At 43.3% G+C, this 117759-nt stretch overlaps 2 long non-coding RNA genes across 3 annotated transcripts; both read right to left on the reverse strand.

Moving 5' to 3' along the window:
• Positions 1–40406: 40406 nt before the first annotated feature.
• LOC142732161 (uncharacterized) lies at positions 40407–42505 on the reverse strand. Of its 2 annotated transcripts, XR_012879378.1 has the most exons (4): positions 42388–42505; positions 41780–41874; positions 40880–40949; positions 40407–40646 (listed from the first exon to the last, which is right to left on the reverse strand). It is a non-coding gene; the product is annotated as an uncharacterized LOC142732161 (long non-coding RNA). The 2 variants fall into 2 exon arrangements; XR_012879377.1 differs by lacking the exon at positions 40880–40949.
• Positions 42506–42601: 96 nt separating this feature from the next.
• On the reverse strand, positions 42602–99627 carry LOC142732160 (uncharacterized). The gene is made up of 5 exons (XR_012879376.1): positions 99488–99627; positions 74052–74149; positions 73777–73888; positions 43226–43607; positions 42602–42762 (listed from the first exon to the last, which is right to left on the reverse strand). It is a non-coding gene; the product is annotated as an uncharacterized LOC142732160 (long non-coding RNA).
• Positions 99628–117759: the final 18132 nt, after the last annotated feature.

The following is a 117759-nucleotide window of genomic DNA, read 5'->3' on the forward strand; positions in this document are numbered from 1 at the left end:
CCTGTGTGCTATCAGTATATAGATATATACCTGTGTACTATCAGTATATAGATATTTGCCTGTGTACTATCAGTATATAGATATATGCCTGTGTACTATCAGTATATAGATATACGCCTGTGTACTATCAGTATATAGATATATGCCTGTGTACTATTAGTATATAGATATATGCCTGTGTACTATCAGTATATAGATATATGCATGTGTACTATCAGTATATAGATATATGCCTGTGTGCTATCAGTATATAGATATATGGCTGTGTACTAATATATGCCTGTGTTCTATCAGTGTATAGATATATGCCTGTGTGCTATCAGTATATAGATATATACCTGTGTACTATCAGTATATAGATATATGCCTGTGTACTATCAGTATATAGATATATGCCTGTGTACTATCAGTATATAGATATATGCCTGTGTATTATCAGTGTATAGATATATGCCTGTGTACTATCAGTATATAGATATATGCCTGTGTACTATCAGTATATAGATATATGCCAGTGTACTATCAGTATATAGATATATGCCTGTGTGCTATCAGTGTATAGATATATGCCTGTGTACTATCAGTATATAGATATACGCCTGTGTACTATCAGTATATAGATATATGCCTGTGTACTATTAGTATATAGATATATGCCTGTGTACTATCAGTATATAGATATATGCCTGTGTACTATCAGTATATAGATATATGCCTGTGTGCTATCAGTATATAGATATATGGCTGTGTACTAATATATGCCTGTGTTCTATCAGTGTATAGATATATGCCTGTGTGCTATCAGTATATAGATATATACCTGTGTACTATCAGTATATAGATATATGCCTGTGTACTATCAGTATATAGATATATGCCTGTGTACTATCAGTATATAGATATATGCCTGTGTATTATCAGTGTATAGATATATGCCTGTGTACTATCAGTATATAGATATATGCCTGTGTATATCAGTATATAGATATATGGCTGTGTACTATCAGTATATAGATATATGCCTGTGTGCTATCAGTATATAGATATATGCCTGTGTGCTATCAGTATATAGATATAGGCCTGTGTACTATCAGTATATAGATATATGCCTGTGTACTATCAGTATATAGATATATGGCTGTGTACTATCAGTGTATAGATATATGCCTGTGTGCTATCAGTGTATAGATATATGCCTGTGTACTATCAGTATATAGATATACGCCTGTGTACTATCAGTATATAGATATATGCCTCTGTACTATCAGTATATAGATATATGGCTGTGTACTATCAGTATATAAGATATATGCCTGTGTACTATCAGTATATAGATATATGCCAGTGTACTATCAGTATATAGATATATGCCTGTGTGCTATCAGTGTATAGATATATGCCTGTGTACTATCAGTATATAGATATACCCCTGTGTACTATCAGTATATAGATATATGCCTGTGTACTATTAGTATAAGATATATGCCTGTGTACTATCAGTATATAGATATATGCCTGTGTGCTATCAGTATTATAGATATATGGCTGTGTACTAATATATGCCTGTGTTCTATCAGTGTATAGATATATGCCTGTGTACTATCAGTATATAGATATATGCCTGTGTACTATCATTATATAGATATATGCCTGTGTGCCTATCAGTATATAGATATATGCCTGTGTGCTATCAGTATATAGATATATGCCTGTGTGCTATCAGTATATAGATATATGCCTGTGTGCTATCAGTATATAGATATATGCCTGTGTACTATCAGTATATGGATATATGCCTGTGTGCTATCAGTATATAGATATATGCCTGTGTACTATCAGTATATAGATATATGCCTGTGTATTATCAGTGTATAGATATATGCCTGTGTACTATCAGTGTATAGATATAGGCCTGTGTGCTATCAAGTGTATAGATATATGCCTGTGTGCTATCAGTGTATAGATATATGCCTGTGTACTGTCAGTATATAGATATATGCCTGTGTACTATCAGTATATAGATATATGCCTGTGTACTATCAGTATATAGATATATGCCTGTGTACTATCAGTATATAGATATATGCCTGTGTACTATCAGTATATAGATATATGCCTGTGTATTATCAGTGTATAGATATATGCCTGTGTACTATCAGTATATAGATATAGGCCTGTGTGCTATCAGTATATAGATATAGGCCTGTGTACTATCAGTGTATAGATATATGCCTGTGTGCTAATCAGTGTATAGATATATGCCTGTGTACTGTCAGTATATAGATATATGCCTGTGTACTATCAGTATATAGATATATGCCTGTGTACTATCAGTATATAGATATATGCCTGTGTACTATCAGTATATAGATATATGCCTGTGTACTATCAGTATATAGATATATGCCTGTGTATTATCAGTGTATAGATATATGCCTGTGTACTATCAGTATATAGATATATGCCTGTGTACTATCAGTATATAGATATATGCCAGTGTACTATCAGTATATAGATATATGCCTGTGTGCTATCAGTGTATAGATATATGCCTGTGTACTATCAGTATATAGATATACGCCTGTGTACTATCAGTATATAGATATATGCCTGTGTACTATTAGTATATAGATATATGCCTGTGTACTATCAGTATATAGATATATGCGGGTACCTATCAGTAATAGATATATGCCTGTGTGCTATCAGTATATAGATATATGGCTGTGTACTAATATATGCCTGTGTTCTATCAGTGTATAGATATATGCCTGTGTGCTATCAGTATATAGATATATACCTGTGTACTATCAGTATATAGATATATGCCTGTGTACTATCAGTATATAGATATATGCCTGTGTACTATCAGTATATAGATATATGCCTGTGTATTATCAGTGTATAGATATATGCCTGTGTACTATCAGTATATAGATATATGCCTGTGTACTATCAGTATATAGATATATGCCAGTGTACTATCAGTATATAGATATATGCCTGTGTGCTATCAGTGTATAGATATATGCCTGTGTACTATCAGTATATAGATATATGCCTGTGTACTATCAGTATATAGATATATGCCTGTGTGCTATCAGTATATAGATATAGGCCTGTGTACTATCAGTATATAGATATATGCCTGTGTACTATCAGTACATAGATATATGGCTGTGTACTATCAGTGTATAGATATATGCCTGTGTGCTATCAGTGTATAGATATATGCCTGTGTACTATCAGTATATAGATATATGCCTGTGTACTATCAGTATATAGATATATGCCTGTGTACTATCAGTGTATAGATATATGCCTGTGTGCTATCAGTATATAGATATATGCCTGTGTACTATCAGTATATAGATATATGCCTGTGTACTATCAGTATATAGATATACGCCTGTGTACTATCAGTATATAGATATATGCCTGTGTACTATTAGTATATAGATATATGCCTGTGTACTATCAGTATATAGATATATGCCTGTGTACTATCAGTATATAGATATATGCCTGTGTGCTATCAGTATATAGATATATGGCTGTGTACTAATATATGCCTGTGTTCTATCAGTGTATAGATATATGCCTGTGTGCTATCAGTATATAGATATATACCTGTGTACTATCAGTATATAGATATATGCCTGTGTACTATCAGTATATAGATATATGCCTGTGTACTATCAGTATATAGATATATGCCTGTGTATTATCAGTGTATAGATATATGCCTGTGTACTATCAGTATATAGATATATGCCTGTGTACTGTCAGTATATAGATATATGCCTGTGTACTATCAGTATATAGATATATGCCTGTGTACTATCAGTATATAGATATATGCCTGTGTGCTATCAGTATATAGATATATGCCTGTGTGCTATCAGTATATAGATATATGCCTGTGTACTATCAGTATATAGATATATGCCTGTGTACTATCAGTATATAGATATATGCCTGTGTATTATCAGTGTATAGATATATGCCTGTGTACTATCAGTATATAGATATATGCCTGTGTACTGTCAGTATATAGATATATGCCTGTGTACTATCAGTATATAGATATATGGCTGTGTACTATCAGTATATAGATATATGCCTGTGTGCTATCAGTATATAGATATATGCCTGTGTGCTATCAGTATATAGATATAGGCCTGTGTACTATCAGTATATAGATATAGGCCTGTGTACTATCAGTATATAGATATATGCCTGTGTACTATCAGTATATAGATATATGCCTGTGTATTATCAGTGTATAGATATATGCCTGTGTACTATCAGTATATAGATATATGCCTGTGTGCTATCAGTATATAGATATATGCCTGTGTACTATGAGTATATAGATATATGCCTCTGTACTATCAGTGTATAGATATATGCCTGTGTACTATCTGTATATAGATATACGCCTGTGTACTATCAGTATATAGATATACGCCTGTGTACTATCAGTATATAGATATACGCCTGTGTACTATCAGTATATAGATATATGCCTGTGTACTATCAGTATATAGATATATGCCTTTTTGCTATCAGTATATAGATATATGCCTGTGTGCTATCAGTATATAGATATATACCTGTGTACTATCAGTATATAGATATATGCCTGTGTACTATCAGTATATAGATATATGCCTGTGTACTATCAGTATATAGATATACGCCTGTGTACTATCAGTATATAGATATATGCCTGTGTACTATTAGTATATAGATATATGCCTGTGTACTATCAGTATATAGATATATGCCTGTGTACTATCAGTATATAGATATATGCCTGTGTGCTATCAATATATAGATATATGGCTGTGTACTAATATATGCCTGTGTTCTATCAGTGTATAGATATATGCCTGTGTGCTATCAGTATATAGATATATACCTGTGTACTATCAGTATATAGATATATGCCTGTGTACTATCAGTATATAGATATATGCCTGTGTACTATCAGTATATAGATATATGCCTGTGTATTATCAGTGTATAGATATATGCCTGTGTACTATCAGTATATAGATATATGCCTGTGTACTATCAGTATATAGATATATGCCAGTGTACTATCAGTATATAGATATATGCCTGTGTGCTATCAGTGTATAGATATATGCCTGTGTACTATCAGTATATAGATATATGCAGTGTACTATCAGTATATAGATATATGCCTGTGTGCTATCAGTGTATAGATATATGCCTGTGTACTATCAGTATATAGATATACGCCTGTGTACTATCAGTATATAGATATATGCCTGTGTACTATTAAGTATATAGATATATGCCTGTGTACTATCAGTATATAGATATATGCCTGTGTACTATCAGTATATAGATATATGCCTGTGTGCTATCAGTATATAGATATATGGCTGTGTACTAATATATGCCTGTGTTCTATCAGTGTATAGATATATGCCTGTGTGCTATCAGTATATAGATATATACCTGTGTACTATCAGTATATAGATATATGCCTGTGTACTATCAGTATATAGATATATGCCTGTGTACTATCAGTATATAGATATATGCCTGTGTATTATCAGTGTATAGATATATGCCTGTGTACTATCAGTATATAGATATATGCCTGTGTACTATCAGTATATAGATATATGCCTGTGTGCTATCAGTATATAGATATATGGCTGTGTACTAATATATGCCTGTGTTCTATCAGTGTATAGATATATGCCTGTGTGCTATCAGTATATAGATATATGCCTGTGTGCTATCAGTATTATAGATATATACCTGTGTACTATCAGTATATAGATATTTGCCTGTGTACTATCAGTATATAGATATATGCCTGTGTACTATCAGTATATAGATATACGCCTGTGTACTATCAGTATATAGATATATGCCTGTGTACTATTAGTATATAGATATATGCCTGTGTACTATCAGTATATAGATATATGCCTGTGTACTATCAGTATATAGATATATGCCTGTGTGCTATCAGTATATAGATATATGGCTGTGTACTAATATATGCCTGTGTTCTATCAGTGTATAGATATATGCCTGTGTGCTATCAGTATATAGATATATACCTGTGTACTATCAGTATATAGATATATGCCTGTGTACTATCAGTATATAGATATATGCCTGTGTACTATCAGTATATAGATATATGCCTGTGTATTATCAGTGTATAGATATATGCCTGTGTACTATCAGTATATAGATATATGCCTGTGTACTATCAGTATATAGATATATGCCAGTGTACTATCAGTATATAGATATATGCCTGTGTGCTATCAGTGTATAGATATATGCCTGTGTACTATCAGTATATAGATATACGCCTGTGTACTATCAGTATATAGATATATGCCTGTGTACTATTAGTATATAGATATATGCCTGTGTACTATCAGTATATAGATATATGCCTGTGTACTATCAGTATATAGATATATGCCTGTGTGCTATCAGTATATAGATATATGGCTGTGTACTAATATATGCCTGTGTTCTATCAGTGTATAGATATATGCCTGTGTGCTATCAGTATATAGATATATACCTGTGTACTATCAGTATATAGATATATGCCTGTGTACTATCAGTATATAGATATATGCCTGTGTACTATCAGTATATAGATATATGCCTGTGTATTATCAGTGTATAGATATATGCCTGTGTACTATCAGTATATAGATATATGCCTGTGTACTATCAGTATATAGATATATGGCTGTGTACTATCAGTATATAGATATATGCCTGTGTGCTATCAGTATATAGATATATGCCTGTGTGCTATCAGTATATAGATATAGGCCTGTGTACTATCAGTATATAGATATATGCCTGTGTACTATCAGTATATAGATATATGGCTGTGTACTATCAGTGTATAGATATATGCCTGTGTGCTATCAGTGTATAGATATATGCCTGTGTACTATCAGTATATAGATATACGCCTGTGTACTATCAGTATATAGATATATGCCTCTGTACTATCAGTATATAGATATATGGCTGTGTACTATCAGTATATAGATATATGCCTGTGTACTATCAGTATATAGATATATGCCAGTGTACTATCAGTATATAGATATATGCCTGTGTGCTATCAGTGTATAGATATATGCCTGTGTACTATCAGTATATAGATATACCCCTGTGTACTATCAGTATATAGATATATGCCTGTGTACTATTAGTATATAGATATATGCCTGTGTACTATCAGTATATAGATATATGCCTGTGTGCTATCAGTATATAGATATATGGCTGTGTACTAATATATGCCTGTGTTCTATCAGTGTATAGATATATGCCTGTGTACTATCAGTATATAGATATATGCCTGTGTACTATCATTATATAGATATATGCCTGTGTGCTATCAGTATATAGATATATGCCTGTGTGCTATCAGTATATAGATATATGCCTGTGTGCTATCAGTATATAGATATATGCCTGTGTGCTATCAGTATATAGATATATGCCTGTGTACTATCAGTATATGGATATATGCCTGTGTGCTATCAGTATATAGATATATGCCTGTGTACTATCAGTATATAGATATATGCCTGTGTATTATCAGTGTATAGATATATGCCTGTGTACTATCAGTGTATAGATATAGGCCTGTGTGCTATCAGTGTATAGATATATGCCTGTGTGCTATCAGTGTATAGATATATGCCTGTGTACTGTCAGTATATAGATATATGCCTGTGTACTATCAGTATATAGATATATGCCTGTGTACTATCAGTATATAGATATATGCCTGTGTACTATCAGTATATAGATATATGCCTGTGTACTATCAGTATATAGATATATGCCTGTGTATTATCAGTGTATAGATATATGCCTGTGTACTATCAGTATATAGATATAGGCCTGTGTGCTATCAGTATATAGATATAGGCCTGTGTACTATCAGTGTATAGATATATGCCTGTGTGCTATCAGTGTATAGATATATGCCTGTGTACTGTCAGTATATAGATATATGCCTGTGTACTATCAGTATATAGATATATGCCTGTGTACTATCAGTATATAGATATATGCCTGTGTACTATCAGTATATAGATATATGCCTGTGTACTATCAGTATATAGATATATGCCTGTGTACTATCAGTATATAGATGTATGCCTGTGTGCTATCAGTATATAGATATATGCCTGTGTACTATCAGTATATAGATATATGGCTGTGTACTATCAGTATATAGATATATGCCTGTGTGCTATCAGTATATAGATATATGCCTGTGTGCTATCAGTATATAGATATATGCCTGTGTGCTATCAGTATATAGATATATGCCTGTGTGCTATCAGTATATAGATATATGCCTGTGTGCTATCAGTATATAGATATATGCCTGTGTGCTATCAGTGTATAGATATATGCCTGTGTGCTATCAGTGTATAGATATATGCCTGTGTACTATCAGTATATAGATATATGCCTGTGTATTATCAGTGTATAGATATATGCCTGTGTACTATCAGTATATAGATATAGGCCTGTGTGCTATCAGTATATAGATATATGCCTGTGTGCTATCAGTATATAGATATATGCCTGTGTACTATCAGTATATAGATATATGCCTGTGTATTATCAGTGTATAGATATATGCCTGTGTACTATCAGTATATAGATATAGGCCTGTGTGCTATCAGTATATAGATATAGGCCTGTGTACTATCAGTGTATAGATATATGCCTGTGTGCTATCAGTGTATAGATATATGCCTGTGTACTGTCAGTATATAGATATATGCCTGTGTACTATCAGTATATAGATATATGCCTGTGTACTATCAGTATATAGATATATGCCTGTGTACTATCAGTATATAGATATATGCCTGTGTACTATCAGTATATAGATATATGCCTGTGTACTATCAGTATATAGATGTATGCCTGTGTACTATCAGTGTATAGATATATGCCTGTGTGCTATCAGTATATAGATATATGCCTGTGTACTATCAGTATATAGATATATGCCTGTGTACTATCAGTATATAGATATATGCCTGTGTACTATCAGTATATAGATATATGCCTGTGTGCTATCAGTATATAGATATATGCCTGTGTACTATGAGTATATAGATATATGCCTCTGTACTATCAGTGTATAGATATATGCCTGTGTACTATCTGTATATAGATATACGCCTGTGTACTATCAGTATATAGATATACGCCTGTGTACTATCAGTATATAGATATACGCCTGTGTACTATCAGTATATAGATATATGCCTGTGTACTATCAGTATATAGATATATGCCTTTTTGCTATCAGTATATAGATATATGCCTGTGTGCTATCAGTATATAGATATATACCTGTGTACTATCAGTATATAGATATATGCCTGTGTACTATCAGTATATAGATATATGCCTGTGTACTATCAGTATATAGATATACGCCTGTGTACTATCAGTATATAGATATATGCCTGTGTACTATTAGTATATAGATATATGCCTGTGTACTATCAGTATATAGATATATGCCTGTGTACTATCAGTATATAGATATATGCCTGTGTGCTATCAATATATAGATATATGGCTGTGTACTAATATATGCCTGTGTTCTATCAGTGTATAGATATATGCCTGTGTGCTATCAGTATATAGATATATACCTGTGTACTATCAGTATATAGATATATGCCTGTGTACTATCAGTATATAGATATATGCCTGTGTACTATCAGTATATAGATATATGCCTGTGTATTATCAGTGTATAGATATATGCCTGTGTACTATCAGTATATAGATATATGCCTGTGTACTATCAGTATATAGATATATGCCAGTGTACTATCAGTATATAGATATATGCCTGTGTGCTATCAGTGTATAGATATATGCCTGTGTACTATCAGTATATAGATATACGCCTGTGTACTATCAGTATATAGATATATGCCTGTGTACTATTAGTATATAGATATATGCCTGTGTACTATCAGTATATAGATATATGCCTGTGTACTATCAGTATATAGATATATGCCTGTGTGCTATCAGTATATAGATATATGGCTGTGTACTAATATATGCCTGTGTTCTATCAGTGTATAGATATATGCCTGTGTGCTATCAGTATATAGATATATACCTGTGTACTATCAGTATATAGATATATGCCTGTGTACTATCAGTATATAGATATATGCCTGTGTACTATCAGTATATAGATATATGCCTGTGTATTATCAGTGTATAGATATATGCCTGTGTACTATCAGTATATAGATATATGCCTGTGTACTATCAGTATATAGATATATGCCTGTGTGCTATCAGTATATAGATATATGGCTGTGTACTAATATATGCCTGTGTTCTATCAGTGTATAGATATATGCCTGTGTGCTATCAGTATATAGATATATGCCTGTGTGCTATCAGTATATAGATATATACCTGTGTACTATCAGTATATAGATATTTGCCTGTGTACTATCAGTATATAGATATATGCCTGTGTACTATCAGTATATAGATATACGCCTGTGTACTATCAGTATATAGATATATGCCTGTGTACTATTAGTATATAGATATATGCCTGTGTACTATCAGTATATAGATATATGCCTGTGTACTATCAGTATATAGATATATGCCTGTGTGCTATCAGTATATAGATATATGGCTGTGTACTAATATATGCCTGTGTTCTATCAGTGTATAGATATATGCCTGTGTGCTATCAGTATATAGATATATACCTGTGTACTATCAGTATATAGATATATGCCTGTGTACTATCAGTATATAGATATATGCCTGTGTACTATCAGTATATAGATATATGCCTGTGTATTATCAGTGTATAGATATATGCCTGTGTACTATCAGTATATAGATATATGCCTGTGTACTATCAGTATATAGATATATGCCAGTGTACTATCAGTATATAGATATATGCCTGTGTGCTATCAGTGTATAGATATATGCCTGTGTACTATCAGTATATAGATATACGCCTGTGTACTATCAGTATATAGATATATGCCTGTGTACTATTAGTATATAGATATATGCCTGTGTACTATCAGTATATAGATATATGCCTGTGTACTATCAGTATATAGATATATGCCTGTGTGCTATCAGTATATAGATATATGGCTGTGTACTAATATATGCCTGTGTTCTATCAGTGTATAGATATATGCCTGTGTGCTATCAGTATATAGATATATACCTGTGTACTATCAGTATATAGATATATGCCTGTGTACTATCAGTATATAGATATATGCCTGTGTACTATCAGTATATAGATATATGCCTGTGTATTATCAGTGTATAGATATATGCCTGTGTACTATCAGTATATAGATATATGCCTGTGTACTATCAGTATATAGATATATGCCAGTGTACTATCAGTATATAGATATATGCCTGTGTGCTATCAGTGTATAGATATATGCCTGTGTACTATCAGTATATAGATATATGCCTGTGTACTATCAGTATATAGATATATGCCTGTGTGCTATCAGTATATAGATATAGGCCTGTGTACTATCAGTATATAGATATATGCCTGTGTACTATCAGTACATAGATATATGGCTGTGTACTATCAGTGTATAGATATATGCCTGTGTGCTATCAGTGTATAGATATATGCCTGTGTACTATCAGTATATAGATATATGCCTGTGTACTATCAGTATATAGATATATGCCTGTGTACTATCAGTGTATAGATATATGCCTGTGTGCTATCAGTATATAGATATATGCCTGTGTACTATCAGTATATAGATATATGCCTGTGTACTATCAGTATATAGATATACGCCTGTGTACTATCAGTATATAGATATATGCCTGTGTACTATTAGTATATAGATATATGCCTGTGTACTATCAGTATATAGATATATGCCTGTGTACTATCAGTATATAGATATATGCCTGTGTGCTATCAGTATATAGATATATGGCTGTGTACTAATATATGCCTGTGTTCTATCAGTGTATAGATATATGCCTGTGTGCTATCAGTATATAGATATATACCTGTGTACTATCAGTATATAGATATATGCCTGTGTACTATCAGTATATAGATATATGCCTGTGTACTATCAGTATATAGATATATGCCTGTGTATTATCAGTGTATAGATATATGCCTGTGTACTATCAGTATATAGATATATGCCTGTGTACTATCAGTATATAGATATATGGCTGTGTACTATCAGTATATAGATATATGCCTGTGTGCTATCAGTATATAGATATATGCCTGTGTGCTATCAGTATATAGATATAGGCCTGTGTACTATCAGTATATAGATATAGGCCTGTGTACTATCAGTATATAGATATATGGCTGTGTACTATCAGTGTATAGATATATGCCTGTGTGCTATCAGTGTATAGATATATGCCTGTGTACTATCAGTATATAGATATACGCCTGTGTACTATCAGTATATAGATATATGCCTCTGTACTATCAGTATATAGATATATGGCTGTGTACTATCAGTATATAGATATATGCCTGTGTACTATCAGTATATAGATATATGCCAGTGTACTATCAGTATATAGATATATGCCTGTGTGCTATCAGTGTATAGATATATGCCTGTGTACTATCAGTATATAGATATACCCCTGTGTACTATCAGTATATAGATATATGCCTGTGTACTATTAGTATATAGATATATGCCTGTGTACTATCAGTATATAGATATATGCCTGTGTACTATCAGTATATAGATATATGCCTGTGTGCTATCAGTATATAGATATATGGCTGTGTACTAATATATGCCTGTGTTCTATCAGTGTATAGATATATGCCTGTGTGCTATCAGTATATAGATATATACCTGTGTACTATCAGTATATAGATATATGCCTGTGTACTATCAGTATATAGATATATGCCTGTGTACTATCAGTATATAGATATATGCCTGTGTATTATCAGTGTATAGATATATGCCTGTGTACTATCAGTATATAGATATATGCCTGTGTACTATCAGTATATAGATATATGGCTGTGTACTATCAGTATATAGATATATGCCTGTGTGCTATCAGTATATAGATATATGCCTGTGTGCTATCAGTATATAGATATAGGCCTGTGTGCTATCAGTATATAGATATATGCCTGTGTACTATCAGTATATAGATATATGGCTGTGTACTATCAGTGTATAGATATATGCCTGTGTGCTATCAGTGTATAGATATATGCCTGTGTACTATCAGTATATAGATATATGCCTGTGTACTATCAGTATATAGATATATGCCTGTGTATTATCAGTGTATAGATATATGCCTGTGTACTATCAGTATATAGATATATGCCTGTGTACTATCAGTATATAGATATATGCCTGTGTATTATCAGTGTATAGATATATGCCTGTGTACTATCAGTATATAGATATATGCCTGTGTGCTATCAGTATATAGATATATGCCTGTGTGCTATCAGTATATAGATATAGGCCTGTGTACTATCAGTGTATAGATATATGCCTGTGTGCTATAAGTATATAGATATATGCCTGTGTGCTATCAGTATATAGATATATGCCTGTGTACTATCAGTGTATAGATATATGCCTGTGTACTATCAGTATATAGATATATGCCTGTGTACTATCAGTATATAGATATATGCCTGTGTACTATCAGTATATAGATATATGCCTCTGTACTATCAGTGTATAGATATATGCCTGTGTACTATCTGTATATAGATATACGCCTGTGTACTATCAGTATATAGATATACGCCTGTGTACTATCAGTATATAGATATACGCCTGTGTACTATCAGTATATAGATATACGCCGGTGTGCTATCAGTATATAGATATATGCCTGTGTACTATCAGTATATAGATATATGCCTGTGTGCTATCAGTATATAGATATATGCCTGTGTACTATCAGTATATAGATATATGCCTGTGTACTATCAGTATATAGATATATGCCTGTGTGCTATCAGTATATAGATATATGGCTGTGTACTAATATATGCCTGTGTTCTATCAGTGTATAGATATATGCCTGTGTGCTATCAGTATATAGATATATACCTGTGTACTATCAGTATATAGATATATGCCTGTGTACTATCAGTATATAGATATATGCCTGTGTACTATCAGTATATAGATATATGCCTGTGTATTATCAGTGTATAGATATATGCCTGTGTACTATCAGTATATAGATATATGCCTGTGTACTATCAGTATATAGATATATGGCTGTGTACTATCAGTATATAGATATATGCCTGTGTGCTATCAGTATATAGATATATGCCTGTGTGCTATCAGTATATAGATATAGGCCTGTGTACTATCAGTATATAGATATATGCCTGTGTACTATCAGTATATAGATATATGGCTGTGTACTATCAGTGTATAGATATATGCCTGTGTGCTATCAGTGTATAGATATATGCCTGTGTACTATCAGTATATAGATATATGCCTGTGTACTATCAGTATATAGATATATGCCTGTGTATTATCAGTGTATAGATATATGCCTGTGTACTATCAGTATATAGATATATGCCTGTGTACTATCAGTATATAGATATATGCCTGTGTATTATCAGTGTATAGATATATGCCTGTGTACTATCAGTATATAGATATATGCCTGTGTGCTATCAGTATATAGATATATGCCTGTGTGCTATCAGTATATAGATATAGGCCTGTGTACTATCAGTGTATAGATATATGCCTGTGTGCTATAAGTATATAGATATATGCCTGTGTGCTATCAGTATATAGATATATGCCTGTGTACTATCAGTGTATAGATATATGCCTGTGTACTATCAGTATATAGATATATGCCTGTGTACTATCAGTATATAGATATATGCCTGTGTACTATCAGTATATAGATATATGCCTCTGTACTATCAGTGTATAGATATACGCCTGTGTACTATCTGTATATAGATATACGCCTGTGTACTATCAGTATATAGATATACGCCTGTGTACTATCAGTATATAGATATACGCCGGTGTGCTATCAGTATATAGATATATGCCTGTGTACTATCAGTATATAGATATATGCCTGTGTGCTATCAGTATATAGATATATGCCTGTGTACTATCAGTATATAGATATATGCCTGTGTACTATCAGTATATAGATATATGCCTGTGTACTATTAGTATATAGATATATGCCTGTGTACTATCAGTATATAGATATATGCCTGTGTACTATCAGTATATAGATATATGCCTGTGTACTATCAGTATATAGATATATGCCTCTGTACTATCAGTGTATAGATATATGCCTGTGTACTATCTGTATATAGATATACGCCTGTGTACTATCAGTATATAGATATACGCCTGTGTACTATCAGTATATAGATATACGCCTGTGTACTATCAGTATATAGATATACGCCGGTGTGCTATCAGTATATAGATATATGCCTGTGTGCTATCAGTATATAGATATATGCCTGTGTACTATCAGTATATAGATATATGCCTGTGTACTATTAGTATATAGATATATGCCTGTGTACTATCAGTGTATAGATATATGCCTGTGTACTATCAGTATATAGATATATGCCTGTGTGCTATCAGTATATAGATATATGCCTGTGTGCTATCAGTATATAGATATATACCTGTGTACTATCAGTATATAGATATATGCCTGTGTACTATCAGTATATAGATATATGCCTGTGTATTATCAGTGTATAGATATATGCCTGTGTACTATCAGTATATAGATATATGCCTGTGTACTATCAGTATATAGATATATGCCTGTGTATTATCAGTGTATAGATATATGCCTGTGTACTATCAGTATATAGATATATGCCTGTGTACTATCAGTATATAGATATATGCCTGTGTATTATCAGTGTATAGATATATGCCTGTGTACTATCAGTATATAGATATATGCCTGTGTACTATCAGTATATAGATATATGCCAGTGTACTATCAGTATATAGATATATGCCTGTGTGCTATCAGTGTATAGATATATGCCTGTGTACTATCAGTATATAGATATATGCCTGTGTACTATCAGTATATAGATATATGCCTGTGTGCTATCAGTATATAGATATAGGCCTGTGTACTATCAGTGTATAGATATATGCCTGTGTGCTATCAGTGTATAGATATATGCCTGTGTACTATCAGTATATAGATATATGCCTGTGTACTATCAGTATATAGATATATGCCTGTGTATTATCAGTGTATAGATATATGCCTGTGTACTATCAGTATATAGATATATGCCTGTGTACTATCAGTATATAGATATATGCCTGTGTATTATCAGTGTATAGATATATGCCTGTGTACTATCAGTATATAGATATATGCCTGTGTGCTATCAGTATATAGATATATGCCTGTGTGCTATCAGTATATAGATATAGGCCTGTGTACTATCAGTGTATAGATATATGCCTGTGTGCTATCAGTGTATAGATATATGCCTGTGTACTGTCAGTATATAGATATATGCCTGTGTACTATCAGTATATAGATATATGCCTGTGTACTATTAGTATATAGATATATGCCTGTGTACTATCAGTATATAGATATATGCCTGTGTACTATCAGTATATAGATATATGCCTGTGTGCTATCAGTATATAGATATATGGCTGTGTACTAATATATGCCTGTGTTCTATCAGTGTATAGATATATGCCTTTTTGCGATCAGTATATAGATATATGCCTGTGTACTATCAGTATATAGATATATGCCTCTGTACTATCAGTATATAGATATATGCCTGTGTACTATCAGTATATAGATATATGCCTGTGTATTATCAGTATATAGATATATGGCTGTGTGCTATCAGTATATAGATATATACCTGTGTACTATCAGTATATAGATATATGCCTGTGTACTATCAGTATATAGATATATGCCTGTGTACTATCAGTATATAGATATACGCCTGTGTACTATCAGTATATAGATATATGCCTGTGTACTATTAGTATATAGATATATGCCTGTGTACTATCAGTATATAGATATATGCCTGTGTACTATCAGTATATAGATATATGCCTGTGTGCTATCAGTATATAGATATATGGCTGTGTACTAATATATGCCTGTGTTCTATCAGTGTATAGATATATGCCTGTGTGCTATCAGTATATAGATATATACCTGTGTACTATCAGTATATAGATATATGCCTGTGTACTATCAGTATATAGATATATGCCTGTGTACTATCAGTATATAGATATATGCCTGTGTATTATCAGTGTATAGATATATGCCTGTGTACTATCAGTATATAGATATATGCCTGTGTACTATCAGTATATAGATATATGCCAGTGTACTATCAGTATATAGATATATGCCTGTGTACTATCAGTGTATAGATATATGCCTGTGTGCTATCAGTGTATAGATATATGCCTGTGTACTATCAGTATATAGATATACGCCTGTGTACTATCAGTATATAGATATATGCCTGTGTACTATCAGTATATAGATATACGCCTGTGTACTATCAGTATATAGATATATGCCTGTGTACTATTAGTATATAGATATATGCCTGTGTACTATCAGTATATAGATATACGCCTGTGTACTATCAGTATATAGATATATGCCTGTGTACTATTAGTATATAGATATATGCCTGTGTACTATCAGTATATAGATATATGCCTGTGTACTATCAGTATATAGATATATGCCTGTGTACTATCAGTATATAGATATATGCCTGTGTGCTATCAGTGTATAGATATATGCCTGTGTACTATCAGTATATAGATATACGCCTGTGTACTATCAGTATATAGATATATGCCTGTGTACTATTAGTATATAGATATATGCCTGTGTACTATCAGTATATAGATATATGCCTGTGTACTATCAGTATATAGATATATGCCTGTGTGCTATCAGTATATAGATATATGGCTGTGTACTAATATATGCCTGTGTTCTATCAGTGTATAGATATATGCCTGTGTACTATCAGTATATAGATATATGCCTGTGTACTATCAGTATATAGATATATGCCTGTGTACTATCAGTATATAGATATATGCCTGTGTATTATCAATGTATAGATATATGCCTGTGTACTATCAGTATATAGATATATGCCTGTGTACTATCAGTATATAGATATATGCCTCTGTACTATCAGTATATAGATATATGCCTGTGTGCTATCAGTGTATAGATATATGCCTGTGTACTATCAGTATATAGATATATGCCTGTGTACTATCAGTATATAGATATATGCCTGTGTGCTATCAGTATATAGATATAGGCCTGTGTACTATCAGTATATAGATATATGCCTGTGTACTATCAGTATATAGATATATGGCTGTGTACTATCAGTGTATAGATATATGCCTGTGTGCTATCAGTGTATAGATATATGCCTGTGTACTATCAGTATATAGATATATGCCTGTGTACTATCAGTATATAGATATATGCCTGTGTATTATCAGTGTATAGATATATGCCTGTGTACTATCAGTATATAGATATAGGCCTGTGTACTATCAGTATATAGATATATGCCTGTGTACTATCAGTGTATAGATATATGCCTGTGTACTATCAGTATATAGATATATGCCTGTGTACTATCAGTATATAGATATATGCCTGTGTACTATCAGTATATAGATATATGCCTGTGTACTATCAGTGTATAGATATATGCCTGTGTGCTATCAGTGTATAGATATATGCCTGTGTACTGTCAGTATATAGATATATGCCTGTGTACTATCAGTGTATAGATATATGCCTGTGTACTATCAGTATATAGATATATGCCTGTGTACTATCAGTATATAGATATATGCCTGTGTACTATCAGTATATAGATATATGCCTGTGTACTATCAGTATATAGATGTATGCCTGTGTGCTATCAGTATATAGATATATGCCTGTGTATTATCAGTATATAGATATATGGCTGTGTACTATCAGTATATAGATATATGCCTGTGTGCTATCAGTATATAGATATATGCCTGTGTGCTATCAGTATATAGATATATGCCTGTGTACTATCAGTATATAGATATATGCCTGTGTATTATCAGTGTATAGATATATGCCTGTGTACTATCAGTGTATAGATATATGCCTGTGTACTATCAGTATATAGATATATGCCTGTGTACTATCAGTGTATAGATATATGCCAGTGTACTATCAGTATATAGATATAGGCCTGTGTGCTATCAGTATATAGATATAGGCCTGTGTACTATCAGTGTATAGATATATGCCTGTGTGCTATAAGTATATAGATATATGCCTGTGTGCTATCAGTATATAGATATATGCCTGTGTACTATCAGTGTATAGATATATGCCTGTGTACTATCAGTATATAGATATATGCCTGTGTACTATCAGTATATAGATATATGCCTGTGTACTATCAGTATATAGATATATGCCTCTGTACTATCAGTGTATAGATATACGCCTGTGTACTATCTGTATATAGATATACGCCTGTGTACTATCAGTATATAGATATACGCCTGTGTACTATCAGTATATAGATATACGCCTGTGTACTATCAGTATATAGATATACGCCGGTGTACTATCAGTATATAGATATATGCCTGTGTACTATCAGTATATAGATATATGCCTGTGTACTATCAGTATATAGATATATGCCTGTGTACTATCAGTATATAGATATATGCCTGTGTGCTATCAGTATATAGATATATGCCTGTGTGCTATCAGTATATAGATATATGCCTGTGTACTATCAGTATATAGATATATGCCTGTGTACTATTAGTATATAGATATATGCCTGTGTACTATCAGTGTATAGATATATGCCTGTGTACTATCAGTATATAGATATATGCCTGTGTGCTATCAGTATATAGATATATGCCTGTGTGCTATCAGTATATAGATATATACCTGTGTACTATCAGTATATAGATATATGCCTGTGTACTATCAGTATATAGATATATGCCTGTGTACTATCAGTATATAGATATATGCCTGTGTATTATCAGTGTATAGATATATGCCTGTGTACTATCAGTATATAGATATATGCCTGTGTACTATCAGTATATAGATATATGCCTGTGTATTATCAGTGTATAGATATATGCCTGTGTACTATCAGTATATAGATATATGCCTGTGTACTATCAGTATATAGATATATGCCAGTGTACTATCAGTATATAGATATATGCCTGTGTGCTATCAGTGTATAGATATATGCCTGTGTACTATCAGTATATAGATATATGCCTGTGTACTATCAGTATATAGATATATGCCTGTGTGCTATCAGTATATAGATATAGGCCTGTGTACTATCAGTATATAGATATATGCCTGTGTGCTATCAGTGTATAGATATATGCCTGTGTACTATCAGTATATAGATATATGCCTGTGTACTATCAGTATATAGATATATGCCTGTGTGCTATCAATATTGGAAAACACATGTGTTGATAGATTAATTACCTTAGGGCGGCTGCTTTGGTCTCGTACATCAGGTCGCTTTTTGTTAGCCACTTGTCTTTGTGCTAATTTTCTTTTGGGTCGGATATTAAAATTTGATCTATAGGACGTGTTGTCAGTTTCACTCTGAGATGACACAGAGGAGATTGAAGGAGTACGACTCCGGCCTCCTGGGGCCTGATTTCTTCTCCACCTATATACTGTGTGCTATCAGTATATAGATATATGCCTGTGTACTATCAGTATATAGATATATGCCTGTGTACTATCAGTATATAGATATATGCCTGTGTACTATTAGTATATAGATATATGCCTGTGTACTATCAGTGTATAGATATATGCCTGTGTACTATCAGTGTATAGATATATGCCTGTGTGCTATCAGTATATAGATATATGCCTGTGTGCTATCAGTATATAGATATATACCTGTGTACTATCAGTATATAGATATATGCCTGTGTACTATCAGTATATAGATATATGCCTGTGTACTATCAGTATATAGATATATGCCTGTGTATTATCAGTGTATAGATATATGCCTGTGTACTATCAGTATATAGATATATGCCTGTGTACTATCAGTATATAGATATATGCCTGTGTATTATCAGTGTATAGATATATGCCTGTGTACTATCAGTATATAGATATATGCCTGTGTACTATCAGTATATAGATATATGCCAGTGTACTATCAGTATATAGATATATGCCTGTGTGCTATCAGTGTATAGATATATGCCTGTGTACTATCAGTATATAGATATATGCCTGTGTACTATCAGTATATAGATATATGCCTGTGTGCTATCAGTATATAGATATAGGCCTGTGTACTATCAGTGTATAGATATATGCCTGTGTGCTATCAGTGTATAGATATATGCCTGTGTACTATCAGTATATAGATATATGCCTGTGTACTATCAGTATATAGATATATGCCTGTGTATTATGAGTGTATAGATATATGCCTGTGTACTATCAGTATATAGATATATGCCTGTGTACTATCAGTATATAGATATATGCCTGTGTATTATCAGTGTATAGATATATGCCTGTGTACTATCAGTATATAGATATATGCCTGTGTGCTATCAGTATATAGATATATGCCTGTGTGCTATCAGTATATAGATATAGGCCTGTGTACTATCAGTGTATAGATATATGCCTGTGTGCTATCAGTGTATAGATATATGCCTGTGTACTGTCAGTATATAGATATATGCCTGTGTACTATCAGTATATAGATATATGCCTGTGTACTATTAGTATATAGATATATGCCTGTGTACTATCAGTATATAGATATATGCCTGTGTACTATCAGTATATAGATATATGCCTGTGTGCTATCAGTATATAGATATATGGCTGTGTACTAATATATGCCTGTGTTCTATCAGTGTATAGATATATGCCTGTGTGCTATCAGTATATAGATATATGCCTGTGTGCTATCAGTATATAGATATATGCCTGTGTACTATCAGTATATAGATATATGCCTGTGTACTATCAGTATATAGATATATGCCTGTGTACTATCAGTATATAGATATATGCCTGTGCACTATCAGTGTATAGATATATGCCTGTGTGCTATCAGTATATAGATATATGCCTGTGTACTATCAGTATATAGATATATGCCTGTGTACTATCAGTATATAGATATATGCCTGTGTACTATCAGTATATAGATATACGCCTGTGTACTATCAGTATATAGATATATGCCTGTGTACTATTAGTATATAGATATATGCCTGTGTACTATCAGTATATAGATATATGCCTGTGTACTATCAGTATATAGATATATGCCTGTGTGCTATCAGTATATAGATATATGGCTGTGTACTAATATATGCCTGTGTTCTATCAGTGTATAGATATATGCCTGTGTGCTATCAGTATATAGATATATACCTGTGTACTATCAGTATATAGATATATGCCTGTGTACTATCAGTATATAGATATATGCCTGTGTACTATCAGTATATAGATATATGCCTGTGTATTATCAGTGTATAGATATATGCCTGTGTACTATCAGTATATAGATATATGCCTGTGTACTATCAGTATATAGATATATGCCAGTGTACTATCAGTATATAGATATATGCCTGTGTACTATCAGTATATAGATATATGCCTGTGTACTATCAGTATATAGATATACGCCTGTGTACTATTAGTATATAGATATATGCCTGTGTACTATCAGTATATAGATATATGCCTGTGTACTATCAGTATATAGATATATGCCTGTGTACTATCAGTGTATAGATATATGCCTGTGTACTATCAGTATATAGATATACGCCTGTGTACTATCAGTATATAGATATATGCCTGTGTACTATCAGTATATAGATATATGCCTGTGTACTATCAGTATATAGATATACGCCTGTGTACTATTAGTATATAGATATATGCCTGTGTACTATCAGTATATAGATATATGCCTGTGTACTATCAGTATATAGATATATGCCTGTGTGCTATCAGTATATAGATATATGGCTGTGTACTAATATATGCCTGTGTTCTATCAGTGTATAGATATATGCCTGTGTGCTATCAGTATATAGATATATACCTGTGTACTATCAGTATATAGATATATGCCTGTGTACTATCAGTATATAGATATATGCCTGTGTACTATCAGTATATAGATATATGCCTGTGTATTATCAGTGTATAGATATATGCCTGTGTACTATCAGTATATAGATATATGCCTGTGTACTATCAGTATATAGATATATGCCAGTGTACTATCAGTATATAGATATATGCCTGTGTGCTATCAGTGTATAGATATATGCCTGTGTACTATCAGTATATAGATATATGCCTGTGTACTATCAGTATATAGATATATGCCTGTGTGCTATCAGTATATAGATATAGGCCTGTGTACTATCAGTATATAGATATAGGCCTGTGTACTATCAGTATATAGATATATGGCTGTGTACTATCAGTGTATAGATATATGCCTGTGTGCTATCAGTGTATAGATATATGCCTGTGTACTATCAGTATATAGATATATGCCTGTGTACTATCAGTATATAGATATATGCCTGTGTATTATCAGTGTATAGATATATGCCTGTGTACTATCAGTATATAGATATATGCCTGTGTACTATCAGTATATAGATATATGCCTGTGTGCTATCAGTATATAGATATAGGCCTGTGTACTATCAGTATATAGATATATGCCTGTGTACTATCAGTATATAGATATATGGCTGTGTACTATCAGTGTATAGATATATGCCTGTGTGCTATCAGTGTATAGATATATGCCTGTGTACTATCAGTATATAGATATATGCCTGTGTACTATCAGTATATAGATATATGCCTGTGTATTATCAGTGTATAGATATATGCCTGTGTACTATCAGTATATAGATATATGCCTGTGTACTATCAGTATATAGATATATGCCTGTGTATTATCAGTGTATAGATATATGCCTGTGTACTATCAGTATATAGATATATGCCTGTGTGCTATCAGTATATAGATATATGCCTGTGTGCTATCAGTATATAGATATAGGCCTGTGTACTATCAGTGTATAGATATATGCCTGTGTGCTATAAGTATATAGATATATGCCTGTGTGCTATCAGTATATAGATATATGCCTGTGTACTATCAGTGTATAGATATATGCCTGTGTACTATCAGTATATAGATATATGCCTGTGTACTATCAGTATATAGATATATGCCTGTGTACTATCAGTATATAGATATATGCCTCTGTACTATCAGTGTATAGATATACGCCTGTGTACTATCTGTATATAGATATACGCCTGTGTACTATCAGTATATAGATATACGCCTGTGTACTATCAGTATATAGATATACGCCTGTGTACTATCAGTATATAGATATACGCCGGTGTACTATCAGTATATAGATATATGCCTGTGTACTATTAGTATATAGATATATGCCTGTGTACTATCAGTATATAGATATATGCCTGTGTACTATCAGTATATAGATATATGCCTGTGTGCTATCAGTATATAGATATATGCCTGTGTACTATCAGTATATAGATATATGCCTGTGTACTATCAGTATATAGATATATGCCTGTGTACTATCAGTATATAGATATATGCCTGTGTATTATCAGTGTATAGATATATGCCTGTGTACTATCAGTATATAGATATATGCCTGTGTACTATCAGTATATAGATATATGCCTGTGTATTATCAGTGTATAGATATATGCCTGTGTACTATCAGTATATAGATATATGCCTGTGTACTATCAGTATATAGATATATGCCAGTGTACTATCAGTATATAGATATATGCCTGTGTGCTATCAGTGTATAGATATATGCTTGTGTACTATCAGTATATAGATATATGCCTGTGTACTATCAGTATATAGATATATGCCTGTGTGCTATCAGTATATAGATATAGGCCTGTGTACTATCAGTGTATAGATATATGCCTGTGTACTATCAGTATATAGATATATGCCTGTGTACTATCAGTATATAGATATATGCCTGTGTACTATCAGTATATAGATATATGCCTGTGTGCTATCAGTATATAGATATACGCCTGTGTGCTATCAGTGTATAGATATACGCCTGTGTGCTATCAGTGTATAGATATATGCCTGTGTACTATCAGTATATAGATATATGCCTGTGTACTATCAGTATATAGATATATGCCTGTGTACTATCAGTATATAGATATACGCCTGTGTGCTATCAGTATATAGATATAGGCCTGTGTACTATCAGTGTATAGATATATGCCTGTGTGCTATCAGTGTATAGATATATGCCTGTGTACTGTCAGTATATAGATATATGCCTGTGTACTATCAGTATATAGATATATGCCTGTGTACTATTAGTATATAGATATATGCCTGTGTACTATCAGTATATAGATATATGCCTGTGTACTATCAGTATATAGATATATGCCTGTGTGCTATCAGTATATAGATATATGGCTGTGTACTAATATATGCCTGTGTTCTATCAGTGTATAGATATATGCCTGTGTGCTATCAGTATATAGATATATGCCTGTGTGCTATCAGTATATAGATATATACCTGTGTACTATCAGTATATAGATATATGCCTGTGTACTATCAGTATATAGATATATGCCTGTGTACTATCAGTATATAGATATACGCCTGTGTACTATCAGTATATAGATATATGCCTGTGTACTATTAGTATATAGATATATGCCTGTGTACTATCAGTATATAGATATATGCCTGTGTACTATCAGTATATAGATATATGCCTGTGTGCTATCAGTATATAGATATATGGCTGTGTACTAATATATGCCTGTGTTCTATCAGTGTATAGATATATGCCTGTGTGCTATCAGTATATAGATATATACCTGTGTACTATCAGTATATAGATATATGCCTGTGTACTATCAGTATATAGATATATGCCTGTGTACTATCAGTATATAGATATATGCCTGTGTACTATCAGTATATAGATATATGCCTGTGTACTATCAGTATATAGATATATGCCTGTGTATTATCAGTGTATAGATATATGCCTGTGTACTATCAGTATATAGATATATGCCTGTGTACTATCAGTATATAGATATATGCCAGTGTACTATCAGTATATAGATATATGCCTGTGTGCTATCAGTGTATAGATATATGCCTGTGTACTATCAGTATATAGATATATGCCTGTGTACTATCAGTATATAGATATATGCCTGTGTGCTATCAGTATATAGATATAGGCCTGTGTACTATCAGTATATAGATATATGCCTGTGTACTATCAGTATATAGATATATGGCTGTGTACTATCAGTGTATAGATATATGCCTGTGTACTATCAGTATATAGATATATGCCTGTGTACTATCAGTATATAGATATATGCCTGTGTACTATCAGTATATAGATATATGGCTGTGTACTATCAGTATATAGATATATGCCTGTGTACTATCAGTATATAGATATATGCCTGTGTACTATCAGTATATAGATATATGCCTGTGTATTATCAGTGTATAGATATATGCCTGTGTAATATCAGTATATAGATATATGCCTGTGTACTATCAGTATATAGATATATGGCTGTGTACTATCAGTGTATAGATATATGCCTGTGTGCTATCAGTGTATAGATATATGCCTGTGTACTATCAGTATATAGATATATGCCTGTGTGCTATCAGTATATAGATATATGCCTGTGTGCTATCAGTATATAGATATACGCCTGTGTACTATCAGTATATAGATATAGGCCTGTGTACTATCAGTGTATAGATATATGCCTGTGTGCTATCAGTGTATAGATATATGCCTGTGTACTGTCAGTATATAGATATATGCCTGTGTACTATCAGTATATAGATATATGCCTGTGTACTATCAGTATATAGATATATGCCTGTGTATTATGAGTGTATAGATATATGCCTGTGTACTATCAGTATATAGATATATGCCTGTGTACTATCAGTATATAGATATATGCCTGTGTATTATCAGTGTATAGATATATGCCTGTGTACTATCAGTATATAGATATATGCCTGTGTGCTATCAGTATATAGATATATGCCTGTGTGCTATCAGTATATAGATATAGGCCTGTGTACTATCAGTGTATAGATATATGCCTGTGTGCTATCAGTGTATAGATATATGCCTGTGTACTGTCAGTATATAGATATATGCCTGTGTACTATCAGTATATAGATATATGCCTGTGTACTATTAGTATATAGATATATGCCTGTGTACTATCAGTATATAGATATATGCCTGTGTACTATCAGTATATAGATATATGCCTGTGTGCTATCAGTATATAGATATATGGCTGTGTACTAATATATGCCTGTGTTCTATCAGTGTATAGATATATGCCTGTGTGCTATCAGTATATAGATATATGCCTGTGTGCTATCAGTATATAGATATATGCCTGTGTACTATCAGTATATAGATATATGCCTGTGTACTATCAGTATATAGATATATGCCTGTGTACTATCAGTATATAGATATATGCCTGTGCACTATCAGTGTATAGATATATGCCTGTGTGCTATCAGTATATAGATATATGCCTGTGTACTATCAGTATATAGATATATGCCTGTGTACTATCAGTATATAGATATATGCCTGTGTACTATCAGTATATAGATATACGCCTGTGTACTATCAGTATATAGATATATGCCTGTGTACTATTAGTATATAGATATATGCCTGTGTACTATCAGTATATAGATATATGCCTGTGTACTATCAGTATATAGATATATGCCTGTGTGCTATCAGTATATAGATATATGGCTGTGTACTAATATATGCCTGTGTTCTATCAGTGTATAGATATATGCCTGTGTACTATCAGTATATAGATATATGCCTGTGTACTATCAGTATATAGATATATGCCTGTGTACTATCAGTATATAGATATATGCCTGTGTATTATCAGTGTATAGATATATGCCTGTGTACTATCAGTATATAGATATATGCCTGTGTACTATCAGTATATAGATATATGCCAGTGTACTATCAGTATATAGATATATGCCTGTGTACTATCAGTATATAGATATATGCCTGTGTACTATCAGTATATAGATATACGCCTGTGTACTATTAGTATATAGATATATGCCTGTGTACTATCAGTATATAGATATATGCCTGTGTACTATTAGTATATAGATATATGCCTGTGTACTATCAGTGTATAGATATATGCCTGTGTACTATCAGTATATAGATATACGCCTGTGTACTATCAGTATATAGATATATGCCTGTGTACTATCAGTATATAGATATATGCCTGTGTACTATCAGTATATAGATATACGCCTGTGTACTATTAGTATATAGATATATGCCTGTGTACTATCAGTATATAGATATATGCCTGTGTACTATCAGTATATAGATATATGCCTGTGTGCTATCAGTATATAGATATATGGCTGTGTACTAATATATGCCTGTGTTCTATCAGTGTATAGATATATGCCTGTGTGCTATCAGTATATAGATATATACCTGTGTACTATCAGTATATAGATATATGCCTGTGTACTATCAGTATATAGATATATGCCTGTGTACTATCAGTATATAGATATATGCCTGTGTATTATCAGTGTATAGATATATGCCTGTGTACTATCAGTATATAGATATATGCCTGTGTACTATCAGTATATAGATATATGCCAGTGTACTATCAGTATATAGATATATGCCTGTGTGCTATCAGTGTATAGATATATGCCTGTGTACTATCAGTATATAGATATATGCCTGTGTACTATCAGTATATAGATATATGCCTGTGTGCTATCAGTATATAGATATAGGCCTGTGTACTATCAGTATATAGATATAGGCCTGTGTACTATCAGTATATAGATATATGGCTGTGTACTATCAGTGTATAGATATATGCCTGTGTGCTATCAGTGTATAGATATATGCCTGTGTACTATCAGTATATAGATATATGCCTGTGTACTATCAGTATATAGATATATGCCTGTGTATTATCAGTGTATAGATATATGCCTGTGTACTATCAGTATATAGATATATGCCTGTGTACTATCAGTATATAGATATATGCCTGTGTGCTATCAGTATATAGATATAGGCCTGTGTACTATCAGTATATAGATATATGCCTGTGTACTATCAGTATATAGATATATGGCTGTGTACTATCAGTGTATAGATATATGCCTGTGTGCTATCAGTGTATAGATATATGCCTGTGTACTATCAGTATATAGATATATGCCTGTGTACTATCAGTATATAGATATATGCCTGTGTATTATCAGTGTATAGATATATGCCTGTGTACTATCAGTATATAGATATATGCCTGTGTACTATCAGTATATAGATATATGCCTGTGTATTATCAGTGTATAGATATATGCCTGTGTACTATCAGTATATAGATATATGCCTGTGTGCTATCAGTATATAGATATATGCCTGTGTGCTATCAGTATATAGATATAGGCCTGTGTACTATCAGTGTATAGATATATGCCTGTGTGCTATAAGTATATAGATATATGCCTGTGTGCTATCAGTATATAGATATATGCCTGTGTACTATCAGTGTATAGATATATGCCTGTGTACTATCAGTATATAGATATATGCCTGTGTACTATCAGTATATAGATATATGCCTGTGTACTATCAGTATATAGATATATGCCTCTGTACTATCAGTGTATAGATATACGCCTGTGTACTATCTGTATATAGATATACGCCTGTGTACTATCAGTATATAGATATACGCCTGTGTACTATCAGTATATAGATATACGCCTGTGTACTATCAGTATATAGATATACGCCGGTGTACTATCAGTATATAGATATATGCCTGTGTACTATTAGTATATAGATATATGCCTGTGTACTATCAGTATATAGATATATGCCTGTGTACTATCAGTATATAGATATATGCCTGTGTGCTATCAGTATATAGATATATGCCTGTGTACTATCAGTATATAGATATATGCCTGTGTACTATCAGTATATAGATATATGCCTGTGTACTATCAGTATATAGATATATGCCTGTGTATTATCAGTGTATAGATATATGCCTGTGTACTATCAGTATATAGATATATGCCTGTGTACTATCAGTATATAGATATATGCCTGTGTATTATCAGTGTATAGATATATGCCTGTGTACTATCAGTATATAGATATATGCCTGTGTACTATCAGTATATAGATATATGCCAGTGTACTATCAGTATATAGATATATGCCTGTGTGCTATCAGTGTATAGATATATGCTTGTGTACTATCAGTATATAGATATATGCCTGTGTACTATCAGTATATAGATATATGCCTGTGTGCTATCAGTATATAGATATAGGCCTGTGTACTATCAGTGTATAGATATATGCCTGTGTACTATCAGTATATAGATATATGCCTGTGTACTATCAGTATATAGATATATGCCTGTGTACTATCAGTATATAGATATATGCCTGTGTGCTATCAGTATATAGATATACGCCTGTGTGCTATCAGTGTATAGATATACGCCTGTGTGCTATCAGTGTATAGATATATGCCTGTGTACTATCAGTATATAGATATATGCCTGTGTACTATCAGTATATAGATATACGCCTGTGTACTATCAGTATATAGATATACGCCTGTGTGCTATCAGTATATAGATATAGGCCTGTGTACTATCAGTGTATAGATATATGCCTGTGTGCTATCAGTGTATAGATATATGCCTGTGTACTGTCAGTATATAGATATATGCCTGTGTACTATCAGTATATAGATATATGCCTGTGTACTATTAGTATATAGATATATGCCTGTGTACTATCAGTATATAGATATATGCCTGTGTACTATCAGTATATAGATATATGCCTGTGTGCTATCAGTATATAGATATATGGCTGTGTACTAATATATGCCTGTGTTCTATCAGTGTATAGATATATGCCTGTGTGCTATCAGTATATAGATATATGCCTGTGTGCTATCAGTATATAGATATATACCTGTGTACTATCAGTATATAGATATATGCCTGTGTACTATCAGTATATAGATATATGCCTGTGTACTATCAGTATATAGATATACGCCTGTGTACTATCAGTATATAGATATATGCCTGTGTACTATTAGTATATAGATATATGCCTGTGTACTATCAGTATATAGATATATGCCTGTGTACTATCAGTATATAGATATATGCCTGTGTGCTATCAGTATATAGATATATGGCTGTGTACTAATATATGCCTGTGTTCTATCAGTGTATAGATATATGCCTGTGTGCTATCAGTATATAGATATATACCTGTGTACTCAGTATATAGATATATGCCTGTGTACTATCAGTATATAGATATATGCCTGTGTACTATCAGTATATAGATATATGCCTGTGTACTATCAGTATATAGATATATGCCTGTGTACTATCAGTATATAGATATATGCCTGTGTATTATCAGTGTATAGATATATGCCTGTGTACTATCAGTATATAGATATATGCCTGTGTACTATCAGTATATAGATATATGCCAGTGTACTATCAGTATATAGATATATGCCTGTGTGCTATCAGTGTATAGATATATGCCTGTGTACTATCAGTATATAGATATATGCCTGTGTACTATCAGTATATAGATATATGCCTGTGTGCTATCAGTATATAGATATAGGCCTGTGTACTATCAGTATATAGATATATGCCTGTGTACTATCAGTATATAGATATATGGCTGTGTACTATCAGTGTATAGATATATGCCTGTGTACTATCAGTATATAGATATATGCCTGTGTACTATCAGTATATAGATATATGCCTGTGTACTATCAGTATATAGATATATGGCTGTGTACTATCAGTATATAGATATATGCCTGTGTACTATCAGTATATAGATATATGCCTGTGTACTATCAGTATATAGATATATGCCTGTGTATTATCAGTGTATAGATATATGCCTGTGTAATATCAGTATATAGATATATGCCTGTGTACTATCAGTATATAGATATATGGCTGTGTACTATCAGTGTATAGATATATGCCTGTGTGCTATCAGTGTATAGATATATGCCTGTGTACTATCAGTATATAGATATATGCCTGTGTGCTATCAGTATATAGATATATGCCTGTGTGCTATCAGTATATAGATATACGCCTGTGTACTATCAGTATATAGATATAGGCCTGTGTACTATCAGTGTATAGATATATGCCTGTGTGCTATCAGTGTATAGATATATGCCTGTGTACTGTCAGTATATAGATATATGCCTGTGTACTATCAGTATATAGATATATGCCTGTGTACTATTAGTATATAGATATATGCCTGTGTACTATCAGTATATAGATATATGCCTGTGTACTATCAGTATATAGATATATGCCTGTGTGCTATCAGTATATAGATATATGGCTGTGTACTAATATATGCCTGTGTTCTATCAGTGTATAGATATATGCCTGTGTGCTATCAGTATATAGATATATGCCTGTGTGCTATCAGTATATAGATATATACCTGTGTGCTATCAGTATATAGATATATGCCTGTGTACTATCAGTATATAGATATATGCCTGTGTACTATCAGTATATAGATATACGCCTGTGTACTATCAGTATATAGATATATGCCTGTGTACTATTAGTATATAGATATATGCCTGTGTACTATCAGTATATAGATATATGCCTGTGTACTATCAGTATATAGATATATGCCTGTGTTCTATCAGTGTATAGATATATGCCTGTGTGCTATCAGTATATAGATATATACCTGTGTACTATCAGTATATAGATATATGCCTGTGTACTATCAGTATATAGATATATGCCTGTGTATTATCAGTGTATAGATATATGCCTGTGTACTATCAGTATATAGATATATGCCTGTGTACTATCAGTATATAGATATATGCCAGTGTACTATCAGTATATAGATATATGCCTGTGTGCTATCAGTGTATAGATATATGCCTGTGTACTATCAGTATATAGATATATGCCTGTGTACTATCAGTATATAGATATATGGCTGTGAACTATCAGTGTATAGATATATGCCTGTGTGCTATCAGTGTATAGATATATGCCTGTGTGCTATCAGTATATAGATATATGCCTGTGTGCTAACAGTATATAGATATATGCCTGTGTGCTATCAGTATATAGATATACGCCTGTGTACTATCAGTATATAGATATACGCCTGTGTACTATCAGTATATAGATATATGCCTGTGTACTATCAGTATATAGATATATGCCTGTGTATTATCAGTGTATAGATATATGCCTGTGTACTATCAGTATATAGATATATGCCTGTGTGCTATCAGTATATAGATATATGCCTGTGTGCTATCAGTATATAGATATAGGCCTGTGTACTATCAGTGTATAGATATATGCCTGTGTGCTATCAGTGTATAGATATATGCCTGTGTGCTATCAGTATATAGATATATGCCTGTGTGCTAACAGTATATAGATATATGCCTGTGTGCTATCAGTATATAGATATACGCCTGTGTACTATCAGTATATAGATATATGCCTGTGTACTATCAGTATATAGATATATGCCTGTGTACTATCAGTATATAGATATATGCCTGTGTACTATCAGTATATAGATATATGCCTGTGTACTATCAGTATATAGATATATGCCTGTGTACTATCAGTATATAGATATATGTCTGTGTACTATCAGTATATAGATATATGCCTGTGTGCTATCAGTATATAGATATATGCCTGTGTACTATCAGTATATAGATATATGCCTGTGTACTATCAGTATATAGATATATGCCTGTGTATTATCAGTGTATAAATATATGCCTGTGTACTATCAGTGTATAGATATATGCCTGTGTACTATCAGTATATAGATATATGCCTGTGTATTATCAGTGTATAGATATATGCCTGTGTACTATCAGTATATAGATATATGCCTGTGTGCTATCAGTATATAGATATATGCCTGTGTGCTATCAGTATATAGATATAGGCCTGTGTACTATCAGTGTATAGATATATGCCTGTGTGCTATCAGTGTATAGATATATGCCTGTGTACTATCAGTATATAGATATATGCCTGTGTACTATCATTATATAGATATATGCCTGTGTGCTATCAGTATATAGATATATGCCTGTGTGCTATCAGTATATAGATATATGCCTGTGTGCTATCAGTATATAGATATAGGCCTGTGTACTATCAGTATATAGATATATGCCTGTGTACTATCAGTATATAGATATATGGCTGTGTACTATCAGTGTATAGATATATGCCTGTGTGCTATCAGTGTATAGATAAATGCTTGTGTACTATCAGTATATAGATATATGCCTGTGTACTATTAGTATATAGATATATGCCTGTGTACTATCAGTATATAGATATATGCCTGTGTACTATCAGTATATAGATATATGCCTGTGTGCTATCAGTATATAGATATATGGCTGTGTACTAATATATGCCTGTGTTCTATCAGTGTATAGATATATGCCTGTGTGCTATCAGTATATAGATATATACCTGTGTACTATCAGTATATAGATATATGCCTGTGTACTATCAGTATATAGATATATGCCTGTGTACTATCAGTATATAGATATATGCCTGTGTATTATCAGTGTATAGATATATGCCTGTGTACTATCAGTATATAGATATATGCCTGTGTACTATCAGTATATAGATATATGCCTGTGTATTATCAGTGTATAGATATATGCCTGTGTATTATCAGTGTATAGATATATGCCTGTGTACTATCAGTATATAGATATATGCCTGTGTACTATCAGTATATAGATATATGCCAGTGTACTATCAGTATATAGATATATGCCTGTGTGCTATCAGTGTATAGATATATGCCTGTGTACTATCAGTATATAGATATATGCCTGTGTACTATCAGTATATAGATATATGCCTGTGTGCTATCAGTATATAGATATAGGCCTGTGTACTATCAGTATATAGATATATGCCTGTGTACTATCAGTATATAGATATATGGCTGTGTACTATCAGTGTATAGATATATGCCTGTGTGCTATCAGTGTATAGATATATGCCTGTGTACTATCAGTATATAGATATATGCCTGTGTACTATCAGTATATAGATATATGCCTGTGTATTATCAGTGTATAGATATATGCCTGTGTACTATCAGTATATAGATATATGCCTGTGTACTATCAGTATATAGATATATGCCTGTGTATTATCAGTGTATAGATATATGCCTGTGTACTATCAGTATATAGATATATGCCTGTGTGCTATCAGTATATAGATATATGCCTGTGTGCTATCAGTATATAGATATAGGCCTGTGTACTATCAGTGTATAGATATATGCCTGTGTGCTATAAGTATATAGATATATGCCTGTGTGCTATCAGTATATAGATATATGCCTGTGTACTATCAGTGTATAGATATATGCCTGTGTACTATCAGTATATAGATATATGCCTGTGTACTATCAGTATATAGATATATGCCTGTGTACTATCAGTATATAGATATATGCCTGTGTACTATCAGTATATAGATATATGCCTCTGTACTATCAGTGTATAGATATACGCCTGTGTACTATCTGTATATAGATATACGCCTGTGTACTATCAGTATATAGATATACGCCTGTGTACTATCAGTATATAGATATACGCCTGTGTACTATCAGTATATAGATATACGCCTGTGTACTATCAGTATATAGATATACGCCGGTGTACTATCAGTATATAGATATATGCCTGTGTACTATTAGTATATAGATATATGCCTGTGTACTATCAGTATATAGATATATGCCTGTGTACTATCAGTATATAGATATATGCCTGTGTGCTATCAGTATATAGATATATGCCTGTGTGCTATCAGTATATAGATATATGCCTGTGTACTATCAGTATATAGATATATGCCTGTGTACTATTAGTATATAGATATATGCCTGTGTACTATCAGTGTATAGATATATGCCTGTGTACTATCAGTATATAGATATATGCCTGTGTGCTATCAGTATATAGATATATGCCTGTGTGCTATCAGTATATAGATATATACCTGTGTACTATCAGTATATAGATATATGCCTGTGTACTATCAGTATATAGATATATGCCTGTGTACTATCAGTATATAGATATATGCCTGTGTATTATCAGTGTATAGATATATGCCTGTGTACTATCAGTATATAGATATATGCCTGTGTACTATCAGTATATAGATATATGCCTGTGTATTATCAGTGTATAGATATATGCCTGTGTACTATCAGTATATAGATATATGCCTGTGTACTATCAGTATATAGATATATGCCAGTGTACTATCAGTGTATAGATATATGCCTGTGTGCTATCAGTGTATAGATATATGCCTGTGTACTATCAGTATATAGATATATGCCTGTGTACTATCAGTATATAGATATATGCCTGTGTGCTATCAGTATATAGATATAGGCCTGTGTGCTATCAGTGTATAGATATATGCCTGTGTGCTATCAGTGTATAGATATATGCCTGTGTACTATCAGTATATAGATATATGCCTGTGTACTATCAGTATATAGATATATGCCTGTGTATTATCAGTGTATAGATATATGCCTGTGTACTATCAGTATATAGATATATGCCTGTGTACTATCAGTATATAGATATATGCCTGTGTATTATCAGTGTATAGATATATGCCTGTGTACTATCAGTATATAGATATATGCCTGTGTGCTATCAGTATATAGATATATGCCTGTGTGCTATCAGTATATAGATATAGGCCTGTGTACTATCAGTGTATAGATATATGCCTGTGTGCTATCAGTGTATAGATATATGCCTGTGTACTGTCAGTATATAGATATATGCCTGTGTACTATCAGTATATAGATATATGCCTGTGTACTATCAGTATATAGATATATGCCTGTGTACTATCAGTATATAGATATATGCCTGTGTGCTATCAGTATATAGATATATGCCTGTGTGCTATCAGTATATAGATATATGCCTGTGTACTATCAGTATATAGATATATGCCTGTGTGCTATCAGTATATAGATATATGCCTGTGTTCTATCAGTGTATAGATATATGCCTGTGTGCTATCAGTATATAGATATATGCCTGTGTGCTATCAGTATATAGATATATGCCTGTGTACTATCAGTATATAGATATATGCCTGTGTACTATCAGTATATAGATATATGCCTGTGTACTATCAGTATATAGATATATGCCTGTGCACTATCAGTGTATAGATATATGCCTGTGTGCTATCAGTATATAGATATATGCCTGTGTACTATCAGTATATAGATATATGCCTGTGTACTATCAGTATATAGATATATGCCAGTGTACTATCAGTATATAGATATATGCCTGTGTGCTATCAGTGTATAGATATATGCCTGTGTACTATCAGTATATAGATATATGCCTGTGTACTATCAGTATATAGATATATGCCTGTGTACTATCAGTATATAGATATATGCCTGTGTGCTATCAGTATATAGATATATGGCTGTGTACTAATATATGCCTGTGTTCTATCAGTGTATAGATATATGCCTGTGTGCTATCAGTATATAGATATATACCTGTGTACTATCAGTATATAGATATATGCCTGTGTACTATCAGTATATAGATATATGCCTGTGTACTATCAGTATATAGATATATGCCTGTGTATTATCAGTGTATAGATATATGCCTGTGTACTATCAGTATATAGATATATGCCTGTGTACTATCAGTATATAGATATATGCCAGTGTACTATCAGTATATAGATATATGCCTGTGTGCTATCAGTATATAGATATATGGCTGTGTACTATCAGTATATAGATATATGCCTGTGTGCTATCAGTGTATAGATATATGCCTGTGTACTATCAGTATATAGATATATGCCTGTGTACTATCAGTATATAGATATATGCCTGTGTGCTATCAGTATATAGATATAGGCCTGTGTACTATCAGTATATAGATATATGCCTGTGTACTATCAGTATATAGATATATGGCTGTGTACTATCAGTGTATAGATATATGCCTGTGTACTATCAGTATATAGATATATGCCTGTGTACTATCAGTATATAGATATATGCCTGTGTACTATCAGTATATAGATATATGCCTGTGTATTATCAGTATATAGATATATGCCTGTGTACTATCAGTATATAGATATAGGCCTGTGTACTATCAGTATATAGATATATGCCTGTGTACTATCAGTATATAGATATATGCCTGTGTGCTATCAGTATATAGATATATGCCTGTGTGCTATCAGTATATAGATATATGCCTGTGTGCTATCAGTATATAGATATATGCCTGTGTACTATCAGTATATAGATATATGCCTGTGTACTATCAGTATATAGATATATGCCTGTGTACTATCAGTATATAGATATATGCCTGTGTACTATCAGTATATAGATATATGCCTGTGTACTATCAGTATATAGATATATGCCTGTGTACTATCAGTATATAGATATATGCCTGTGTGCTATCAGTATATAGATATATGCCTGTGTGCTATCAGTATATAGATATATGCCTGTGTACTATCAGTATATAGATATATGCCTGTGTACTATCAGTATATAGATATCTGCCTGTGTACTATCAGTATATAGATATATGCCTGTGTACTATTAGTATATAGATATATGCCTGTGTACTATCAGTATATAGATATATGCCTGTGTACTATCAGTATATAGATATATGCCTGTGTACTGTCAGTGTATAGATATATGCCTGTGTACTATCAGTATATAGATATATGCCTGTGTACTATCAGTATATAGATATATGCCTGTGTACTATCAGTATATAGATATATGCCTGTGTACTGTCAGTGTATAGATATATGCCTGTGTACTATCAGTATATAGATATACGCCTGTGTACTATCAGTATATAGATATATGCCTGTGTACTATCAGTATATAGATGTATGCCTGTGTACTATCAGTATATAGATATATGCCTGTGTGCTATCAGTATATAGATATATGCCTGTGTGCTATCAGTATATAGATATATGCCTGTGTACTATCAGTGTATAGATGTATGCCTGTGTACTATCAGTGTATAGATGTATGCCTGTGTACTATCAGTATATAGATGTATGCCTGTGTACTATCAGTATATAGATATAGGCCTGTGTACTATCAGTATATAGATATATGCCTGTGTACTATCAGTATATAGATATATGCCTGTGTACTATCAGTATATAGATATATGCCTGTGTACTATCAGTATATAGATATATGCCTGTGTACTATCAGTATATAGATATATGCCTGTGTACTATCAGTATATAGATATATGCCTGTGTACTATCAGTATATAGATATATGCCTGTGTACTATCAGTATATAGATATATGCCTGTGTGCTATCAGTATATAGATATATGCCTGTGTGCTATCAGTATATAGATATATGCCAGTGTACTATCAGTATATAGATATATGCCTGTGTGCTATCAGTATATAGATATATGCCTGTGTACTATCAGTATATAGATATATGCCTGTGTGCTATCAGTATATAGATATATTGCTGTGTACTATCAGTATATATTTCTGTCACTTATTATTGTGGGGCACGAGGCGTGATGATGAATTTAACCTCCATGTACCTCAGTAATAGTAATTAACCCCTTCATGTACCTCACACATTAACCCATTATGACTGAGAAACATGATGGGGTTAATTACTATTAATGAGGTACATGGAGGTTACATTCATCATCACGCCTCGCGTCTCACATCAGAAAACGGAAGAACTTTTTTATTATTTTTTTATTACTGCTTGTAAAGTATCGTTTTGATATCGAAATCGCAATACTACACGAAGTATCGGTATCGGAGTCCAAATTCTGGTATCGTGACATCCCTAATGACCGCAGGACCGAAAAGCTCCGCACCCCCTATATAGATCTGGTATACGGCTCAGCTTCATCTACCTGATGATTCTCTGGGACATTGGGATTTTCCTCTGGACAGTCCTGGGAATACAGAGGACTGGGACATCTCTCTGGTGGATTTCTCCTACTGGATCCATCTGTAGGAAACACACAGGGACTGAATACATGACTACTGTATATCTGTCTATAGATCAGACACTTCTCTCTACACTTCTATGTGTACTGATCAGAGCCGGAATTACAATGTTGAGGTCCTCACTACCGGTGTCGATGTTCCTGCACCTTGTAAGCCGCAGGCCTAAAGTAGACTGTGCCCTACCAGAGCGAACGGCGGGGCGTAACTGGCTCCCTGCTCCACCATAGTATTTACCTGTATCTGCCTTCTGTGGACGCGGATACACATGAACGTGGCGGGACACAGGACGCCTCTATTTAGTTACCTGCAACCAAAAATGGTCTGGGTGTCACTTGCTTATTAGCCTCTTAAAGGCTGTGTACACCTCTGTAGGCAATATTTTCTATACATATTAATTAACCCCTTCACGACATGGCTATATACTTTCCAACTCCTGATGCCCTGGGCAGGTGTCACATAAATAAATATTGGCAGAATTGAACAGGGTTGTACTTTCCTGTCCGCCGGCTCTCTCCACAAGTGCCGGCACATCTCCCCCTTAGTTTAATCAAACTTATGCCAAACCCCTGCAGATAGCACCTCATCCCCTGTAGATAGCGCCACTGAAGCTCCCTCTAGGAGCGGAATCATTTGCCAGAGCGTTGCCGTCAACTTGGCTGGAAATTCTGCTTCTAGAGGGAGCCCCTGACGTCTCTGTCCATATATGGACAGTGATGTCAGGGACTCCTCTGGGAGTGGAATCCATGGCCTATTTTTGACCTGTTTAAGAGAACCATTTCTCAAATCTGACGTGTCACTTTAAGGGTATGTGCACACGGGGCTGATAAGATGCAGATTTTCTGCAAAGTATTTAATTGCGAGGAAATCTGCAGCGTATTACAGTAGTAGCAATGAGGGTGAGATTTTAACAAATCTCATCTACACGTCGCGCCAAAAATGAGTTTTGGACGTTCCGCCGTGTTTACGCCATGTGGAGACGTATCAGAAGTGGGAATAAGATTTTACTTATCCAAGACATTGTGAGATTGTTTTTTCAGAACACGTTGTACTTTATATTCGTGGTAAATTTAGCTTCATACATTCTGTGTTACAGTTACTAAGGATGAAGAAAGACACAAGTCCATCAAGACCAACCTATAATCCGACCGTGTTGATCCAGAGGAAGATAAACCCCCATGAGGTGGATGACAATTGTCTCATTAGGGGAAAACTCCTCCCCGACTCCAAATCTGGAAATCAGAATAAATCCCTGGATCAGCGTCCCATCTCCAGAATCTAGTGCCCAGAACTTGTAATATTAAAGAGAACCTCCGATTATACGGACATTATATAGGAAACTATTATACTGCCGGAGTGTGCCGATAATCGTCTTTCTACATGACTTGTATTACCAGGTTTACTTCTGACTACAGCACGACTGCCCATAGTCCTCGCTGCCGGCTGCCCATAACTCTGCATTAGGAGACAGCGCGTCCTGCCCGTCTTCATGGCTCCTGTATCCAGAACGGCCGCCAGCGCTGTACAATGTAATGTGACCTGTAATGCAGAGTTATGAGCAGCCGGCAGCACGAAACACAGGGATCTAATGTGATGTAAAAGGAGCCGAAATTGTGGAGCTCCTACATTACATGTCATTGTACACACGTGTATATGTGCTGCACATGACGGTATTAAGGCCTCAACATGCCGCCAGTGCCAGCCTGTGCCCACAGTAATGGCAATATATATCTGTCTCTTCTCACCTTGTGATGTGCGGGGCCGGTAGTCCTCCATCATGACCTCCTCGTACAGATCCTTGTGTCCTTCTAGATACTCCCACTCCTCCATGGAGAGATAGACAGTGACATCCTGACACCTTATAGGAACCTGACACACACAATGATACAGTCATTACCCAGACACCTCCAGTGCTGTTACTGGAGAATTTCCCAGCATTCCCAGCAGTGTCACCTCTCCAGTCAGCAGCTCAGTCATCTTGTAGATCAGTTCTAAGATCTTCTTCTCATGTATCCGGGAGTGAGGGGGAGGCTCTGTGATGGAACTACTGCTCATCCTCCTGACTCATGGATGATGGGAGTCGTACAGTCACCCGATGTCTTCTTCACTATTGTGTACTCCTGTGTATGGAGAGAGACACTTAGAGAACTGAACACAGTATTCCCCCCTCAGTAGAAAGAGGGAGATTGTGACCCCGCTGTATAGACCTCTAGTGACCCCACATCTGTAATACTGGAGACCTCACCTACAAAAAGACATTGAGAAAATAGAACGAGGCCAAAACTAAAAAGGAAATAATATTGGGGGGACTAGATGGACCATGTGCTCTCCTCCTGCCGTCATCTCCTATGTTTCTATATAGATGTCATCCTGATCCTCCTGGTTCCTGGTCATTCTCATTGCTCTACATTACTATTGCTGCATTGGTGACATGACACATAACTGACCATATTGGTGGCTGATCCTCAGCTTCTTGACGTCACTTGGAAGGTCTGGACGCTGTTATACAGGACACTGGATTCCTCCTATTATGTATTGTCCCTTCCCTATGTGTGACTTGTTCTATAATGTAGAAAAGTTTACCTCTCCGCTCAACAGGTAGATGATCTCCAAGGTGAAGTCTAATATTCTTCTGCTCATCTCATTCCTGTCCTTGTCCATTCTTGGTGGGTCATTCAGAAGGAACGTTGTGGAGGAGAAGATGAGAAAACTGGAGGAACTGGAGGATCTAGTACTGCAGATGTCTTTAGGAAGAAAGGAGAAGATGGAGATCATACAGGGGACATCATGTGTGACATACAGAACCTCACTTATTCATCATTGAGAGAAACATCTTCTCAGAGCCGTCACCACATGGAATAAAGGGGTATTCCCAACACGGACAACTCTCCCCAGGATATGCCAGAAATGTCTGATAGATGCGGCTCCACCTCTGGGTGGCCTTGTTAGGCGGTTTCCGTAGCTCCTATAGAAAAGAATGTAGAGACACAATCTGCTCAGGTCCTCCTGCTATATAATCTGCTGCCAACAGATCAGACGGGTGGTCAATGTGACAGATGCCCTTTATGAATGAATACACCCCTAATATACGTTTTTACAGATATTAGAAGTTACCTCAGAGATCCTGGATCTTCAGAGACATCTAAAATTCTTAATTATTATAGTATTCCCCTTTTCCTTGTAGATTATTTTACCTGATAGTAACTTTATTCACATCTGAAAGACAGATACTAACCATGGTTAATAGAAACCGGCTGTCAAGTGTGCAGGCGCGGAAGGTCCCGCCAGACCAGTGTGCAGGCGCGGAAGGTCCCGCCAGACCAGTGTGCAGGCGCGGAAGGTCCCGCCAGACCAGTGTGCAGGCGCGGAAGGTCCCGCCAGACCAGTGTGCAGGCGCGGAAGGTCCCGCCAGACCAGTGTGCAGGCGCGGAAGGTCCCGCCAGACCAGTGTGCAGGCGCGGAAGGTCTCGCCAGACCAGTGTGCAGGCGCGGAAGGTCCCGCCAGACCAGTGTGCAGGCGCGGAAGGTCCCGCCAAACCAGTGTGCAGGCGCGGAAGGTCCCGCCAGACCAGTGTGCAGGCGCGGAAGGTCCCGCCAGACCAGTGTGCAGGCGCGGAAGGTCCCGCCAGACCAGTGTGCATGCGCAGAACATCCCACCAATACAGTGTGTATGTCCTGGTAGTTTAGTGTGAGGAAGCAGCATGTATTGTGCGGTGTGTGCAGGATCTCTGCATCATCTTATCACTTAGCAGTCACATCTTACACACAGACTTCTGTAAAGCGTGACCTGTCCTCCATCGTCTACATTACTCGGTGCTTTTCCTTTTAAACCTGTTCCCCCACTTCTTCCTTATTCTGTGCTCCTTCTAGACCTGTCCTCTGCTTCTACATTACTCTGTGCTCCTCCTTCTAGACCTGTCCTCTGCTTCTACATTACTCTGTGCTCCTCCTTCTAGACCTGTCCTCTGCTTCTACATTACTCTGTGCTCCTCCTTCTAGACCTGTCCTCTGCTTCTACATTACTCTGTGCTCTTCCTTCTAGACCTGTCCTCTGCTTCTACATTACTCTGTGCTCCTCTTTCTAGACCTGTCCTCTGCTTCTACATTACTCTGTGCTCCTCCTTCTAGACCTGTCCTCTGCTTCTACATTACTCTGTGCTCCTCCTCCTAGACCTGTCCTGTGCTTCTACATTGCTCTGTGCTCCTCCTCCTAGACCTGTCCTCTGCTTCTACATTATTCTGTGCTCCTCCTTCTAGACCTGTCCTCTGCTTCTACATTACTCTGTGCTCCTCCTCCTAGACCTGTCCTGTTCTTCTACATTGCTCTGTGCTCCTCCTTCTAGACCTGTCCTCTGCTTCTACATTACTCTGTGCTCCTCCTTCTTCTAGACCTGTCCTCTGCTTCTACATTACTCTGTGCTCCTCCTTTTAGACCTGTCCTCTGCTTCTACATTACTCTGTGCTCCTCCTTCTAGACCTGTCCACCACCTTCGGCACAGTCGATCACACCCTCCTGATACAAATTCTCTAGTCCCTTGACATCACAGACTTGGCCCTCTCCTGGATCTCCTCATACCTTACCAACTAAAGATTTACTATCGCTCCCTCATGGGTCTCAGTGTTCTGGATCCCTTACTCTTCTCCATCTAAATCTTTGGTCAAATTTACCTCTGGTCTTGATGTTACCTCCCTGTTATCTAGAGTGTCTAACAGTTATCTCCTCCTTCTCCTCCCACTTCCTTAAGATTAACATGGAGAAAACGGAATCATCTTTTCCCCATTTCACTCAACCCCCTTACCAGAACTATCAAATCACAGTTAATGGCTCCACACATTTCCCCGTCTCACAGGTCCGCTGCATTGGGATAATCCTTAATTTCAAATAGCACAGCCAAGCGCTTACCACTTCTTGCTGCCTCAACCTCAAAAACTCTCTTGAAGTCAGTCTTTCCTCGAACAGACATAAATGCTAGTATATATGCCCTCATCATCTACTGTCTAGACTACTCCAACATCCTTCTCTGTGGCTTCCCATCTAAGACTATTGCACCCCTTCTACCCATTCTCAACTCAGCTGCAAGGGTAAATCTACCTTGTCCCCTCATTCCACCTCTGCGGTCACTGGCCACCCATTGCCTACTAAATTAAGTTATACATATTAAAAATGACATGCAAGGCTGTCAACAACCCGTCCCCTCCATACATCTCTGCCCTAATCTCCCAATACCTACCCACACCTAATCTCCGGTCCTCACAAGACCTTCTTTGTTCTCATTTTATCTGTTCCTCACATCATCATCTAGATTTCTCCCGTGCTTCCCCCACATTCTGACCTCTTTAGCCCAACTCATCAGATCTCTCCCACTATCCAAACCTTCACTAGTAACCTGAACATCCCCTCCTCAGAAAAGCTTACACCCTAAAATAACCGGCTGCCACTACTCCACCGGATGACCAGCTTCTACCCTCACCTACTGTCTCCTCTTGTAGTGTCTATGCGGGCAGGGTCTCTCCTATTGTAGAGTGCAGTCTATGTGGGCAAGGTCTCTCCTTCTCTTGTAGAATGTAGTCTATGTGGGCAGGGTCTCTCCTTCTCTTGTAGAGTGCAGTCTATGTGGGCAGGGTCTCTCCTTCTCTTGTAGAGTGCAGTCTATGTGGGCAGGATCTCTCCTTCTCTTGTAGAGTGCAGTCTACACGGGCAGGGTCTCTCCTTCTCTTGTAGAGTGCAGTCTACACGGGCAGGGTCTCTCCTTCTCTTGTAGAGTGTAGTCTACACGGGCAGGGTCTCTCCTTCTCTTGTAGAGTGTAGTCTACGAGGGCAGGGTCTTTCCTTCTCTTGTAGAGTGCAGTCTATGTGGGCAGGGTCTCTCCTTCTCTTGTAGAGTGTAGTCTATGTGGGCAGGATCTCTCCTCTTGTAGAGTGCAGTCTACACGGGCAGGATCTCTCCTTCTCTTGTAGAGTGTAGTCTATGTGGGCAGGGTCTCTCCTTCTCTTGTAGAGTGTAGTCTACGCGGGCAGGGTCTCTCATTCTCTTGTAGAGCGTAGTCTATGTGGGCAGGGTCTCTCCTTCTCTTGTAGAGTGTAGTCTACGCGGGCAGGGTCTCTCCTTCTCTTGTAGAGTGCAGTCTACGCGGGCAGGGTCTCTCCTCTTGTAAAGTGCAGTCTATGTGGGCAGGGTCTCTCCTTCTCTTGTAGAGTGCAGTCTACGCGGGCAAGGTCTCTCTCCTATTGTAGAGTACAGTCTACGCGGGTAGGGTCTCTCCTTCTCTTGTAGAGTGCAGTCTATGTGGGCAGGGTCTCTCCTTCTCTTGTAGAGTGCAGTCTACGCGGGCAGGGTCTCTCCTTCTCTTGTAGAGTGCAGTATATGTGGGCAGGGTCTCTCCTTCTCTTGTAGAGTGCAGGCTACGCGGGCAGCGTCTCTCCTTCTCTTGTAGGGTGCAGTCTACACGGGCAGGGTCTCTCCTTCTCTTGTAGAGTGCAGTCTACGAGGGCAGGGTCTCTCTCCTTCTGGACCAGTCTGTCATTCATTAATATTTGTCTCTTCTTATGTACTTAACCCCTTGGACACGCAGCCAATTCAAATTTTTCCTCCCTCCTTCCAAAAGCCAGAACTTTTTTTGTTTTTCCGTTGACATAGCCGTATGAGAACATGTCTTGTGCTGGACGTGAAGTAATTTTAAAAGGGGTTTTACACGATCAGACAACGGATGACCTCCACTGGATAGGTCATCAGTATATGATGGTGGGGGTCCGACACCCGGACCCCGAACAGATCAGCTGCTCCGGCTGCCGGATGTTTTGAACGGTATGCAGCAGTTGGAGCCGGAAGCAAATGGCTCCGACCACTGCACAGCGGATGTTCTGCAGAACTAAAGGCTCTGCTCCTATTCACTTTAAGGCCTCATTTACACGAGCGTGTGCATTTTGCGCGCGCAAAAAATGCAGCGTTTTGCGTGCGCAAAAGGTACTTGACAGCTCCGTGTGTCATCCGTGTATGATGCGCGGCTGCGTGATTTTCGCGCAGCCGCCATCATAGAGATGAGGCTAGTCGACATCAGTCACTGTCCATGGTGCTGAAAGAGTTAACTGATCGTCAGTAACTCTTTCAGCACCCTCGACAGTGCATTCCGATCACCATATCGAGTAACCTGTTTAAAAAAAAAAAAGAGGTTCGTACTTACCGAGAACTTCCCGGCCGTTGCCATGGTGACGCGTCCTTGGTGACGCGCCTCTCTTGACATCTGGCCCCACCTCCCTGGATGACGCGGCAGTCCATGTGACTGCTGCAGCCAGTGCTTGGCTTGTGATTGGCTGCAGCTGTCACTTGGACTGAATTGTCATCCCGGGAGGTCAGACTGGAGGAAGAAGCCGGGAGTTATCGGTAAGTCAGAACTTTTTTTTTTTTTTTACACGTTCACGTATATTGGAATCGGAAGTCACTGTCCAGGGTGCTGAACCAGTTTAACTCTTTCAGCACCCTGCACAGTGACTGTCTCCTGCCGGGTTCGGTCAAAACGAGTTCGGCCGAACCCGGTAAAGTTCGGTTCGCTCATGTCTAAGACACTCCGTTCGGATGTTTGTAAACAGAAAAGCACGTGGTGCTTTTCTGTTTACATTCAGTTTGACAGCTCTTGCGCGAATCACGCAGTTCATGCGGAAGTGCTTCCGTGCGACCTTCGTGGTTTTCACGCACCCATTGACTTCAATGGGTGCGTGATGCGCGAAAAACGCACAATTATAGAACATGTCGTGAGTTTTACGCAACGCACTCGCGCTGCACAAAATTCACGCATCGTCTGCACTGCCCCATAGAGTAATATAGGTGCGTACGACACGCGTGAAAAGCACGCGCGTATATTACGCTCGTGTAAATGAGGCCTAACACTGCAGCACGACCGCTCTATTCCGTGACCGGAGCATCTGCTTTCAGCATGGACGTCTGGTGCCCGGAGGCAGCCGGAGGAGTTGAGCGGTGTGGGGTCCGGGTGTCAGACCCCCACAGATCATATAACGATGACCTATCTGGTGGAGGTCATCAGTTGTCCGATCGTGGAAAACCCCTTTATTGTCCCCTATAATGTGCTGGGAAAGAGGAAACAATTGTGGGCTGGAATAGAGGAAAACGCAGTGAATCCTATTGATTTTTAGGTTTCGTTTTTGCGGCGTTCACCATGCGGTGAAAATGACTTGTTACCTTTATTCTCCGGCTCAATACGATTACGACGACACAAAATTTATAGATTTATCTTCGACAAGGAAAGAAAAATTTGTTCAAAAAAGAAAACAGTTTTGCGTCGCCATTTTGTGAGACAGAACGTTTTATATTTCCGGTGATTGCGCGGTGTGAGGGGTTTATATTTCCGTTGACTGCGCTGTGTGAGGGGTTTTATATTTCTGGTGATTGCGCGGTGTGAGGGGTTTATATTTCCGGTGATTGCGCGGTGTGAGGGGTTTATATTTCCGGTGATTGCGCGGTGTGAGGGGGTTTATATTTCCGGTGATTGCGCGGTGTGAGGGGGTTTATATTTCCGGTGATTGCGCGGTGTGAGGGGGTTTATATTTCCGGTGATTGCGCGGTGTGAGGGGTTTTATATTTCCGGTGATTGCGCGGTGTGAGGGGTTTTATATTTCCGGTGATTGCGCGGTGTGAGGGGTTTTATTTTTCCGGTGATTGCACGGTGTGAGGGGTTTTATATTTCCGTTGATTGCGCGGTGTGAGGGGTTTTATATTTCTGGTGTGAGGGGGTTTATATTTCCGGTGATTGCGCGGTGTGAGGGGTTTATATTTCCGGTGATTGCGCGGTGTGGGGGGTTAATATTTCGGGTTATTGCGCGGTGTGAGGGGTTTTAGATTTCCGGTGATTGCGCGGTGTGAGGGGTTTATATTTCCGGTGATTGCGCGGTGTGAGGGGGTTTATATTTCCGGTGATTGCGCGGTGTGAGGGGGTTTATATTTCCGGTGATTGCGCGGTGTGAGGGGTTTTATATTTCCGGTGATTGCACGGTGTGAGGGGTTTTATATTTCCGTTGATTGCACGGTGTCAGGGGTTTTATATTTCCGGTGATTGCGCGGTGTGTGGGGGGGGGGGGGGTTTAGATTTCCGGGGATTTCGCGGTGTGAGGGGTTTTATATTTCCGGTGATTGGGCGGTGTGAGGGGTTTTATATTTCCGGTGATTGCGCGGTGTGGGGGGGGGTTTTAGATTTCCAGTGATTTCGCGGTGTGAGGGGTTTTATATTTCCGGTGATTGGGCGGTGTGAGGGGTTTTATATTTCCGGTGATTGCGCGGTGTGAGGGGTTTTATATTTCCGGTGATTGCGCGGTGTGAGGGGTTTTATATTTCCGGTGATTGCGCGGTGTGAGGGGTTTTATATTTCCGGTGTGAGGGGGTTTATATTTCCGGTGATTGCGCGGTGTGAGGGGTTTATATTTCCGGTGATTGCGCGGTGTGGGGAGGGGGTGTTATATTTCCGGTGATTGCGCGGTGTGGGGGGGTTATATTTCCGGTGATTGCGCGGTGTGAGGGGTTTATATTTCCCGTGATTGCGCGGTGTGAGGGGTTTTATATTTCCGGTGATTGCGCGGTGTGTGGGGTTTTATATTTCCGGTGATTGCGCGGTGAGAGAGGTTTTATATTTCCGGTGATTGCGCGGTGTGAGGGGTTTATATTTCCAGTGATTGCGCGGTGTGAGGGGTTTATATTTCCGGTGATTGTGCGGTGTGAGGGGTTTATATTTCCGGTGATTGCGCGGTGTGGGGTGGTTATATTTCCGGTGATTGCGCGGTGTGAGGGGTTTTATATTTCCGGTGATTGCGCGGTGTGAGGGGTTTTATATTTCCAGTGATTGCGCGGTGTGAGGGGTTTTATATTTCCGGTGATTGCGCGGTATGAGGGAATTATATTTCCGGTGATTGCGCGGTGTTAGAGGTTTATATTTCCGGTGATTGCGCGGTGTGAGGGGTTTATATTTCCGGTGATTGCGCGGTGTGAGGGGTTTTATATTTCCGGTGATTGCGCGGTGTGGGGGGGTTTTATATTTCCGGTGATTGCGCGGTGTGAGGGGTTTATATTTCCGGTGATTGCGTGGTGTGAGGGGTTTATATTTCCGGTGATTGCGCGGTGTGAGGGGTTTTATATTTCCGGTGATTGCGCGGTGTGAGGGGTTTTATATTTCCGGTGATTGCGCGGTGTGAGGGGTTTATATTTCCGGTGATTGCGCGGTGTGGGGGGTTTATATTTCCGGTGATTGCGCGGTGTGAGGGGTTATATTTCCGGTGATTGCGCGGTGTGAGGGGTTTTATATTTCCAGTGATTGCGCGGTGTGAGGTGTTTATATTTCCGGTGATTGCGCGGTGTGAGGGGTTTTATATTTCCGGTGATTGCGCGGTGTGGGGGGTTGTATATTTCCGGTGATTGCGCGGTGTGAGGCGTTTTATATTTCCGGTGATTGCGCGGTGTGAGGGGTTTTATATTTCCGGTGATTGCGCGGTGTAAGGGGTTTTATATTTCCGGTGATTGCGCGGTGTGGGGGGTTTTATATTTCCGGTGATTGCGCGGTGTGAGGGGTTTATATTTCCGGTGATTGCGCGGTGTGTAATGTTTTATATTTCCGGTGATTGTGCGGTGTGGGGGGCTTATATTTCCGGTAATTGCGAGGTGTGAGGGGTTTATATTTCCTGTGATTGCGCGGTGTGAGGGGTTTTATATTTCTGGTGATTGCGCGGTGTGAGGTGTTTTTTATTTCCGGTGATTGCGCGGTGTGAGGGGTTTTATATTTCCGGTGATTGCACGGTGTGAGGGGTTTTATATTTCCGCTGATTAAGCGGTGTTAGGGGTTTTATATTTCTGGTGTGAGGGGGTTTATATTTCCGGTGATTGCGCGGTGTGAGGGGTTTATATTTCGGGTGATTGCGCGGTGTGAGGGGTTTTATATTTCCGGTGATTGCGCAGTGTGAGGGGGTTTATATTTCGGGTGATTGCGCGGTGTGAGGGGTTTTAGATTTCCGGTGATTGCGCGGTGTGAGGGGTTTATATTTCCGGTGATTGCGCGGTGTGAGGGGTTTTATATTTCCGGTGATTGCGCGGTGTCAGGGGTTTTATATTTCCGGTGATTGCGCGGTGTCAGGGGTTTTATATTTCCGGTGTGAGGGGGTTTATATTTCCGGTGATTGCGCGGTGTGAGGGGTTTATATTCCCGGTGATTGCGCGGTGTGAGGGGTTTTATATTTCCGGTGATTGCGCGGTGTGAGGGGTTTTATATTTCCGGTGATTGCGCGGTGTGAGGGGTTTTATATTTCCGGTGTGAGGGGGTTCATATTTCCGGTGATTGCGCGGTGTGAGGGGTTTATATTTCCGGTGATTGCGCGGTGTGGGGGGGGGGGGGGTTATATTTCCGGTGATTGCGCGGTGTGTGGAGGGTTATATTTCCGAAGATTGCGCTGTGTGAGGGGTTTATATTTCCCGTGATTGCGCATTGTGAGAGGTTTTATATTTCCCGTGATTGTGCGGTGTGAGGGGTTTTATATTTCCGGTTATTGCGCGGTGTGGGGGGTTTTATATTTCCGGTGATTGCGTGGTGTGAGAGGTTTTATATTTCCGGTGATTGCGCGGTGTGAGGGGTTTTATATTTCCGGTGATTGCGCGGTATGAGAGGTTTATATTTCCGGTGATTGTGCGGTGTGAGGGGTTTATATTTCCGGTGATTGCGCGGTGTGAGGGGTTTTATATTTCCGGTGATTGCGCGGTGTGGGGGGGTTTTATATTTCCGGTGATTGCGCGGTGTGAGGGGTTTTATATTTCCGGTGATTGCGCGGTGTGAGGGGTTTATATTTCCGGTGATTGCGTGGTGTGAGGGGTTTATATTTCCGGTGATTGCGCGGTGTGAGGGGGTTTATATTTCCGGTGATTGCGCGGTGTGAGGGGTTTATATTTCCGGTGATTGCGCGGTGTGGGGGGGTTTTATATTTCCGGTAATTGCGCGGTGTGAGGGGTTTATATTTCCGGTGATTGCGCGGTGTTTATATTTCCGGTGATTGCGCGGTGTGAGGGTTTTATATTTCCGGTGATTGCGCGGTGTGAGGGGTTTATATTTCCGGTGATTGCGCGGTGTGGGGGGTTTGTATTTCCGGTGATTGCGCAGTGTGAGGGGGTTTATATTTCGGGTGATTGCGCGGTGTGAGGGGTTTATATTTCCGGTGATTGCGCGGTGTTTATATTTCCGGTGATTGCGCGGTGTGAGGGTTTTATATTTCCGGTGATTGCGCGGTGTGAGGGGTTTATATTTCCGGTGATTGCGCGGTGTGGGGGATTATATTTCCGGTGATTGCGTGGTGTGAGGGGTTTATATTTCCGGTGATTGCGCGGTGTGTGGGGTTTTATATTTCCGGTGATTGCGCGGTGTGAGGGTTTTATATTTCCGGTGATTGCGCGGTGTAAGCGGTTTATATTTACGGTGTGAGGGGGTTCATATTTCCGGTGATTGCGCGGTGTGAGGGGTTTGTATTTCCGGTGATTGCGCGGTGTGAGGGGTTTTATATTTCCGGTGATTGCGCGGTGTGGGGGGTTCATATTTCCGGTGATTGCGCGGTGTGTGGCGGGGGGTTTATATTTCCGCTGATTTCGCGGTGTGAGGGCTTTTATATTTCCGGTGATTGCGCGGTGTGGGGGGTTTTATATTTCCGGTGATTGCGCGGTGTGAGTGGTTTATATTTCCGGTGATTGCGCGGTGTGTAATGTTTTATATTTCCGGTGATTGTGCGGTGTGGGGGGCTTATATTTCCGGTAATTGCGAGGTGTGAGGGGTTTATATTTCCTGTGATTGCGCGGTGTGAGGGGTTTTATATTTCCGGTGATTGCGCGGTGTGAGGGGTTTATTTTTCCGGTGATTGCGCGGTGTGAGGGGTTTTATATTTCCGGTGATTGCGCGGTGTGAGGTGTTTTTTATTTCCGGTGATTGCGCGGTGTGAGGGGTTTATATTTCCGGTGATTGCGCGGTGTGAGGGGTTTTATATTTCCGGTGATTGAGCGGTGTGAGGGGTTTTATATTTCCGGTGTGAGGGGGTTCATATTTCCGGTGATTGCGCGGTGTGAGGGGTTTATATTTCCGGTGATTGCGCGGTGTGGGGGGGGGGTTATATTTCCGGTGATTGCGCGGTGTGTGGAGGGTTATATTTCCGAAGATTGCGCTGTGTGAGGGGTTTATATTTCCCGTGATTGCGCATTGTGAGAGGTTTTATATTTCCCGTGATTGCGCGGTGTGAGGGGTTTTATATTTCCGGTGATTGCGCGGTGTGGGGGGTTTTATATTTCCGGTGATTGCGTGGTGTGAGAGGTTTTATATTTCCGGTGATTGCGCGGTGTGAGGGGTTTTATATTTCCGGTGATTGCGCGGTATGAGAGGTTTATATTTCCGGTGATTGTGCGGTGTGAGGGGTTTATATTTCCGGTGATTGCGCGGTGTGAGGGGTTTTATATTTCCGGTGATTGCGCGGTGTGAGGGGTTTATATTTCCGGTGATTGCGTGGTGTGAGGGGTTTATATTTCCGGTGATTGCGTGGTGTGAGGGGTTTATATTTCCGGTGATTGCGCGGTGTGAGGGGGTTTATATTTCCGGTGATTGCGCGGTGTGAGGGGTTTATATTTCCGGTGATTGCGCGGTGTGGGGGGGTTTTATATTTCCGGTAATTGCGCGGTGTGAGGGGTTTATATTTCCGGTGATTGCGCGGTGTTTATATTTCCGTGATTGCGCGGTGTGAGGGTTTTATATTTCCGGTGATTGCGCGGTGTGAGGGGTTTATATTTCCGGTGATTGCGCGGTGTGGGGGGTTTGTATTTCCGGTGATTGCGCGGTGTGAGGGGTTTTATATTTCCGGTGATTGCGCAGTGTGAGGGGGTTTATATTTCGGGTGATTGCGCGGTGTGAGGGGTTTTAGATTTCCGGTGATTGCGCGGTGTGAGGGGTTTATATTTCCGGTGATTGCGCGGTGTGAGGGGGTTTATATTTTTGGTGATTGCGCGGTGTGAGGGGTTTTATATTTCCGGTGATTGCGCGGTGTGAGGGGTTTTATATTTCCGGTGATTGCGCGGTGTCAGGGGTTTTATATTTCCGGTGATTGCGCGGTGTGAGGGGTTTTATATTTCCGGTGTGAGGGGGTTTATATTTCCGGTGATTGCGCGGTGTGAGGGGTTTATATTCCCGGTGATTGCGCGGTGTGAGGGGTTTTATATTTCCGGTGATTGCGCGGTGTGAGGGGTTTTATATTTCCGGTGATTGCGCGGTGTGAGGGGTTTTATATTTCCGGTGTGAGGGGGTTCATATTTCCGGTGATTGCGCGGTATGAGGGGTTTATATTTCCGGTGATTGCGCGGTGTGGGGGGGGGTTATATTTCCGGTGATTGCGCGGTGTGTGGAGGGTTATATTTCCGAAGATTGCGCGGTGTGAGGGGTTTATATTTCCTGTGATTGCGCGGTGTGAGAGGTTTTATATTTCCCGTGATTGCGCGGTGTGAGGGGTTTTATATTTCCGGTGATTGCGCGGTGTGGGGGGTTTTATATTTCCGGTGATTGCGTGGTGTGAGAGGTTTTATATTTCCGGTGATTGCGCGGTGTGAGGGGTTTTATATTTCCGGTGATTGCGCGGTATGAGAGGTTTATATTTCCGGTGATTGTGCGGTGTGAGGGGTTTATATTTCCGGTGATTGCGCGGTGTGAGGGGTTTTATATTTCCGGTGATTGCGCGGTGTGGGGGGGTTTTATATTTCCGGTGATTGCGCGGTGTGAGGGGTTTTATATTTCCGGTGATTGTGCGGTGTGAGGGGTTTATATTTCCGGTGATTGCGTGGTGTGAGGGGTTTATATTTCCGGTGATTGCGCGGTGTGAGGGGGTTTATATTTCCGGTGATTGCGCGGTGTGAGGGGTTTGTATTTCTGGTGATTGCGCGGTGTGAGGGGTTTTATATTTCCGGTGATTGCGCAGTGTGAGGGGGTTTATATTTCGGGTGATTGCGCGGTGTGAGGGGTTTATATTTCCGGTGATTGCGCGGTGTTTATATTTCCGGTGATTGCGCGGTGTGAGGGTTTTATATTTCCGGTGATTGCGCGGTGTGAGGGGTTTATATTTCCGGTGATTGCGCGGTGTGGGGGATTATATTTCCGGTGATTGCGTGGTGTGAGGGGTTTATATTTCCGGTGATTGCGCGGTGTGTGGGGTTTTATATTTCCGGTGATTGCGCGGTGTGAGGGTTTTATATTTCCGGTGATTGCGCGGTGTAAGGGGTTTATATTTACGGTGTGAGGGGGTTCATATTTCCGGTGATTGCGCGGTGTGAGGGGTTTGTATTTCCGGTGATTGCGCGGTGTGAGGGGTTTTATATTTCCGGTGATTGCGCGGTGTGGGGGGTTCATATTTCCGGTGATTGCGCGGTGTGGGGCGGGGGGTTTATATTTCCGCTGATTTCGCGGTGTGAGGGCTTTTATATTTCCGGTGATTGCGCGGTGTGGGGGGTTTTATATTTCCGGTGATTGCGCGGTGTGAGTGGTTTATATTTCCGGTGATTGCGCGGTGTGTAATGTTTTATATTTCCGGTGATTGTGCGGTGTGGGGGGCTTATATTTCCGGTAATTGCGAGGTGTGAGGGGTTTATATTTCCTGTGATTGCGCGGTGTGAGGGGTTTTATATTTCCGGTGATTGCGCGGTGTGAGGGGTTTATTTTTCCGGTGATTGCGCGGTGTGAAGGGTTTTATATTTCCGGTGATTGCGCGGTGTGAGGTGTTTTTTATTTCCGGTGATTGCGCGGTGTGAGGGGTTTATATTTCCGGTGATTGCGCGGTGTGAGGGGGTTTATATTTTTGGTGATTGCGCGGTGTGAGGGGTTTTATATTTCCGGTGATTGCGCGGTGTGAGGGGTTTTATATTTCCGGTGATTGCGCGGTGTCAGGGGTTTTATATTTCCGGTGATTGCGCGGTGTGAGGGGTTTTATATTTCCGGTGTGAGGGGGTTTATATTTCCGGTGATTGCGCGGTGTGAGGGGTTTATATTCCCGGTGATTGCGCGGTGTGAGGGGTTTTATATTTCCGGTGATTGCGCGGTGTGAGGGGTTTTATATTTCCGGTGATTGCGCGGTGTGGGGGGGGGTTATATTTCCGGTGATTGCGCGGTGTGGGGGGGGTTATATTTCCGAAGATTGCGCGGTTGTGAGGGGTTTATATTTCCCGTGATTGCGCGGTGTGAGAGGTTTTATATTTCCCGTGATTGCGCGGTGTGAGGGGTTTTATATTTCCGGTGATTGCGCGGTGTGGGGGGTTTTATATTTCCGGTGATTGCGCGGTGTGTGGGGTTTTATATTTCCGGTGATTGCGCGGTGTGAGGGGTTTATATTTCCGGTGATTGCGCGGTGTGAGGGGTTTATTTTTCCGGTGATTGCGCGGTGTGAGGGGTTTATATTTCCGGTGATTGCGCGGTGTGGGGGGGTTATATTTCCGGTGATTGCGCGGTGTGAGGGGTTTTATATTTTCGGTGATTGCGCGGTGTGAGGGGTTTTATATTTCCGGTGATTGCGCGGTGTGAGGGGTTTTATATTTCCGGTGATTGCGCGGTATGAGGGGATTATATTTCCGGTGATTGCGCGGTGTGAGGGGTTTTATATTTCCGGTGATTGCGCGCTGTGAGGAGTTTTATATTTCCGGTGATTGCGCGGTGTGGGGGGTTTATATTTCCGGTGATTGCGCGGTGTGAGAGGTTTATATTTCCAGTGATTGTGCGGTGTGAGGGGTTTATATTTCCAGTGATTGCGCGGTGTGAGGGGTTTTATATTTCCGGTGATTGCGCGGTGTGGGGGGGTTTTATATTTCCGGTGATTGCGCGGTGAGAGGGGTTTTATATTTCCGGTGATTGCGCGGTGTGAGGGGTTTATATTTCCGGTGATTGCGCGGTGTGAGGGGTTTATATTTCCGGTGATTGCGAGGTGTGAGGGGTTTATATTTCCGGTGATTGTGCGGTGTGGGGGGCTTATATTTCCGGTAATTGCGAGGTGTGAGGGGTTTATATTTCCTGTGATTGCGCGGTGTGAGGGGTTTTATATTTCCAGTGATTGCGCGGTGTGAGGGGTTTATTTTTCCGGTGATTGCGCGGTGTGAGGGGTTTTATATTTCCGGTGATTGCGCGGTGTGAGGTGTTTTTTATTTCCGGTGATTGCGCGGTGTGAGGGGTTTACATTCCGGTGATTGCGCGGTGTGAGGGGGTTTATATTTTTGGTGATTGCGCGGTGTGAGGGGTTTTATATTTCCGGTGATTGCGCGGTGTGAGGGGTTTTATATTTCCGGTGATTGCGCGGTGTCAGGGGTTTTATATTTCCGGTGATTGCGCGGTGTGAGGGGTTTTATATTTCCGGTGTGAGGGGGTTTATATTTCCGGTGATTGCGCGGTGTGAGGGGTTTATATTCCCGGTGATTGCGCGGTGTGAGGGGTTTTATATTTCCGGTGATTGCGCGGTGTGAGGGGTTTTATATTTCCGGTGATTGCGCGGTGTGGGGGGGGGGTTATATTTCCGGTGATTGCGCGGTGTGGGGGGGGGGTTATATTTCCGAAGATTGCGCGGTGTGAGGGGTTTATATTTCCCGTGATTGCGCGGTGTGAGAGGTTTTATATTTCCCGTGATTGCGCGGTGTGAGGGGTTTTATATTTCCGGTGATTGCGCGGTGTGGGGGGTTTTATATTTCCGGTGATTGCGCGGTGTGTGGGGTTTTATATTTCCGGTGATTGCGCGGTGTGAGGGGTTTATATTTCCGGTGATTGCGCGGTGTGAGGGGTTTATTTTTCCGGTGATTGCGCGGTGTGAGGGGTTTATATTTCCGGTGATTGCGCGGTGTGGGGGGGTTATATTTCCGGTGATTGCGCGGTGTGAGGGGTTTTATATTTTCGGTGATTGCGCGGTGTGAGGGGTTTTATATTTCCGGTGATTGCGCGGTGTGAGGGGTTTTATATTTCCGGTGATTGCGCGGTATGAGGGGATTATATTTCCGGTGATTGCGCGGTGTGAGGGGTTTTATATTTCCGGTGATTGCGCGCTGTGAGGAGTTTTATATTTCCGGTGATTGCGCGGTGTGGGGGGTTTATATTTCCGGTGATTGCGCGGTGTGAGAGGTTTATATTTCCGGTGATTGTGCGGTGTGAGGGGTTTATATTTCCAGTGATTGCGCGGTGTGAGGGGTTTTATATTTCCGGTGATTGCGCGGTGTGGGGGGGTTTTATATTTCCGGTGATTGCGCGGTGAGAGGGGTTTTATATTTCCGGTGATTGCGCGGTGTGAGGGGTTTATATTTCCGGTGATTGCGCGGTGTGAGGGGTTTATATTTCCGGTGATTGCGAGGTGTGAGGGGTTTATATTTCCGGTGATTGCGCGGTGTGAGGGGGTTTATATTTCCGGTGATTGCGCGGTGTGAGGGGTTTATATTTCCGGTGATTGCGCGGTGTGGGGGGGTTTTATATTTCCGGTGATTGCGCGGTGTGAGGGGTTTATATTTCCGGTGATTGCGCGGTGTGAGGGGTTTATATTTCCGGTGATTTCGCGGTGTGAGGGTTTTATATTTCCGGTGATTGCGCGGTGTGGGGGGTTTATATTTCCGGTGATTGCGCGGTGTGAGGGGTTTATATTTCCGGTGATTGCGCTGTGTGGGGGATTATATTTCCGGTGATTGCGTGGTGTGAGGGGGGTTTATATTTCCGGTGATTGCGCGGTGTGTGGGGTTTTATATTTCCGGTGATTGCGCGGTGTGAGGGTTTTATATTTCCGGTGATTGCGCGGTGTGAGGGGTTTATATTTCCGGTGTGAGGGGGTTTATATTTCCGGTGATTGCGCGGTGTGAGGGGTTTGTATTTCCGGCGATTGCGCGGTGTGAGGGGTTTTATATTTCCGGTGATTGCGCGGTGTGGGGGGTTCATATTTCCGGTGATTGCGCGGTGTGGTGCGGGGGGTTTATATTTCCGCTGATTTCGCGGTGTGAGGGGTTTTATATTTCCGGTGATTGCGCGGTGTGGGGGGTTTTATATTTCCGGTGATTGCGCGGTGTGAGGGGTTTATATTTCCGGTGATTGCGCGGTGTGTAATGTTTTATATTTCCGGTGATTGTGCGGTGTGGGGGGCTTATATTTCCGGTAATTGCGAGGTGTGAGGGGTTTATATTTCCTGTGATTGCGCGGTGTGAGGGGTTTTATATTTCCGGTGATTGCGCGGTGTGAGGGGTTTATTTTTCCGGTGATTGCGCGGTGTGAGGGGTTTTATATTTCCGGTGATTGCGCGGTGTGAGGTGTTTTTTATTTCCGGTGATTGCGCGGTGTGAGGGGTTTTATATTTCCGGTGATTGCACGGTGTGAGGGGGTTTATATTTTTGGTGATTGCGCGGTGTCAGGGGTTTTATATTTCCGGTGATTGCGCGGTGTGAGGGGTTTTATATTTCCGGTGTGAGGGGGTTTATATTTCCGGTGATTGCGCGGAGTGAGGGGTTTATATTCCCGGTGATTGCGCGGTGTGAGGGGTTTTATATTTCCGGTGATTGCGCGGTGTGAGGGGATTTATATTTCCGGTGATTGCGCGGTGTGAGGGGTTTTATATTTCCGGTGATTGCGCGGTGTGAGAGGTTTTATATTTCCGGTGATTGCGCGGTGTGAGGGGTTTATATTTCCGGTGATTGCGCGGTGTGGGGGGGGGGTTATATTTCCGGTGATTGCGCGGTGTGGGGGGGGGTTATATTTCCGAAGATTGCGCGGTGTGAGGGGTTTATATTTCCCGTGATTGCGCGGTGTGAGAGGTTTTATATTTCCCGTGATTGCGCGGTGTGAGGGGTTTTATATTTCCGGTGATTGCGCGGTGTGGGGGGTTTTATATTTCCGGTGATTGCGCGGTGTGAGAGGTTTTATATTTCCGGTGATTGCGCGGTGTGAGGGGTTTATATTTCCGGTGATTGCGCGGTGTGAGGGGTTTATATTTCCGGTGATTGCGCGGTGTGAGGGATTTATATTTCCGGTGATTGCGCGGTGTGGGGGGGTTATATTTCCGGTGATTGCGCGGTGTGAGGGGTTTTATATTTCCGGTGATTGCGCGGTGTGAGGGGTTTTATATTTCCGGTGATTGCGCGGTATGAGGGGATTATATTTCCGGTGATTGCGCGGTGTGAGAGGTTTATATTTCCGGTGATTGCGCGGTGTGAGGGGTTTATATTTCCAGTGATTGCGCGGTGTGAGGGGTTTTATATTTCCGGTGATTGCGCGGTGTGGGGGGGTTTTATATTTCCGGTGATTGCGCGGTGTGAGGGGTTTTATATTTCCGGTGATTGCGCGGTGTGAGGGGTTTATATTTCCGGTGATTGCGAGGTGTGAGGGGTTTATATTTCCGGTGATTGCGCGGTGTGAGGGGGTTTATATTTCCGGTGATTGCGCGGTGTGAGGGGTTTATATTTCCGGTGATTGCGCGGTGTGGGGGGGTTTTATATTTCCGGTGATTGCGCGGTGTGAGGGGTTTATATTTCCGGTGATTGCGCGGTGTGGGGGGTTTATATTTCCGGTGATTGCGCGGTGTGAGGGGTTTATATTTCCGGTGATTGCGCGGTGTGGGGGATTATATTTCCGGTGATTGCGTGGTGTGAGGGGGTTTATATTTCCGGTGATTGCGCGATGTGTGGGGTTTTATATTTCCGGTGATTGCGCGGTGTGAGGGTTTTATATTTCCGGTGATTGCGCGGTGTAAGGGGTTTATATTTCCGGTGTGAGGGGGTTTATATTTCCGGTGATTGCGCGGTGTGAGGGGTTTGTATATCCGGTGATTGGGCTGGTGTGAGGGGTTTTATATTTCCGGTGATTGCGCGGTGTGGGGGGTTCATATTTCCGGTGATTGCGCGGTGTGGGGCGGGGGGTTTATATTTCCGCTGATTTCGCGGTGTGAGGGGTTTTATATTTCCGGTGATTGCGCGGTGTGGGGGGTTTTATATTTCCGGTGATTGCGCGGTGTGAGGGGTTTATATTTCCGGTGATTGCGCGGTGTGTAATGTTTTATATTTCCGGTGATTGTGCGGTGTGGGGGGCTTATATTTCCGGTAATTGCGAGGTGTGAGGGGTTTATATTTCCTGTGATTGCGCGGTGTGAGGGGTTTTATATTTCCGGTGATTGCGCGGTGTGAGGGGTTTATTTTTCCGGTGATTGCGCGGTGTGAGGGGTTTTATATTTCCGGTGATTGCGCGGTGTGAGGTGTTTTTTATTTCCGGTGATTGCGCGGTGTGAGGGGTTTATATTTCCGGTGATTGCGCGGTGTGAGGGGGTTTATATTTTTGGTGATTGCGCGGTGTGAGGGGTTTTATATTTCCGGTGATTGCGCGGTGTGAGGGGTTTTATATTTCCGGTGATTGCTCGGTGTCAGGGGTTTTATATTTCCGGTGATTGCGCGGTGTCAGGGGTTTTATATTTCCGGTGTGAGGGGGTTTATATTTCCGGTGATTGCGCGGTGTGAGGGGTTTATATTCCCGGTGATTGCGCGGTGTGAGGGGTTTTATATTTCCGGTGATTGCGCGGTGTGAGGGGTTTTATATTTCCGGTGATTGCGCGGTGTGAGGGGTTTTATATTTCCGGTGTGAGGGGGTTCATATTTCCGGTGATTGCGCGTTGTGAGGGGTTTATATTTCCGGTGATTGCGCGGTGTGGGGGGGGTTATATTTCCGAAGATTGCGCGGTGTGAGGGGTTTATATTTCCCGTGATTGCGCGGTGTGAGAGGTTTTATATTTCCCGTGATTGCGCGGTGTGAGGGGTTTTATATTTCCGGTGATTGCGCGGTGTGGGGGGTTTTATATTTCCGGTGATTGCGCGGTGTGTGGGGTTTTATATTTCCGGTGATTGCGCGGTGTGAGGGGTTTATATTTCCGGTGATTGCGCGGTGTGAGGGGTTTATATTTCCGGTGATTGCGCGGTGTGAGGGGTTTATATTTCCGGTGATTGCGAGGTGTGAGGGGTTTATATTTCCGGTGATTGCGCGGTGTGAGGGGGTTTATATTTCCGGTGATTGCGCGGTGTGAGGGGTTTATATTTCCGGTGATTGCGTGGTGTGGGGGGGTTTTATATTTCCGGTGATTGCGCGGTGTGAGGGGTTTATATTTCCGGTGATTGCGCGGTGTGGGGGGTTTATATTTCCGGTGATTGCGCGGTGTGAGGGGTTTATATTTCCGGTGATTGCGCGGTGTGGGGGATTATATTTCCGGTGATTGCGTGGTGTGAGGGGGTTTATATTTCCGGTGATTGCGCGGTGTGTGGGGTTTTATATTTCCGGTGATTGCGCGGTGTGAGGGTTTTATATTTCCGGTGATTGCGCGGTGTAAGGGGTTTATATTTCCGGTGTGAGGGGGTTTATATTTCCGGTGATTGCGCGGTGTGAGGGGTTTGTATTTCCGGTGATTGCGCGGTGTGAGGGGGTTTATATTTTTGGTGATTGCGCGGTGTGAGGGGTTTTATATTTCCGGTGATTGCGCGGTGTGAGGGGTTTTATATTTCCGGTGATTGCGCGGTGTCAGGGGTTTTATATTTCCGGTGATTGCGCGGTGTGAGGGGTTTTATATTTCCGGTGTGAGGGGGTTTATATTTCCGGTGATTGCGCGGTGTGAGGGGGTTTATATTCCCGGTGATTGCGCGGTGTGAGGGGTTTTATATTTCCGGTGATTGCGCGGTGTGAGGGGTTTTATATTTCCGGTGATTGCGCGGTGTGAGGGGTTTTATATTTCCGGTGTGAGGGGGTTCATATTTCCGGTGATTGCGCGGTGTGAGGGGTTTATATTTCCGGTGATTGCGCGGTGTGGGGGGGGGGTTATATTTCCGGTGATTGCGCGGTGTGGGGGGGGTTATATTTCCGAAGATTGCGCGGTGTGAGGGGTTTATATTTCCCGTGATTGCGCGGTGTGAGAGGTTTTATATTTCCCGTGATTGCGCGGTGTGAGGGGTTTTATATTTCCGGTGATTGCGCGGTGTGTGGGGTTTTATATTTCCGGTGATTGCGCGGTGTGAGGGGTTTATATTTCCGGTGATTGCGCGGTGTGAGGGGTTTATATTTCCGGTGATTGCGCGGTGTGAGGGGTTTATATTTACGGTGATTGCGCGGTGTGGGGGGGTTATATTTCCGGTGATTGCGCGGTGTGAGGGGTTTTATATTTTCGGTGATTGCGCGGTGTGAGGGGTTTTATATTTCCGGTGATTGCGCGGTGTGAGGGGTTTTATATTTCCGGTGATTGCGCGGTATGAGGGGATTATATTTCCGGTGATTGCGCGGTGTGAGAGGTTTATATTTCCGGTGATTGTGCGGTGTGAGGGGTTTATATTTCCAGTGATTGCGCGGTGTGAGGGGTTTATATTTCCAGTGATTGCGCGGTGTGAGGGGTTTTATATTTCCGGTGATTGCGCGGTGTGGGGGGGTTTTATATTTCCGGTGATTGCGCGGTGTGAGGGGTTTTATATTTCCGGTGATTGCGCGGTGTGAGGGGTTTATATTTCCGGTGATTGCGAGGTGTGAGGGGTTTATATTTCCGGTGATTGCGAGGTGTGAGGGGTTTATATTTCCGGTGATTGCGCGGTGTGAGGGGGTTTATATTTCCGGTGATTGCGCGGTGTGAGGGGTTTATATTTCCGGTGATTGCGCGGTGTGGGGGGGTTTTATATTTCCGGTGATTGCGCGGTGTGAGGGGTTTATATTTCCGGTGATTGCGCGGTGTGGGGGGTTTATATTTCCGGTGATTGCGCGGTGTGAGGGGTTTATATTTCCGGTGATTGCGCGGTGTGAGGGGGTTTATATTTCCGGTGATTGCGCGGTGTGAGGGGTTTATATTTACGGTGATTGCGCGGTGTGGGGGGGTTTATATTTACGGTGATTGCGCGGTGTGTGGGATTATATTTCCGGTGATTGCGTGGTGTGAGGGGGTTTATATTTCCGGTGATTGCGCGGTGTGTGGGGTTTTATATTTCCGGTGATTGCGCGGTGTGAGGGTTTTATATTTCCGGTGATTGCGCGGTGTGAGGGGTTTATATTTCCGGTGTGAGGGGGTTTATATTTCCGGTGATTGTGCGGTGTGAGGGGTTTGTATTTCCGGCGATTGCGCGGTGTGAGGGGTTTTATATTTCCGGTGATTGCGCGGTGTGGGGGGTTCATATTTCCGGTGATTGCGCGGTGTGAGGGGTTTTATATTTCCGGTGATTGCGCGGTGTGGGGGGTTTTATATTTCCGGTGATTGCGCGGTGTGAGGGGTTTATATTTCCGGTGATTGCGCGGTGTGTAATGTTTTATATTTCCGGTGATTGTGCGGTGTGGGGGGCTTATATTTCCGGTAATTGCGAGGTGTGAGGGGTTTATATTTCCTGTGATTGCGCGGTGTGAGGGGTTTATTTTTCCGGTGATTGCGCGGTGTGAGGGGTTTTATATTTCCGGTGATTGCGCGGTGTGAGGTGTTTTTTATTTCCGGTGATTGCGCGGTGTGAGGGGTTTTATATTTCCGGTGATTGCACGGTGTGAGGGGGTTTATATTTTTGGTGATTGCGCGGTGTCAGGGGTTTTATATTTCCGGTGATTGCGCGGTGTGAGGGGTTTTATATTTCCGGTGTGAGGGGGTTTATATTTCCGGTGATTGCGCGGTGTGAGGGGTTTATATTCCCGGTGATTGCGCGGTGTGAGGGGTTTTATATTTCCGGTGATTGCGCGGTGTGAGGGGTTTTATATTTCCGGTGATTGCGCGGTGTGAGGGGTTTTATATTTCCGGTGTGAGGGGGTTCATATTTCCGGTGATTGCGCGGTGTGAGGGGTTTATATTTCCGGTGATTGCGCAGTGTGGGGGGGGGTTATATTTCCGGTGATTGCGCGGTGTGAGGGGTTTATATTTCCGGTGATTGCGCGGTGTGAGAGGTTTTATATTTCCCGTGATTGCGCGGTGTGAGGGGTTTTATATTTCCGGTGATTGCGCGGTGTGGGGGGTTTTATATTTCCGGTGATTGCGCGGTGTGAGAGGTTTTATATTTCCGGTGATTGCGCGGTGTGAGGGGTTTATATTTCCGGTGATTGCGCGGTGTGAGGGGTTTATATTTCCGGTGATTGCGCGGTGTGAGGGGTTTATATTTCCGGTGATTGCGCGGTGTGGGGGGGTTATATTTCCGGTGATTGCACGGTGTGAGGGGTTTTATATTTCCGGTGATTGCGCGGTGTGAGGGGTTTTATATTTCCGGTGATTGCGCGGTATGAGGGGATTATATTTCCGGTGATTGCGCGGTGTGAGAGGTTTATATTTCCGGTGATTGCGCGGTGTGAGGGGTTTATATTTCCAGTGATTGCGCGGTGTGAGGGGTTTTATATTTCCGGTGATTGCGCGGTGTGGGGGGGTTTTATATTTCCGGTGATTGCGCGGTGTGAGGGGTTTTATATTTCCGGTGATTGCGCGGTGTGAGGGGTTTATATTTCCGGTGATTGCGAGGTGTGAGGGGTTTATATTTCCGGTGATTGCGCGGTGTGAGGGGGTTTATATTTCCGGTGATTGCGCGGTGTGAGGGGTTTATATTTCCGGTGATTGCGCGGTGTGGGGGGGGTTTTATATTTCCGGAGATTGCGCGGTGTGAGGGGTTTATATTTCCGGTGATTGCGCGGTGTGGGGGGTTTATATTTCCGGTGATTGCGCGGTGTGAGGGGTTTATATTTCCGGTGATTGCGCGGTGTGGGGGATTATATTTCCGGTGATTGCGTGGTGTGAGGGGGTTTATATTTCCGGTGATTGCGCGGTGTGTGGGGTTTTATATTTCCGGTGATTGCGCGGTGTGAGGGTTTTATATTTCCGGTGATTGCGCGGTGTAAGGGGTTTATATTTCCGGTGTGAGGGGGTTTATATTTCCGGTGATTGCGCGGTGTGAGGGGTTTGTATTTCCGGTGATTGCGCGGTGTGAGGGGTTTTATATTTCCGGTGATTGCGTGGTGTGGGGGGTTCATATTTCCGGTGATTGCGCGGTGTGGGGCGGGGGGTTTATATTTCCGCTGATTTCGCGGTGTGAGGGGTTTTATATTTCCGGTGATTGCGCGGTGTGGGGGGTTTTATATTTCCGGTGATTGCGCGGTGTGAGGGGTTTATATTTCCGGTGATTGCGCGGTGTGTAATGTTTTATATTTCCGGTGATTGTGCGGTGTGGGGGGCTTATATTTCCAGTAATTGCGAGGTGTGAGGGGTTTTATATTTCCGGTGATTGCGCGGTGTGAGGGGTTTTATATTTCCGCTGATTAAGCGGTGTTAGGGGTTTTATATTTCTGGTGTGAGGGGGTTTATATTTCCGGTGATTGCGCGGTGTGAGGGGTTTATATTTCCGGTGATTGCGCGGTGTGAGGGGTTTTATATTTCCGGTGATTGCGCAGTGTGAGGGGGTTTATATTTCGGGTGATTGCGCGGTGTGAGGGGTTTTAGATTTCTGGTGATTGCGCGGTTTGAGGGGTTTATATTTCCGGTGATTGCGTGGTGTGAGGGGGTTTATATTTTTGGTGATTGCGCGGTGTGAGGGGTTTTATATTTCCGGTGATTGCGCGGTGTCAGGGGTTTTATATTTCCGGTGATTGCGCGGTGTGAGGGGTTTTATATTTCCGGTGTGAGGGGGTTTATATTTCCGGTGATTGCGTAGTGTGAGGGGTTTTATATTTCCGGTGATTGAGCGGTGTCAGGGGTTTTATATTTCCGGTGATTGCGCGGTGTGAGGGGTTTTATATTTCCGGTGTGAGGGGGTTTATATTTCCGGTGATTGCGCGGTGTGAGGGGTTTTATATTTCCGGTGATTGCGCGGTGCGAGGGGTTTTATATTTCCGGTGATTGCGCGGTGTGAGGGGTTTTATATTTCCGGTGTGAGGGGGTTCATATTTCCGGTGATTGCGCGGTGTGAGGGGTTTATATTTCCGGTGATTGCGCGGTGTGGGGGGGGGTTATATTTCCGGTGATTGCGCGGTGTGGGGGGGGTTATATTTCCGAAGATTGCGCGGTGTGAGGGGTTTATATTTCCCGTGATTGCGCGGTGTGAGAGGTTTTATATTTCCCGTGATTGCGCGGTGTGAGGGGTTTTATATTTCCGGTGATTGTGCGGTGTGGGGGGTTTTATATTTCCGGTGATTGCGCGGTGTGAGAGATTTTATATTTCCGGTGATTGCGCGGTATGAGGGGATTATATTTCCGGTGATTGCGCGGTGTGAGAGGTTTATATTTCCGGTGATTGCGCGGTGTGAGAGGTTTATATTTCCGGTGATTGCGCGGTGTGAGGGGTTTTATATTTCCGGTGATTGCGCGGTGTGGGGGGGTTTTATATTTCCGGTGATTGCGCGGTGTGAGGGGTTTTATATTTCCGGTGATTGCGCGGTGTGAGGGGTTTATATTTCCGGTGATTGCGAGGTGTGAGGGGTTTATATTTCCGGTGATTGCGCGGTGTGAGGGGGTTTATATTTCTGGTGATTGCGCGGTGTGAGGGGTTTTATATTTCCGGTGATTGCGCGGTGTGAGGGGTTTATATTTCTGGTGATTACGCGGTGTGGGGGGGGTTTATATTTCCGGTGATTGCGCGGTGTGAGGGGTTTATATTTCCGGTGATTGCGCGGTGTGAGGGGTTTATATTTCCGGTGATTGCGCGGTGTGAGGGGTTTATATTTCCGGTGATTGCGCGGTGTGAGGGGTTTTATATTTCCGGTGATTGCGCGGTGTGAGGGGTTTTATATTTCCGGTGATTGCGCGGTGTGAGGGGTTTTATATATCCGGTGTGAGGGGGTTCATATTTCCGGTGATTGCGCGGTGTGAGGGGTTTATATTTCCGGTGATTGCGCGGTGTGGGGGGGGGGGGTTATATTTCCGGTGATTGCGCGGTGTGGGGGGGGGTTATATTTCCGGTGACTGCGCGGTGTGAGGGGTTTATATTTCCGGTGATTGCGCGGTGTGGGGGGTTTTATATTTCCGGTGATTGCGCGGTATGAGAGGTTTTATATTTCCGGTGATTGCGCGGTGTGAAGGGTTTTATATTTCCGGTGATTGCGCGGTGTGAGGGGTCTTATATTTCCGGTGTGAGGGGGTTCATATTTCCGGTGATTGCGCGGTGTGAGGGGTTTATATTTCCGGTGATTGCGCGGTGTGTGGGGGGGGGTTATATTTCCGGTGATTGCGCGGTGTGGGGGGGGGTTATATTTCCGAAGATTGCGCGGTGTGAGGGGTTTATATTTCCCGTGATTGCGCGGTGTGAGAGGTTTTATATTTCCCGTGATTGCGCGGTGTGAGGGGTTTTATATTTCCGGTGATTGCGCGGTGTGGGGGGTTTTATATTTCCGGTGATTGCGCGGTGTGAGAGATTTTATATTTCCGGTGATTGCGCGGTATGAGGGGATTATATTTCCGGTGATTGCGCGGTGTGAGAGGTTTATATTTCCGGTGATTGCGCGGTGTGAGAGGTTTATATTTCCGGTGATTGCGCGGTGTGAGGGGTTTTATATTTCCGGTGATTGCGCGGTGTGGGGGGGGTTTTATATTTCCGGTGATTGCGCGGTGTGAGGGGTTTTATATTTCCGGTGATTGCGCGGTGTGAGGGGTTTATATTTCCGGTGATTGCGAGGTGTGAGGGGTTTATATTTCCGGTGATTGCGCGGTGTGAGGGGGTTTATATTTCCGGTGATTGCGCGGTGTGAGGGGTTTTATATTTCCGGTGATTGCGCGGTGTGAGGGGTTTATATTTCTGGTGATTGCGCGGTGTGGGGGGGGGTTTATATTTCCGGTGATTGCGCGGTGTGAGGGGTTTATATTTCCGGTGATTGCGCGGTGTGAGGGGTTTATATTTCCGGTGATTGCGCGGTGTGAGGGGTTTATATTTCCGGTGATTGCGCGGTGTGAGGGGTTTTATATTTCCGGTGATTGCGCGGTGTGAGGGGTTTTATATATCCGGTGTGAGGGGGTTCATATTTCCGGTGATTGCGCGGTGTGAGGGGTTTATATTTCCGGTGATTGCGCGGTGTGGGGGGGGGGGTTATATTTCCGGTCATTGCGCGGTGCGGGGGGGGTTATATTTCCGGTGACTGCGCGGTGTGAGGGGTTTATATTTCCGGTGATTGCGCGGTGTGGGGGGTTTTATATTTCCGGTGATTGCGCGGTATGAGAGGTTTTATATTTCCGGTGATTGCGCGGTGTGAAGGGTTTTATATTTCCGGTGATTGCGCGGTGTGAGGGGTTTTATATCTCCGGTGATTGCGCGGTGTGAGGGGTTTTATATTTCCGGTGATTGCGCGGTGTGAGGGGTTTTAAATCTCAGGTGATTGCGCGGTGCGAGGGGGTTTATATTTCCGGTGATTGCGCGGTGTGAGGGGGTTTATATTTCCGGTGATTGCGCGGTGTGGGGGGGTTTATATTTCCGGTGATTGCGCGGTGTGGGGGGATTATATTTCCGGTGATTGCGCGGTGTGGGTGGTTTATATTTCCGGTGATTGTGCGGTGTGAGGGGGTTTATATTTCCGGTGATTGCGCGGTGTGAGGGGTTTTATATTTCCGGTGATTGCGCGGTGTGAGGGGGTTCATATTTCCGGTGATTGCGCGGTGTGAGGGGTTTATATTTCCGGTGATTGCGCGGTGTGAGGGGTTTTATATTTCCGGTGATTGCGCGGTGTGAGGGGGTTCATATTTACGGTGATTGCGCGGTGTGAGGGGGGTTTATATTTCCGGCGATTGCGCGGTGTGGGGGGTTTTATATTTCCGGCGATTGCGCGGTGTGGGGGGGTTTTATATTTCAGGTGATTGCGCGATGTGGGGGGTTTATATTTCCGGCGATTGCGCGGTGTGAGGGGTTTTATATTTCCGGTGATTGCGCGGTGTGAGGGGGTTTATATTTCCAGTGATTGTGTGGTGTGAGGGGTTTTATATTTCCGGTGATTGCGCGGTGTGAGGGGGTTCATATTTCCGGTGATTGCGCGGTGTGAGGGGGGTTTATATTTCCGGCGATTGCGCGGTGTGGGGGGTTTTATATTTCCGGCGATTGCGCGGTGTGGGGGGGTTTTATATTTCAGGTGATTGCGCGATGTGGGGATTTTATATTTCCGGCGATTGCGCGGTGTGAGGGGTTTTATATTTCCGGTGATTGCGCGGTGTGAGGGGGTTTATATTTCCAGTGATTGTGTGGTGTGAGGGGTTTTATATTTCCGGTGATTGCGCGGTGTGGGGGGTTTATATTTCCAGTGATTGCGCAGTGTGAGGGGTTTATATTTCCGGTGATTGCGCAGTGTGGGGGGGGTTTATATTTCCGGTGATTGCGTGGTGTGGGGGGTTTTATATTTCCGGTGATTGCGCGGTGTGAGGGGTTTATATTTCCGGTGATTGCGCGGTGTGAGGGGGTTTATATTTCCGGTGATTGCGCGGTGTGTGGGGTTTTATATTTCCGGTGATTGCGCGGTGTGAGGGGTTTTATATTTCCGGTGATTGCGCGGTGTGGGGGGGTTTTATATTTCCGGTGATTGCGCGGTGTGAGGGGTTTTATATTTCCGGTGATTGCGCGGTGTGGGGGTGTATATTTCTGGAGATTACACACCACTTCTCTCAAAGGCTATCATGGTGCACAGCAAGACGGCAATGGAGGATGGAATGGAGGTCTAGTAGTCTCTTATAAATGGTGGATCCTGTGTTATCTATATATAGGGGTTATCTGTCAGTGTAATCCTGCCTGTGATGATACTGAGATGACTGCAGAGAAGTGATCTCTAAAGAACAGGAAGGATCAGTCTCTTATAAATGGTGGATCCTGTGTTATCTATATATAGGGGTTACCTGTCAGTGTAATCCTGCCTGAGATGATAATGAGGCGAGTGCTGAGAAGCGATTTCTACAATAGGGTTGTCACAATACCAGAATTTGGACTTCGATACCGATACTTCGTGTAGAATTGAAATTTGAAATACCAAAACGATACTTTGCTAACAATAATAATAACTAAAAAAAACGCACAAAAATAAAAAGTCCTTCCACTTTCTGATTTGAGCCTCATGGTCTTATGAATTTTGAACCTCCATTAATAGTAATTAATCCCATTATGTAGCTCACAGTCATAATGGGCAACATTGAGTTAATGTGTGAGAGAAGGTGTATGGGCAGCACAGTAGAACAAAAACCTCCAGGGCATAAGGGTGCCGGCCTCCAGGGATCCGACTTGTAAATCCCCAATGGTATACAAATGTAAGGAGAAAGAGGCAGCCTAGAGTGCTGCCTCTTTCTCCTTACATGAGTTAATGTGTGAGGTACATGATGGGATTAATTACTACTAATATGAGGCACGTCGAGGTTCAAAATTCATAAGACTCTGTGCCTCACATTAAAAATTTCCCCCTTCATTTTCCGCACATAACGGCAACATTGGGGTTAAAAATGTTTTCCTCTTTATGTAATCCTGCCTGTGATGACTGCTGAGAAGTGATCTCTACAGAACTGCAAGTGTCAGTCTATTGTGAATGGTGTATCCTGTGCAGGGCCGATCTTAGGGGTGCGCGAGCACACAGGGCGCTGCCCCCTCCAAGCATGTAGGGGGCGCCACTGGGCTCTGCCTCTACTCTGTGCTCTTCTCTTAGTTACACACATGGAGTAAATAGAGCCGAGGAGCAAGAGAAAAGGAGGAAGCTCCGCCCACAGCCTGTCCTGCAAGAAACCTGTGATCCTGTCAGCAAGGAGAGATGGTGAGAATCTATGTGTCTCTGTGTGTGTGTATATGTTACAGTGTGTGTGTGTGTGTGTGTGTGTGTGTGTGTGTGTGTGTGTGTATACAGTATGTGTATATGTTACAGTGTGTGTGCATGTGTGTGTGTGTCTCTGTGTGTGTGTATACAGTATGTGTATATGTTACAGTGTGTGTGTGTGTGTGTGTGTGTGTGTGTATGTATGTGTGTGTGTGTGTGTATACAGTATGTGTATATGTTACAGTGTGTGTGCATGTGTGTGCGTGCGCCTGTATGTGTTTATGTCTCTTTGTAAAAGTGTGTGTTTAATATTAAAGTAGAACAGATAAAATGAAGATATCTGTGCTGCCACCTATATACCCTGCAGCCCCCTATATACCCTGCTGCCCCTTATATACTCTGCTGCCCCTTATATACTCTGCTGCCCCTATATACCCTGCTTCCCCTTATATAACCTGCTTACCCTTATATAACCTGCTTCCCCTTGTATACTCAGCTGCCCCTTATATATATGCCTCTGTGTGTACAGATAATGTAGTGGATGTTATCACTGTATTATCTGTTGTGTTACATAGGACTGCATGCGAAATCTGCTACATTATCTGTACTGGGTATATATGGGTCTGTTTGTGAATGTGTCTTTGTGCTTGTATCTTTGTGCCTTTTATGTATTTGTATATGTTCCGGTCTGTGTATGTGTGTGTGTCTGTACGTCTACATATTTACCTGTATGTATATATTCCAGATGTGTGTATGTATAATTGCCTGTATGTCTAAATATCTGTCTCTATGTATGCACAGTATATATGTTCCAGTATGTGCGTGTCTATATATGTGGTTCATATTTGGTTTGTGTAGGGGGCAGCAACAGGGAGTCCCGCACAGGGCGCCATCCAACCTAAGGCCAGTCCTGATCATGTGATATCTATATATAGGTGTTACCTGTCAGTGTAATCCTGCATGTAATGTTAATGAGATGTATGCTGAGAATTGATCTCTACAGAACAGGAAGGATCAGTCTACTATAAGACTCAGTGGCCAGAGGGAAAAATGCAAGATTTTAGGATTATTTTTAAATAAAGATGACTTTAAAAAAAAAGAAATCGTAAAAATATTTTTAACATAAAAACTTTAAACAATAGGTCATTTTCTGATGACACACGCCCTATAAGTGGTTAAACGGAGTTTCCTCAGATCCCGGCTGTTAATCGCAGCTGGTGCCTCCAAAATCTGACACTAAGCCTAGTGCATGACCGGATCCATAGAACACCTTGTAGAGAACTTCTATGTGCAGTCACAGCTCCCTCAGCTCCTGCACTATGTATAACACATTGTCTGACGTGTTACTGTAATGTACAACTAAGGAGGAACCCCACCTTAACAAACCTCCCAATTCACTTTCTAAATTCATTATCACTTACCTCTGGTAACACCTCCTGGAATTTCCTCCTCCACTTCACTCTTACACCGTTGATCGCCCCTCACCCGCTCTTCTTCTTCATCCTCCACTTTAATATCAGTCAGATCTTCCCCCTGATTTCACATATGTAACAATTCAGTACAATACAGCAGAGTGCGAAGAATCTAACAGATCAACATAAGAAACCACCAAAATCTATGTCCACATCTATGACCGCTGGACCAAAAAGCTCCGCACCCCCTATATAGATCTGGTATACGGCTCAGCTTCATCTACCTGATGATTCTCTGGGACATTGTGATTTTCCTCTGGACAGTCCTGGGAATACAGAGGACTGGGACATCTCTCTGGTGGATTTCTACTACTGGATCCATCTGTAGGAAACACACAGTGACTGAATACATGACTACTGTATATCTGTCTATATATCAGACACTTCTCTCTACACTTCTATGTTTACTGATCAGAGCCGGAATTACAATGTTGAGGTCCTCACTACCGGTGTCGAGGTCCCTGCACCTTGTAAGCCGCAGGCCTAAAGGAGACTGTGGACTACCAGAGCGAACGGCGGGACACCAACAGCTCCCTGCTCCGCCATAGTATTTACCTGTATCTGCCTTCTGTGGACGCGGATACACATGAAAGTGGCGGGACACAGGGGCCTCTATTTTGAGAGTGCCCTGCAACCCAAAAAATTGTCAGTGTGTCAAATGCTTATTAGCCTCTTACAGGCTGTGTACACCTTTATAGACAATATTTTCTACACGCTTTTATTAACCCCTCCATACGGCAATATTCTTTCAAACCGCTGATGCCCCGGGCAGTTGTCATATAAATAAACATTGGCAGAATGGAAAGGGGTTTAATGTGTGCAGCGCTGCACTTTCCTGTCCGCCGGCTCTCTCCACAAGTGCCGGCACATCCCCCCCTTAGTTTAATCAAACTTACATGCCAAACCCCTGCAGATCAGCACCTCAGCACCTGTAGATAGCGCCACTGAAGCTCCCACTAGGAGCAGAATGCTTTGCCAGAGCGTTGCCGTCAACTTGGCTGGGAATTGTGATCCTAGAGGGAGCCCCTGACGTCTCTGTCCATATATGGACAGTCACGACAGGGACTCCTCTGGGAGTGGAATCCACGGCCTATTTTTGACCTGTTTAAGACAGAACCATTTCTCAAATCTGACGTGTCACTTTAAAGAGGCTCTGTCACCAGATTCTGAAACCCCTATCTCGTATTGCAGCAGATCGGCGCTGCAATGTAGATTACAGTAACGTTTTGTTTTTTTCAAAAACGAGCATTTTTGGCGAAGTTATGACCATTTTTATATTTATGCAAATGAGCCTTTCTTAAGTACAACTGGGCGTGTTTAAAGTTAAGTCTAAGTGGGCGTGTATTATGTGCGTACATCTGGGTGTGTTTACTTGTTTTAATAGCTGGGCGTTGTGAATGGAAGTGGATGATGCTGACGAATCAGCATCATCCACTTCTCTTCGTTAACACCCAGCTTCTGGCAGTTCACAGACACACAGCGTGTCCTCGCTCATCCGACGCGATGAAGTTCCTGTGGGAGGAAGTGAGTGACGTCACAGCGTGATCTCGCGAGATCACGCTGTGTGTCTGTGCACACATAGAGGTGGGACCCCCATATATCAGACATTTATAGCATATAGAGTAAAATGAAGACATTTCCCCCCAGACAATGAAGACTTGACTCCTGACAACCTGACACATGGCGGATACTGGGGAGACACTGCTGACATCGCACAAGACGTGGTGCACACTATGCAGTCAGTGTTTTGATATGAACTGTGAGGTTCTGCAGCAGCTGAGGTGACATTATATATAAAGGAAACATGCAGTGTGATCTCTTATCATCATGTTATAACGCAGGTAGAGCAGAGCAGAGTGATACATTGTTTTGTGGAATAAGATTCAGTATAAACTTGTATTTTACTCATTTAACCCCTTCCTGAACAGGACATTTACCGACATAGGGAACACCTGACACCCTGGGCTGGAAACCTGCAAAGGCTGGAAACCTGAGAGAACTGTGATTAAGGCCATTTATATACTTAGATTCTGTGGTCAACAGCGACTGCAGAAACTAAGCTGTAAGAAAGACGGGGGTCCTCCCTGACAGCTCATCGTCCCCACGTGACACGATGGACGGTTGTCATGGCAGCATGGGGGGCAATGAAGGTCCGCCATCTTTCTGCTCCTATAAACCCCTTAATATTAATCACGATATATTGCGATACATTAGTATTACAGTGATTTGTACCGGAGATCTAATCATCACTAGTTCAAGTCCCCCAGAACATTTTTTTTTGAAAAAACAGTAAAATAACGTTTTCATTTATGAATAAAAATAATTTAAAATGTAAAAAAAAAACCTCCACAAACCCTTTTCCCATTTTTCTCTAAAGTAACGTAAAAAACATAAACATAACTGGTATCACCGCATCCGTAAGAGTCAGAACGATTACAATATAATGTTATTTACCCGCACGGTGAACACCGTAAAAACATAAACATAACTGGTATCACCGCATCCGTAAGAGTCAGAACGATTACAATATAATGTTATTTACCCGCACGGTGAACACCGTAAAAACATAAACATAACTGGTATCACCGCATCCGTAAGAGTCAGAACGATTACAATATAATGTTATTTACCCGCACGGTGAACACCGTAAAAACATAAACATAACTGGTATCACCGCATCCGTAAGAGTCAGAACGATTACAATATAATGTTATTTACCCGCACGGTGAACACCGTAAAAACATAAACATAACTGGTATCACCGCATCCGTAAGAGTCAGAACGATTACAATATAATGTTATTTACCCGCACGGTGAACACCGTAAAAACATAAACATAACTGGTATCACCGCATCCGTAAGAGTCAGAACGATTACAATATAATGTTATTTACCCGCACGGTGAACACCGTAAAAACATAAACATAACTGGTATCACCGCATCCGTAAGAGTCAGAACGATTACAATATAATGTTATTTACCCGCACGGTGAACACCGTAAAAAACATAAACATAACTGGTATCACCGCATCCGTAAGAGTCAGAACGATTACAATATAATGTTATTTACCCGCACGGTGAACACCGTAAAAAACATAAACATAACTGGTATCACCGCATCCGTAAGAGTCAGAACGATTACAATATAATGTTATTTACCCGCACGGTGAACACCGTAAAAACATAAACATAACTGGTATCACCGCATCCGTAAGAGTCAGAACGATTACAATATAATGTTATTTACCCGCACGGTGAACACCGTAAAAACATAAACATAACTGGTATCACCACATCCGTAAGAGTCAGAACGATTACAATATAATGTTATTTACCCGCACGGTGAACACCGTAAAAACATAAACATAACTGGTATCACCGCATCCGTAAGAGTCAGAACGATTACAATATAATGTTATTTACCCGCACGGTGAACACCGTAAAAACATAAACATAACTGGTATCACCGCATCCGTAAGAGTCAGAACGATTACAATATAATGTTATTTACCCGCACGGTGAACACCGTAAAAACATAAACATAACTGGTATCACCGCATCCGTAAGAGTCAGAACGATTACAATATAATGTTATTTACCCGCACGGTGAACACCGTAAAAACATAAACATAACTGGTATCACCGCATCCGTAAGAGTCAGAACGATTACAATATAATGTTATTTACCCGCACGGTGAACACCGTAAAAAACATAAACATAACTGGTATCACCGCATCCGTAAGAGTCAGAACGATTACAATATAATGTTATTTACCCGCACGGTGAACACCGTAAAAACATAAACATAACTGGTATCACCGCATCCGTAAGAGTCAGAACGATTACAATATAATGTTATTTACCCGCACGGTGAACACCGTAAAAACATAAACATAACTGGTATCACCTCATCCGTAAGAGTCAGAACGATTACAATATAATGTTATTTACCCGCACGGTGAACACCGTAAAAAACATAAACATAACTGGTATCACCGCATCCGTAAGAGTCAGAACGATTACAATATAATGTTATTTACCCGCACGGTGAACACCGTAAAAAACATTTTTAAAATAAAATAAAAAAACACTAGCAGCTCTAAAAAAATAAATAAAAAATATTATAAAATGATCAAAAACTGCAGCTCGTCCCACAAAAAATAAGCCCTCACTCCGCTACATCGACGGAAAAATAAAAAAAGTTCTGGTTCTGATTATACAGTTTTTTTTTGGTTTTCCAAGGACAATTAGGCTGTGGCTTCTTTGGTGGGTGTCTTATAGGGAGTGGTATATCTCATGGGTCTGGCTAATGGGGCATGGTTTTCCTCCCAGAATTTCTGCATCCAAATAAGCAAACAAAAACGTCTGCACTAGTTTGGCTGACAACCACTATGGTGGCCGGTTTCTCTCTGGTTATCTGGTTTTTACAGGCAGGTGATGTCTCACTTTATCACTAGGGCGAGGTGATATGTGCTGACCACTACTGGCAGCGTAAATACCAGCGCAGATAGTGTCACACTGTAGATGGTGTGCTCCTTGTAGATGGTGCTCCACACAGCCCCCCTGTAGATAATGCCACACACAGCCCCCCTGTAGATATCACAACACACAGCCCACTATTGATAGGGCCACACACAGCCCCCCCTGTAGATATTACCACACACTGCTCCCTGTACATATTACCACACACACTGCTCCCTGTAGATATTACCACACACACTGCTCCCTGTAGATAATACCACACACACTGCTCCCTGTAGATATTACCACACACTGCTCCCTGTAGATATTACCACACACTGCTCCCTGTAGATAATACCACACACACTGCTCCCTGTAGATATTACCACACACTGCTCCCTGTAGATATTACCACACACACTGCTCCCTGTACATATTACCACACACACTGCTCCCTGTAGATATTACCACACACTGCTCCCTGTAGATATTACCACACACACTGCTCCCTGTAGATATTACCACACACACAGCCCCCTGTAGATATTACCACACACACTGCTCCCTGTAGATATTACCACACACACTGCTCCCTGTAGATATTACCACACACACTGCTCCCTGTAGATATTACCACACACTGCTCCCTGTACATATTACCACACACACTGCTCCCTGTAGATATTACCACACACACACTGCTCCCTGTAGATATTACCACACACACTGCTCCCTGTAGATATTACCACACACACACTGCTCCCTGTACATATTACCACACACTGCTCCCTGTAGATATTACCACACACTGCTCCCTGTAGCTATTACCACACACACTGCTCCCTGTAGATAATGCCACACAAAGCCCCCTGTAGATATCACAACACACAGCCCACTATAGATAGGGCCACACACAGCCCCCCCTGTAGATATTACCACACACTGCTCCCTGTAGATATTACCACACACTGCTCCCTGTACATATTACCACACACTGCTCCCTGTACATATTACCACACACACTGCTCCCTGTAGATATTACCACACACACTGCTCCCTGTATATATTACCACACACTGCTCCCTGTAGATATCTCCACACACACTGCTCTCTGTAGATATTACCACACACTGCTCCCTGTAGATATTACCACACACACTGCTCCCTGTAGATATTACCACACACACTGCTCCCTGTATATATTACCACACACTGCTCCCTGTAGATATCTCCACACACACTGCTCTCTGTAGATATTACCACACACACTGCTCCCTGTACATATTACCACACACTGCTCCCTGTAGGTATTACCACACACACTGCTCCCTGTAGATATTACCACACACACTGCTCCCTGTACATATTACCACACACACTGCTCCCTGTAGATATTACCACACACTGCTCCCTGTAGATATTACCACACACACTGCTCCCTGTATATATTACCACACACACTGCTCCCTGTATATATTACCACACACACTGCTCCCTGTAGATATTACCACACACACTGCCCCCTGTAGATATTACCACACACACTGCTCCCTGTAGATATTACCACACACACACTGCTCCCTGTAGATATTACCACACACACTGCTCCCTGTAGATATTACCACACACACTGCTCCCTGTAGATATTACCACACACACTGCTCCCTGTACATATTACCACACACACTGCTCCCTGTAGATATTACCACACACACTGCTCCCTGTAGATATTACCACACACACTGCTCCCTGTAGATATTACCACACACAGCCCCCCTGTAGATATTACCACACACAGCCCCCCTGTAGATATTACCACACACACTGCTCCCTGTAGATATTACCACACACTGCTCCCTGTAGATATTACCACACACTGCTCTCTGTAGATATTACCACACAATGCACCCTGTAGATATTAACACACACTGCTCCCTGTAGATATTACCACACACTGCTCCCTGTAGATATTACCACACACACTGCTCCCTGTAGATATTACCACACACTGCTCCCTGTAGATATTACCACACACTGCTCCCTGTAGATATTACCACACACACTGCTCCCTGTAGATATTACCACACACTGCTCCCTGTAGATATTACCACACACACTGCTCCCTGTAGATAATACCACACACACGGCTCCCTGTAGATATTACCACACACTGCTCCCTGTAGATATTACCACACAATGCACCCTGTAGATATTACCACACACACTGCTCCCTGTATATATTACCACACACACTGCTCCCTGTAGATATTACCACACACTGCTCCCTGTAGATATTACCACAATGCACCCTGTAGATATTACCACACACACTGCTCCCTGTATATATTACCACACGCTGCTCCCTGTAGATATTACCACACACTGCTCCCTGTAGATATTACCACACACACACAGCCCCCCTGTAGATATTACCACACACACTGCTCCCTGTATATATTACCACACACACTGCTCCCTGTATATATTACCACACACTGCTCCCTGTAGATATTACCACACACACTGCTCCCTGTAGATATTACCACACACTGCTCCCTGTAGATATTACCACACACTGCTCCCTGTAGATATTACCACACACTGCTCCCTGTACATATTACCACACACACTGCTCCCTGTAGATATTACCACACACACTGCTCCCTGTAGATATTACCACACACGCTGCTCCCTGTAGATATTACCACACACACACTGCTCCCTGTAGATATTACCACACACACTGCTCCCTGTAGATATTACCACACACACTGCTCCCTGTAGATATTACCACACACACTGCTCCCTGTAGATAATGCCACACAAAGCCCCCTGTAGATATCACAACACACAGCCCACTATAGATAGGGCCACACACAGCCCCCCCTGTAGATATTACCACACACTGCTCCCTGTAGATATTACCACACACTGCTCCCTGTACATATTACCACACACTGCTCCCTGTACATATTACCACACACACTGCTCCCTGTAGATATTACCACACACACTGCTCCCTGTAGATATTACCACACACTGCTCCCTGTAGATATTACCACACACACTGCTCCCTGTATATATTACCACACACTGCTCCCTGTAGATATCTCCACACACACTGCTCTCTGTAGATATTACCACACACTACTCCCTGTAGGTATTACCACACACACTGCTCCCTGTAGATATTACCACACACACTGCTCCCTGTACATATTACCACACACACTGCTCCCTGTAGATATTACCACACACTGCTCCCTGTAGATATTACCACACACACTGCTCCCTGTAGATATTACCACACACACTGCTCCCTGTATATATTACCACACACACTGCTCCCTGTAGATATTACCACACACACTGCCCCCTGTAGATATTACCACACACACTGCTCCCTGTAGATATTACCACACACACACTGCTCCCTGTAGATATTACCACACACACTGCTCCCTGTAGATATTACCACACACACTGCTCCCTGTAGATATTACCACACACACTGCTCCCTGTACATATTACCACACACACTGCTCCCTGTAGATATTACCACACACACTGCTCCCTGTAGATATTACCACACACACTGCTCCCTGTATATATTACCACACACACTGCTCCCTGTAGATATTACCACACACACTGCTCCCTGTAGATATTACCACACACACTGCTCCCTGTAGATATTACCACACACACTGCTCCCTGTAGATATTACCACACACTGCTCCCTGTAGATATTACCACACACAGCCCCCCTGTAGATATTACCACACACACTGCTCCCTGTAGATATTACCACACACTGCTCCCTGTAGATATTACCACACACTGCTCTCTGTAGATATTACCACACAATGCACCCTGTAGATATTAACACACACTGCTCCCTGTAGATATTACCACACACTGCTCCCTGTAGATATTACCACACACACTGCTCCCTGTAGATATTACCACACACACTGCTCCCTGTAGATATTACCACAGACACTGCTCCCTGTAGATATTACCACAGACACTGCTCCCTGTAGATATTACCACACACACTGCTCCCTGTAGATATTACCACACAATGCACCCTGTAGATATTACCACACACACTGCTCCCTGTATATATTACCACACACACTGCTCCCTGTAGATATTACCACACACTGCTCCCTGTAGATATTACCACACAATGCACCCTGTAGATATTACCACACACACTGCTCCCTGTATATATTACCACACGCTGCTCCCTGTACATATTACCACACGCTGCTCCCTGTACATATTACCACACGCTGCTCCCTGTAGATATTACCACACACTGCTCCCTGTAGATATTACCACACACACAGCCCCCCTGTAGATATTACCACACACACTGCTCCCTGTATATATTACCACACACACTGCTCCCTGTAGATATTACCACACACTGCTCCCTGTAGATATTACCACACACACTGCTCCCTGTAGATATTACCACACACACTGCTCCCTGTAGATATTACCACACACACTGCACCCTGTAGATATTACCACACACACTGCTCCCTGTAGATATTACCACACACACACTGCTCCCTGTAGATATTACCACACACTGCTCCCTGTAGATAATACCACACACTGCTCCCTGTAGATATTACCACACACACTGCTCCCTGTAGATATTACCACACACACTGCCCCCTGTAGATAATACCACACACTGCTCCCTGTAGATATTACCACACACACTGCTCCCTGTAGATATTTCCACACGCTGCTCCCTGTAGATGTTACCACACACTGCTCCCTGTAGATATTACCACACACACTGCTCCCTGTAGATATTACCACACACACAGCCTCCCTGTAGATATTACCACACACACTGCTCCCTGTAGATATTACCACACTGCCCCCTGTAGATATTACCACACACACTGCTCCCTGTAGATATTACCACACACTGCTGCCTGTAGATATTACCACACACTGCTCCCTGTAGATATTACCACACGCACTGCTCCCTGTAGATATTACCACACACTGCTCCCTGTAGATATTACCACACACACACTGCTCCCTGTAGATATTACCACACACTGCTCCCTGTAGATAATACCACACACACTGCTCCCTGTAGATATTACCACACACACACTGCTCCCTGTAGATATTACCTCACGCACACTGCTCCCTGTAGATATTACCACACGCGCTGCTCCCTGTAGATATTACCACACGCGCTGCTCCCTGTAGATATTACCACACACACAGCCCCCCTGTAGATATTACCACACACTGCTCCCTGTAGATATTACCACACACACACTGCTCCCTGTAGATATTACCACACACTGCTCCCTGTAGATAATACCACACACACTGCTCCCTGTAGATATTACCACACACACACTGCTCCCTGTAGATATTACCACACGCACACTGCTCCCTGTAGATATTACCACACGCGCTGCTCCCTGTATATATTACCACACACTGCTCCCTGTAGATATTACCACACACTGCTCCCTGTAGATATTACCACACACACACACTGCTCCCTGCAAATATTACCACACACACTGCTCCCTGTAGATATTACCAGATGCACTGCTCCCTTTAGATATTACCACACGCACTGCTCCCTGTAGATATTACCACACGCACACTGCTCCCTTTAGATATTACCACACACACTGCTCCCTGTAGATATTACCACACGCACACTGCTCCCAGTAGATATTACCACACACTACTCCCTGTATATATTACCACACACACTGCTCCCTGTAGATATTACCACACACACTGCTCCCTGTAGATATTACCACACACACTGCTCCCTGTAGATATTACCACACACACTGCTCCCTGTAGATATTACCACACACACTGCTCCCTGTAGATATTACCACACACACTGCTCCCTGTAGATATTACCACACACTGCTCCCTGTAGATATTACCACACACACACACTGCTCCCTGTAGATATTACCACACACACAGCCCCCCTGTAGATATTACCACACACACACACTGCTCCCTGTAGATATTACCACACACACTGCTCCCTGTAGATATTACCACACACACTGCTCCCTGTAGATATTACCACACACACTGCTCCCTGTAGATATTACCACACACTGCTCCCTGTAGATATTACCACACACACACTGCTCCCTGTAGATATTACCACACACACTGCTCCCTGTAGATATTACCACACACACTGCTCCCTGTAGATATTACCACACACTGCTCCCTGTAGATATTACCACACACACTGCTCCCTGTAGATATTACCACACACACTGCTCCCTGTAGATATTACCACACACACACACTGCTCCCTGTAGATATTACCACACACACACACACACACACACTGCTCCCTGTAGATATTACCACACACACACACTGCTCCCTGTAGATATTACCACACACACTGCTCCCTGTAGATATTACCACACACACTGCTCCCTGTAGGGAATGCCACACACTGCTCCCTGTAGATATTACCACACACTGCTCCCTGTAGATATTACCACACACGCCGCCCCTTGTAGATATTACCACACACGCCGCTCCCTGTAGATATTACCACACACGCCGCTCCCTGTAGATATTACCACACACGCCGCTCCCTGTAGATATTACCACACACGCCGCTCCCTGTAGATATTACCACACACTGCTCCCTGTAGATATTACCACACACGCTGCTCCCTGTAGATATTACCACACACACACTGCTCCCTGTAGATATTACCACACACTGCTCCCTGTAGATAATACCACACACACTGCTCCCTGTAGATATTACCACACACACACTGCTCCCTGTAGATATTACCACACGCACACTGCTCCCTGTAGATATTACCACACACTGCTCCCTGTAGATATTACCACACACACACTGCTCCCTGTAGATATTACCACACACTGCTCCCTGTAGATAATACCACACACACTGCTCCCTGTAGATATTACCACACACACACTGCTCCCTGTAGATATTACCACACGCACACTGCTCCCTGTAGATATTACCACACGCGCTGCTCCCTGTATATATTACCACACACTGCTCCCTGTAGATATTACCACACACTGCTCCCTGTAGATATTACCACACACACACACTGCTCCCTGCAAATATTACCACACACACACTGCTCCCTGTAGATATTACCAGATGCACTGCTCCCTTTAGATATTACCACACGCACTGCTCCCTGTAGATATTACCACACGCACACTGCTCCCTTTAGATATTACCACACACACTGCTCCCTGTAGATATTACCACACGCACACTGCTCCCAGTAGATATTACCACACACTGCTCCCTGTATATATTACCACACACACTGCTCCCTGTAGATATTACCACACACACTGCTCCCTGTAGATATTACCACACACACTGCTCCCTGTAGATATTACCACACACACTGCTCCCTGTAGATATTACCACACACACTGCTCCCTGTAGATATTACCACACACACTGCTCCCTGTAGATATTACCACACACTGCTCCCTGTAGATATTACCACACACACACACTGCTCCCTGTAGATATTACCACACACACAGCCCCCCTGTAGATATTACCACACACACACACTGCTCCCTGTAGATATTACCACACACACTGCTCCCTGTAGATATTACCACACACACTGCTCCCTGTAGATATTACCACACACACTGCTCCCTGTAGATATTACCACACACTGCTCCCTGTAGATATTACCACACACACACTGCTCCCTGTAGATATTACCACACACACTGCTCCCTGTAGATATTACCACACACACTGCTCCCTGTAGATATTACCACACACTGCTCCCTGTAGATATTACCACACACACTGCTCCCTGTAGATATTACCACACACACTGCTCCCTGTAGATATTACCACACACACACACTGCTCCCTGTAGATATTACCACACACACACACACACACACACACTGCTCCCTGTAGATATTACCACACACACACACTGCTCCCTGTAGATATTACCACACACACTGCTCCCTGTAGATATTACCACACACACTGCTCCCTGTAGGGAATGCCACACACTGCTCCCTGTAGATATTACCACACACTGCTCCCTGTAGATATTACCACACACGCCGCCCCTTGTAGATATTACCACACACGCCGCTCCCTGTAGATATTACCACACACGCCGCTCCCTGTAGATATTACCACACACGCCGCTCCCTGTAGATATTACCACACACGCCGCTCCCTGTAGATATTACCACACACTGCTCCCTGTAGATATTACCACACACGCTGCTCCCTGTAGATATTACCACACACGCCGCCCCCTGTAGATATTACCACACACGCCGCTCCCTGTAGATATTACCACACGCCGCTCCCTGTAGATATTACCACACACGCCGCTCCCTGTAGATATTACCACACACACCGCTCCCTGTAGGGAATGCCACACATTGCTCCCTGTAGGGAATGCCACACACAGCCCCCCTGTAGATAGGGCCACACACAGCCCCCCTGTAGATAGGGCCACACACAGCCCCCCTGTAGATAGGGCCACACACAGCCCCCCTGTAGATAGGGCCACACACAGCCCCCCTGTAGATAGGGCCACACACAGCCCCCCTGTAGATAGGGCCACACACAGCCCCCCTGTAGATAGGGCCACACACAGCCCCCCTGTAGATAGGGCCACACACAGCCCCTTTGTAGATAGGGCCACACACAGCCCACCTGTACATAGCGCCACACACAGCCCACCTGTACATAGCGGCACACACAGCCCACCTGTACATAGCGGCACACACAGCCCACCTGTAGATAGCGGCACACACAGCCCACCTGTACATAGCGGCACACACAGCCCACCTGTACATAGCGGCACACACAGCCCACCTGTACATAGCGGCACACACAGCCCACCTGTAGATAGGGCCACACACAGCCCACTTGTAGATAGTGAGACCAAAAGAGAAAATAAATGCTGAGAAACAAAGAAGTAATGAAAATACAAAAATATTTTATTAACATATAATAAGACATGTAAAAAGAATCCATAAACCCACAGTAAAAACACGGATCCTTGACTGGAGCATTAACCAAACCATGTATCTATATATGAACGGTTAGTGAGACACATGTGTATCCCTTGATGGAAAATAATATGACATGAGTGTGTGAGCGTCTTTGAGAGTATAGTCTATTAAAGTAAATAGGTCAGCTATGTGCATATGTGAATGCAAAGTACTGTAGACTAAATAGAATCACACCCTATAGTCAAAAAATAAGTTAGCAGTACTATGGTACAATAAACGTAACAACACACATGTCATTTATAAATGCAATGGTATCAAACATGCAGAGATTCCGTAATAAGGTAAGTAAAGTACACAAAATAGATGAGGTCTCACATACCCATAATGAATGAACAGAATGAATGCAGCCAAGGTCCACCCCAACGCGCGTTTCGGCGCTAATGCCACACACTGCTCCCTGTAGGGAATGCCACACACTGCTCCCTGTAGGGAATGCCACACATTGCTCCCTGTAGGGAATGCCACACACTGCCCCTTGTAGATAGTGCCACACAGTGCTCCCTGTAGATAGGGCCACACACAGCCCCCCTGTAGATAGGGCCACACACAGCCCACCTGTACATAGCGCCACACAGAGCCCCCCTGTAGATAGCGCCACACACAGCCCCCTGTAGATAGCGCCACACAATGGGATGAAACATGCAGAGATTCCGTAATAAGGTAAGTAAAGTACACAAAATAGATGAGATCTCACATACCCATAATGAATGAACAGAATGAATGCAGCCAAGGTCCACCCCAACGCGCGTTTCGGCGCTAATGCCACACACTGCTCCCTGTAGGGAATGCCACACACTGCTCCCTGTAGGGAATGCCACACATTGCTCCCTGTAGGGAATGCCACACACTGCCCCTTGTAGATAGTGCCACACAGTGCTCCCTGTAGATAGGGCCACACACAGCCCCCCTGTAGATAGGGCCACACACAGCCCACTTGTAGATAGGGCCACACACAGCCCCCCTGTAGATAGCGCCACACACAGCCCCCCTGTAGATAGCGCCACACACAGCCCCCTGTAGATAGCGCCACACACAGTGCCCCTTGTAGATGGCGCTCAACAATGCCCCTGTAGATAGCGCCACACACAGCCCCCTGTAGATAGCGCCACACAGCCCCCCTGTAGATAGGGCCCCATACAGCCCCCCTGTAGATAGGGCCCCATACAGCCCCCCTGTAGATAGGGCCCCATACAGCCCCCCTGTAGATAGGGCCCCATACAGCCCCCCTGTAGATAGGGCCCCATACAGCCCCCCTGTAGATAGGGCCCCATACAGCCCCCCTGTAGATAGGGCCCCACACAGCCCCCCTGTAGATAGGGCCCCACACAGCCCCCCTGTAGATAGGGACACACACAGCCTACTTGTAGATAGCGCCACACACAGCCCACCTGTAGATAGCGCCACACACAGCCCCCTGTAGATAGCGCCAGACTCAGTGCCCCTTGTAGATGGCGCTCCACACTGCCCCCTGCAGATGGCGCCACACACAGCCCCCTGTAGATAGCGCCACACACAGCCCCCTGTAGATCGCGCCACAAACAGTCCTACTGTGGATAGCGCCACAAACAGCCCCCCTGTAGATATCACCACACCCCCCCCTTGTAGAGAGCACCACACCCTCTTGTAGATTGCTCCACACACAGCCCTCCTGTAGATTGCGCCACACACAGCCCTTCAGTAGATTGCGCCACACACAGCCCCCTTGTAGGGAGAGCCACACACATCACCTTGTAGAGAACGCCACATACCCCCCTTGTAGATAGCGCCACAAACATCCCCTTGTAGAAAGCGCCACACCCCCATTGTACATAGTGCCACAAAGGGCCGGCCAGAACGGTGTGCCATTGCACTGGGTGCATCACTCTAGCAGGTGGAAGGGGGCGCTGCACTGGCTACCTTTCCCCTGCTTGTTTCAGAAGCGCCCGGGCCCGGTGACTCAGCATCCGCCTTTCCGCCCATAGCAGCCATAGCGGCGACACCGGGAATGAGGACGCCCATGCTGCCAGTCGGGATGGGCCCCCCATGGCCGGCGGCACTGCTAGCAGCTGCTACAGCTGTAGCAACGCCACATTCAATAGTGTCTGCGTGATTAGTACACAGGTACTATTGCATACTATAGCAAAGCAGGAAGGTATCTCCCAGCTCTGCTATCTGCTAGCGCCACTGTGTGGCTGGGGATTCCGCTCCTGGATGAAGCGCTTGATGTCTCTGTCCATATATAGACAGTGACATCAGGGGCAACTCCTGAAGCGTAATCCCCGTCCACAGCGTTGCCGATGCAGTGACCGGGGATTCCACTTCAGTAGAGGCCCTTGACGTCACTGTCCATAAATAGACAGAGTCATCAAGCGCTCCGTCCAGGAGCGGAATCTCCAGCCACAGGGGGCTTCCGCTCTTTCAGGGAGCTACAGTAGCGCTATGTACAGGAAGGGGGGGGGTTCTATCATCTACAATGGGGCTGTGTGGCACTATCTACAGGGGAATCTGTGAGTGGTGGGCTGATGGTCATTTAAGTGAGAGTGGCGGGCTGATGGTCTTCAAGTGGTTTTCACCTCTGACCTCCAATTAAAGTTAATAGGAGGCAGAAAATACCTGTGGCGTTCGTTTGGAGCTTTCTTTGCCTACGTCTTTTCCGTTAGCTTCAACGGCTTAAAAAAAAAGTCAAACAACGCTCTCAATTTAAAATCTGCCTTAAAATTCCTGAAGGAATTTTGGGGGGAGTATGCCACTGTCTACATCGGGAGGTGGGGGGCTGTATGGCACTGTCTACAAGGGGGAGGTGAGGGGCTGTATGGCACAATCTACAGGGGGCACTATCTACAAGGGGGGCTGTGTGTGTGCCAGCGAGGGGAGGGGGGCATTATAAAATTCCTGAAGGAATTTTGAGGAAGATATTTTCTGCCTTACAAAAAACGCTGTGTGAACATATTCTCAGTGTAGTGCTTGTTTTTAGCTGTTTTCTGTCTTTCTCGAAACAATTTTTGGTAGGGGTGCCCTGAGGAAATTTTATTTCTCCAGTGGTGCCTCGAGTCCGAAAAGGTTGGGAAACTCTGCACTAGGCTACAGGATCACGCCGGCCTACGCAAGGATCCCGTCGCGGAGCAGCGCAGTTCGTCTTGGGAACGGGGCCTAGAGGTGTACAATTTTTTTGTGTTTGGGGCACTGTCTACATCGGGAGGTGGGGGGCTGTATGGCACTGTCTACAAGGGGGAGGTGAGGGCTGTATGGCACTGTCTACATGGGGGAGGTGGGGGGCTATATGGCATGATCTACAAGGGGGAGTTGCGGCTCTGTATAGCACTGTCTACATGGGGGAGGTGGGGGGTTGTATGTCACGATCTACAAGGGGGAGGTGGGGGAATGAACAGCACTGTCTACAAGGGGGAGGTGGTGGGCTGTATGACACTGTCAACAAGGAGGTGTGGCGGATTATGGCACAGTCTACAGGGAGGCTGTATGGCACAGTCTACAGGGGGCACTATCTACAAGGGGGGCTGTGTGTGTGCCAGCGAGGGGAGGGGGGCATTATACTGTGTGAAGGCCACTAAGCGGACATTATTCTGTGTAAGGGCACTACAGGGGGAAATCTACTGTGTATGGCACTTAGGGGGCAAAACACTGTGTGGGCACAATTAGAGGACAAAATACTGTGTCCTTAAAGGGGTAATAATATATTATATTATTAAATATTATTATTATTTTTGGGGCGTGGCCAGCAAGCAGCATGGATAGTCGTATCTGAGCTGAGCTCCCGGGGACCGTAACCTCTCCTGCTGATTATCCTGTCATCCTGGCTGGTAAATCTTTTTACTGGGACCAGACAAACTCTGGGCATACCTCTACCCCTCGCAGGCTACCCGGGGACATTCTTCGGTGACTTCGTCGGCCCTGCGGACGGAAACAGTGCACGACGGCCTGGTGTTCTGCTGCAGCCTGCACTCGACGCACTTCCACTTGATATTAACCCAGCCCAGGAGACAACGAAGGACTTGCATCCACTTGCATCGGAGGTACACGGTTTATGCCCGACATCTCTTGCTTCTCCCAGGTGTCTTTTGGTCCTCTCTGTCAGACTCCGAGGTCCTGGTTGCATGGGCTTCTGTTCCTCGTGGCGGCTGGTGGTTAATGGCGGCCTGTCTGTGTCTGCAAGGCACGCATTGTGAAACATTCTTTCTCTGTCTCCCCTGACAGCCGGTGAAGGTACAGACCTCAGGCTCAGTTGGGGACGACAGTTTTGATTTCTCTCAAGGGAGACCCTGAGATTCCATTGTTACCAGTATCTGGGTGGTGAGTTGCGGCCTAACGGAGCCATTTTGCATATATGCCTGTTATACATCTATGTCACTGATTTGGCTCACCTGCTCACTATACATTCTGGGACTGCCTGCCTACCCGGTCCTTTGTCTATAGAGCTTACTTACCATATATAACTTCCTACCAGTGTGCCATACTCTGTTAAAAGGAGACTGTATCTGCTGCCTTACTTTTCCTGCTACACTATTGGTGGGGTGAGACCTACCTATTTCAGGTATACTGTGCACCATGCGTAAATCTAAACCTCAGTCTGCAGTGGATAAGCTAAAAGATTTTGCTCGTACTGATCAGGACGAAGATAATTCCTCTCCACGTAAAACGAGATCTACTCACCTCAAAAATAAAGAGGACGATGCCCGACCGAGTGGCGGCATGGATTCCGACACTGAGACTAAACCTACGTTACGTCAGGTTTCATTGCAACTTCTATCGGCCATTGATGCTTGCAAAACTTCTTTAACAGGCCAGATTGATGAGATAAACCTTGATGTCAGTTTGCTCCGTCACAACATGCAGAACCTGAGAGGCTGTATGGGAGAGATGGAGGGGCGACTTTCTCAAGTAGAGGACAGGATTGGTCCTCTTGCTACTACCCTGGCTGCTACTACACGGAAGGCGGATGCTTGTCAATCCAAAACTGATGACCTTGAAAATAGACTGCGTCGTAATAATTTACGTATAATTGGCTTACCGGAAAAATCTGAGGGCAAAACTCCTGAACCGTTTATTGAACAATGGCTCAAGACTAACTTAGAGGCGTCAGCCTTTTCCACTTGCTTTGTGGTTGAGAGGGCACATCGTGTTCCGGCTAAGCCGCTGCCTCAAGGTGCAGCCCCTCGGCAATTCCTGGTTGGGATTCTAAATTACAGAGATCGAGACACGTCTTTGCGTCAGTCCAGGTTGAAAGCTCCATTCAAATTCAACAATTCCACTATTTCCATATTTCCTGACTTTTCTGCAGACCTCCAGAAGCAGCACGCCACCTTTATGGAGCTCAAAAGAAAGTTTAAGGAGTGAAACATTCCATACTCAATGGCATACCCTGCTCGTCTCCGAATGGCCTATGATGACAAAGTGGTCTTCTTGCATAGCCCGGCGAGAGAGTGGCTCCAGATGCATCCTCCGGTGGCTTGAGTGACTCTTCAGCATTCACCTGTGGGCCCTTCGAGAATGCTCCGTTGATCAGCCTGACATTCTTCACATGATGAACGTTACTGGGTGATATGTTGTATATTTTATGATGTTATACCGTACCTTATGTCGCTATATCTACCATTGGCTACTCAGGTCAGTTGATCCAGAGGGGGATCTCTCTCCTTTCTATATATTGTTCTCATCTGATTCACTGGTAAAAAACAAACAAAAAGACCCAGAACATTTTTCTTATATGCTTACTGATGCCAGGATGTATGCCTGACCAAGACGTAGTCGAGTATTCTCCATTCTACTTTTTCTACCCCAAATGTCTGCCCTACCTATGGTTCTTGGTGGGGACATTTCTGGGTTATTTTCCTCGGTTACTTTGTTATGTTTGATTGTTGTTCATGTGTATGTCTATGCCACTGACTCTGATAACTCTGTCCATACCTTTTTCTGCTCATCCATTGTATGCTGCTGTACTGCCCAGGACTGGCAATTGATCCTCTCTAAAGTATTGATAACTGACGACGGGCCTCGGTGTTCCCTCATATTAGGCGATCCCGTCCCCACCTAATCTGTTTACAGGAGATTCACCTCATTAGTGAAAGATCTAGTTATCTTAAGAAACCTTGGATACAATGGGCGTGCCACTCCTTTCACACTTTTTATTCTAGAGGGGTTTCCCTGCTGATACATCGCACTGTACGATGGAATCCAATACAGACGCGAAGAGACCCAGCTGGAGGTTTCGTTTTTGTTTATGCTGAAATAGACACTAAGCCATATGTTATTCTGTGTATATATAATCCACCACAGGCTAACACCTCCGTCCTTCAGGCAGCTATTGCACATCAAATTAGGTAATGTCTCCGGCTATAGACCGTTTCTCACAAGATCCCGCCCATAATTTAACACCCACTACTCCTTTGTGTCAGCTGATAGAAGGTTTGGGCTGGATTGATCTATGAAGACATTGTCACCCACAGGTTCTGGAATACACTTGTCATTCTCCTGGGAGACAGGCTCTCTCCAGGATTGATCTATGAAGACATTGTCACCCACAGGTTCTGGAATACACTTGTCATTCTCCTGGGAGACAGGCTCTCTCCAGGATTGGTCTATGAAGACATTGTCACCCACAGGTTCTGGAATACACTTGTCATTCTCCTGGGAGACAGGCTCTCTCCAGGATTGATCTATGAAGACATTGTCACCCACAGGTTCTGGAATACACTTGTCATTCTCCTGGGAGACAGGCTCTCTCCAGGATTGATCTATGAAGACATTGTCACCCACAGGTTCTGGAATACACTTGTCATTCTCCTGGGAGACAGGCTCTCTCCAGGATTGATCTATGAAGACATTGTCACCCACAGGTTCTGGAATACACTTGTCATTCTCCTGGGAGACAGTCTCTCTCCAGGATTGATCTATGAAGACATTGTCACCCACAGGTTCTGGAATACACTTGTCATTCTCCTGGGAGACAGGCTCTCTCCAGGATTGATCTATGAAGACATTGTCACCCACAGGTTCTGGAATACACTTGTCATTCTCCCGGGAGACAGGCTCTCTCCAGGATTGATCTATGAAGACATTGTCACCCACAGGTTCTGGAATACACTTGTCATTCTCCTGGGAGACAGGCTCTCTCCAGGATTGATCTATGAAGACATTGTCACCCACAGGTTCTGGAATACACTTGTCATTCTCCCGGGAGACAGGCTCTCTCCAGGATTGATCTATGAAGACATTGTCACCCACAGGTTCTGGAATACACTTGTCATTCTCCTGGGAGACAGGCTCTCTCCAGGATTGATCTATGAAGACATTGTCACCCACAGGTTCTGGAATACACTTGTCATTCTCCTGGGAGACAGGCTCTCTCCAGGATTGATCTATGAAGACATTGTCACCCACAGGTTCTGGAATACACTTGTCATTCTCCTGGGAGACAGGCTCTCTCCAGGATTGATCTATGAAGACATTGTCACCCACAGGTTCTGGAATACACTTGTCATTCTCCTGGGAGACAGGCTCTCTCCAGGATTGATCTATGAAGACATTGTCACCCACAGGTTCTGGAATACACTTGTCATTCTCCTGGGAGACAGGCTCTCTCCAGGATTGATCTATGAAGACATTGTCACCCACAGGTTCTGGAATACACTTGTCATTCTCCTGGGAGACAGGCTCTCTCCAGGATTGATCTATGAAGACATTGTCACCCACAGGTTCTGGAATACACTTGTCATTCTCCTGGGAGACAGGCTCTCTCCAGGATTGATCTATGAAGACATTGTCACCCACAGGTTCTGGAATACACTTGTCATTCTCCTGGGAGACAGGCTCTCTCCAGGATTGATCTATGAAGACATTGTCACCCACAGGTTCTGGAATACACTTGTCATTCTCCTGGGAGACAGTCTCTCTCCAGGATTGATCTATGAAGACATTGTCACCCACAGGTTCTGGAATACACTTGTCATTCTCCTGGGAGACAGGCTCTCTCCAGGATTGATCTATGAAGACATTGTCACCCACAGGTTCTGGAATACACTTGTCATTCTCCCGGGAGACAGGCTCTCTCCAGGATTGATCTATGAAGACATTGTCACCCACAGGTTCTGGAATACACTTGTCATTCTCCTGGGAGACAGGCTCTCTCCAGGATTGATCTATGAAGACATTGTCACCCACAGGTTCTGGAATACACTTGTCATTCTCCCGGGAGACAGGCTCTCTCCAGGATTGATCTATGAAGACATTGTCACCCACAGGTTCTGGAATACACTTGTCATTCTCCTGGGAGACAGGCTCTCTCCAGGATTGATCTATGAAGACATTGTCACCCACAGGTTCTGGAATACACTTGTCATTCTCCTGGGAGACAGGCCCTCTCCAGGATTGATCTATGAAGACATTGTCACCCACAGGTTCTGGAATACACTTGTCATTCTCCCGGGAGACAGGCTCTCTCCAGGATTGATCTATGAAGACATTGTCACCCACAGGTTCTGGAATACACTTGTCATTCTCCTGGGAGACAGGCTCTCTCCAGGATTGATCTATGAAGACATTGTCACCCACAGGTTCTGGAATACACTTGTCATTCTCCCGGGAGACAGGCTCTCTCCAGGATTGATCTATGAAGACATTGTCACCCACAGGTTCTGGAATACACTTGTCATTCTCCTGGGAGACAGGCTCTCTCCAGGATTGATCTATGAAGACATTGTCACCCACAGGTTCTGGAATACACTTGTCATTCTCCTGGGAGACAGACTCTCTCCAGGATTGATCTATGAAGACATTGTCACCCACAGGTTCTGGAATACACTTGTCATTCTCCTGGGAGACAGGCTCTCTCCAGGATTGATCTATGAAGACATTGTCACCCACAGGTTCTGGAATACACTTGTCATTCTCCTGGGAGACAGGCTCTCTCCAGGATTGATCTATGAAGACATTGTCACCCACAGGTTCTGGAATACACTTGTCATTCTCCTGGGAGACAGGCTCTCTCCAGGATTGATCTATGAAGACATTGTCACCCACAGGTTCTGGAATACACTTGTCATTCTCCTGGGAGACAGGCTCTCTCCAGGATTGATCTATGAAGACATTGTCACCCACAGGTTCTGGAATACACTTGTCATTCTCCTGGGAGACAGGCTCTCTCCAGGATTGATCTATGAAGACATTGTCACCCACAGGTTCTGGAATACACTTGTCATTCTCCTGGGAGACAGGCTCTCTCCAGGATTGATTATGTTTCTGGTTCTCCTGCTTTATGTGTCCTCCATATCACTCTCTCCCAGGGGGATTTCGGACCACAGTGCGATACTGGTCAGGTTGGTTACATTTCACTCGTTTATATAAACATGTGCTTCACCTTAAGACTAAGCGCAAATTGTTTTATTACACGTCAATATTATTTTGAGATGGAGAATCAATCCAGTCAGTTATTGGCCCACTTAATTAGACACAATAACTCCTCCAATTCAGGATAATGAGGGTGGTCTATTAACAGAGGGGGATGCCATTGCTACCAGATTTAGAAAGGACTATACCATTTTATATAGTTCCACCTCTAATCATACCATCGCAGACGTTGTAGTTTATCTGAGTGATCTGACTTTTCCTACTCTCTCTTCATCGCAGGTTACATTGCTTGACTCCCCTATGATGATGGCGGAACTTCAAGAGGCTATTCAGGAAATGTCTCTCCATAAATCCCCAGGTCCTGATGGGCTCCCTATTGAAGGTTATAGGAGGTATCGGGAACATATGGGCCCCATGTTGTTAGATACTCTTAACCAGGCTTTACTCAGCCACTCACTTCCCTCTACATTTGATGATGCTTCTATTATTGTGCTACTGAAGCCGGATAAAGACCCTGTTGATTGAGGTTCTTATAGACCAATTTCCCTAGTTAACGTGGACTATAAAATCCTACCTAAGATCCTGGCAAAGCGACTGAATCAAGTTGTTCTAACAATGATTCACCCTGACCAAACTGAATTCATGCGCGGTAAATCTACATCTATAAACATTACACGTGTACAGACACTTATGCAGATGGGTAGAATGCGTCATTTGCCTTGGGCTGTCGCTTCATTAGATACTATGAAGGCGTTCGACTCTGTTGAGTGCTCCTTCCTTCTGGCCGGCCTTCACAGCTTTGGTCATACATTTATCTCATGGATCCAACTTCTCTATAAATCCCTTATGGCTATTGTGGTGGTCAATGGCATCCCCTCGGATTCTTCTCCTCTGGCACGGGGTACGCGGCAGGGATGTCCCCTCTCACCGGTTTTATTTGCTATTGCCATTGAAGCTATAGCTATTAGATTGAGATCCACCCCTATGGTAACTGGTGTGCAGTGGGAGGGAGGGTCTGCTGTGGTGGGCCTGTACGCTGACGAGAAGGTCCTTTTCCTGCGCAGCCCTCATGAGTCTTTTGGTCACGCTGTCCGCTTGTTAGATGCCTTTTTGCCATTTTCTGGGCTTAGGGTTAATTGGCAGAAGTGCCCCATTTCCTACATGATGTGATCGGCGCTGTAATGTCGGTGACAGTAATGCTTTATATTTAGAAAAACGTTCTATATTTACCACGTTAGGAGCGATTTTACATTTATGCTAATGAGTTTCTTAATGCCCAAGTGGGCGTGTTTTTACTTTAGACCAAGTGGGTGTTGTACAGAGGAGTGTATCACGCTGACCAATCACTGACCAATCAGCGTCATGCACTTCTCCCCATTCATTTAGTCAGTGCATAGTGACACTGCGTTGTTCACGATCTGCTGTCTTATACTGACACATTAACGTTACTGAAGTGTTTAGACAGTGAATAGACATTCCTTCCAGCCAGGACGCGATGTCTATTCACAATCCCGACACTTCGGTAACGTTTACAGCAGAGCAAAGCGTAATCTCCCTGTAACCGGTCATTAACAGCGAGATCTCGCGAGATTACACTTTGCTCTGCTGTAAGTACCACAGAAACGTTACCGAAGTGTCGGGATTGTGAATAGACATGGCGTCCTGGCTGGAAGGAATGTCTATTCACTGTCTAAACACTTCAGTAACGTTAATGTGTAAGTGACTGAGCCCAGGCTAAGTGTAGAATCCCCAGTCAGAGGGTTGCCGACGCTCTGGCCGAGTATTCCGCTCCCGGAGGAGTGAATGGCAGAGCAGGGAGCGGAGAGTTTCCTGCTCCGCCACAGTATTCAGTAGTACCTGCGTCCTGAGGATGCAAATACAATTGAAAATGGCCGGGACAGTTATTTGCCGGGACTGTCTCTGTAAATTTGGGACAGTCCCGGCAAATTCAGGACTGTTGGCAACTATGAGAATATGGCGACACTAAATAACATTGTTTTCTAACAAAAAGTTATTTCTATGTAAATATCGCACATCATGAAAAAAACCATAGAAATTTGGTATCGTCCCGCAGAATCTAATCCTCGCACCGCGGGACCGGCAGAAAAATAAACAAGAAATAGATCTGAGGGAACAACTAAACCCGTCCTGGTGATGAAGGGGTTAACCTGCGGTGCGGATTATAGACACGCAGGATATCGCATTTATACCGCAGATTCGCGGCGCATTTGTTGCAGAATTTCCCCATTAAGTGCAATGGAAAGTCAAGTTCCGCAACAACCGCCATTGTTCCCAGAATCCTCTGCGGCTCCACCGCGTGTTCACAGCAACGCTGCAGGTTACACATCTATAAAAAAGAAGGCGTCATGTGACCCCTGCAGCCAATCACAGGCCGGAGAGGTCACATGTCATTATAGGGGTCACCTGGACACAGCCGGAAGAGCAGGGGCGTGTTGCTATGGTAACGCTGGGAGAGGTGGGGATCGGCCTTGTTGTATTTCTGGAGTAGATATTCGGGGGGATTATACGTCCACCATTTGGGGTGAATATTCGGGGTGATTTCCTTGCGTGTTGTGGGTCGTATTCGCTGCGTGTGAACATTCCCTTAAACCGCACGGTGAACGACATTAACAAGAAATGTATAAAAGTCAGTGAATAAGTTGTATGTCCCGAATATTATGTCATGACTCGTCCCACAAACCATCCGACCACTACAAAGACCAGAAATAACCACTTACCCCAAAGAGGACGGCACTGGAGGGGTTAAATCCGGGCTAGGCGTCCAGTGGGCGGGGTCACTCAATGATTGACAACAGAGAGAACACCCGACCAGCGCTGCTCTCTACCTCATCACGTAACAGCTGAAGGACCTGTGATGACGTCACCACCAAGTGACAGGAAAAAGGCGGAGCTTATTAGTGAAGAGAGGCGGAGGTGGAAGGACCTGGGATATCAAGGTCACGTGACCGCGGCATCAGGGGGGGGGGGGTTAGAAGTGTGAGCGATGTATGAAGGACCTGTGTGATGATCAAGTGACATGAGGGGTCCTGAGCATCATATGAGCGATGAAGGAGTGATCGGTCATAACAGTGCAAAATATAATGTGTTGTGGTAAAAGGACCTGTGATGACATCACCACCACGTGACTGGGAGGGGTGGAGCTTATCATTTGAGAAAAGTGGTGGAGGAAAGACCTGTGAAGCTGATCACGTGACATGTGGGGCGGAGTTCTGTGAGTGTTCCGGTCTCCTGTGCTATGGTGAGAAGCGTTCATGATTACGTCACATGAGGGGTGGGGCTATGTCTCCTCTCCAGTTATAAGCTCCTCCTCTCTTGTCCCGGTCACATGGTGGTGACGTCATTACTGGTCCTTCAGCTGTTGCCGTGTATGATGTAGAGAGCAGCGCTGGGCGGGTGTACGTGACTTCCGGTCACCGCTGTTGTTTAGTGTTCTCTCTGTTATCAGTCAGGAGATTTCCCATGATGCAGTAGTAAGTTTACATGAGGTCATTTCTGTGCGGTTTTGGTGCGTTTTTGTCTGGCACATTGTTGGTAATTATTATTATTTATTATTAGCGCTGTAAATATGAAATACAGGAGGGTTTAACCCCTTGGTGACATCAGATCTATAGTATTATGCTGTACGTGCGCCGTCACACTAGAAGGAGCGGAGCCTGCACCGTACACGACTACTGACAGCCGCCGGCAACCGCCAAGATCAGAGACCGCGCAATCCTGGCCGCTTAACCCCTCGTGATTAATAGCGACCGCGGAATTTGATCAGTTATAGATCGCGGCTTCCTCTGTCCTCCGAAGAAACTGCGCGATGCCGACCGGTTATATAAACCCCCCTCACACCGCGCAATCACCGGAAATATAAACCCCTCCACACCGCGCAATCACCGGAAATATAAACCCCTCCACACCGCGCAATCACCGGAACTATAAACCCCTCCACACCGCGCAATCACCGGAAATATAAAACCCCTCACACCGCGCAATCACCGGAAATATAAACCCCCCACACCGCGCAATCACCGGAAATATAAAACCCCTCACACCGCGCAATCACCGGAAATATAAAACCCCTCACACCGCGCAATCACCGGAAATATAAAACCCCTCACACCGCGCAATCACCGGAAATATAAAACCCCTCACACCGCGCAATCACAGGAAATATAAAACCCCTCACACCGCGCAATCACCGGAAATATAAACCCCCCCACACCGCGCAATCACCGGAAATATAAAACCCCTCACACCGCGCAATCACCGGAAATATAAACCCCTCACACCGCGCAATCACCGGAAATAAAAAACACCTCACACCGCGCAATCACCGGAAATATAAACCAATCACACCGCGCAATCACCGGAAATATAAAACCTCTCACACCGCGCAATCACCAAAAATATAAACCCCCTCACACCGCGCAATCACCGGAAATATAAAACCTCTCACACCGCGCAATCACCGGAAATATAAACCCCTCACACCGCGCAATCACCGGAAACATAAACCCCCCCACACCGCGCAATCACCGGAAATATAAAACCCCTCATACCGCTCAATCACCGGAAATATAAACCCCTCACACCGCGCAATCACCGGAAATATAAACCCCTCACACCGCGCAATCACAGGAAATATAAAACCCCCCCACACCGCGCAATCACCGGAAATATAAAACCCCTCACACCGCGCAATCACCGGAAATATAAACCCCTCACACCGCGCAATCACCGGAAATATAAAACCCCTCACACCGCGCAATCACCGGAAATATAACCCCCCCACACCCCGCAATCACAGGAAATATAAACCCCCTCACACTGCACAATCACCGGAAATATAAACCCCCCTACACCACGCAATCACCGGGAATATAAAACCCCTCACACCGCGCAATCACCGGAAATATAACCCCCCCTCACACCGCGCAATCACCGGAAATATAAACCCCTCACACGGCGCAATCACCGGAAATATAAACCCCCTCACACCGCGCAATCACCGGAAATATAAAACCCCTCACACCACGCAATCACCGGAAATATAAACCCCTCACACCGCGCAATCACCAGAAATATAAACCCCTCACACCGCGCAATCACCGGAAATATAAACCCCTCACACCGCGCAATCACCGGAAATATAAACCCCTCACACCGCGCAATCACCGGAAATATAAAACCCCTCACACCGTGCAATCACCGGAAATATAAAACCCCTCACACCGCGCAATCACCGGAAATATAAAACCCCCCCACACCGCGCAATCACCGGAAATATAACCCCCCCCACACCGCGCAATCACCGGAAATATAACCCCCCCCCACACCGCACAATCACCGGAAATATAAACCGCTCACACCGCGCAATCACGGAAATATAAACCCCTCACACCGCGCAATCACCGGAAATATAAACCCCTCACACCGCGCAATCACCGGAAATATAAACCCCTCACACCGCGCAATCACCAGAAATATAAACCCCTCACACCGCGCAATCACCAGAAATATAAACCCCTCACACCGCGCAATCACCGGAAATATAAACCCCTCACACCGCGCAATCACCGGAAATATAAACCCCTCACACCGCGCAATCACCGGAAATATAAAACCCCTCACACCGCGCAATCACCGGAAATATAAAACCCCCCACACCGCGCAATCACCGGAAATATAAACCCCTCACACCGCGCAATCACCGGAAATATAAAACCCGTCACACCGCGCAATCACCGGAAATATAAACCCCCTCACACCGCGCAATCACTGGAAATATAAACCCCCCACACCGCGCAATTACCGGAAATATAAACCCTTCACACCGCGAAATCACCGGAAATATAAAACCCCTCACACCGCGCAATCACCGGAAATATAAACCCCCCACACCGCGCAATCACCGGAAATATAAACCCCTCACACCGCGCAATCACCGGAAATATAAACCCCTCACACCGCGCAATCACCGGAAATATAAACCCCTCACACCGCGCAATCACCGGAAATATAAACCCCCCACACCGCGCAATCACCGGAAATATAAACCCCTCACACCGCGCAATCACCGGAAATATAAAACCCGTCACACCGCGCAATCACCGGAAATATAAACCCCCTCACACCGCGCAATCACTGGAAATATAAACCCCCCACACCGCGCAATTACCGGAAATATAAACCCCTCACACCGCGCAATCACCGGAAATATAAAACCCCTCACACCGCGCAATCACCGGAAATATAAACCCCCCACACCGCGCAATTACCGGAAATATAAACCCCTCACACCGCGAAATCACCGGAAATATAAAACCCCTCACACCGCGCAATCACCGGAAATATAAACCCCCCACACCGCGCAATCACCGGAAATATAAACCCCTCACACCGCGCAATCACCGGAAATATAAACCCCTCACACCGCGCAATCACCGGAAATATAAACCCCTCACACCGCGCAATCACCGGAAATATAAACCCCCCACACCGCGCAATCACCGGAAATATAAAACCCCTCACACCGCGCAATCACCGGAAATATAAAACCCCCCACACCGCGCAATCACCGGAAATATAAAACCCCCCACACCGCGCAATCACCGGAAATATAAACCCCTCACACCGCGCAATCACCGGAAATATAAAACCCCCCACACCGCGCAATCACCGGAAATATAAAACCCCCCACACCCCGCAATCACCGGAAATATAAACCCCCCACACCGCACAATCACCGGAAATATAAGCCCCCCACACCGCACAATCACCGGAAATATAAAACCCCTCACACCGCGCAATCAACGGAAATATAAAACCCCTCACACCGCGCAACCACCGGAAATATAAAACCCCCCACACCGCGCAATCACCGGAAATATAAAACCCCCCACACCGCACAATCACCGGAAATATAAACCCCTCACACCGCGCAATCACCGGAAATATAAACCCCTCACACCGCGCAATCACCGGAAATATAAACCCCCCCACACCGCGCAATCACCGGAAATATAAAACCCCCTCACACCACGCAATCACCGGAAATATAAAACCCCCCCACCGCGCAATCACCGGAAATATTAACCCCCTCACACCGCGCAATCACCGGAAATATAAAACCCCTCACACCGCGCAATCACCGGAAATATAAACCCCTCACACCGCGCAATCACCGGAAATATAAAACCCCCCACACCGCGCAATCACCGGAAATATAAAACCCCTCACACCGCGCAATCACCGGAAATATAAAACCCCTCACACCGCGCAATCACCGGAAATATAAACCCCCCACACCGCGCAATCACCGGAAATATAAAACCCCTCACACCGCGCAATCACCGGAAATATAAAACACTCACACCGCGCAATCACCGGAAATATAAACCCCCCACACCGCGCAATCACCGGAAATATAAAACACTCACACCGCGCAATCACCGGAAATATAAAACCCCCCACACCGCGCAATCACCGGAAATATAAACCCCTCACACCACGCAATCACCGGAAATATAAACCCCTCACACCGCGCAATCACCGGAAATATGACCCCTCACACCGCGCAATCACCGGAAATATAAACCCCTCACACCGCGCAATCACCGGAAATATAAACCCCCTCACACCGCGCAATCACCGGAAATATAAACCCCTCACACCGCGCAATCACCGGAAATATAAACCCCTCACACCGCACAATCACCGGAAATATAAACCCCTCACACCGCGCAATCACCGGAAATATAAAACCCCTCACACCGCGCAATCACCGGAAATATAAACCCCTCACACCGCGCAATCACCGGAAATATAAACCCCCCCCCACACCGCGCAATCACCGGAAATATAAACCTCACACCGCGCAATCACCGGAAATATAAAACCCTCACACCACGCAATCACCGGAAATATAAACCCCCCCACACCGCGCAATCACTGGAAATATAAGCCTCCCCCCACACTGCGCAATCACCGGAAATATAAACCCCTCACACCGCGCAATCACCGGAAATATAAACCCCTCACACCGCGCAATCACCGGAAATATAAAACCCCTCACACCGCGCAATCACCGGAAATATAAACCCCTCACACCGCGCAATCACCGGAAATATAAACCCCCTCACACCGCACAATCACCGGAAATATAAAACCCCTCACACCGCGCAATCATCGGAAATATAAACCCCTCACACCGCGCAATCACCGGAAATATAAAACCCCTCACACCGCGCAATCACCGGAAATATAAACCTCACACACCGCGCAATCACCGGAAATATAAACCCCCCTCACACCGCGCAATCACCGGAAATATAAAACCCCTCACACCGCGCAATCACCGGAAATATAAACCCCTCACACCGCGCAATCACCGGAAATATAAACCCCCTCACACCGCGCAATCACCGGAAATATAAACCCCTCACACCGCGCAATCACCGGAAATATAAACCTCACACCGCGCAATCACCGGAAATATAAAACCCTCACACCACGCAATCACCGGAAATATAAACCCCTCACACCGCGCAATCACCGGAAATATAAACCCCCTCACACCGTGCAATCACCGGAAATATAAAACCCCTCACACCGCGCAATCACCGGGAATATAAACCCCTCACACCACGCAATCACTGGAAATATAAACCCCTCACACCGCGCAATTACCGGAAATATAAAACCCCTCACACCGCGCAATCACCGGGAATATAAACCCCTCACACCGCGCAATCACTGGAAATATAAACCCCTCACACCGCGCAATTACCGGAAATATAAACCTCACACCGCGCAATCACCGGAAATATAAACCCCCTCACACCGCGCAATCACCGGAAATATAAACCCCCTCACACCGCGCAATCACTGGAAATATAAAACCCCCTCACACCGCGCAATCACCGGAAATATAAACCCCCTCACACCGCGCAATCACCGGAAATATAAACCCCTCACACCGCGCAATCACCGGAAATATAAACCCCCCCACACCGCGCAATCACCGGAAATATAAAACCCCTCACACAGCGTAATCACCGGAAATATAAAACCCCTCACACCACGCATTCACCGGAAATATAAAACCCCTCACACCGCGCAATCACCGGAAATATAAACCCCTCACACCGCGCAATCACCGGAAATATAAAACCCCCCACACCGCGCAATCACCGGAAATATAAACCCCCCCACACCGCACAATCACCGGAAATATAAAACCCCCCACACTGCGCAATCACCGGAAATATAAACCCCCCCACACCGCACAATCACCGGAAATATAAAACCCCTCCCACCGTGCAATCACCGGAAATATAAACCCCCTCACACCGCGCAATCACCGGAAATATAAAACCCCCCACACCGCGCAATCACCGGAAATATAAAACCCCCCACACCGCGCAATCACCGGAAATATAAACCCCCCACACCGAGCAATCACCGGAAATATAAAACCCCTCACACCGCGCAATCACCGGAAATATAAAACCCCTCACACCGCGCAATCACCGGAAATATAAAACCACTCACACCGCGCAATCACCGGAAATATAAACCCCTCACACCGCGCAATCACCGTAAATATAAAACACAACACACCGTGCAATTACCGGAAATATAAAACCCCTCACACCGCGCAATCACCGTAAATATAAAACCCCCTCACACCGCGCAATCACCGGAAATATAAACTCCTCACACCGCGCAATCACCGGAAATATAAACCCCTCACACCGCGCAATCACCGGAAATATAAAACCCCTCACACCGCGCAATCACCGGAAATATAAACCTCCTCACACCGCGCAATCACCGGAAATATAAACCCCTCACACCGCGCAATCACCGGAAATATAAACTCCTCACACCGCGCAATCACCGGAAATATAAACCCCTCACACCGCGCAATCACCGGAAATATAAACCCCCCCACACCGCACAATCACCGGAAATATAAAACCCCTCACACCGCGCAATCACCGGAAATATAAACCCCCCCACACCGCGCAATCACCGGAAATATAAAACCCCTCACACCGCGCAATCACCGGAAATATAAAACCACTCACACCGCGCAATCACCGGAAATATAAACCCCCCCACACCGCGCAATCACCGGAAATATAAAACCCCTCACACCACGCAATCACCGGAAATATAAAACCCCTCACACCGCGCAATCACCGGAAATATAAAACCACTCACACCGCGCAATCACCGGAAATATAAAACCCCTCACACCGCGCAATCACCGGAAATATAAACCCCCCCACACCGCGCAATCACCGGAAATATAAACCCCCTCACACCGCGCAATCACCGGAAATATAAACCCCTCACACCGCGCAATCACCGGAAATATAAACCCCCTCACACCGCGCAATCACCGGAAATATAAAACCCCTCACACCGCGCAATCACCGGAAATATAAAACCCCTCACACCGCGCAATCACCGGAAATATAAAACCCCTCACACCGCGCAATCACCGGAAATATAAAACCCTTCACACCGCGCAATCACCGGAAATATAAACCCCTCACACCGCGCAATCACCGGAAATATAAACCCCCTCACACCGCGCAATCACCGGAAATATAAACCCCCCCCCACACCGCGCAATCACCGGAAATATAAACCCCTCACACCGCGCAATCACCGGAAATATAAACTCCTCACACCGCGCAATCACCGGAAATATAAACCCCCTCACACCGCGCAATCACCGGAAATATAAACCCCCCCCCACACACTGCGCAATCACCGGAAATATAAAACCCCCCACACCGCGCAATCACCGGAAATATAAACCTCTCACACCGCGCAATCACCGGAAATATAAACCCCCTCACACCGCGCAATCACCGGGAATATAAACCCCTCACACCGCGCAATCACCGGAAATATAAAATCCTCACACCGCGCAATCACCGGAAATATAACACCTCACACCGCGCAATCACCGGTTATATAAACCCCCCACACCGCGCAATTACCGGAAATATAAACCCCTCACACCGCGCAATCACCGGAAATATAAACCCCTCACACCGCGCAATCACCGGAAATATAAACCCCCCCACACCACGCAATCACCGGAAATATAAACCCCCTCCCACCGCGCAGTCACCGTAAATATAAAACCCCCCCACACCGAGCAATCACCAGAAATATAAAACCCCTTACACCGCTCAATCACCGGAAATATAAAACCCCTCAGACCGCGCAATCACTGGAAATATAAAACCCCTCACACCGCGCATTCACCGGAAATATAAAACCCCTCACACCGGAAATATAAAACCCCTCACACCGCGCAATCACCGGAAATATAAACCCCTCACACCGCGCAATCACCGGAAATATAAAACCCCTCACACCGCGCAATCACCGGAAATATAAAACCCCTCACACCGCGCAATCACCGGAAATATAAACCCCCTCACGCCGCGCAATCACCGTAAATATAAACCCCTCACACCGCGCAATCACCGGAAATATAAAACCCCTCACACCGCGCAATCACCGGAAATATAAAACCCCTCACACCGCGCAATCACCGGAAATATAAACCCCTCACACCGCGCAATCACCGGAAATATAAAACCCCTCACACCGCGCAATCACCGGAAATCTAAAACCTCTCACACCGCGCAATCACCGGAAATATAAACCCCCCCACACCGTGCAATCACCGGAAATATAAACCCCTCCACACCGCGCAATCACCGGAAATATAAAACCCCTCACACCGCGCAATCACCGGAAATATAAAACCCCCCACACCGCACAATCACCGGAAATATAAAGCCCTCACACCGCGCAATCACCGGAAATATAAACTCCTCACACCGCGCAATCACCGGATATATAAACCCCTCACACCACGCAATCACCGGAAATATAAACCCCTCAGACCGCGCAATCACCGGAAATATAAACCCCTCACACAACGCAATCACCGGAAATATAAACCCCCTCACACCGCGCAATCACCGGAAATATAAACCCCCTCCCACCGCGCAGTCACCGTAAATATAAAACCCCCCACACCGAGCAATCACCGGAAATATAAAACCCCTTACACCGCGCAATCACCAGAAATATAAAACCCCTCACACCGCGCATTCACCGGAAATATAAAACCCCTCACACCGGGCAATCACCAGAAATATAAACCCCTCATACCGCGCAATCACCGGAAATATAAAACCCCCCACACCGCGCAATCTCCGGAAATATAAAACCCCCCACACCTCGCAATCACCGGAAATATAAACCCCCTCACACCGCGCAATCACCGTAAATATAAAACCCCTCACACCGCGCAATCACCGGAAATATAAACCCCTCACACCGCGCAATCACCGGAAATATAAAACCCCTCACACCGCGCAATCACCGGAAATATGAACCCCCTCACACCGCGCAATCACCGGAAATATAAAACCCCCCACACCGCGCAATCACTGGAAATATAAAACCCCTTACACTGCGCAATCACTGGAAATATAAATCCCCTCACACCGCGCATTCACCGGAAATATAAAACCCCTCACACCGGAAATCTAAAATCCCTCACACCGCGCAATCACCAGAAATATAAACCCCTCACACCGCGCAATCACCGGAAATATAAAACCCCTCACACCCCGCAATCACAGGAAATATAAAACCCCTCACACGCACAATCACCGGAAATATAAACCCCTCACACCGCGAAATCACCGGAAATATAAAACCCCTCACACCGCGCAATCACCGGAAATATAAAACCCCTCCACACCGCGCAATCACCGGAAATATAAACCCCCCCCCACACCGTGCAATCACCGGAAATATAAACCCCTCCATACCGCGCAATCACCGGAAATATAAAACCCCTCACACCGCGCAGTCACCGGAAATATAAACTCCTCACACCGCGCAATCACCGGAAATATAAACCCCCTCACACCTCGCAATCACCGGAAATATAAAACACTCACACCGCGCAATCACCGGAAATATAAACCCCTCACACCGCGCAATCACCGGAAATATAAAACCCCTCACACCGCGCAATCACCGGAAATATAAACCCCTCACACCGCGCAATCACCGGAAATATAAACCCCCTCACACCGCACAATCACCGGAAATATAAAACCCCTCACACCGCGCAATCATCGGAAATATAAACCCCTCACACCGCGCAATCACCGGAAATATAAAACCCCTCACACCGCGCAATCACCGGAAATATAAACCTCACACACCGCGCAATCACCGGAAATATAAACCCCCCTCACACCGCGCAATCACCGGAAATATAAAACCCCTCACACCGCGCAATCACCGGAAATATAAACCCCTCACACCGCGCAATCACCGGAAATATAAACCCCCTCACACCGCGCAATCACCGGAAATATAAACCCCTCACACCGCGCAATCACCGGAAATATAAACCTCACACCGCGCAATCACCGGAAATATAAAACCCTCACACCACGCAATCACCGGAAATATAAACCCCTCACACCGCGCAATCACCGGAAATATAAACCCCCTCACACCGTGCAATCACCGGAAATATAAAACCCCTCACACCGCGCAATCACCGGGAATATAAACCCCTCACACCACGCAATCACTGGAAATATAAACCCCTCACACCGCGCAATTACCGGAAATATAAAACCCCTCACACCGCGCAATCACCGGGAATATAAACCCCTCACACCGCGCAATCACTGGAAATATAAACCCCTCACACCGCGCAATTACCGGAAATATAAACCTCACACCGCGCAATCACCGGAAATATAAACCCCCTCACACCGCGCAATCACCGGAAATATAAACCCCCTCACACCGCGCAATCACTGGAAATATAAAACCCCCTCACACCGCGCAATCACCGGAAATATAAACCCCCTCACACCGCGCAATCACCGGAAATATAAACCCCTCACACCGCGCAATCACCGGAAATATAAACCCCCCCACACCGCGCAATCACCGGAAATATAAAACCCCTCACACAGCGTAATCACCGGAAATATAAAACCCCTCACACCACGCATTCACCGGAAATATAAAACCCCTCACACCGCGCAATCACCGGAAATATAAACCCCTCACACCGCGCAATCACCGGAAATATAAAACCCCCCACACCGCGCAATCACCGGAAATATAAACCCCCCCACACCGCACAATCACCGGAAATATAAAACCCCCCACACTGCGCAATCACCGGAAATATAAACCCCCCCACACCGCACAATCACCGGAAATATAAAACCCCTCCCACCGTGCAATCACCGGAAATATAAACCCCCTCACACCGCGCAATCACCGGAAATATAAAACCCCCCACACCGCGCAATCACCGGAAATATAAAACCCCCCACACCGCGCAATCACCGGAAATATAAACCCCCCACACCGAGCAATCACCGGAAATATAAAACCCCTCACACCGCGCAATCACCGGAAATATAAAACCCCTCACACCGCGCAATCACCGGAAATATAAAACCACTCACACCGCGCAATCACCGGAAATATAAACCCCTCACACCGCGCAATCACCGTAAATATAAAACACAACACACCGTGCAATTACCGGAAATATAAAACCCCTCACACCGCGCAATCACCGTAAATATAAAACCCCCTCACACCGCGCAATCACCGGAAATATAAACTCCTCACACCGCGCAATCACCGGAAATATAAACCCCTCACACCGCGCAATCACCGGAAATATAAAACCCCTCACACCGCGCAATCACCGGAAATATAAACCTCCTCACACCGCGCAATCACCGGAAATATAAACCCCTCACACCGCGCAATCACCGGAAATATAAACTCCTCACACCGCGCAATCACCGGAAATATAAACCCCTCACACCGCGCAATCACCGGAAATATAAACCCCCCCACACCGCACAATCACCGGAAATATAAAACCCCTCACACCGCGCAATCACCGGAAATATAAACCCCCCCACACCGCGCAATCACCGGAAATATAAAACCCCTCACACCGCGCAATCACCGGAAATATAAAACCACTCACACCGCGCAATCACCGGAAATATAAACCCCCCCACACCGCGCAATCACCGGAAATATAAAACCCCTCACACCACGCAATCACCGGAAATATAAAACCCCTCACACCGCGCAATCACCGGAAATATAAAACCACTCACACCGCGCAATCACCGGAAATATAAAACCCCTCACACCGCGCAATCACCGGAAATATAAACCCCCCCACACCGCGCAATCACCGGAAATATAAACCCCCTCACACCGCGCAATCACCGGAAATATAAACCCCTCACACCGCGCAATCACCGGAAATATAAACCCCCTCACACCGCGCAATCACCGGAAATATAAAACCCCTCACACCGCGCAATCACCGGAAATATAAAACCCCTCACACCGCGCAATCACCGGAAATATAAAACCCCTCACACCGCGCAATCACCGGAAATATAAAACCCTTCACACCGCGCAATCACCGGAAATATAAACCCCTCACACCGCGCAATCACCGGAAATATAAACCCCCTCACACCGCGCAATCACCGGAAATATAAACCCCCCCCCACACCGCGCAATCACCGGAAATATAAACCCCTCACACCGCGCAATCACCGGAAATATAAACTCCTCACACCGCGCAATCACCGGAAATATAAACCCCCTCACACCGCGCAATCACCGGAAATATAAACCCCCCCCCACACACTGCGCAATCACCGGAAATATAAAACCCCCCACACCGCGCAATCACCGGAAATATAAACCTCTCACACCGCGCAATCACCGGAAATATAAACCCCCTCACACCGCGCAATCACCGGGAATATAAACCCCTCACACCGCGCAATCACCGGAAATATAAAATCCTCACACCGCGCAATCACCGGAAATATAACACCTCACACCGCGCAATCACCGGTTATATAAACCCCCCACACCGCGCAATTACCGGAAATATAAACCCCTCACACCGCGCAATCACCGGAAATATAAACCCCTCACACCGCGCAATCACCGGAAATATAAACCCCCCCACACCACGCAATCACCGGAAATATAAACCCCCTCCCACCGCGCAGTCACCGTAAATATAAAACCCCCCCACACCGAGCAATCACCAGAAATATAAAACCCCTTACACCGCTCAATCACCGGAAATATAAAACCCCTCAGACCGCGCAATCACTGGAAATATAAAACCCCTCACACCGCGCATTCACCGGAAATATAAAACCCCTCACACCGGAAATATAAAACCCCTCACACCGCGCAATCACCGGAAATATAAACCCCTCACACCGCGCAATCACCGGAAATATAAAACCCCTCACACCGCGCAATCACCGGAAATATAAAACCCCTCACACCGCGCAATCACCGGAAATATAAACCCCCTCACGCCGCGCAATCACCGTAAATATAAACCCCTCACACCGCGCAATCACCGGAAATATAAAACCCCTCACACCGCGCAATCACCGGAAATATAAAACCCCTCACACCGCGCAATCACCGGAAATATAAACCCCTCACACCGCGCAATCACCGGAAATATAAAACCCCTCACACCGCGCAATCACCGGAAATCTAAAACCTCTCACACCGCGCAATCACCGGAAATATAAACCCCCCACACCGTGCAATCACCGGAAATATAAACCCCTCCACACCGCGCAATCACCGGAAATATAAAACCCCTCACACCGCGCAATCACCGGAAATATAAAACCCCCCACACCGCACAATCACCGGAAATATAAAGCCCTCACACCGCGCAATCACCGGAAATATAAACTCCTCACACCGCGCAATCACCGGATATATAAACCCCTCACACCACGCAATCACCGGAAATATAAACCCCTCAGACCGCGCAATCACCGGAAATATAAACCCCTCACACAACGCAATCACCGGAAATATAAACCCCCTCACACCGCGCAATCACCGGAAATATAAACCCCCTCCCACCGCGCAGTCACCGTAAATATAAAACCCCCCACACCGAGCAATCACCGGAAATATAAAACCCCTTACACCGCGCAATCACCAGAAATATAAAACCCCTCACACCGCGCATTCACCGGAAATATAAAACCCCTCACACCGGGCAATCACCAGAAATATAAACCCCTCATACCGCGCAATCACCGGAAATATAAAACCCCCCACACCGCGCAATCTCCGGAAATATAAAACCCCCCACACCTCGCAATCACCGGAAATATAAACCCCCTCACACCGCGCAATCACCGTAAATATAAAACCCCTCACACCGCGCAATCACCGGAAATATAAACCCCTCACACCGCGCAATCACCGGAAATATAAAACCCCTCACACCGCGCAATCACCGGAAATATGAACCCCCTCACACCGCGCAATCACCGGAAATATAAAACCCCCCACACCGCGCAATCACTGGAAATATAAAACCCCTTACACTGCGCAATCACTGGAAATATAAATCCCCTCACACCGCGCATTCACCGGAAATATAAAACCCCTCACACCGGAAATCTAAAATCCCTCACACCGCGCAATCACCAGAAATATAAACCCCTCACACCGCGCAATCACCGGAAATATAAAACCCCTCACACCCCGCAATCACAGGAAATATAAAACCCCTCACACGCACAATCACCGGAAATATAAACCCCTCACACCGCGAAATCACCGGAAATATAAAACCCCTCACACCGCGCAATCACCGGAAATATAAAACCCCTCCACACCGCGCAATCACCGGAAATATAAACCCCCCCCCACACCGTGCAATCACCGGAAATATAAACCCCTCCATACCGCGCAATCACCGGAAATATAAAACCCCTCACACCGCGCAGTCACCGGAAATATAAACTCCTCACACCGCGCAATCACCGGAAATATAAACCCCCTCACACCTCGCAATCACCGGAAATATAAAACACTCACACCGCGCAATCACCGGAAATATAAACCCCCCCACACCGCGCAATCACCGGAAATATAAAACCCCTCACACCGCGCAATCACCGGAAATATAAACCCCTCACACCCCGCAATCACAGGAAATATAAAACCCCTCACACCGCACAATCACCGGAAATATAAACCCCTCACACCGCGAAATCACCGGAAATATAAAACCCCTCACACCGCGCAATCACCGGAAATATAAAACCCCTCGACACTGCGCAATCACCGGAAATATAAACCCCCCCCCCACACTGCGCAATCACCGGAAATATAAAACCCCCCACACCGCGCATTCACCGGAAATATAAACCCCTCAGACAGCGCAAATACCGGAAATATAAAACCCCACACACCGCGCAATCACCGGAAATATAAAACCCCTCCCACCGCGCAGTCAACGTAAATATAAAACCCCCCCACACCGAGCAATCACCAGAAATATAAAACCCCTTACACCGCGCAATCACCGGAAATATAAAACCCCTCACACCGCGCATTCACCGGAAATATAGAACCCCTCATACCGGAAATATAAAACCCCTCACACTGCGCAATCACTAGAAATATAAAACCGCTCACACCGGAAATATAAAACCCCTCACACCGCGCAATTACCGGAAATATAAACCCCTCACACCGCGCAATCACCGGAAATATAAAACCCCTCACACCGCGCAATCACCGGAAATATAAAACCCCTCACACCGCGCAATCACCGGAAATATAAACCCCCTCACGCCGCGCAATCACCGTAAATATAAACCCCTCACACCGCGCAATCACCGGAAATATAAAACCCCTCACACCGCGCAATCACCGGAAATATAAAACCCCTCACACCGCGCAATCACCGGAAATATAAACCCCTCACACCGCGCAATCACCGGAAATATAAAACCCCTCACACCGCGCAATCACCGGAAATATAAAACCTCTCACACCGCGCAATCACCGGAAATATAAACCCCTCACACCACGCAATCTCCGGAGATATAAACCCCCCCCACACTGTGCAATCACCGGAAATATAAACCCCTCCACACCGCGCAATCACCGGAAATATAAAACCCCTCACACCTCGCAATCACCGGAAATATAAACCCCTCACACCGCGCAATCACCGGAAATATAAAACCCCTCACACCGCGCAATCACCGGAAATATAAAACCCCTCACACCGCGCAATCACCGGAAATATAAACCCCTCACACCGCGCAATCACCGGAAATATAAAACCCCTCACACCGCGCAATCACCGGAAATCTAAAACCTCTCACACCGCGCAATCACCGGAAATATAAACCCCCCCACACCGTGCAATCACCGGAAATATAAACCCCTCCACACCGCGCAATCACCGGAAATATAAAACCCCTCACACCGCGCAATCACCGGAAATATAAAACCCCCCACACCGCACAATCACCGGAAATATAAACCCCTCACACCGCGCAATCACCGGAAATATAAAACCCCTCACACCGCGCAATCACCGGAAATCTAAAACCTCTCACACCGCGCAATCACCGGAAATATAAACCCCCCCACACCGTGCAATCACCGGAAATATAAACCCCTCCACACCGCGCAATCACCGGAAATATAAAACCCCTCACACCGCGCAATCACCGGAAATATAAAACCCCCCACACCGCACAATCACCGGAAATATAAAGCCCTCACACCGCGCAATCACCGGAAATATAAACTCCTCACACCGCGCAATCACCGGATATATAAACCCCTCACACCACGCAATCACCGGAAATATAAACCCCTCTCACCGCGCAATCACCGGAAATATAAACCCCTCACACAACGCAATCACCGGAAATATAAACCCCCTCACACCGCGCAATCACCGGAAATATAAACCCCCTCCCACCGCGCAGTCACCGTAAATATAAAACCCCCCACACCGAGCAATCACCGGAAATATAAAACCCCTTACACCGCGCAATCACCAGAAATATAAAACCCCTCACACCGCGCATTCACCGGAAATATAAAACCCCTCACACCGGGCAATCACCAGAAATATAAACCCCTCATACCGCGCAATCACCGGAAATATAAAACCCCCCACACCGCGCAATCACCGTAAATATAAAACCCCTCACACCGCGCAATCACCGGAAATATAAACCCCCTCACACCGCGCAATCACTGGAAATATAAAACCCCTTACACTGCGCAATCACTGGAAATATAAATCCCCTCACACCGCGCAATCACCAGAAATATAAACCCCTCACACCGCGCAATCACCGGAAATATAAAACCCCTCACACCCCGCAATCACAGGAAATATAAAACCCCTCACACGCACAATCACCGGAAATATAAACCCCTCACACCGCGAAATCACCGGAAATATAAAACCCCTCACACCGCGCAATCACCGGAAATATAAAACCCCTCCACACCGCGCAATCACCGGAAATATAAACCCCCCCCCACACCGTGCAATCACCGGAAATATAAACCCCTCCATACCGCGCAATCACCGGAAATATAAAACCCCTCACACCGCGCAGTCACCGGAAATATAAACTCCTCACACCGCGCAATCACCGGAAATATAAACCCCCTCACACCACGCAATCACCGTAAATATAAACCCCTCACACCGCGCAATCACCGGAAATATAAAACCCCTCACACCACGCAATCACCGGAAATATAAAACCCCTCACACCGCGCAATCACCGGAAATATAAACCCCCTCACACCTCGCAATCACCGGAAATATAAAACACTCACACCGCGCAATCACCGGAAATATAAACCCCCCCACACCGCGCAATCACCGGAAATATAAAACCCCTCACACCGCGCAATCACCGGAAATATAAACCCCTCACACCCCGCAATCACAGGAAATATAAAACCCCTCACACCGCACAATCACCGGAAATATAAACCCCTCACACCGCGAAATCACCGGAAATATAAAACCCCTCAC

This window comes from Rhinoderma darwinii, unplaced genomic scaffold (assembly GCF_050947455.1).
Source record: "Rhinoderma darwinii isolate aRhiDar2 unplaced genomic scaffold, aRhiDar2.hap1 Scaffold_897, whole genome shotgun sequence".
Classification (NCBI taxonomy): Eukaryota; Metazoa; Chordata; class Amphibia; order Anura; family Rhinodermatidae; genus Rhinoderma; species Rhinoderma darwinii.